The 103974-nt window shown below is 38.7% G+C and overlaps 5 protein-coding genes across 17 annotated transcripts; 3 read left to right on the top strand and 2 right to left on the bottom strand.

Moving 5' to 3' along the window:
* Positions 1-11378: 11378 nt before the first annotated feature.
* On the bottom strand, positions 11379-18481 carry birc2 (baculoviral IAP repeat containing 2). 4 transcript variants are annotated; one of them, XM_018751816.2, is made up of 10 exons: positions 18448-18463; positions 18016-18355; positions 14152-15725; positions 13942-14041; positions 13287-13365; positions 13147-13195; positions 12664-12906; positions 12131-12385; positions 11813-11854; positions 11487-11680 (listed from the first exon to the last, which is right to left on the bottom strand). In XM_018751816.2, exons 3-10 carry the CDS (start codon positions 15284-15286, stop codon positions 11487-11489), a joined length of 2097 nt encoding a protein of 698 aa, XP_018607332.1. In that variant the 5' UTR covers positions 15287-15725; positions 18016-18355; positions 18448-18463. The 4 variants fall into 4 exon arrangements, with proteins under 4 accessions (XP_018607336.1, XP_018607332.1, XP_018607334.1 ...); XM_018751820.2 differs by having other exon boundaries at positions 11379-11680; positions 18016-18459; XM_018751818.2 differs by lacking the exon at positions 18016-18355 and having other exon boundaries at positions 18448-18481.
* Positions 18482-24009: 5528 nt separating this feature from the next.
* zbtb20 (zinc finger and BTB domain containing 20) lies at positions 24010-56561 on the top strand. Of its 10 annotated transcripts, none has more exons than XM_018751810.2 (9): positions 24024-24492; positions 40773-40846; positions 43062-43273; positions 43369-43421; positions 43828-43937; positions 44095-44129; positions 45581-45777; positions 50382-51926; positions 54695-56561. In XM_018751810.2, the coding sequence occupies exons 7-9, from the start codon at positions 45684-45686 to the stop codon at positions 55228-55230; spliced, it is 2175 nt and encodes a 724-aa protein (XP_018607326.1). In that variant the 5' UTR covers positions 24024-24492; positions 40773-40846; positions 43062-43273; positions 43369-43421; positions 43828-43937; positions 44095-44129; positions 45581-45683; the 3' UTR covers positions 55231-56561. The 10 variants fall into 10 exon arrangements, 8 of the variants coding, with proteins under 8 accessions (XP_018607326.1, XP_018607325.1, XP_018607328.1 ...); XM_018751809.2 differs by having other exon boundaries at positions 43369-43589; XM_018751812.2 differs by lacking the exon at positions 43062-43273 and having other exon boundaries at positions 45581-45726.
* Positions 56562-74765: 18204 nt separating this feature from the next.
* alg8 (ALG8 alpha-1,3-glucosyltransferase) lies at positions 74766-79314 on the top strand. The gene is made up of 13 exons (XM_018751806.2): positions 74766-74869; positions 75115-75193; positions 75544-75737; positions 75942-76051; positions 76278-76345; positions 76483-76609; positions 76748-76851; positions 77672-77792; positions 77880-78019; positions 78169-78308; positions 78385-78482; positions 78612-78684; positions 78824-79314. Exons 1-13 carry the CDS (start codon positions 74781-74783, stop codon positions 79056-79058), a joined length of 1578 nt encoding a protein of 525 aa, XP_018607322.2. The 5' UTR covers positions 74766-74780; the 3' UTR covers positions 79059-79314.
* Positions 79315-80032: 718 nt separating this feature from the next.
* On the top strand, positions 80033-83530 carry ndufc2 (NADH:ubiquinone oxidoreductase subunit C2). The gene is made up of 3 exons (XM_018751768.2): positions 80033-80283; positions 80553-80696; positions 83374-83530. Exons 1-3 carry the CDS (start codon positions 80145-80147, stop codon positions 83421-83423), a joined length of 333 nt encoding a protein of 110 aa, XP_018607284.1. The 5' UTR covers positions 80033-80144; the 3' UTR covers positions 83424-83530.
* A 473-nt stretch (positions 83531-84003) lies between these two features.
* On the bottom strand, positions 84004-103007 carry rb1 (retinoblastoma 1). Its single transcript, XM_018752355.2, has 27 exons — positions 102664-103007; positions 101700-101820; positions 101391-101494; positions 101037-101171; positions 100278-100313; positions 99710-99777; positions 99115-99225; positions 98082-98224; positions 96933-97010; positions 95775-95884; positions 94936-95013; positions 94519-94606; positions 93833-93949; positions 93644-93700; positions 92785-92816; positions 92597-92673; positions 92111-92331; positions 89576-89694; positions 89037-89167; positions 88753-88898; positions 88071-88175; positions 87643-87756; positions 86310-86458; positions 86099-86129; positions 85665-85807; positions 85473-85519; positions 84004-85348 (listed from the first exon to the last, which is right to left on the bottom strand). The coding sequence occupies exons 1-27, from the start codon at positions 102771-102773 to the stop codon at positions 85275-85277; spliced, it is 2745 nt and encodes a 914-aa protein (XP_018607871.1). The 5' UTR covers positions 102774-103007; the 3' UTR covers positions 84004-85274.
* Positions 103008-103974: the final 967 nt, after the last annotated feature.

Raw genomic sequence — 103974 nt, 5'->3', positions numbered from 1 at the left:
GGTGTTGACCCTTATCTGAAGCAGTTGGTCTTCATTGCTGTGTTCATTTTCCTCTATATTTCTGCACGTTAATATTGAAAAGTGCCCTCCATTTTGGCAGCCACACAAATTTTTCCTTGGCACAGAGTACAGAATCAAGTGATTCTGGCTGGGAAGTGATTCAGAGCTTTGGAAGTAAAGTTGCTGCAGCCTGTCCCTAAGAGACACAGTTGCTGAGAACTTGCTGATGGAGGTTAATTAACTCCTTCAGTTGCCAACATTGTAAATATTACAAATATGCAGAATGCTGAGTGTGACTGTTTTAAAGCTGCCTGTTCTTTCTATTGCATATCTACAGTATTCGGACCAGAGCCTCATTCCCTACTTTTCCTTGGAGAAGCCATCTGTGAAGTGATTTGCACCGTTAGACTGTAGAAGCTTCAGCCTTTAATGGTACCTCGCAGAACTGAGCTTCAATATCTGACCAACTTCTGTTAATTACAAATGCAAACGATAGTTGAACATGGGCTTGGATTCGGTTCGGTTCATAAATCGCATCTAGTGTGTAAATTATATCTGAAAATATGACATTGCCATTACAAAATATGTCAGTATTTAATGCAGCATCAGTTAAAGCCAACTTTTAATGCCAAATATAAAACTAGAATACAAAAGTGCATCTCAATGTTATAACTCAAACTCCCAAACAACTCCCGCTTTCTAAATATGTGAATTATACTCCGAGAAATGATACCCGAAAACCGTAAACCTTGCCTCTTAGTGTCATATATCCTGCTAGTAAGCTCTGACCACACCTCCTCCAGCTAACCTTCTTGTCCTCAACACCATTGTGCAAAGACAAGGTGTTTAAAGCACTAGTTTAAAATATGACATGTCAGGGATGTGGATCGTGGAAGCCAGCCGAGCGTCTGAAAGGAGAGACGGCGAACAAGCAGTTGTTACCACAGCTAATGTGTTTTTAAGGCTGCGACGTGCCAGTTTTCATGGGAGCTGTTCATTACGAAAGACTGCTCCGAGGATCCTGCGGAGAACCTACGCGAGCTACAAACCAAATCTGTAACATCCTCATATGCGCAAACACGTCCACAATTCGCAGAATAATTGCATATTATTAGCAGGTGCTGAGCTGACACAAAGCGTCCTGTATAACAACACTATATTACGCTTTGCAGTTTACACACAAAGGGAAATGTAGAATAAAGAAAGCTAAAGAGATGGATGGAGCGCACCGTTTAAGTCCACAGGAGAGGCGAGAACAATCGCTGGGGGATGGGAGGTGCAGAATGTCTGGGTGTATAGTGCATCGGTACTGTCTTTGCAATTTGTCACAGTGCCCTTGTACTAAATCGACACCCAGTGTCCAGTTTCACAGCTGTCCTCTACTCATCCAACCCTGACATGACTTACCAAATTAGTATTTGCACTGGCTCGTGCAAATCTTCTGCCGCAGCCCCCACCCTTGGCCAAGACAGCCTGTACTCAAACATTCTCGCTGTTGCCTTGGCTGCACATTATGACACACAGCTAAAAGATTAACAAAAAAACCGTGCTACTAAAAATTTTGTTTCTAAATTGTTAAATCTTGTCTAAGCTAATGGTAAACATTTAAATTACCATAATATGTCCCCTGTGAGACATTTTAAAGGTAGCTCTATGCATTAAGCTGCTGTATTAGTCAATTGATTTAAATTTAAAATAAGGCATTTTAGCTTTCAGTTAAAAATATTAATAAAATCAGTGTAAAAATGAAGGTAATTTATAGAAAACTAAATACAATGCCTTTTGACCATTTTAAGTTATCTACATTAAACACAATATACAAAGCAGTGCAATATGAAGGACAGGTTTTAAAAGGTCACAGTTTTACAATTAGACACCGCTTTGTCAAGTGGATTGATGTTGTTTGGATCGTTATACCTTGACGCCTCCCAAGTAACAGAATAAAATGGCCCAATAAAAGTACCATGAAAAGGTATAGATTTCACATGGTTAATGTACAGCATTTGACCTCCACAATAGCATATGTTCTACTTTTCTGGCACTAAAGCATTATTGTTTCAAGGTTCCTGGAAAGTCCCAACAAAAAGTTCATTATAATAAATATAGATTTAAAAAGTTGACTTTAATAGTATGTGCACTGAACCACATAACATTTAACCTCAGACTTATATGTTACAGAACAAGAACACATTTTATTTAGAGAACATGTGCAATATGTGTGTGTAGGCATGACAGGTGTAAAATTTTTGGAGAGCACAAGCGTAGCTCCCCCTTCGAGATGCACAATTTTTCTTGCATGCACAGGATGTTGTATGATGAGAAATCCATAAGATATCTTACCCTATGCAAGAATTCGATTTTTTTTTCCGTCACATTACAGACAATTGCAAGGCAACCCATTGCACAAATTTTGAAAAGCTGGATAATTATATACGCAATGAAGGAACTGTTGAAAAAGAATTGAAATGAATACAATGTAACACAGTATTAAATAGTTGTGTTTCAATAAACACGTACCAGACCAGTGTCATGGCCTGTGCTTTTCTCTCTCAAAGACAGTCCTCAAGAGACTAGGAGTTCCCGTAATACACACACGCACTTTCAGAACCCCTTGTCCCATACGGGGTCACGGAGCCTACCCGGCAACACAGGGCGGAAGGCCAGAGGGGGAGGGGACACACCCAGGACGGGACGCCAGTCCGCCGCAAGGCACCCCAAGCGGGACTCGAACCCCAGACCCACCGGAGAGCAGGACTGTGGTCCAACCCACTGCGCCACCGCACCCCCATTCCCGTAATAAAGTAGTTATATTATTTTAGACAAACTGTATGAACATAAAAATCTGAGCTTTTAAAACTTATTTTATCTTATTTTATTGACTGTTTCATCCATCTCGCAGCACCTCACAGAGTCCCACTTCTTGCTAGTTATAGTACCCTTTGAACAAGGTGCAGTAAAACACACATTACGATTAATTGGTCAGATACCGAAAGTGACCCGTGATAAAATAATAATCCCTAATATTATTGGTAATAATTGTGAACTCGTCTAATTAGCACAACAGCGGCAGAAATGTAATGGAGCAACTGTAGTTACGTAAGACTTAACCCTTTAGTATATGTTAGCCACCTGTGCTCACTCATGTAAGAAGAGTATGTTTGTAATCTGGAAGGCTTAAAATACATTCTGCCATTTGAAACATGACTCTAGCAGCTAATGTGGAGTTCAGCATGAGCACGTATTTAAAGTTTTGAATGCAAAAAGGAGAAGTGTGAGGGTTTCCCCCGAAAAAGTAAATTAGCACGAAGCTTCAGTGCTAAAACAAAGTGCATCAGTAAAATAAGAAGACGCCACTAAAAGTAAATTCTGAATTTCATTCACATCAAATTCCAAAAAGAATAATTAACTAAGAATGATTCATTTATATATACTCTATACAGAACCTCCAGTCTCCACCTGATCCAAAATGACTTCCATGTTTGGCCACACTGGTTTACTAAGTAATAGGTAGTAAAGGTTTTAGAAAACCATGACGGGCCTAAGCAACACAACCTGGTGAAGTATGCGCAACGATGTGCAAAAGGAGATGTTTTCTGAAAGTTACACCACATTCTCTCCTTGTGGTGTGGCATGGTGTGCTCAGAGTAAGACCTAATTCTGCCACATCAGAGCCAAAACCAAGAACCTCTGTACCCTTGGTTCCGAACCTCTCGTGCATGGGACTACCAAGCAGCCTTTCTGGGGTGTAAGGAGTGATCATACACTGAAAACAATCAGCGAACAGATCCTTGGAACATCTTGTAGGCCGTAGCCATAGACATGAACTTATGGGCAGCCGCAAGAAGCCAATGAGAGCTATAAGGAGAAGCACATGGAAATGCCTTGGGAGGTGAAACAACTTGTGCAATGCCATTTGAATGAGCTGGAAAGGGTTGATAACAAAGGGCAGAAGGCCAGGAAGGCGGGAGTTGCACTAGTCCAATCAAGGTATCCCCAGGGCCTATTAGGAGCTGTATAGAGTGTGTACGAGATCTTGCGAATGTTGTACAGGAGGTATCTCCTGGATCAGGTTATGGTTTCAGTGCGCTGGGAGAGACAGACTGTTACACACAGGCTGTTTACCAAAGAAGCAAATGAAATGAACAGACTGTCCCGTTTGATAGCCTCCACAAGGGAAGGACCTGCTGGAAGACAGAGGATCTCATTTACTGGAGACACTTCACGAGGCAGCAGATATTGCAGAGGTCAGAGCTGTGCCTTGCGCTTGAAGGACAAGGTTTGAATTCGAACTCCTGTACCCTTGAGCGCACGCACACACACACACACACACACACACACACACTTTCTGAACTGCATAAATTTGTAAATCATAGTAGCTTAACACTGCAAGTCACACTTGGGAAAAAAGTGTCAGTTAAATGAATAAACTGGAATGCAGATAGTGGTTGGTTATTCAAGCAGAGGTGTCAGAGACAAGCTGCAAAAAGACAAGATATGTTTGTGGCGCTTGGGCGAAAAGAGAAGAGGACCTTGGTATTATTAGCACAGTAGTGACAGGAGAAACTGTAAGAGGCAATGACAGAGCCCCGGAAAGCAGCGCACATTAAAAACAGTAAGGGACCAAGCACCGAACCCTGCTGAACACCACTGGAGAGAGACTGAGGGGCAGAGATTTGTGCAAAGTCACTTGGTGTGATTTACCCAATGGCTACAACTTAGATCATTTCAGCGCTGATACTTTGATTTCAAGCTGTTCAAGAGGATCCAGTAGTTGACAGGGTCAAATGCTGCAGAGAGAATGATGACTTGAGGACAGGAAGGGAACTTTAGCTGAGCTTTCAGTGCTGCAAGAACAGTCTCATACAATGGTGAAACTTGATTACATACTGGAAACCTTGAAGAAAATCATCCTGGTGCAAAGAATGCAGACAACTGGTGTTAGGGGGCATTTTAAAGAGTGTTTGAGAGGGAGATAAGAGACTCACCTGTAATTCAGAACTGAGTTTAGGTCCAGAGATGTTTTTTTTTTTTTTTTTTTTTTAAACACATAAGATTTGGGTAAATTTAAAAGGTGATAGGAAGCAACCAGAGCAGGATGAGGGATTAATGGTTGAAGAAACAAAAGAATTGAGTTGTGGAGAAATGGACTGTGAGAGAGGAAGGCGGGAACAAGGGAAGAGGTGATGGCTTGGTGTTGTTGCAGAAGGTCAAAGATTTCATTTTCTTAGATGTCCAGCATCAGGAGCCTGCTGGTGGTGGAATTTACCGTGCGTAAAGAATAAAGCAAAATCCTCAGCATTGAGGGTGGATGACAGGTGGAGGAAGCAAAATGTGTGAAGAGATTGTAGTTTATTATAAAAGGATGTACTTTTTGCTGATGAAACAGCAGAGAAGTGGACCAGTATGAGAATGGAAAGGTCCTTACCGGGTTTCATAATGATGGATTATTCTAAAGCTCGTCTAATGGGTATTAATATATCGTGTAAATGAGTAAATAACTAATCTTAACATTGTAAACCACTTTGGAGAAAAGTGTCAGCCAAACAAATAAATGTAATGGATGCTGAAAGCTCATTCATAGAATATGTGTTTTCTAAGTGACCAATTTTCAAATATGACATATTTTCAAAGTTTAACCATTATTCCAGGTTGAGTTTCAGATTAAAATCGACAAACCGTTCCATAGTTACTGGCTTTTCACTGACAGTTTACAATTATAGCACGAAAAATAGGATGAGATGTTGGTATGACGCACCAGGCCACTTCGGTGATGGAGAGAACATCAGGCCGAAGTTCTGGGGAACTTGAAAAATGTGTTCCCAAATTATGGCTTACTGAGGGGGGGGGGGAATGTTAATGGAGAAGTCTGCTCCTATTTTTTAAATACCTGTTCAGTCTTATTACATTTTTCTGAGATTATATATATTTAAGCATGAGTTCCTTTCTTTTAAATTTTGGATCATGCATGAGTTTGTATCAGACTAGTCATTTGTGTTGTGTTCCAGTGAAACAAGAGCGCACTCCGCTCCTCGAACAGAGATGTGGTCCAGAGGCTATATTTACTACAGTATTAGACAGCCGCTCCTTCCATAGTTGTTATAGTGACCGATTTCCATTGCGTCAGTCGCACGTACTTCCTAAGAATCCAACAGTCCACTGGAGGTACACAGGAACAGAGTACAGTCACAGAAATCTGTGTGCACATGAGTTTGTTTGCAACTCCTCATGAAGGCTGCTCTGTCCTTCTGCTTCTGTGCACAGAAACTTGTTTGTTGGCTTTGTTGCATATTGTACGTAGTACCTGGCACATGGTTACGTACAACAGAAATGTTTCTAAAACTCAAGAAAAGCTTCTAACCTGATCAATTTACAAGCTCTCTGCAATAACCCTTTGGTATCAAAGTTACAAAAATGTTCACATCCCCCCCCCCCCCCATCATGAGCTCCAATGGCAACAAAACAAAGTCCTACAGATATTTTATATTTCCCAGTATTTGTTATGTTCTCTGATTCTATTAACAGTAAAAGGCAAGGGGTGACATTTCCTGCATGGGAAACTGCACTGTATTCAGGTGATCACACTCCCTGCATTTAGCAATGACACTGCATTAGCCCCTTCACCAACTGGGCAATAGGCAGTGGAAAATGCCCCCCCCCCTTAACTATTTAAAAGTCCCAGCCTGTTCTGAAAAGTTATTTCTCATACGTGTTTGCTTTTCAACCAATCAAAGACAGAATATGAATCAAGATCTTAAATGAGCCAGTGTTTAGACAAATTAGAAAATTATATCACACACACACACACACACACACACACACACACGTCTACAACTGCTTGTCCCAAGTGGGATCGCAGCGAGTCGGAGCCTAACCCGGCAACACAGGGCGTAAGGCTGGAGGGGGAGGGGACACACCCAGGATGGGATTCCAGTCCGTCGCAAGGCACCCCAAGCAGCATTCGAACCCCAGACCCACTAGAGAGTGGGACCCGGCCAAGCCCGCTGCGCCACCGTGCCCCCCAAAATTAGGTAATTTAAATATTAAATTTTATAGTGAACAAAGATGCTTTTGATTTGAAATGCCCCCTGTCGGTCTTGTGATGTATCAGTGTGGTAAATGTGTGTTATAATCAGATATTGTCAAAAATAAGGGTCACAAATCTGCTGGAAAAAACCTACAGCAGGGCATCATACAGCTGGGTCTCTGTGTAGTTCACACCTTATAGCATATTCATCTTACCTTAGCCAAACCTGCCATCGATCCGTTATCAATATCCGCTTGTCCGCTACAGGGTCACAGTGGTCCAGAGCCTATCCTGGAAGCAGAGGGAGTGAGACAGAATATAACCTGGATGACCACTGCTGCAAAGCAATCACGTGCCCTTATTAGTTCACACATATATACACTGAGGGCAACTTAGAGTAACCAACTCAAATGAAATCCATCTCAGAGTTTTGTGGGGAGAACATGCGCAATATGCAAACACTTGATTTGAACACAGGAGCTGTGAAGCACCTGCATTACCCATTTCCTCATTAATTGCTTATTGTTCTATAGGTCAATATTATATACGCAAATTCCCCCTCCCCCATGCTGCTGGTTTTGTCTTCGAATTTAAAAGTCGGTGAACTGTAGAACCACCCAAACATCTCGTTGTTCACCACCAACAAAGCTCAGTACAACTCCTCTCCATACTGTAATCATGCGAAGTGGTGATGGATGTCACTGGGAACGAGCGAGAGACTAGGATGATAACCAAGATTGTTGTACACAGGTTGGAACCTGAAGAAAAATGAGGGGAAAGTACCATGGATAAATTCATGTTAAAAGTTGCTGATATTAACAGGTTTTATCTTGTTAATGTATAAATACTGCAAATATCCCATTTCCTTATATTGCACCTCTTCATTATATACTGTTTAGTTAAATGTTAAAGCAATGCTGTTCTGAGATTTAATAAGGACTCTTGTTTTTTGGGTTCTTCCCCACTGCTCCGGTGCTGGTGGACAATGTGGTACTTTCTACACATGCAGCACACTAGATTTTGTCCACTTTGGCAGCACAGCTCTTCACCGACTAAAAAAAAAAAAAAGTATGCATTAATAAAAACAAATGTCTGCTACCCAAAGGCAGTGTATAGGTTGTCGTTATACTCCTTACTAAACCCGTGTTGTATTTAAAATAACTGTGTTCTCATTCCTTACCAGCATCAGCGCTCATCCATCCCGAATTTCACGGACCTAAGTCCTGTCAGCTCCTCTGAGACCGCATCATCTCACATCTAATTCACCACCTTTATCATCTCCCCCCCCCCAAAAAAAATCACTTGCTTGAGCGCACTGTACCTTGCTTTAGATTGATGCCCCGGCCAGATCATTTCTCCTACTGCTTTGGATCGCTGACCTGTGTTGTCTGTAACTGCAGTGGCCCTGGTGATACAGCCATGCTTCAGAGAAGCTGGACCAGCACTCAGTGGTGCCCCTAGTGGTACAAGCCACGTAAAGACACACAATGTGTCAATGGTGTATTACACACACACACACACACACACACACACACACACACACACACACACACACACAAGCTGTTGTCACAAGCAGAGTTGCGGGGAGCCAGAGCCCAACCCGGCAACACAGGCTGTAGGGGCAGGGGACACACCCAGGACGGGATGCTAGTCTGTCGCAGGGTACCCCAAGCGAGACTCGAACCCCAAACTTGCCAGAAAGCAGGACCCATCCAACCCCACTGCGCCACCGCACCCCCCTGGTGTATTACAAGGACAAAACACCTAAAGGTCACAACCAACCCTCTAATCCAGTTCTACCACATGCTTTTAGTAAAGGGCAAATACATATAGCAAACAAAAACACACCTCCTAATGTGTTTATTTATGGCATTTGAAATGCCTTGCATTGTACTTAAAAGTACACAAAGGAACACAATACTTGAATTCACCAAAGTATTGACAGCTGCATTAGTCTTAAAAAAAAAATTACTTACACATTTCTAGACAAAATACATCCACAATATTGCAGTAGTAATTGTACTGAAGTAAAGCCTATGTCAATTTAATTTTCAGTTTTATAACCAGACCAGCTGCTTATTTTCAGCAGCATGCCATTTAACCACCCATTTTACATGAACCAATTAAGTTTCAGTTTTATATAAAATGGATATTTTACAGAAACACTCACTTTACATATTTGTTTTGGTGAAAAAAGTAATAGCTTATGCATTTCAGTTTTAAGGGATCCAGTGCTTCTCACAAAGCAGAGGATAAGATGGTTTTTGTTCTTGCCAAGTTCTTTGACACTCAGTCCTGTCATTTCAGTTTTAACACAATGCAACCACCTTCTTGTCTGAAAAATTACCCAGAAAACCCTACTACATAAACAGCACTGACACTTTCCCTCCTTTTCTGTAAAAACACCCAGAATTTTGACCTGAAACTGCAGCTGAGATTTTCCACATCTATTCTAGTAAACCAAAATGCTAAATTTGCCAGATGTTTTCACTAGGTTTTTCAAGAAAATCCCTTAAAATTACAATAGACAGCACTAGGCCTGACACTTCCTTCCAGTCATACTACTTATATGGCAACAAACTTTGACAAGAGCTATTCAACAATTACACACACACACACAAAAAAAAAAAAAAAAAGGCAATATGTCACTGGAAAGACCATGGATGAGCCACATCCCACCACTCAAATCACATTTTTTTTGGGAACATTCAATCAACATTCAATCATTTCACATAAAATCAATAGCAAAGTGGCCATATATATGGTTGTGGTAAGAGCAATTTTACATATGGATACATTAAACATGGGGGACATGGTAGCACAGCAAGTGAAGCCAGTACATCTCAGCTCCTAAGCTGCTTAGTGGCCATGGGGTCTGAGTCTAGCTCACTGTGTGGAATTTGCCTGTTTCTCCCCATGTTTGCACTGCCCACACATGCACAGAACACAGCAAACCACTCAAACCACTTGTGTTCCTCCCTTGCCTTGAAATCCAAGTTGTTTTTTCAACGGCACATCCATTGCAAGGAACATATTTCGCAAGCTCCATCAGCTTCATCGCATTACTTATCCAGAGAATGACATACCTACATGTTTCAACTGTCACTTTAAACCAGAAGCCAGATATTTTGTGATGCTTCCCAAAAAAAAAAAAAAAAAAAAAAAAAAAAAAAAAAAAAAAAAAAAAAACACTTTGCTAGTTAAATACATATACAGTTGATACAAAACATACATTAAAAATTTTAGAGCAGACAGTGTAAGATAGGAGCATATGTGCTTTGGCAAAAAAAACTTCTGAAATACAAACATCTTCATAAATATGATCATTCTTCCATTAAAGAGGTGCTATTTTTTAGCTTACTTACAGATTCACACATTGAGCTTGAAACTACCACTTTAAAAATATTTACGTCGAAAACACTGCAAAAACTAAAAACATTAAGTTGACATTCTTTCTCCATTAACTGCTTATGATTTTTAAAAAAAAAAAAGACTTGGAAGGTTCTGTTTCAAAAGCAATACAAAAGGTCAATTCACAGTACTACAACTGGATATTAAATGAAAAGCTTCAGTTTCCACAGTATGCATTCTTCATATGTTTGCTCTTTATGGGTCTTGAAACCAGTTTTCAAATTTCAGGAGAGAAGAAGAGAAAAAAAAACCACACACAAACACAGATTGGTGTGGTTTTTAACTTGTAACATACAAGAGTCACCAGGACATATTTAACGCCAGATCATCAATAAAAACTGGATGTTTTGTCCACAAAAACCAACTTAACAGAAATTAAATTTAATTTTTCTTTCAAGCATACTGTAACAAATATTGTAGGACCATTCTGAAAGTTTTTCAGTGACTTTTTAGATTGTAAGTTACAATGTCAGGAATATCGTTATCTAATGACTGCAATCAGGAATAAATATTCAAAATCTGAAAGAGAAAAAAATTAAAATATTGCACACAGCAGTAAAGCAAGTTCATTCTCACAGCCTTCAGGAAATCGAATGTCACAGAAGTCCTCAAACTGATTAAAGCAGCACACTTATTTGTTAAGAAGAATCTGCCACTGATGCATTTATCACAAAGGTCAGCTGAGTAAGAGTTTAAAAGATTGTGTTCTCTGGGCCACATCCTGTTATGCTGCAGGTTCATCAGAGGTATTCAAGCAATTTTTAAATGCGTCACTTTCACTCACTGTGCCAGGAAATACCTGGAAAGACAAGGCACCATATACTCTTTTCAAGAGATAAAACTGTATTTGAATGCAATTCACAAGCCATGTGACATACATATAGTGAAAGAGGAAATGGCAGATTGTGAAGCCAAAGGAATTTGTGTTTTTTTTTTTTTTTTAAATAAATATTACCACTGTTAGAAAGAAACAGAACAGAAAAGCAGACTAGAAATGCATTGTTTGCTAGAGTATTAGTTCAACAACTACATGCAACTAATCAATGAAAGATTAGGAAAGGAAAGTTCGGACAGTGCCCTTGACAAGCCCTCTGCAGATAGGGCACTTGCGTAATGATGGTGCACACTCTTTGCACACCACCAGATGCCCACAGGGTATGAAGACAATGTTGACCTCCTTGTCCATGCACACTTTACAAGTACGCTCCTCCTGCAGTCTCCTTAATTGTTCCTCCATAGGCAAGTCTGTTAAGAAAAAAAAAAGCAATCATACTTTTCTTTTAGTGGTTACATTTGTCAGGTTTTTAAATCTGAATTCTTGTGTGATAGCAACACACAAATTAAAAAAAAAAAAAAAGAATTTATCCCTCTACATACCTGAAAGATCTTGACTCGGTGACACAGCTTCATTTGACTGGGCTGAAATTGCAGTGAGAAGAAAAATTAAACAATAGTTTTTAGTTCTAAGGAGTAAAGGAGATCAAGGATTTTTTCTTTGTTTGGAGCCGGGACGGGGTGGGGGAAGTCTGAAACCGCGTCTCTTGAACATCACCTGTTGTTGGCAGCTCTTCACTTGAAATCCCTTTTACAATGTGCCTACCTGACTGGCTGATTACCAGTGTCCATCACAAAGTTATCACAGTGAAGTGGTCAGGTTAAAACAATTGTTTTTGTGAAAGCTGAAAAATTAAATACCCATTAGTTCTCTTAAGAGGTATACGTCGTTCTTTTGGATCCAGTTTCGGAACACCTCAGCTGCCGCGTTCCCTTTTGATAGCACCAGGTCTATAAGCTGGCTGGTCTGTTGCTTGACTGAAGTGCAGCTCGCAATGGTGTCGTATTCCCGCTGGAGGATTACAGACTGCTCTAGCAGATGGTCCATCAAGCTTTGAACACTCTTCAAGCGCTGAGTAAGGGCAATGTGATGTTTCTTCAAAAATGTGAAGCCATCTGAAAACAATTATAAATCAATGTTATAGCATCTTTAAGAAGTTAACTTATCTGTGGACCTCTGGAACCAGCCTCAAAAATGTCTTTTTACTTTACTCACAGTTTAACATTACAGACAGAAACACTTGAGAAATTCCAGTGGAGACTCAAATAAGTCACATTTCCAATTATTTATTTAGTGTCAATAGTAGTTCCAACAGAAAACCCTCAAATAATTTAAGACAACATTACATTTGATAAACAGATTCTTCACTAAACTGATGAGCCCCTGTTTGTACCTGAGGCCATTTCCTCTGCAAACCTCTCCTTCTCCTCTTCCCTTTTTTCATCTTCAGCACTGAGTAGGTCTGACACTAATTCTTGAACAGCCTTGTAATTCTCGCCACTAGTGAGAATTTTGCTTTGCACAGTTTGTTTGACCAGAGCACGATCAAACCCCATCTCCAAGGCTGACATCACCACAGGAGTGTTCATCATAACTGCATCTTCTGAACGTTCTTCTCCAGGCGCAAGGTGCACCACTGTTGAAAACAAATACAATAAGCATTTTACCATACTGTAGACAAAGAGCTCTTTCCCAGCCAGTGGACATGATGCACACTGTAACCACTAAAGAATGACAGAAGCCGTAACCAGTTGTAGACTATTATTTCCATCTGTACATCACTTTGTACAGCTTTAACAAGGCAGAAATTTCAAAACATTTACATGCCAGTTTTATCATGAGATTAAAAAAAAACTGCATATAGCTGTTCGCCTACCTGGTGGATCAGTGAACTCCCGTGAAGTACCGTCACCATTTGTCAAGAGCTAGAGAGTAAGAATTTGTTTTAGTTTTTAATCTTACACTATTTTTACAAAAAGCTTTTTTTCCCCCCCTTTCAATCACCAAAATATTTACCTGCTCAAACAACCGTGGAAATCGAGCTTGAATCTGATGGACAAACTCTTGGCCCTTTTCTTGCAGAAGGTATTCACATCTGCAAATACATCACACAGAATGAGTAAATTTAAGGGTACTCCACAGACTAAAACTAGCATTTGTGTGGCTTGCAACCGCAGAGGTGAAAGCATCAAATGTAAAAACTAAATTGCACGTATGTGATTCTTGGGCATCACCATTTACCTCGATACTAGCAAGCATAAGCCATTTTTCCATCAGACAGCATTACACTGACATAAAATTACAAAATCTCTTAAGTTTATGGAAAATTTGTTAGTTGCTGATATTCTTATTAAATTCTTCATTTAAGCACTTGCACATATTGCTGAATTAAGTTCTGAAAGAAGTTTGACACCATTTCCAAACATTGCTAATTTTAAAATTGTATTACACTGAAAGATAAAATGGTTGTAAAACTGGAACCTTATTGGAATTAAGCAGAAACTGTAATATCAGTTCTTTGATAATACTCAGCTTTACGATACGGACACCTTTAAGTTATAAGCCTGAAATCTAAATTGCTTAACTACCTTAATCAGTAAACTGCAGTTTAGTGCAGTATTTGAGACATTTTTTAAAATGATGCTGATAATAATAATAATAATAATAATACCTTGGAAACCACTTGGCATGCTCCACCCAGGGATCGTCACCTGACTCCCAGCATCTGAGTCCTCCATCACAGCAAAAACACTTCACATCATCATTGCGACCTACACAAAACACAGAATTTTAATTGAATCTGACAGGCTATAATTCTGCAACATAATATTTTCATTAAAAATAAAGGAACTCAGCAAACAAAATGGAGGCAAACCCTTACCCACATAGTAAAAGCCAGCTTTTGCCAGCTGATCTGGTCGCACTGGTATTCTGGTTGGCCAGTTGACAAATGTCAGCAGTCTTTCCTCACACTGCTGCATGGCTGGATTAGACACATTTACCAGACTACCAGGAGTGATAGGAACATTTTCAGTTCTGTCTCCTCTCACAAAGCGACAGTTGGGGTAATGCCTCTGATGCTCTGATACTGCCCTGTCACCAGGCTCCCAATTGCTGAGCTGTCCTCCACAGCTAAAGCAGGCCACTCGATCACCCTGTCCCAAGTAATAAAAGCCAGCTTTGGCTAGATCAGCAGGAGTGACTGTTGTTAGCGTCCAGTTCTGAAAAGTATCTAGGCGTTCCTGCTCACGGCACATGCTTGGGTTGTGACAGGTGGGTGGACGCTGATGTAACATGTCCTCCACACCACGGGAGCTTAGGGGACTAGCCGGGGCCAGACTTGTGAACCCCATGTTGAAGTAGCCCCCTTGTTCATCTGGCTGCCCAGAAGAAGAGGAAGTAGTGTTGGTAGCAGAAGATGATACTTGCAAAACTGGCAAATTGCGCAGAGGTGAGAATGCAGAGTGGGAAGACGACAAAAGGCTAGAGGTGGAAGGTAAACTCTTGATGAATGTACAAGAAGGAGAGAGCTGTCTGTGCCTCTCAGTGGGGCACTCTCCTGACTGCCAATTGTCTGCAGTGACATTACAGCGAAAACACTGGACACGATCCCCAACGCCTGTATAAAAAAACCCTGCACGGGCAAGACTCCTCTCTGTAACAGCTGCAGTTGAGGGGAATTTGGCAAACGTGGAGATTCGGAACAGTTCGGAAGAGTTATCATAGAGCAAATCTGCTGGGGTACTGCTGCTGCACAGGCTCCTTAAGAATGAACTGTTTTGTAAAATTTCCATTTGAGAAGCTGTAAAAGGGATGCCCTTTTCAGGGAGAGAGGTTTGAATTTTTAGTCCCTGTGGAATAAATAAATAGAAATATGTATAAACTATTAGATTTAATTTAGGAAAATGAATAAATGTACATGTAATTAAAGAATATGGTGTATTCTTTTGAGTGTCATTCTGTCTAACATTTGTTCTCATTATTTCAGTGAGTATAGCCATAGATGCCTTCTCCATCAAGACATCTGGATTCTAATAGGAAACACACTAGTTACACAACACTATGAGAACTCTGTTCTTAACAGGAAATTAAACAAATTACTGATGCTACTAATAAAACTAAAAGAGGGACTAACATACAGCTACCATTTAACATCAGCCTGGATCACTCACACTGTGGTTTATTAAATGAATATTAGCAGGGACTATGGTAAAAACTGGGGTATGTCTTTTAAGTCTGCACATAATTTAACAAGCACAAATTATAACAGATTCAAATTTTATACTATGTAAAAAGGTAAAGTATTAAACTATTCAAACCTCTCTCCCAGAAATGAACATCCCTTGTTTTAATATTTAGATTTCCATTGTTGAAATATTAATCGACATCCAAAAAAAATGAAATAAATAAAAATATTAAAAATGGGAACTTCTTTGTTGACTTCAGCACACCAACCTAGAGGATGAAAAAAAAACAAGTAAATGTTAAATGTCTTCCCATAAGTTGCATTACAACACAAGAAATCATGTGATGTCTGATGAACTAGAGAACAGCAGCAGTGTGTTAAAAACCCAGTTTTAATATAAGGGAACAGGGTAGCTAGTACTGAAAGCATGTGCTACTATTTAATATTTAACAGAAACTGTAAAAGATATCAGTTTCTTCTGGTCTAAAAATTGAGTTACATACACATCCAAATGCATTGCAAATTTTACTTAAGTCTAACCACTCATTCCATGAACAAGTACCCTGTACCAATCAAAACAATTTTTCAGAAACAGAAATATGGTGGATTATTGTAAAACTATACTGAGATCAACAAATTATACTGAATAAGTTACTGAACGAACCAATAATGGGTTATTGCTACAATTTTACATTGCACAAATTCAATATCAATCACAAGGGAGCCCAAAACCCACTACTCCCCAAGACCATATGACTACAACATTGTGAACCTGAATGATGGGACAAAAACAGTTAAGTCACTGCCACGTCCTGATTTCATCTGCAATCTTGATACAAACCAACAGCACAAAAATTACTTAAATTCATTTATCCTCCACAAACTGCATATATTGTACTGTTCTGATATGCTGACTCAGACATCCAATATTAAGTAAACTGATTCTATTGTCCAGTTGACTGTCAGCATCATTTAGCCAATACTCACAGCAAAAAATAAAACAATGCAAAAAAAAAAAAAAAACTATCAATCAATGTTTCTAATCATAATTAAGTCCTATAAACAACGACGTTATTCGGAATATGTTTTAAAAAAAGCTGCATTAGCCTATGATTAGCCACTCAAAGGGAGAGGAATCTGCTTCATGACTAAGGTGACACTGACATATTTGAAGATCATGTGGATCATTGCTCATCTGCTTAGTGCCTCAGAAATAAAAACCCAAAAATGTCTATAAATGTTTAAAATTCAACGTTCCTTCAAAAATACATCAAATTTAGCCAATTCTTTTGGATGATTTATGATTATTAACTAGCGTCCCAAACCGTGTCTCGTCTGCAATTCTGTGTCAATATGGGCAATACCCGGGAAGCAACGACTGAACAATAGGTGCCCTTTTCTATTAAACAGCAAGTGTGGTTATATTTCTAAATCTGGCATCTAATTCTAAGACGGTACGTAACAATGGTGCAAACAAAGCAAAGGGTGCCGCGAGGACAGTGCAGCGTCCGGGTGCCACGCGCTTCAGCCCTTCAGAGCCGACAACCGCGAGGTGCGGCGCGCGCTCCCGCATCTTCTTTTCCTCATTTTCGCCACAGCTTTGCTGAAGTACTTCCGCAAGGTTATTTTAAACTGTTTAAACATTTCCACTATGTGTCATATATCCTATACACGTCACCATACATACACATTACACCAAAGATTCAGAAACGCTGAAAACAACTATTCATAGGTCGTTCCAAATCTCAAGCCTACTGACTGAAGCAAGGATACACAGACAGAGGAAGCCATTCTATTCACACTAACTAAGCGCGCAGCAGACTCAGTGAATTGAGCTTATTGATGAGGACGACGTCGCCATTACTCCAATTACAGTTACGACGGAATGACTAAAATAAATGCGTACCGGCGTCGCCGCACTGCTCTATAATCGCCACTTTAAAAATAATACTAATTAATTCCCTTAGCACTATCAAGTGACACACATGCTAAACGGGTGAACCACCTTACGATCGTGAGCTGAGCGAGCGGCTGTGCTGACGGGAACAGGTTCGCAGCACAAAATGGCTCCACGGCACTCTGCCGAGCCCGAGGGAGAGCGCGCGAGAGTGGGCGCGCGCGGCGCTCGGGCTAACGGCGCGCCGCAGTGCCAGTGGCCCTTCCGTATCACGGAGACTCAAACCGTTCTCTCAAACGGCTAGAATCAGAAATCACGAGCACTCAGGAAGCAAAGGGTAACCCCAACGTGGTAACAGTGCTTTAAAAAAAAAAAAAAAAAAAAAAAAATCTTATTTTAAATTGCGATTACTAAGGCCGCCTAGCTAGCCGCCTCTCTCGTCAATACAAATGAAATGAAAGAAAGAGTAAAAACTCTCGAAGTCAGACAGCCACATAAATATTTTCTGAAAACAGTACATTTTAAAATTTAAAAGACCGATGAGGAAAACATCCACTCAATGCTTACTGTTCTCTAGTAATTAAAAACCGAATCAGCTGCAGAGGCAGCACGAGAGACGTTACCCCTAATATGGCGTAACTTAAAGTGGCAGAAACACTTACTCCGTGTACTCAAGGTGCCGCAAAGCACCGGCTCCACTGTGAGAAATCCGACGCAGACGAGGAAGGGTGTAAACACCAGGTTATGACTGACTCCCTCTGAATGTGGATTCAAGCTCGTCTGACTGCTGTAAGTTTCAACTAGTGCGTAAAGAGACACGGAAGCAGCGGGGGACTTTCCCACCAAGTTCGGCGACTTGGGTACTTTCCTGTATTGTTTTTCGAGAACACGCAGCAGACGCTTGGGAACCTTACTCAACCGGGGCGATTCTCGAACTGACAGCTCATCGCGGATTTCCAGCTATAACCCCCGGCAGTGACCAGGGCTGCCCGCCCACCGTTCCTTTCAAATCAAATATGCCCAGTCAGTGCGTCTTCGAATAAACCGCTCATTTCTACCAAGAGAGCACCATACAGGCGGGTTCGTCAGCGTACCTTATCCTCGAGCTCAGTCAGTCCCCGCTGGAAACGAAACTGAGCGGAACTCGTCCGGAAATGACGTTCGAAACTTGACATGCCGTGGCGGCTTTACGTTCCATTTTCATACATGTACATTTATTTATTCATTTAGCAGATGCTTTTCTCCAAAGCGATGTACATCTGATAGAAAATACAGTGTGTGCATTACAGCAGGAAGAGAGACTTAAATGCAGAAGCGTGATTCTTAAGTACAATTAGTTTCTTTCCACCATGAATGTGAAACAATGTCACAACGAGTAGCTGCGGAAAACTACAAAAGTGAAGAGCGCGGAACGTGTCAATATGTTGAATTGTGTATTTATGTTAGTTGGTCTTATTGATTTTTCTTGTTTTATTTTACATTTTATTATTGGCATGACAGTTTTTAGGATTAATTTATTTATAAAATAAAGATTTTAATCACCGGAAATGATGAAGGGAGAAATTCGAGTTGGACAGTGTGTGGAACCAGACACCGCTTTGGTGGGCTGGTAATCCAGTCTGATCCGTGAGGGAAAAAAAAAAAAAAGAATATCTCTTTTATTTTTAATTGGAGTTGATGTAGATTAAAAAATAAAGAAATACTGCCTTTATAATTCCTTTTAAGATCTGTATGAATCCTTGGAGCAGTAGCAATTTCTAAAGGCTAAGGAACTGTAGTAGACTGGGTCCTCAACTTAAAAACACAACAGAAAGTCAGACCGTAACCCAGCTGTTGTTGGATCATAACTCAAAAGTCTTTTTAAATAATACGTATGCATGGCTGCAGTGGTGGGACTCGGTTTAAAATACAAACCAGGCCCTTAGTAGTAGTTTCTGGCTACTCAACACTGAAATATTATCACTAATGTAGCTGTCATGCCCCATATACCAACCAAATAGGCTAAATGTGGCAGATTAAGCAATGATGCATAAAAGGGAAACAAATTAACACTAATGAAAAATCAACTCCCTCTAAACCATTTTCATTTCTGAAAGGGATTACCTGTGGAGCCTTTGCATCTTCTCAGGAAAACCTTGACAAGGACTATCTTACCCAAAAACAATTATTAAGAAGTAGAATGATTCACAGTGCTCCTGGGTGAGGGGTCCTTCTGTTCTGTAGAGCCCTAAGTGCAGAAATCAGTAAATGCACTACTATATTAATCCAAATGTACTGGAACACATAGGGAAACAAGACTTATCTGAGGGTAAAACAAAAATTCTTAAGAAATAAGAGGCTTTCATCTATTGGTGCACATCTCATTTCATTTGCACTTTTAATAACACGGTGCACACCTAAAGTTGTTCTTTCATTTTCTGCACTCATTCTGAAACACCAAAAAATCCCATCATTCTATAATAAAATAAATAAAAACCCTTGCAACACTCCCCTCCATCCATTTGTCATCTACACAATCAATAAATGTTTAATAAATCAGATGTCCCTCAATTTATATTTGGTTAAGCTTCCATAAAAATCTCACAGAAATGAAAAACTATATTTTGTAAGACTTTTCATTTTTAACATTTTTATTGATTTTGAAGTACATTGGAATGAAAGCTAATTTGAAACGAGTGTAAATAAAAATATATTGTCTCCACAATCCCCTGTTCAGTTCAAGACTGTAGAACAATTTATCCCATAAACATGTGCAGCATTCTTCATCTTGTTACTGATCACTGAAATCAGGGACACCAGACAGGAGTTAGCACTGGAAGTGGGTTGAATAAAGGCAGAATGCATTTTCAGTTTATTGGTGCTCTTTTGTCTCCATGGTAACAGGGCACCTTCCAACTCAAGCGTTATTAGAATCACCAAAATTCATAAACACCAGGCCAACTTTAAGTGAGCTGAATTAAGGTGGTTCTACTCCATTCCCTGAGGAAGTGTTTACTGACACCTGTCGACTACATATTAAATACAGTTGGTCCCTTTTTGTCTTAATGGGGATTCATTACTCAATAAGTTCAAAAGTCAAATGTAACAGAGAGCAGATGAGGGGTTTTCGGCAATTCTGTCTGCAGGTACTTGTGCAATGGTTGCTGGCAAAAATAACTTTATTTAGTTTTCTCTTTTTACTTTCAGTCATTCATTTTACTTTAGCTCAAAGTTAATAAAAAATGTTCTTACATGATATTTTGATTTATTATAGCTACTGAGACACTTTTTTTTGCTGAGACACTTCCAAAACCTATCCAGTGGGAACTGAGATACATCTCTGTTCTTAAGCTTTTATTGATCATGTAGAGGGAGTGTGGCGGTGCAGCAGGTTTGGCCGGGGCCTGCTCTCCGGTGGGTCTGGGGTTTGAGTCCTGCTTGGGATGCCTTGTGATGGACTGGCGACCCGTCCTGGGTGTGTCCCCTCCCCCTCCAGCCTTGCGCCCCGTGTTGCCGGGTTAGGCTCTGGCTCACTGCGACCCTGCTTGGGAGAAGCAGCTTCAGACAATGTGTGTGTGATTGTGTAGACAATGGTGTGGAGTGCAAGCAAATGTAGCTTTGATCCCCGCTATGTCTACGGGGAGTTTTCATGGGTTCCCTCTAGGTCTCCAGTTTCATCCCACAGTCCAGAGACACAGAGTTCAAATAGACTGGACGCCAAAGTGTGTGTGTCTGTCCATCCTATGACCTGGCTAGTATGTACCCCCTTTTACCTGGCTTCTGGGATAGATCATGGCAACCCTGCTGAGGACAAAGTGTTTACTTAAATTACATGGATAATTGTCGAAATGACAAACATTGAAACATGCTTGATGCTGACTAATACTACACTCTTGTTTGAATTGGTCAAAAAGGAGCATTTAAAAGGTTATGGAATTGATATGGTTCTGTTTTCTGTCATTTTAAAGTGGACCTAATTTTAATGTTGTTCTGAGATGATGGAAGAGAACGCAACCGTCAACATGTACCCTGCCCTGCGCACTATGTCTGGGATCGGCTCCGGAGCGCTGCGACCCCGACAAGAACAAGGGGTTACCGGAAGTGAGCGACTTTTGGATTTATAAACAAATCAAGTTATGGAAAGAGTTCTGCTCTTGACTGTTAAGCAAATGTTACAATAACAATATCACTTAGTCAGTTTTGTTAATCGCATACCCTTGCAAGGGTCACACACATTATTTTACATTAACTAATTTTTAGCTGATACTTTTCTCCAAAGTGAGTTACAATTATTTACCCATTTATACAACTGGATAATTTTACCGGAGCAATTCAGGGTAAGTACCTTGCTCAAGGGGGGTGCGGTGGCGCAGTGGGTTGGACCGCAGTCCTGCTCTCCAGTGGGTCTGGGGTTCGAGTCCCGCTTGGGGTGCCTTGTGGCGGACTGGCATCCCGTCCTAGGTGTGTCCCCTCCCCCTCCGGCCTTACGCCCTGTGTTACCGGGTAGGCTCCGGTTCCCCGTGACCCCGTAAGGGACAAGCGGTTCTGAAAATGTGTGTGTGTGTGTGTGTGTGTGTGTGTGTGTGTGTGTGTGTACCTTGCTCAAGGGTACTACAGCCAGAGGTGGGGATCAAACCTGCAACCTTGGGGTCCAAAGGCAGTAGTTCTAACCATTACGATACCAGCTGTCCTTTGTAAGGGTCACTTTGGTCTGGAGCCTGTCCCCAAAGCACCGGGCACTAGGCCAGGAGGGATGCACACTGGATGGGATCCCAGGCCATGGAAAATCTAACTAGCGGTTGATCCAATGTCTATGCGTTGGATCTTATGTTATTAAGGCTGATAACATACGGTCTTCGTATCAGTAAGGCAAGCACAGCCCCATTATAATAAATGAGCATTTATCCATTCATCCAAGCCCAAAACGATACGGCCTTGTGTCAGGTCACGATTGTCCACGTGACGACAGTCCCGCCCCTGCGCTGGTAAGCAAAAGGGCATTTGGCCAAAAATCGTGACCCATGTGACGCTTGTTTGAATAACGTCACAACGAGACAGGAATGTTGGAGCATCTGTAATGGAGTTTCCGTCCAGTGTAGTTGCGCTCACTCCCGGTGTAAGCGGGACACGTCCGCCCCCGTCTGGTCAAATAAATTCCCCAACGTGAAGGTCCGGTACAATATGTACCAAGTAACCATTGTTACTTAAATGTCGCTTGCGTTTCAAAGTAGCACGAAGAATGAATATATATGAAGTTAACCGAATTTTCTTATACACCGTATCTCCTCCATGAACAAAAAGTGCACTGTTCCATTTCAGCCGGCACGATGAAAGCATGTGAACATGAAAATGAGTACAATTACATTTATTGTATTTCTCTTTTATGTGGAATTTAATTATGGTATTTATAATACTTCCGTATGCCTCCTTTTGAACGCGTGACTGGATGCCGTGGGGTAAATTCTGTCGTATTCACCACTGAATTTGTATAAGAAAAGAGATGGTTTTACCTACATCCATTAGGTGGCTCCGCTTGATCTATGCAGCGAAAGTAAAATGTATTCCTAAAATATGACGCCTATGTGGAGTGAATTGTGTAACAATGGAAAGAGCACACGACGTCCACATGCCCGAATTTCATTGAGCAGAAAACCCGCAGCAGCTCCATCATCAAATTCTTCTTGTACTTTCGGTTATCAGTTTCATTTCGCGCCGCTTTCCTCAGCATGTACATTTTTTTTTTCCCCCCCCGTCACCATTCACATAGGCATTTCGTCTCAAGGAAAATAAAAGTTCGTTAATTCAGAAACGCAAGCGTACACGAATACATATGAACATATATGTCATTAAACGTATGCGTGTGTCGTGTTCGTGGAACATGGTGGCGCGAAACGGCTGGGACCGTCGTCGCGTGCGACATGTTCCGAATACGTATAACGACGTTCATTGATGCCCGGAACAAAATGTCTATAAATAAGATTTGCTGCAGCTTTAAGGCTGACTGTTGTCGTCTAGACTTGAGAGAGACGCTCACACCTGCCACTGTCTAGACAGAGGTGGTGGTGGTGGTGCTGCTGCTGCTGGTGGGGCTCGTGACAGTGGATACAGGGTGGGGGGCCACAAAAACGCCTTTCACAATCACTGCCATTCCGCGTCACTCGGGCTTTTCCACGAACGTACCGGGGAATATAAACCGTTCTCTGTACGTTTATCCGACCCGATTGGCCTGGGGTCAACTCGGGTCGCTCTCTTAAAAAATAAATAAATGAGAAAATAGAAATGCGTAGAAAGTAAAAAACTCCGAAGGCGATCTAGCTTGATGGTATTAAAGATGATAGGCAGCGTCGTCGCCCAGTATAAAACTGAAAATAATTCTGCTAGATTAACTGACAACCATTCCATCCAATGTCTGGCGAGAGTAAATGATAGACATGTTTAATTATCAATGAATTGCCGCGCTCGGAGAAGATGCGGCATGAGGACTTTCGGGAGTTTTCCCTCAAACGTTGTTTAATTTTGTAGACGTGGAGCGACTGTGCGCGCAGCCGTCTATTAATATGTGTCAGTTACGAGTCTGTGTGAAGCGAATGCCGTGAGAAATTCGCTGCGATCGATGCAAGACAATGTCACACCGAACCACTAAATAATCCACTGGCTGAAGTTGGCGAAGCGTACACCTTGATTTGATTGAGAAACTAGATACCGTCGCGCTCCATGTTGGATCAAGTCGCGCCACTTACGGGCCACAAACACGTTCTTGCGCGGAGCCGCAATGGCGTTAGTTTCACCGGGGTTTAGCGCTCTGAAATGTGGGCTTGCGACGTAACGATTGGGTCATTGTAACGTTGAACGATTTATTCCCCGACCTACGCGCTTGAAGACATCGTTTTCTGTTCCAATCGCGGACGAAAAGGCGTGCCTGTCCAAAATCTTCCACAAATAGTGAAAAACGGGCGGGAACTGGATGTACTGGCCGAGGTCTCTTGCGTAGGTAGGCTGCAGCGTGTGTTTATTGATGAGATGAAAGAAGATGGAAGTGAGAAATGAAACAAAGTAGGGAAAAATATTAAAAACTCAAGCCCTTGCCGGGGGGAAAAAAAGCGGAGAAAGCAGCGAAGAGCGAGCAGCACAAGGGCAGGAGAACAAGTTTAAAATAAAAGGTAAGAAATAAGAAAAGGAAGGGGAAGGGGCGGGTGTTGATAGTGCCTGCGTTATTTATAAGACCAGAATGCCTGCTATTCCACAAAACAATTTTAAGAAACTTCTTAATTGGAAAGAAAGTAAATGTGAGGACGAGCATAAATCGACACCGCCGAATTCATTAATACCAGTTTTTTTTTTTTCCTACTTTAGCAAATATTTTACTTTATTGCTTCTTTCATCTCGTTCACTTTTGGCATAATGCGTGAATCTTTGGCATTGTAAAATGTCAAACCCATATCATATTTACTCCAGTCTTTCAGTAGTCAGTTGCTGTTGAATGTGGTTTTTTTTTTTTTTTTTTTTTTTTGGCTGTAAAATTCAACTCTTAATATATATGATCCCTAAGTGAGCGTACAATGAAGATCAATTGCTTTTAGCCAAGAATTAAAAAGAACACTGGGTGCAGTACTTACTTAATAATGTCAAATATAATTTACGTTCATTATAGGAGGTGGGAGACTGTCAAAAAAAATATGCCACCCCCTCCCCTCCCTGTTGTGTTTTACTGAGGTCAACCAAGGCAATTTAATAGGCTACGTATAGTAAAATTATTCATTCATACGTGACATTTGCTGCTGATAATGAGACTGAACTTTCTATTAATTTGTTATCACTTTACTGCCTAAATGTAACTGTTTTGTTACACACAGACAGATGATTTATAGAACTTTCCCACTGTAGCCACTCGCATCTAAAATCTCATTGCACAAACATGGGAACAAGCATTTTTTTTTCCTTAGATGTACATATTCTTGGTGTCTTTATTCTGTAGAAAAGTAAAGAACCTGACAGAGCTACAGTTTGAGTCCGAAAAGAGACTTAAACGCGGTTTAAAATCTAAAACAGAAAAGGCCGTGAAAGAAAATCCGTTTCCATCCGCTAAAGATTAAAGTGCCATGTTGTACAAAACCGGTCTCCTTTTTAAATAGAGCAAGTGTTGCAAAAGGCCAGTTTTTCCCCAACACAAAATGGTAAACTTGCGAGCCTGGGCTTTTTTTAATTGGTTTGTTAGTTTTTTTTTTTTTTTCCTCCTTTTTTTTTAATATATTCGTTTTGTGAGAGAGAAGGCCATGGATTCTAAATCAATGACAAAATGTTTTTCGTGTTGAAGGCTGAATATGGCAGTGGGTCAAATCCCATGTGGTTATTTATCATAGTTGTGCTGGGCAGTCAAGACGACCAAAGGTATCGGTTTACCTTCTTTCTATTAGTAGGAAAAGCACTGTTTGAAAAGAAAACTACTTCTCACAAGACAAGAACGTGTGCTGTGTATTTTATTTTTCTTGTCACTACATTATCAGCTAAGACAACCTTGCAAGCATCCACCTTGAGGGCTTTTTTTTTTTTTTTTTTTTTTTTTTAATAAATACTAGTGAACAAAGATGAAAACATGAGGTACATTAGATTTCCTGAATTATTATAAATGAAAATGATTGAGGCAGGTGGTTTCACCAATAAGACTATTGTAAATTGAGGGAATGAGGGAGTTGCCAGTATCACTTATAAGTCGTGCGTGTGTGCGCGTGTATGCATGCATGCACAAATATATTTCACAGTTGCAAATATTTGCATTAGACTGCTGAACGGCGATATTGCATTTTAAATGTAGAAAAATCAGTATTATTTTGACCATATTGTCTCATCAGTTCATATACTTTTATGTCTGAACTAGCATAGTCTTTATGTTTAGATTCTGTCTTTTTTTGTACACTCTAAGCCCTTTCTGTTAAAATTGGTCTGAGCTTTTTTTCCTTTTTATTAGATTAATGATCTGAGACGCATTTTAAAACTTAAAATGACATATGCATGTAAAAGTAGGACATGATGCAAACTAGGCTATAATATATGGTACCAGATGTTCCATGTTTTATGTGAACGCTATGACATCTATCTGAGTTAACATTTGCATTCGAATGTATGTACTTTTAAAACTTAAATGCAACATAACATTCTCAATATTTTTATTTATTCTTTGAAAAAATGTTTTAACTCTAAACTTGTTTTTAAATGTACAAAAGGAGACATTTTAAAGATGTGATGCTTGTAAGTGCAATGCTATGACTGATGTGGAAAAAATATGGCAACTTTATATGCATAATAGAGCATTTTACAACTTGCATCCCTTACTATTTATGTTATTGGCAACTTTAGAGATAATAAAACAAGAACCATGCATTTTGAGGTCAGAATATGACATAGTGTAAAATCCCATGTGATGATTGCAGCAATATTTAGTATTGGCACCGGTCTGCCGTGCAGCTAAGATGAACAAAGATATTAGTTCACTCCCTCTGAGTTGGTGTTGATTTACGTTGTGGATTATGCTGATATTTTTACACTCGCCGTTTCAACTCGGGATGACGAAATGTGACTTTTCACGTTGGCATTTCCTGTCCCCAGAGGTGAGATTCTGGCACCGTGGTAAAAAAAAGAAAATCAAGGGTGACATGATCGGGGTTAAAGCATTTTCATACTGTAATATTTGAAACTGTAAGGACCCCAGGGCGAATTACCTTGTCGTGTTTCACGTTGGCATTGCCCTCAGTGTGTTCTAATATTTTGGAATTGAATTCAGCCAAGGTTGGAAGGGATCTTTTCACACAATACTGTTTCATCCCAGCCCGAGAATGCTTCTGATTATAACTTTTATAATTGAATTTTCTACATAGATACCGTTGCTAAGATGTAGAATACCCATACAGAATAATGACAATAGGCTTTAATAATCATGTCGTAATCTGACATTTCACTTTGAGGCTGAAATACAAAAAATATTTTGGTGCTGCTTGTAATGAATATGCTTTTGATTATCTTGCAAGAAGAAGAGGAGGATCAGTAGTGCTCAGGAACCTGGAAATATTCAAATGTGTGGATTGCGGAATTCAACTCAAGTTCAAGTTGTGCCGTGTGAAAAGACCTTGTCCCACCCCAGGTTGAATTAATCTCCAGAATGAGTGGAGAGCAGTGGCAGTGTGAAAACACAGAAGGTTGAATGCAGGGGTGAGTCACCCTGGGCTCGAATGGTCTTGTCACAAACGCCTGTTATTTGAAAAGAAACCTCATCTCAGAACTCAACATGCCCACATATTTTATACCACCCTGTCATATGGTCATCGGGGAAATTGGAAATTCTTGCAATAGTGTATTTTATAGTGTAGCCCTCATATCATGCACGGAAAAGATTTCATTTCATTGAGGTCTAAATTAATATTCTTAAACTAATTATCTCTACAGGCAGTTATCGTAAATTTCTTTAGGTGCATTAATGTCGAATTTTTGATTATTTTTACCGTGCTAGAACAAGGGTTTGTCAGTGTTTTAATAGAAACTATAAACAGTAAATCATTTATTTTGACATCAATAATATTTGGTGTCTCGGGGGTGCGGTGGCGCAGCGGGTTTGGCCGGGTCCGGCTCTCTGGTGGGTCTGGGGTGCGAGTCCCGCTTGGGGTACCCTGCGATTGACTGGCATCCCGTCCTGGGTGTGTCCCCTCCCCCTCCAGCCTTACGCCCTGTGTTGCCGGGTTAGGCTCTGGTTTGCCGCGACCCCACTCGGGACAAGCGGTCTCAGAGAGAGTGTGTGTGTGTGTGTGTGTGTGTGTGTGTGTGTGTGTGTGTGTGTGTGTGTGTGTGTGTGTGTGTAATATTTGGTATCCCTTGAAGGGAAAAGGCCATAGATGGTATCGCTAAATACTGTACATTAACACGGCAAATCTGCCCCCCCCCCCCCCATAACAGGTTTTATTTTGATCTTTGTTATCAGTTTAATTTTTTTGTAATGTTGCAGTGGGCTTGGTCATTTCCCCCAGTAAGATGGCAGGGTACTGTGTTGTTGAACTTTATTAGTAGAAGATGGAATGTGTAATTCTGTTAGGAGACTAGATGAAATTTTGCGTAAATATCAAGGTTCAAAAAGGCTGTGATCTTTAAGCCCAAACAGACTCTCCCTTCTTCAGTACGGATGTGAAACGGAAGGAGTTCTTCTGAAATGAGGGTGTGCCTCATTATTTTCGGAGCTAGTGGATCCAGATTTGGACAAGCAAAGCCTTTCTATAAAAGCCTTTATTTGCACAGATTCTTCTGTGCTTGGTCATGTGGTGTGGAGTGGAATCAGAATAACTGGCAGTCAATTGAGCTTTACACGAAAAGTCTTTTTTATAAATAATAATAATAAGAATAATAATAAATAAAAATCTGCAAAGATTTTTGCAAACTGGTCTGTTATGGACATTACAGCAATACCTTGAATTGGGAGTTTTTTTTTTACAGAAAGTCAGCGGTTTGCAGTTGAGTTCTGAAACCGTCTTGTGAAATGTCCAGTTTTTGCTTTTTCTTCTTTTTTTTTTTTTTTTTTTTTTTTTTTTTTTTTTTTGGGGACCTTTTTTAAAAGTTGAAGTTGAGAGATCATGTTAGATCATCACCTTTAAGACAGTGCATATGTATTAAGACTGTTGGTCAGCTTTTTGTAATATAAACAAATGATTGATTGTTTTTCGTGGTGATGAGTTTTTGTGCATCGTTTTTGTGACATGGTCCCATTGGCAGAGCCGCACTACACACTCTGTTTAAAAAAAAATCCAGATATTTTTTTCAATTAAAAAAAGAAGAATACTGAAAAATCATGGGGGATGCCGTGGCGCAGTGGGTTTGGCCGGGTCCCGCTCTCTGGCGGGTCTGGGGTTCGAGTCCCGCTTGGGGTGCCTTGCGACGGACTGGCGTCCCGTCCTGGGTGTGTCCCCTCTCCCTCCGGCCTTACGCCCTGTGTTGCCGGGTTAGGCTCCGGCTCACCGCGACCCCGCTTGGGATGAGCGGTTTCAGACTGTGTGTGTGTGTGTGTGTGTGTGTGTGTGTGTGCGCGAAAAATCATGTTTGCTGAAGACCTTTAAAACTATACATTCCCGCAGTTGTCCTTCCACGGTGCTGGTGCATGTGTCTGGATCATGCAGGAATCTCGTAAGCACTGGGTCGACACAAAACCAACACTGAATCCTCCTGAGTAAAAACCACACACAACACAGCTGCCTTAGACAAAATGGCTGTAGTACCCAGTGAGCCAGTTAAAGTATTTCTGCAAAATTTCATTGCTCTCCATTGTTATGCTGTGTTTTGGCAATGCGGTAGATGCTCCGGAAACATAAAAGCGAGATTTACCTCTGTCGGCAACACGCGCGGATCCTCCTGATTATCGCTCCGCCTGTCGGTACGCACCTTTAGTTCTAACAAAGTTATGGAAAGTGGCTTTTTTGTTTGTTAATTTTTATTTTCGGTTTTAAAAATTTAAAGTCATATCTGTGGACCATGTTCACAATCCACACGTGGTTCCGAAGGAACTCGAAAGTTGCTCTCCTAACGTAGTATGGCACCAATTACAGAGTAAGAGTCATGTGTTTTGACGGTGCTCTTGAAATACTAAAACGGTCGACAGTAATCAATAGAACAACCCGTATCTCTCCGACCTGCTGCATACCTTTGAATTATGAAACCCCACATAAGCACGCCAGATTGGTCTTGAGTCCTGTAAATATTTATATTAAATTAAAATAAACAATACACTGCATTTCTCTAATCAACTGAAACTGTGTAGATTTGGCTATAGTTGCATACTTTGACAATTATCTCTCTACCAGGCCATTTCGGAGTTCTGCTGTAATAATAATAATAATAATAATCTTTAAAAATCACCACCACATGTAGCAATCATCAGATGTGGAGTAAACAGTGGAGTCACAATTTTTCATATGCGTATGCTTAATTTAATTTACATTCACATTTATTTAGCAGACGCTTTTCTCCAAAGCGAATTCCAATGAACTCACACACACACACACACACACACACCTTATTCAGCAAGGTGACTTACACTGCTAGATACACTACGTACAATGGGTCACTCATCCATACATCAGTGGAACACACTCTCTGTCAGTTTTAATTTCACCCCAGCCAAAGAAAAAAAAAAAATTTCAATTTAAATGAGCTGTATTTTGCCCATATATCTAACCTACATAAGCAATAATTGTAAAAAATGATTCTGTCATGATCAAGTATGGTACTTGTAATCCAGATCTGGGAAACTGCTGTGCTTATAAAACTTACAGGATACTTTACAGAACTATGGTCAATTTGAATATTTATTTTGCATAGCCTCTATTATCCCAGTTTGGAGCCAAAAGTATTTTTCCCCTGCTAGTTATTTATTATTTAATGGACATTTTTATCTAAAGCAATTTGAAAATAGTTACAGCAGGGCCTGCAGTAATTCAGCCTCAGTACTTTGCCTAAGGGTTCTGTAGAAGGAGCGGGATTGAAACAGACAACCTTTGAATTACGTAGCAGCAGCACTGTACAAAATAAAGTGTACTTTTTTGTGGAAAAGAAGTCTAAAACCCCAGACTGAACCAGGGACTGTTAGAGCTTCAGTGTAACACTCTATTAGCTGAGCACTTTAAAAATGCATAACTTGACTGAAACTGCTTTTCACGGCAAACCGGAGCCTAATCCTGCAACACAGGGCGCGAGGAGGGGACACACCCAGGATGGGACGCCACTCCATCACAAGGCACCCCAAGCAGGACTCAAACCCCAGACCCACCAGAGAGCAGGCACAGGCCAAACCCACTGTGCCACCGCTCCCCCACTGCAATAAAAACAGATAAATACATATCAATTAGAGGTTTTTGATATAAATTTGTACGCATATAGTAAGGGCAGTGTTAGGAGGGCCCACCAGTCTTTGTCTGATTGGCCGCTTGACAGGTTCTTGCCTTCCAAATGAAAAGTCAAAGTTCATTTGACATGTACGTCCAGCCCCAAGTTCGCCGTATTCCGTTTATGAGATCGGATCACTTTTACAGTCCAGTGAAAATTATACTTTAATCTTGATTTATGACCTACCTACTATATGCATTTGGAAGAAATGCCTTATAATCAAAAAGCTAAAAAAAAAAACCAAACTGCTTTGTGATATGGAGCCATCACATGAGCACCTTTCTCAAAGCTCAGTTCTTGAGCAACCGTGTCTCCATATGTTTGTGTTTATTGTTGTTTTTTTTTTTTTTTTTTTTCCGCAAATCAAACTTTACAAAATAGCTCAATCACAGCAGAGCAGCTCAGTGAAGCAATAGGTAGCGCTTGTGCCGCACAGCTCCTGCATATTGTCACTGTGATTGTCTGGTTTCCTCCCATAGTGGGGGGGGATCGTGAAAAACATTCCTCCAGATTGTAATATTTGTAATATCACATTAACTCATTTAGTAGATGCTTTTCTCCAAAGAGACATCCAGTGAACAGTTCGTAGTAAAAAAAAAAAAAAAGCCCACACCTTCTTCACCCAAGGTGATCTCCTATGCAAGATACACTACGTACAATGAGACACACCAGTGAAACACACTTTCTCTCTCTTTCTCTCTCACACACACACACACACACACACACACACACTGTGGGTGACTTTAGAGTCACGAAACCACCTGAACAGCATGTTTCTGGACTGTGGGAGGAAACCAGAGCCCCCTCACACAGACTGAGCAGGGATCGAACCCATCTCCTCTCACACCGCCGTGCTGCTGAACATTTGTAAATGTAAAATTTTAATTAATTTTTTTGTCTCACTATGGTGCCACAGCAAAAGAGCTGGTTCTTCACAGCTATGGGCTGTGGGTGTGGACAAACCCGCCTCAGTCTATGCAGGCTTTGAATGTTTTTCTTCTGTTTGCGTGGGTTTCCTCCAGGTGTTCTGGTTTCCTCCCACAGTCCAGCGACATGTGTTTCAGGTGATATGGTGACTGTAAATTGCCCGTAGTGTATGCCGGTGTGAGTGAATGAATGTGTGTAATTGCCCTGTTCCTTCGGGTTCTGGGATAGGCTCCAGTCCCCCGCAGCCCTCCAGCCCTGCACTGAGAATTACCTTGTTAGACTGTGGTGTGATAACCAGCAAGTATTTGAATGTTTCTACTTAGTTGTGTGATAATTTGTGATTTGTGACCCTATGATAATTTAGCCCGTCTGGGTCAATTGCACAAAATGTATTGGCTTTAGGGTTACATTCTAATTTTTTACATTTGAAATACTATTCATTTTGCATATGAAGATTATTTTCTAAAGCAGTTTTCTGGAAGGCATTGTGTTCACGAATGGAGGAAGGGTATGTATAGGTTTCCTCATAGATTATAGATTTGCCAGGAGAAAATGCACAATTCTTATTGCATTTTTGCTTTTTGATTGGGGAAAAAAAATAATATTTACTTCTTTTAGAATATGCTTTCCACCCTGGGGTCTAATTTCTGTTCCTCGCTGATCTTGAGAGTATGCTCTTTAAAAGTTATCAGACAAACTTTATACGTTCAAAAAATGTGACCATTACGGATACTGACACAGAACTTGAACTGAATTAATTATTTGAAACATGCTTTGGTAGAGATGTAAGAAGCAGGGACCTTTGTGGGTCAGTCTGGCCTTACGACATGTTGAATTTGCCTGAAAGCTTGTGCTTTTAGTTTATAATTTGAATAGCTAAAAACTCAAAATTAGGGAAATTAGGAAGGTGGAGAAAGGTATGACAACATATAACTGCAGCACTATGTGTCACACATGCACATTACACTTCTAGGGTTCACCTGATTCCTGCTGCTTGCATTTATTTATTAGGGAGCGACAAGCAGAAAGTACGAATGACCTTGTGTTCGGAACCTCTTCTCAAAACTAGTAATGTCCATTGTGTTTTTTTTTTTTTTTTTTTAAAAAGCAATTTTGACTTAATGTACTTTCTTGAATGAGAAGTGAGTTTGACATATGCTTCACACTGACAATTTTATTTAATGTGTTGGAAAAAACATGTGCACAAAGGAGTCCATGGTATCATCACAGGCAAGATTGAGTTTTGTGCTTCTAAAAACACAGCTGTCACAACCAAATGAATATGGCATATAATTACAGCCATCTTGGAGATATTCATTTGACACCTGCTCATAGATTCTGTGTTCTGTTGTTATGCGTCTTTAATGAAAATATTCTTTGCCGCAGTTTCAACAAAGGTTTTTAAAGGTGCAACAGCAGAGGAAATAATGCGGTGGACGCAACAACCATCTTACGAACGGTGAATTTCTCCTAGATTTGCAGCTATAAGCACGTAATTTAACTATTACAGAGAATTACCTGTAACAAAATCATTAAAATCACTCCTATTCATGAACCAGTATAGCAGTGTCAAGTCACTGAAATGAAGGCATGGGAATGTGATCTTTCGTGCTCCAGTTTTCGTGTGAAAGCTCAAAACATTTTCTCAGCTGCAAAAATTCTGACGCTCAGGGTTGGGTAGTGGGTCCTTCTAGGACAGGATACATAGTTTCACTGTGTAATTTCAGCCTTCACTATCCAGTTTCGTTCCTTCAGGTGTCTTTTCCCTAATGTGCCTTGCTATTTTTGGACATTTCTAATGACTATTTGAATTTCTGACCTTATGCAATTTGACACAGTTCACTAAAAGTCTATAAGACGTAGAGTGGATAATGTTAAAAATGTTGCATTAAGAACTTCTTACATTTTTATAATATCCGGGGAGGGGGGATGGCATGTCCTTGCCAATATTATAGTAAACCCATGTGTAACACCTCTAATTATTATTAACAGTATTTTTCTTTTGCCCCTCATCTAGTATGTGTTGTTTCTGTATTGATTATATTTGTAGTTTTGTCAAGTGTATCCTGCTATTCTTCTAAATGGGTGGAGGATAAGTATTTCTGTTGCTTTCATTGCATTGTGTTTTGTGCTGCTTTAACTTTTGTCTGTTTCAGTCATTTATGTTTACTGCAAACACCCTCTTTTAAATATTCTGAGTGTATTCAGAGTAAACTACATACTCATTTTAATTGAGCGTTGTGAATGAGAAGGCATTCATTTGTATTTAACTGCTTGGTTGTTTGTGTAACCGAATTTTCTTTAAATTTTTAGAAAAAAAACGTGATTCATCTTACTGGCAATTATTTTATGTTTTCTGTTTGCCACGGCATGAAAATTTTAATTAGGGTAACGAAGAGGTTGTCTTATTCTTGATCAGCTTTAACCTGTGCTAATTCACTTATTCTTGGTATTTTAAGTAATTGTTTCATGCTACACTTAGTATAAATGTTTTCTCCCCAAGTAGGAAGCTTGTAAAATAATTAGGAGTTGATTCATAGTTGTCTTTTTATGTCCCGTTGTGCCATCGTTCATGTGTGGGACATGAGGATTTAGAATCTGTATTGGCAGTACTATAAAAACAGTTTTAATCTAGTTAGTTTAATGGCACAGGTTTTAACAGATTGCACATATATTTGTAATTGCCAGTAAATCTAAATAGCAGAAGTCAGCACCATAAAAATGTCAATTTTCCTTTTATTTATCAATAACCCTTTTAAGCAGAAAAAAAAAAATTGTTACTGTTAAAAAAAATCATTGCAGCATGTCTTTTTCAAAAACATGGTTAGCATAAGTAGAGAACCTTAGGCAACCACACTAGCAAGGCAACAGTCAAAGTTTTGAAGGTAGCGTTAACGCTTTTGCCTGTGTGTTTTGGTCTCGGAATTAATATCGTTAGTGCGATTACGGCACCTTTTTTAGATTTAAATTTTCAGGATGCTGTACAGAATGCTCTATTAAGTTAGTATTAAGTCCACTGAATGTGAAATGAAATCAAACACAGGTGGGATGTTGTTTTTCTCCCTCCCATGGCACCCCGTGGATAGTTGTCCTGAACTGTGTTCGGTTTTCACGCAGACAGCTAATCATTGCGAGAGCGGCATCCATAGCTGCTGCTACTGCATCAGTCCATCACATCGCTTGTCTTCCTCTTCTACGTTGACCTTCAGCGTTGCCAAGCACGGTTTCTTTTTCTAATGATCTATCTCTTCGTATGATGTCTCCAAGTGTGAAAGTTGACGTCTTGTTATTTGAGCTTCCAGGGAAAACTCAGGTTTGATCTCCTCCAACACTGACTGATTTGTTTTTCGGGCAGTCGACGGTATGCACAGCATTCTTTGCCAACACCGTAATTCAAAGGCATTACATTTCTTCCTTTTTCTTTCTTTGCTGTCCAACGTTCAACGCCATATAGTGTTATTGTACAGCATATAGTGTTATACAATATATATTAGCTAAATATTATATATTAATAGCCTGTATTCTATATAGTGTTACTATAACTTGGAAAAAAAGTGAATTTCTATATGCAGGGATACATCTCTGCATTTAAGAATGTCATCCAGGTCCTTCATAGCCATTTTGCCAAGAGTCATTTGTCATCAGATTTCTTGACTGCTTCTCTCCTGATTACTGTTAATGGATTTGAGCAAACTGAAATAGTCTACTATTTCAACTCATGTCGTGTTTATGTGAGCGAAATCACATTTCTCTTTACGCTCTTTCTGCCGTGCGATGGACTGGCGCCACGTCAGGGATGTACTTTGCCTAGCTTAGACCTTTACACTTCTGGGATAGGCTCTGGACTACCGCAACCCGGGACAAGCGGTTATTGGTAGTGAGTGAGAGTCACGTCTGTTTCTTCCTACGCCAGGATTTTATGCTCCGGCATTCGCTGAATTTATGCTTCACCAGCTGGCACTCAATCGCCACTTACCAAAAGGACAACAAATATGCAGTTTGACATTCTTTGTATAATCTTTGAGAACCTACCTATTCATTAACTGTGTGCTCAATTAAGGATAGACTTTGACCGACCGAAGGTACGCTTTGTACACGTTTGTGTGATGTGTATGATCTACGTTAAGCAGCCTACACATTGTGTTCAAAAACATCATAGAGCTTCATCTGTTTATGTTTCAAACCAAAACTGAACGTGTTTATATACTTTGCCTTGCATGACAGTGTCAAAATGGACCTTGAAGGGACACTTGTAAAAATTCAGACGTCATTTACAATTACTCGTGATGTATACGTGTTGAGACAAATGTACACATATCTTGTGAAAAATGACACAAGTCAGAGCTAAATATATCAGCAAATATTGAGTATTATTGGCATATGCATTAATCAGTATATTTCACTCGGGACATGATGTGAAATCCTTTTGTTCTTGATAGCAGATGAAGTGGAAAAAAATTTGATAGTGCTGTCAATGACAGTCTCTCTGATGTTAAGCCACAACCTAACGATCACATACTTACGCATCAGAGACGCTTCAGGCACAAAAAGTTATGGTGGTTTGCGAGGTGCCGTAAGTTACGGCATCTTCAAAGATTTCATTTTACATACAACATATTCAGTTGGACAGTAAAGAAAGCCTTGCTAAAAAAGGGAGAAGGCTGATGTCATATAGCGCTGTTATGTTCATTTATTCCCAAGGTATCCTGTAGAAAGAAAGAGATACATAATGCATGTAACACTACTCACTCTCAGCTGGTGTCATAAGACCCAGCTTCGCCATCTTGGCCAGTGTCCGTATTACTGGGTCTTTCAGAATAGAAGCGATTCTACTGGCACACGCTGCGATACGTTGCGTCATTTAACCTCGAGTAACAGATGACTTGTGTCTTCCTTGCTGTTACGCAGCCAGTCTTAATTTTGGCTGTGTAAAATGCAACAAAAATACAGTATCTGTCAACAGATTTTTATTTTTTGTCTTAATGGTAACAATTCTGTGGGGGATAAAAAAAAAAGATTTTCCTCTGTAAATGACCATGAATAAAGAACACTGGATTTTAGTTTGCAAAAATAAGATGAGACAAAAAGGATCGAATCAGCGCAGGGGCAGTAGGCAGCCTAGTAGGTAGAGCTGCAGCCTTGCATTGAAAGCCTGGGTTCAAATCCCATCTCTTGCTATAATACCAGTGTGCCAAGTACTTATCCTGAATTGCTCCAGCTATATAAATAGGCAAATTGTTGTAGAATACCTTAACGTTGTATGTCACTTGGGGGGGTGCAGTGGCGCAACAGGTTTGGCCTGTGCTTGCTCTCTGGTGGGTCTGGGGTTCAAGTCCCGCTTGGGGTGCCCTACAATGGACTGGCGTCCCGTCCTGGGTGTGTCCCCTCCAGCCTTATGCCCTGTGCTGCCTCTTTCAGACTCTGTGTGTGTGTGTGTGTGTGTGTGTGTGTGCGTGCGCGCGCGCGCCTCACTTTGGAGAAAATAGTCAGCTAAAAGAATGGCTAACTAAAGATTTATTTTGGTTTTTTTTTTTCCCTTTTAGTTTTTCCTTCAGGTCGATCTTTCCCTTTTCACGTGGGTTCTTTTTTGGGAGTGTTCACATTGAGCTTTAAAACTGTGAAATGGGAGTATTAGTATAAGACAAGAATCAACACAATAAATGTATTAACTCTAAGAGTCTCAGAAATGACTTCGCTTGCTGAAGACGCAGATCACCATTTTAATGGACGGGAAATCCAAGTTATATTTACTAGCTGAAGGCTGAGAGGAAATTTTCGGCCACCTGCGAATTTGAATTTAATCAGAAAGAGAGAACTTTTATAACTTCTGTCACAATTTGGACTGTTTAAGGATGTATATTGAAATTAGAACCGATCGGTTCTATTTTCTCATGTTATTCGGCTCCCTGTTAAGTCCGTTTCTCTTTCCATAGAAACTGCGCACCTTTCATTACCGCCACGGTCGGTGCGTCTCGGACATACTGTGTTGGGCCAGTAAATCCACAATGGCACAGTTGAAAGACTCCAGTCTGATATGAAGCCAGCTTGCAACAAAAATGACAGCAGCTTGGCAGCGAATGTTGGGACAGCTGGGAATTCTGGTGAATGCTATCTATAGCGATGTCGTTGAACCTATATCCTATCTAAAGTGACTTGGCCGGCTATTGCTCAGTACAGGAAAGTGGACGTATGGCCAACATTATTTTCATTTCTGAAAACTGAGAAATTACAAATTGAACAAATCGATGCACTCTTTAAAGATTATACTGAATTAATTTAAATGTGATGAAATATAATTTCTTTGTCTTGTGTTCTGTGAGGCCCCTTAATTATTGAGAATTTGGTTGTATATCAACGCATATCTGCCTCCGCAAACATCCTTCGGTGACTAATAGTGCTGAACATTTGAGCTCAAAAGCACCAGTCTTAGGTATTATTTAAAAGGGTAGCAACTATTAAGGCAATCATAATAAAAATATACTATTTTTATTTTTGCTAGCTATACCGGTCCTGTACACATGTAATTATGAGGTGGGTCCTTCAGGAAACACTCACCAACCACAGGGTGACTAAAATTGTCAGTGAAATGAAATGGTCATCTCCCGAGGTATCCCCAGTTAAAAGATTTTGACTTTGAGGAGTTTTTTTTTTAATTTATGAGGCATTTCTTTCAGTTTACATGGACTGAGTTTGGATTTTGAAAGGATCCCAAGGCATTTACATTTACATTTATTTAGTTAGCAAATGCTTTACCACAATTCAAATTCCAGTAATGACTACTAGTGTTTAGCTGACAGTCATTCACACATCTATACAGTAGAGCAATGTAACACGCACGGTTGCAGCAATTTAGAGTGACCAGTTCAACTGAAACTCATTTCCTTATGAGGAAACCCATGCAACCACAGGGAGAACCTGCAGACTCCATACACACCGGTCGAACTCATGCCCAATCGCGCAGCCCGGGGGATTTGACATATTATGTTAGCTCATTGGGTGAGTGCAAAGTCATTTGCTTTCTTTTCATACATTTATTTTGTCTTTACTTTCTGCTTTGTTTTTTGTATTAAAGGTTCAATTAATTAATGCATAAAAATTAAATATATGTATGAATGTTGTGCTTGTGAGCATTCAAGTGTATGCCATATAGTAACTCAGAGTTGTCGACAATTGTACAGTACCAGCACCACTACTGCTGCTGCTACTACTACTAGTAATAATAACGATGATAATAATAACAATGATAATAAGCCATACGTCATTATAGAATAATAAGTGTTGGGATACTTCATGTTATGTTGTCTTATAGCTAATGTTAACTATTGAAGTAACTGAGTCCATTTTAATGGAACTTGGTGATATTTTAGCATAAATGGGTGTCATATTTTGTGGCTTAGGAATGCTTGGGAGTTCATGCTACAAAGACTTTTTCCGGAATGCATTATCTTTGAAAGACGACAAATTAAAAGAAATATTTGTGTATCATCGCAGGCTTACAGTGCTTGTCCTTTTCAGTCCCAGAGCTGAGTTTTTTTTTTTTTTTTTTTTTTTTTTATTTATTGTGTGAGGCTTGCGTGGGTTTCAGTCTTCAAATATGTTTCCTTGTAGTCATCACGTTAGGTGGACTGATCAGTGCTGAATTCCCCATGGATTTTGTGTGTTTGCTATGGATAGTCTGGCGTCTCATCTAGGAAAAGTGTCTGGCCTTGGACCAGTGTTGTCAGGTTCAGCTGATCCTCATGGCTATGGTCAGTATTTAGTTTGCTTATGTGGTTTTAAATATTTTATATTTTAAATAGTTGGTTTGACCTTTAAAAATGACACTCAGATAGTTTTAATTTACTTCAACATTTCAATGAGGTTCTGATTGAATTTTTACTCCATGGTTACATACAATGTCTTAAATTCTTTTGCTTCAGTAAAAACTTACAGCTTTGTAAAAGAGTTAATAAAGTTTCTTTGGATAAATTGCATTAAAAAGAGTAAAAGTTTTTGTTTACTTCATAAGCTCCTAGCTTTGTTATTCAACATAGTGTTGATGATATGTTATCAACTGTATTTATGCAAAAATAGTGTGTGAGTGACAGAAAGTGTGTGTTCCACTGATGTATGAATGAGTGACCCAGTGTGTCTAGCAGTGTAAGTCTTTGGGTGCTCTGGTTTCCTCCCACACTCCAAAGACATGCTGTTCAGGTCCCCCCCATAGTGTGTGAATGACACAGAGAGAGTGTGTTTCACTGATGTATGGATGAGTGATTCAGTGTAAGTAGTGTATCTAGTAGTGTAAGTCACCTTGGTGAATAAGGTGTGTGGGCTGATAACACTACATAGAGTTCATTGGAAGTCGCTTTGGAGAAAAGCATCTGCTAAATAAATAAATGTAGAAATACTCAAAAACCATACAATCATCAGTACAAACTGACCATGCGGTTTGAGAGGCACTACATCACTACCCTGCTACAATTCGTTGTTGCAGAGCAGAGACTAGTACATTCTGCAGCTTATCAGAATCTGTCCGTGCAGAATTTCAACTGTTTATATTGCTTTACTATCTTTTCTAAGCATGAACGGGTTATTGGAAACTATACCATTTGTTTTTCAGTGCACGTGAAGTGAGATTTCTGTCTTGTGACTACAGCTGAGACCTCAACATAAGGAATTAGAGCTCCATTCAATGTAAGTATTACATATAAAACAAATTATGGTGCATACACATTTAATTAAAAACACACAAACTGACTTGACATAACTACTGATTTAAATACCTCCATGCAATGTCATCTGGAGCTGCATATTTTTTTTTTTTTTTTTTTGTCTTTTGCTTTTTAACGATTCGCAGCCCTCATTTTATCTGCTTTCACAACGCGAAGCTGCATTGGGTCAACCAGTGCAAAAATTCTTTCACAATCTCCTAATAATGTTACATATTCAGAAAGCTCACTTAAAATATTTAGCTTTCACAAAATGTGACAAGGAAAACCACCCCTGTATTCAGGCCTCCACGCGTTCACGCCGATGCTGCTGTCTACATTTGAAATGTTCAACCTGTGGTCAGGCAGGGTGTTTTTACACTCTAATATTTTGTCCTGGACTGAGTGTCACTACTGCTTGGAACATTGCACATTTGGGTCAATGAAATAAACAGCAGTAAAGAATAGCTGTAAAGGGTTCACATGCCTGATTAACCACCATCTTGTTCAGCATAACATGGGAGTGCCATTTGAAATCTGTTAATGTAATTACACGTTCACAGTGAGGTTAAAACGGCAGCTTTTGTCTCCTTTCCACATTTCATTTTTTTTCTTGCGATTTTTAAAATGTTTTATTTTTTCCCACAGTTAGTTTTTTTTCATGTTCCAGTGTATGTTCCAAGTAATAATTTAGTTACGGGTCTATACTGATTTTGCAATAAGAACAAAAAAGCCTGTCATTTCATAGCATTTTTTTTTTTTTTTTTTTTTTTTTAAATTTTATAATTTTGATACAGGTCTTTCCAAGAAAAAAAAAAAAAAAGTGAAGCGAGAAGTCCAAAGGTCTGAGGAGATTTTGTTGAGAATTTGAACATTCACAGAGCTGCTGTAGTGCATCTGAATGACCATTTTGCATAAAAATCACAAAATTTTACCTCTGCTTTGAAGGCATACATTTTCGGTAGCAGCAGCTTCTTTACAATGTAGCGAGGCATTTACCGTGAATTGCTCTAGTGAAAATAGCTGGCTTCATACATTGATCAAATATTAGTAGTCTCTTTGGAGTACTGTGTCGGGGAGTAGCACTGCTGTCTCACGTGGCCGGGCTGATCGGGTAGAGGGTTTGGATCTGACTAGGTCAGTGTGGTGTGTGCATATTCTGCCCGTGTTCATGTGGGTTTCCCCCAGCAGTCGAAAGACAAGAGAGCTGGTGACTCTGAGTTGTCCATAGTAAATGAATGGTGAACGTGTGTGTAGCTACCCTTTGATAGACTGGTGTCCCATAGAAGGTGTACCCTGCCTAGCCTAGCGCGCCAAGCTTCCACTATGGACACTGGTCTGTCTCAACAGGTTATTCATAGTGAGTAAGTGATTATATTTATTAATATGGCAAATGCTGCTCTCTGAAACCACATACAAATTTGTTATTCCACGGGCCTGTTGTGAAAATAAAACAGACTCGTCGCGAACAGACTGAACGTAACTTAGTCGCTAACATTCTCCTGCTGAGAACATTTCCTGGCCTTTCATTCTGTAACGCGGGTTCACCGTTCCATCAGACTCCCATTGCTGCATATCCATTGGCCCTTTGTGATCGCATTATTTAGCTGCATGAATCAGATAACCCCGTCACTGTTCATTGCGTGTAATAAGTTTTGCGTTGGTAGCTGTGACAAAGATTAGCATGTCACAGAATTCAAAATGGCTGCTGTTCCAAATTGCATCTCTCACAAATTTATCTGTGAAAATCTGAGATCACTTAAAAGAGCAATTGCTGAGTGTGTTGTTTAGCATTCCCATGTTATTTAACGGATTTTTATAAACGTAGAAAGAGTAGACTGCAAAGAACAGCATATTTTCGTGCGGCCAGAGCAGTTTTGGAGACGTTTTTGAATGACTCCTGAGTAATCAATGATTTGGTATGACCTGAAGAAATGTAATAAAAAAAAAAAAAAAGTTTGGTTTATGTTTTTACACTGAAAAACGTTGCCTAAAATGGTGGACATGCCCATAATTATTCAGCTCTGCTGTACAAGATGTACAAGTGAATGTTTATTATTTTTTTTGAAGAGGCCAGGTATCTGTTCTACACAAATTTTACAGTGTATCTGTTGCCTACTTAATAATTTTGATAACTGAGCAAATCAAATATGTTGTTTATATTAAAAAAAAAAAATAAAAATCCCGTTTGGCCATCAAAGGTTTCTGCTGGACATCAACATTTAGAAAATGTCTTGACGTTTGGGGTCCAAAAAATTAAAAATATTGCAGACAGACGTGGGAAAAACAGAGGTAATAGAATTTTGAAAAGATTGTTGGATTTTGGAAAGACGACATGAATCCAGCAAATTCAACATGGAAATCCAACATGGGATATTTGTTCCCTGCACAAGCAAAAATTTAGCAACCAAAGGTATGTTCCTGCTTTAAACTCCCTGATAAACAGTACAACATAGGCTACTCTTAGTCAAGTACATGAAATATTAATAGTTGTTATCTCTTTTACAGATGCAAGAATCAAATTAATGGAAATATGAGATCACTACATAAAAGAGAACTAGGTAAAGGCTTGGGGGAGAAGAAGCCCAAATATTTTGAAATGTTGAGAGGCATGGGGAAGGACAACTTTGTATTTAGTATAACGCTGTAGAAGAAAAGAAATGCATAGTATTTTGCTTTTAATCAATAAGGATAATTTGGTGGAAAATACGAAGAGGAGCCAAACTGAGGTGAAAAAAATTGTGATTGCTGTTCTGTTATTTTCTACATGAGACATGCAAATCAGTGTTCTGTGATTTACCATAGGATATATTAAAAACTGTAAAAATCCAGTTTCTATAGCTGAACTTGTGAGAGAGAGAGAAACATTGTTTCATATTTGTTTTTTTTATGTATTGATGTTTTGAAGTAGTTTAGTAGTTCACTAGTGTATGCCAGTTACAGGATTTTTGATTTCTTTTGTTACAGGAGAGCACACAAAAAGGGCTTGTGCAAAAAAACAGTATCTTAAGAGAAAAAATAATGGCTTTTGGAGAAGGAAGGTGCCACTCTTAGACAAATGTTGAGCCTATGCAAAGGTAATGTGCTTATTATTATTTAGATGATTTGTTTGTATTTAATTTGATTGTAGTTACTCTATGTAAGCTTTTACTGTATGAATGCACAGTGGTAGTAATTTTTAACAAGTGATGAATCCAACTTCTTTAAAATCTAAAATATTCTTTGTCTTCCCAGATATAGTGGAGGCTCTTGAGAAACTGCTGCTTGAGGTAAGGCCTGTAATAATGTGTAGAAGCTCACACCATTTACTGTCACTTTCCATTTACCAGAAAGGTTGAATATCCCCTCCAGCCAGTGTGAAGGTCAGGAAGTTTAATCCAGTCATGACCAACTCAGATTCAAGATTCAAGAGTTTGTCATGTGTACCGTAAACAGTTTGTTACACCATACAATGAAATTCTTCCTCTGTGAATTCTCTCTGCAGCCTATGACATAAATTGTAAGGACATAAGGAAAGAAAAACACAAGGCGTAAATCACAAATTACAGAAATTACTATTAGTGCAAAAATCATAAATTTACAAAAATTACTGTTAGTGCAAAATTCCAAGAAACAAAGTTATATACGTATATAAAGTGCGCAATGTAAACATGGAAGTCGTACATGTGCAAAGTCCTGCAGAGGTAGATTGGGTCAATTCGCAGTTGAAAGGGAAGCTCACTAAGGAAGAAGGAGCTACTCTGTCTAATAATTTTTGAAAGGAGTTTTGATTAACTTTGACCATAGACAAAAGAGTGCATTTGCATTTAAAAGCTTCTTTTTGATTAGTTACTTTATATATGCTTACTTTTTAAAATAACTTTTATAAGGTGTCCTTAATTTAGACCATTGGGTAAGATGCAGATTTCGTGGTAAAGCGCAGTACAGGAACCAGATTAATTCAGTTTCTTTTCATGGTGTTTACAGCTTGTGTCTGGTGTTTGTGAGTGTTGATGATCAATAACATAACAAATGCTGTACATGTTTACTGGATAAATTTAACACAGCATTAAACTGGAATTTGTTGAAACAACATTTTTTCAGTCATTTTAGTTTAGTTTTAATTTTAATGTAGCTCAAAGCTAATAAAAACTGTATTTATTATAGTTATATCTGAGACTTTCAGAGCCTATCCAGCAAATAAATCAAAGCTGTCTCTATTATTACACTTTTATTGAATGTATAGTAGGCAAATCAAAATAAATCTGCCAAATGCTGACAGATTTTTTCACATGTTGCTTCATGTTGTTAAAAGATAATAAAATAAAAGTCCTGTGATGGAATGGCATACCGACCGTGAATTTCTCTGCCTCACATCCTGTGTTTCCATGATATGCTTTGGAAAACAGCAACTCTGCACAGGATGAGTAGTTGATGAAAATGAAATAAGTAAAAGTCTTAAGAGCATGTTGAATTCATTATGGCTTTATCTGAGTTTCTTCAGAACTTAGCCTCTGAACAAATTGAGGCATGTTAGTATTTTTAAGCTTATATTGTTTGTGATGTAGTGGTTTTATTTATAAACAAATCATGTTGCAAATGGCTGGTTTCAGTTATGTCCATAAGTTGAGATCCCAGTGTACCTAGTGTTCACATAAACGGAATAATGGAATTTTTAAAATTACATTCAAACGTTATACTGTGTTTCTGCTCTAATTTTTTCCTGATTTTTGCTCCATAGCTTAAGAACACGCAGCCTATGAGGGAACAGTGCTCAGGAGTATCAGCAGTAAAAAGCAGCAATGAGCAGTGACCTTATGCATGAACTCTGAACAACAACATCTATGGCATCCAGAAATGCAGTTGGAGGCACTGCCTCAAGAGGTGGTGAGTCAATGCCGCAAGATCTGCCACAAGAGGATGTAACTTCCATTATTAGTAAGTTGTAACTTGGAATAATTAACTATTTAACATATTCACATACAAGAAATTTTCAGTTGATCATTATCTGTCTAGTACAGTTTGATTTGTTATTAGTAAAAAGTATAACCTTCTATTTTCATCTTTTTAAAGTATTCTCACTGCTTTAAAGCTTTGGGAATAAAGAAGCAGAAATATAAATACAGCTGTGGAGAGATTTAAAGCCAACTGTTGTTTTGTATCTTAACAGCTGAAGTCTGGGCCATTTCCCCTGACAAAAAGGACGCAAATGTAAAGTTACATGCAGCAGAATCTGAAAAACAGTTGCACTTTTTAAAGCCAGGTGGCATAAAATATTTTTTTTCAATATTAAATACATTATTTTGTTTCTGTTTTCTTCCTGACTCATTCGTTTAAAAATAAAATTGTTTAAAATTATTAGTTTTTTTCATTGAAGTTCTTTCTTTCCAATTTACATATTTGAAATCTGCATGTCAGGATGTTTTAAATGTAGTTATAGAATAACTACTTTTAAAACATTTACATAATTTTTGTCAGGTCAAGATAGTGTCTTGAAGTCGTTAGAGTAGCACATTACCAGTAAGTACTCAGTGTTATTGTACACAAATTCTGGGGACACATTAGGTTTCCTTAACTGTTCACTCCCTTCTTTATTCCTACGGTATGGTGTACCAGTGTACTTCGGTACTCTTAAGTTCTAGTAAATGAACTGCAGTTAAAATGCAAAATACAGTGTGTTCTTGCACAATGGTCTGAAGTTTGTGAAGGGTTAAAACACATTTACATGTTACTTTTTCTGTATTTTTGGTTTGGATGGATATGCAAAAGATTTATGCATTAGGTCAGAACCATTTTCTCCCACTCAAAATCTTATATAAAACAAAAGTTCCTTGAACAGTATGTTCAACATAATTTTTTCCAATGAGGGTATTTTACAAAACACTACTTTTTTTTTTTTTTTTAAACATTCTTGATCTATCCAAAAGGCATATGGTGGTGTGGGGAAAATTCTTTTCATGTTAAAGGATTCTTGTTGATTGTGTAGCAATAGTACATTTAAACAGTCATGGAACACAATGTCAACAAGAGCTTTGTTCAGGGTGGTTTGAGGTGAAACACTTCCATGTGTTCAGCAGGGCTGAATTCTTCATGGTTTGTTCCAACTCAGCTTGCATTTTATGATGGTTACAAAAAAATAGCACAAACTTTCTTAATGAAAAGCCTGCTAGGTTTTGGATGAGCACACTAGTATTGGTGGGCTAATTAGACTTCCAAATCCTTCGTGCAGGAAGCCTACAGTCATAAAAAATGCCGGGTTAAAAGTAACTCGGTGCTGGATTAAACAGAAACAGAACAAATGCTTGGTTGTTTTCCTCAGCCTCCTTAGTTTCAACCCAATATCATTATTGGTTGCACCATCTGCTGTCTGTCCGATCATTTCCTTGTGCTGTTCTCACAAAATCATTCACAGCTGAGTTAAGTAAATCACTGCTGTTTTTTATCCTGCGTGTTAGTTAAGAACGTAACCCATGTTTTTCGGTCATTTCTTTTACCCAAGAGTCTTGGCTAGTTTGTTACTGAATGTTTTTGTCTCTTATTAACTCAGCATGGGTTACTTATAATCCAACATTTCTCAAGGCTTTACAGCAGTATTGCTGGAAGTGGACAGTTTTAGTTAGCGACATGTTTAACAAGTGTTTAACAGTGACTGAAAGGGTACAGCTGTCTATAATTGTTTCAGTTTTTAATAGGGGCCCTGCAACACTGGCAGTCCGCATGGGTGTGACTTGTGTGATAAATGTTATGTTTAGTGTCTGTCTTTAGCCATTGTCTGTACTATGCTCGGAATTTCACCAAATCCACGTAAGGACTTTTCTCCAAAAATGTCCCAATTGGCAGTTTTCACTTAAGTCCCACATAACCTGTTTGAGGTACCTTGTTTGTACAGGTACACATTGTCAGTAGTTCATGGGAAGCAGCCTGAGGTTGGTGCTATTCAGTATTATTAAATCCCATGTGATTCAGCTTAACCTTCCTCATGAGTTGGTATAGCACTAATGAAACAGTGGGGGATACCATTCCAATCGGTTGTCATCCTAAAATGTTTTAAATTAGCACACTCTGCATTTGTCAAAAAGTTAATATCTAATACAACTTTTTCCGCAACACTTGACCAGCAATTGCATGACAATAAACCAGTCATCCTCTACTGAAATGAACAACTTAACAAAGATCAATATGAAGTCACATATTTGCCAAATGTATTGCATGCCTTTGCACTGAAGATAGATATAAAAAAATTATAGAAGTATAATATAGAATTATATTATAGAATAGGAGGCATAAGGGAAGAGAACACTTGGTACAAACCTTGGGATTCTTCTCCATATATTTTTGTAGAGGTAAAACTTTAATGAACATTAAAGAAAACATTCATTGTGAATCAACCATTGTGTATGAGCCAAACCAATGCAGACAATATTTCTAAAACCTAAATCAACTTATAATGGAGTATGACATTAGCTGTAATACTATCAAATCGCTGTACCTTTCAGCTTGTTCACCTGTTTCCTATGATACTGTTCTGGATTTTAAAAAGTCTTAAGATAAATGCATGTGCCATTTTTCTGTTAATTGCTGCCTAATGGATACAGAATGCTCCATGCATTTCAAAATCCTTTAAAATCCAATCATCTGAAATATACTGCAAAAGTTTTGAAAATGTTTTGTCTTTGTTTTGGATTCTTGTCAAAGAATTATATTCAGGAAAGAAATAAATAGATTATTGTGACATACAGCCTGTTTTCTGTGTACCCTGTAGCACTGGTGTTTAGTAAAAATGATACTGGTCAAATTAAATAGGTTCAATAGCAATATGTTAAAATCTGTGGCAAACGGAGAAACCTGGTCCAGATGTTCAGGTGTTTGCCGAGCTTGGCATTCACACCTCAAACGTTTCATCACCAGTCGAGGTGACATCATCAGTGCTCAGTGTGTGATTGCTTTGGTTGCTTTGCTCTAAAATTCTGACCTTGTCTCAGCGACTAAAAACTTCACACTATGAACCTGAAGTTGATGCGCCAAGATGTTTAAACGCCAGACAGTGGAAAAAATGCACCCATTGTGTTTTAATGTGTCGTGTCTTAGGCAGCAAGTAAACACCAGTGACACCGCACTGTTGACATCGCAGCAAACTGTTGGATTAATTTTTCTTTTATTAAAAAAAAAAAAAAAAAACCAGGAATTAACTAATGTGTCAGAGAGAGAGGAAAAAAAAATCATGGGCACTTCCACTGCGCTCTTTGGCAACTTTTTTCATGGTTAACATATTAAACCAGTCGTGGCAGATGTATCTGCACTAACTGACAGTTATTTCCATATCAGTATTCATGGTTCCTTAAAAAAAACTTCTACAAAACTGCTTCCTGATATTTTTGTACTTCAAAAAATGCTCATTGTAAAGTGCAAAGGACATGTTTCTGTAATGAACAATAAAGCTGTCCTGGGGCGATGAATTTACAGTATTTTAATTCAATAATAAATTTGTGTCATTTGAAAATTTTAAGTACTTCAACTGTATTCTGTATTTTTGCTCAAAAACTAACTAATACATATTTACCTTGCTAATTTTTAACTGTAATTTCTGTCCTGTTGCTGAAAGAAATTAGAAAATTGGAAAATCACCATTTAAAAGCATTAAATATTATGTTATAATAATTTTAAATCAATCCAAATACAGTGGAGTTATGTCAGCAACTGACAAAGTTACAAGAAATTTGAAATGTATCAGTGAAACATATCCTCCTAATACACCAGCTACTCAACATCTGTTCTGATTTGGCTGCCGAGTCATCAATTTGTGCCAGTAGACATACAGTACATAATTAATGAAAAATAAAAAGTTTCTCAAGTTTGATTTTATATTTTTCATTTGCTTTAGTGTCTACGGTATAATCATAACCACTGTTTGTACATTTTGCACAAAATAATTTTCTTAAATAATCATGTGTATGTAGTTGTTATTGCTGTGTATTATATTTGAGCAACTGCATAGTGTGTCATTGTTAACATTGGTGCCTCATCAGATGTTAACAGAGACCGACATGGAGTTTATAGCAGCGTCTCCACCTCCTGTGTGACAACTACTGACATGTTTCTAAGCTCAGACCAACAAAACCTTTCCCCTGCAATCTTTGTTAACATTTGGTCACATTTTATTAGGATATTTTATTAGGATATTTTCACATTTTTACACAACCTTCGGATTTTCCTTGCCCGGGACTTTGGTGTTACCATAAAACTTGTATGTACTGTATTTCCTCACTGTAACCATTCCCTTTGTCTTGTGCTGTCATCATGAAAATGGTCAAAAACTGTAGTCAGTGCATTGGAAATGTTACTAGAACTAATTTCTCTACAAATACATGTTCATTGGCAAAAATAATTGATAAAAGTATTTCCACAGTTCAAGCGTTTTGTAATGGTAATGTGTGTTTTGGGAGAATACGCGTTAAGGAAAGCAGGATTTGATGATATTACAAAGTATATTTTCCAATTTCAGTGTTGGGCTTTATGTCTTTGTGGTTTGTTTTATGTGACAGGTGATATTAGTTGCAAGGGGATGACCGAGCGCATTCACAACATCAACCTCTACAACTTCAGTAATTCTATACTCGAAACCCTCAATGAACAGCGAAACCGCGGGCACTTCTGTGACGTGACTGTTCGGATCCATGGAAGCATGCTGCGAGCCCACCGTTGTGTACTTGCTGCCGGGAGCCCCTTCTTCCAGGACAAGCTGCTCCTGGGCTACAGCGACATAGAGATTCCCTCTGTGGTCTCAGTGAAGTCCATCCAGAAGCTGATAGACTTCATGTACAGTGGGGTGTTGCGAGTCTCCCAGTCGGAAGCCTTACAGATTCTCACAGCAGCCAGCATCCTCCAGATAAAAAATGTCATTGACGAGTGCACTCGCATAGTCTCGCAGAATGTGGGCTTGAGCGGGACCGGCGGCTTCCCTTTCATTACGGGAGACTCGGGACAAGAGACGCCGAGAGACACCCCAGAGTCAGGAAGTTCGGGCCCAAGCAGTGACACGGAGATGGGTTACATGCAGCCTTCGTCACAGCAGAGTTTGGAGCGCGTTTACACGTCGCTGTACTCCTGCTCCAGCGTCTCGCTGCAGAACGGGACTCGGGAGCGCTCGTACTTCGGAGGGTCCATCGTGGGCAGCTACGACTCCGCCCTGTTCATACAGAAAGACCAGAATGGACAAGACCCCGCCTGGGTCACTCGTATTCATGACAGGACACAGCAAATGGAACATTTCCTCTCCAACCCAGAGACCACCCACTGCCGCAAACAGTCCCGACCCGGGCGCCTTAAGACCGACAACATGCACATAAAACAGGAAGCCGAGGATGATTATGGCTGCTTTGGACAGGAGCGAGAGATGGAGGAGAACGCGGAAGACATCGATCAAACCGAAGATGCTGAAAGTGAGCCCAAGGGTGAGAGTTTTGACTCCGGCGTGAGTTCGTCCATCGGCACAGAGCCCGACACCATGGAGCAGCAGTTCCTGACGGGCTTCGGAAGGGAGGGGAGCGGAGACATGGTGCAAGGGGAAGGGCCTCCGCTGCAAATAGAAGTGACTGATTCTTCCCCCGAGCAAACAAACGATTCTGATGACAGAGGCGTGTGTCAAAATCCGAGCGAACTGGGAATACCCGCAGCAAACCCCGTCATATCGCAAACGCTGCCCAATTCTCAAGTTTATCTCCACCAACCTGATAACCTTACCAGCAACCTGCGAATGCCTCTCACCTTGACCAGCAACACCCAGGTTATGGGCACTGCCGGGAATACCTTCCTGCCTACTCTCTTCGCCACACAGTCAGCTGGAAGCAACAAGCCCTTTCTTTTCAGCCTGCCCCAGTCTGTGGGAGGCCAGCAACCCCAGTTTGTAGCAGTGCCTCCTTCTAATATGCCCCCCTTTGCCAACCAACTGCCGACCCAGCAGCCATCAACACAGCAACAAGTGGGCGGAGGAATGGGACAGGGTGAGAAGAAGCCCTACGAGTGCACTCTCTGCAGCAAAACTTTCACTGCCAAGCAGAACTACGTAAAACACATGTTTGTGCACACTGGTAAGTAATGCTCCTTTAAACCTTGCATGTGCAGATATTCAGGTTACCGTCAGATTTATCATGCCTCAACACATGACGCTTTAGTGAGACAGGCCACATCCTTACCGATGACGAGAAATGTTCCGAACCAAGTTTGTAATTGCACTTCTTCGATTTTATGAATCCACTGCTAGGTATTAGTTTTGCGTGGCCCAAAGAAATTCTTTTATTTTTCCGTATCATTTTTTGCCCACAGTGACCCAGAGAAGTGCTTGATTGTAACAATTTATGGTGCACTTCAGAATAGTAGGGGATAGGAAAAGCAGTACCTATAATCTGTACAGGTGGCATTTTAAATACAAGTGAACGTTTCCACCGTTAAGCCCCGCTGAACACCACTGAGTCATGCAATATGCAACTAACAAGTAGAGGCAACAAAAATGCAGTGAATTGGCTTAAAATATGTGGAATATATTGCTCTAAGCTAATGGCAGCATGCTTAAAATATAATTATTTTAATTGTGTCTCAGTTCCTTAATTATTTGCTAATTTAAGATTTAGCTGAGAACAGGGAATTGGCATTTTGTGCGAAAGGATATACGCTGCATGTTCTGCATGTCTAAATCAAAAAGCATTTTAATAGCAGCTGGTGGAAAGAGATAAAAAAACGGAAAAATTAAGCGCAAGCATGAGTGAGCAAGAAATATGTTATTTGTAATTGTAAATGGAATAGTTTCAGCACAACAGCTTTGCCGTCATACTGGGTGTCCTAATTTATGTTCAACTTTAATGAGGAAAAAAATGGCTTAAAAAAAGTGATTGTTTGCATACAGTAAAGAAGTTTAGGGAATAAGAGTGTATAATATTTTGTTTTATGTTCGTCCAATACATCTGTTTTCTATGGAAAAATTATAGCCTTCCCAGAGACATTAAATTGCCTTGTACCCTACAGTCTGGATTTGGGTGCGAACCCCCCTTGAAGTACAACACCCTTGGCTGGGTGAGATGGGAGAAATTGTACCCCCCTTTTTTACCCATAGTACCACACAGCAAAGCCTTTTTTCAGCCAGGTGCCTTCAGGGCTGCACATGGAACTGGGCAAATGCTGTCACAGAGTGAAAAGAAATGGGCAGTCACATCACCGCATACTGTCGGAGTTGTGTATGTCTTCTCTTCTACCGAGCGTGCAAGGGTATCATCAAGAGCAGAATGTAATATCAGGATCGGTACAAACCGACTGACCCCAGGTTCCACCCCTCCATGTATATCAGAGTCATACACTGAAGCAGCCAGTTTTGATCCTGGTCCTGTGCTGGTTTTTTATTTCAGCTTTTTATCATCTTTTTTCTTGATGTCTGTCTCTTAAGTGGCTCTGCAAATTTGAATAACTTAGATCAAGTTGAAATACAGCTCTCCGGTTCTTTACATGGACTTGGAAGCGAAGCTGAAATTTTGCACGGAATGTAGTCCGCAATTCTGCTGTGTCTTATACACATTTCTTCATAGGTTTTTTTTTTTTTTTTTTTGTTTATTGAAATATTTGATTCATTTATGTTGGTTACAATAGTCAGAACAGTGCTTTCAAAAAGATTTCATTTTCTTTGCTTCAGGCAAGCAATTTGGAAATTTTTTGGCCAAGCGTCGCACATTTCATGTTTGATTTGCCACACTTGTAACTGGGCTCAAAATCCTGTTACCTGAGCAGTATAGGTTTCAGTTTTTTTTTTTTTTTTTTTTAAATTTAAATATTTTGTTACATTTACATCTAAAGCTATGATTACAGTCAGAGCTTATCATCTGGTTTGAAGTCATAGATGCTTTTTGTACAATTCCATGATTGATGTCATTCTCTACTGTCCAGATTTTAATCTGTTTACTCGCATAATCCAGCACAGAGGCCATGGAGCTAAAATGACCGTGGCAACTTGGCCTGTTTTGCTGACCATTGCGGTAATATTCAGTAGCGATGACTTCAGTTTTATAAACAGTATATAGTAAAGCTACTGTGCATTTCCTGATTGTCATATTTATTGGTAAGATCGCCCACATTCACGCACAACACGAGTGTATCCGGCATCCCCATTAAAAACTGCAGAGCCAGTCGAAAGATTGAGCATTTTTAGACAAAAGTGAGTTAGTTGTTGATGAAAAAGGGCTGCATTCATATGTCATAATAAAACACTCAAATATTTACCCTCAGACAGCTGGGAGTTTTACATTTCTGGCTGTATTTTTTGCAGATGTGGAGAGTTGGCAAGCTTTACTGTGAGACGGTTTGATCTAGTATGTGACTTGCATACTGTGACAGGGGTGCATCAAGAGTTTTTGGTTTTACATATGGCCTGCAAATTCCCAGTCAAAATCCCGTTAAACCTATGAAAACATTTACATTTGATTTAATATGAGTCCTCAAAGGTGCCAGTGGGTGTTGTTCTTTAAGGGGGATGAAAATCCATTATGGACAAGTAGTCTATCTATCTATCTATCTATCTATCTATCTAAGTCCACACATCCATTTTACACTCCAGCTTCTGCAAGAGCAAGCAAGTTCTGCTTAACAGCAGGTTCCGCATGTGTGTTGGAGCACTGACTGCTTTGTTAGTTAAGGCCCTGAGGTGGCTGAAGTTCAGATTCCTGCCACTTGAAGTCTGGTTTACTTCTTAGAGAGCACTTAATATCTGTTGCCTCTGTGAAAACTTTGCATGAATCAATTACCCTTCCCAAATGTGGGAGAAATGATGTTTTTCCGGCTGCTGATAAATCAATTCTAAATTTGATTTAATTTTTAGGTGAGAAACCGCACCAGTGTAGCATCTGTTGGCGCTCTTTTTCCCTGAAGGACTACCTAATAAAACACATGGTGACACATACAGGCGTGCGTGCCTATCAGTGCAGCATCTGCAACAAGCGCTTTACCCAGAAGAGCTCTCTCAATGTGCACATGCGCCTGCACCGTGGTGAGAAGTCCTATGAGTGTTATGTCTGCAAGAAGAAGTTCTCCCATAAAACGCTACTGGAGAGACACATGGCACTGCACAGCACAGGCGGGAGTGGAATCGCAGGTGTCGCTGGGACAGGGGCTCCTGTCTCCATCCCAGTGCCCATGGCTGTGTCTGAACCTGGTGCCGTAGCAGTGACCCTGACCATGCCTGTGAGTGGAGGAGCTGGAGTTGGTGGTGGGGCAGGGGTCAGTGCAGGCATGGGTATGGCAGTTGAAGCTGGCTGTCAGGAGGGGACCACTAACATGTGTTCCATATGCCCTGCCAAGTTTGACCAAATTGAACACTTCAATGACCACATGCGTCTGCATGTATCAGATGGATAAGTACAAAGCAAAGACAACTTTAAAAAAAAAAGGCACTAGATTTTTCTTATTTTGGGGTATGAAAAATAACAAGTATAGACACTGGCACATTGTGTTTTCCAGATGAGACAAAATGCTTTTTTTGGTACTCTTTAGAAAAAAAAAAAAAAAAAGATGGTGGCCTTAAGGCTATGTAGTTTGATTTTGGTCCACTGGTTGGATCCTTACTACAGGCCTCTAAATGTATTCTTTTCACTAAAACTGATTTCTGTGTTGAACACTACCAAAAGGCCTACTATCTCTAAAAAACACAATCATACACTTATTAACATATAAAAGCACACATAAACATACAGAAACACCAGTGAAATGTTGCAAATATAGACATGTTCCCATATAGACCATTATGGGCACTCTGAGTCCAAGCGTACTGTGGTATATAGGCTCCTTTAAAAAAAAAAAACTGAAAGTACCTGGCTTGTACTTTAATTTAAGTTTAAAAGTAATGATGGTCACAAGTTTGCCTTTTGTATAGAATGAGGGAAGTAGAGTTATCCGTATGACACTGGGTTATTATTTATTATAATAGTATTGAGGGATTTAAATGCAGCTGTCATTATATACAAGTAAATTTTCATAATTGTACTAAAGTGTAACTTCCTTTACAGTAAGTGAGTAATGGAGTGATAGTTTGTTTTCATTTTGATGGTTCAGGGAAAGTCTTCAAAATAGCAGTTTATTAATATCAGAGCAAAAATGAAATATTAATTTTTTGCATACACTGCCACTGATAGCTTAAAAGACTGTTAAGGCTATATGACCTCTTCCACTTAGAAAATGTGAGTTCGGAAAGAGAAGTGTTTTTAATATTTTTTTTTTTTTTTTTTTTTTTGGTTTCTTATGTTTTTTTTCCTCGAAGGATTGCAGCATTAGACTAATGTGTGCTGCCTATTGTTGTCTTCATTTTTATAGCTGCACCTTTACTGCATTAATAACATGCTTCAGACTGTTATCACCTGCTGTTTCCAAAAACAGTCGCAATTGGCAGATTATCAAAAGGTCCATCAAGAATGAAGGTAACAGCAGTGGTTTGGATCACATTAAAAATAATTTTGTCCATTGTCATAAATAACCACCTTCAGCTGTGTCCCTTAAACCCTTTCTGTATGTCCTGTTAGCAACTCCGTGACTCGGCTGTTTGGCCAGGAGGTTAAGACTAAAATGCACTACTTACGACATATTGGCCCCTCCTGGTGAATTAAAGAGTCAGCTTTTACTTACAGGAAATAATAGAATTGGAAAAAAGAAATAAAAAAGGTCACCTGTCATCTGCTTCTTTTTGTAATTATTAATATTATTAATGATTATTATCACTGTTTCTGTGTTGTTTCAATGTTATTAATAATGATAATTGTAATAGTTATTATAATATTAGCAGTTGTATTGTTATATTATTATTGCTATAATAATATAAATGTAAGGTAGCTCAGAGGTGGATAAATGATTAAAGTACATTCTCAAATTTAGAGGCTGATGTAGGTACACAGTACGCAAGATTTTGGAGTAAATGAGTGTCACTCAAAAGTGCTCAGATATTTGTTTCTTGTGGTATTTTATCAAGGTTAGGAAGCAATTGTCCTTAAAAAAGGTAACTGCCTACAATTGCAATTTAAAGATTGCTCATTTCTTTGAGTAGCGGATAAACAGTATCTTCAGAAAACTAGCGAAACGCAACAGACCGCAATTAGTGTGAACTTCTGTTTTTGGAATTAGTCTAAAATGCTGAATTCTAGACTAAAACAGTGCTACTTTGCACAACTGCTACAAATGCCTCCGCTTAAAAATGACTTATTTTACTAAAGAAATTCTACATTTTTAGTTCTTGTTTTAAATGAAATATTTTCCTTTAATGCTTGAGAGGAGGACTGCATTGTTTTCTTGCATATATGTTGCACTGCTTAAACCAATAAGTGCACTACTGTTACCAGAGTTGTTATAGTTTTAGAGAAAAATAATATTTTATTATTATTATTATTATTATTATTTTTTATCTAATGTAAGATAGAATTCACTTTGTGTTAGAGTAGCCTTGTACTTTTTATATAAAGTAATTGTTTCTTGGCTTTTGTTATTTCTTGCTATGTATGAATTTCTTGTGCAGTATATTTACAGTTCTTTGTGTTACTTTAATCCATGGTAAATTGTGAGTTTTTAGGTTTTCCATCATTTTTTTTCTGTTCTTGTCAAGAGCTAATCCCCTTAACAGCAATTATTGCCATGTAAAAAGTAGAGCAATTGTGTTTTCCCTTTATAGAATTCATGGCAACTCATTTGGAATGAAAAATGTTTTGTAGAACGTATGGATATACCGGATGTTTTTTAGGTGACCAGTTTGTTTTTGGTACAGCTTTTTTGCTTTTGCTTACACAGCTATATGGAAAGTAGGTCTCTCTCTCTCTCTCTCTCTCGCTCTCTCTTTCTCTCTCTCTCTCTGTATGTGTGTGTGTGTCTGTGTGTGTGTGAAAGATGTTCTCCTTTCTGTCACAAGTAACTAATTGTTGGGCTTCCTTTGCAATACACAATGCAGGTACTGAATTAAAACTCCAGTTTTATACATCAGACTACATTAGTTCTCACAAGAATTCTGATTTTACAGCAACAGTGATTTGTGTGTGTAGTCTTGCACTGCTTTTAAATACCCCCGTGAAAATTTTTCTATGAATATTTTGTTTTGAATATTACAAATAACTATACCCTCTCAATTTCATTATCTGTTTGAAACCGATATTTTAATCCCTCTAAATTGTAACTGGATACCCAAACCGCACTTATGTTACTACCCATTTGCTCCCTTGAATGAGTGCAGTATTCACTTTTATATTGTATATATAATAGTACACACAGGGGCTGAACAATATAATAGAAACACCAAACAATACATGAATATCAAGTCACTACTAGCAGTAGTGGCGACTTCAGTGCTCCTTGCAAAGCTGTCCTTAACTGTGTGTGGTGGGATATTGGAACATTCTTCAAAAGGGAAAGCTTTCCGTTTTCTAAGGGATAAAGAAATTGGAAAATCAGATCTACAGTCTGCGCTTCATAACTTCCTATAAACGTTGATTAATTGTAGATCTGGTGATTGAGGAAGCCATGGAAAGCATTTGACTTCAACCTAGTATTCATGAGAATTCAATTTGCTTGTTTTGGGGCCCCTGTTTTCTTGGAATATGGAGACATTGGGTGGAAACAGCACACCTGGTCCCCTCAAATGGCTTTGTTTTCCTTGGTTGTATTAAGAGCATTCATAGCAAAAATCCTCCCCCGTGACTCTCCCCATACCTTACGCAGCCACCGTCAAGTGAAACGGTTAACAGCAACGTAAGTTAAAGGCATCCTTCGGCTTCCTCAAACTTAAAACTGTCCAGATGTAGGAAAAAAGAGAAAAAGAGAAGCAATCGATTAATACTCCTTTTCTTCCACTGCTCAGCGGTGAAGGCATTGTGATTTTAAACCAGATATTCGTTTTTGCACTGTGGTCTTACTTGTAACTGGTTTTCAAGCAGCAGCCCTACAATAAATATTAGCTGTGCGAGGTTGGTGGTGTACAGTTTGTGTTGCAACAGGAGGAGTTCGCTCAGTTTTGCAGAGGACGTTACTGTGTGATTTTTAGTAATTATTTTTTTAAAGTGAGGATTTCCTCTTTCGGAGGAATCTGAATAATCTTCCTTTTTATAATGCTGACTTTCCTTGTTTGGCAACTGATGTCGATTTTAACACTGTTCCCTTTGCCACATTAACTAATGTAGCAGATATTCTTTCCGATGCACTTGGAATTCAGACGTTGACTATTTGGCCTCTCTGGAATTCTGACGGCAATCTCATGTCGCTTTAGAGAGACATATTTGTGCGCCGATTGTCAGACATCCTTTATGGCCGACGCATACTGGAAAATTGGCTTTGAACCTAACATGACTCACCCGTTGCCAAACAGTGATTTAGTACCTACGAAAAGTCCCCTTTCATGTGGTGTTTCCATTATTCTGTCGGCCCCTATATATAGCCAGCTAATTAAAATTAAAATTAAAAAGGAATATGACTATTAACTTAAGCGTGTTTTACAATAGATACTGTAGCCCTTGTGGCCTTAACCTGGCAGTGCCACAGGATTGAGAGGTTCATATGTCTGCCTGGTTGTTGAGTAATTATAAAAAGACACTAAATTTGTGTAGAAGAGTCGTCTCTCTTACGATAAAGTCTAGTCTGTATGTCCATATGCATTCTGTTGCGATAAGACCGTCCCGTACGAAAAACATTCAGTATCTGAGCTCATAAACTGTGACTCCTTTTAGTACACAGTCAAACTGCCAGCTGAATTGGAACTTTGATTTTCCTGTGGCAGTTTAACTGTGTAGCTTGGCTCTCATTTCATTATATAACTGGTTGTGCCTAGGGACAAGATTATATTTTGACAACATTGGGGTCTCGGCAGCTACACTGCATTTTAGGACAAAGAAGTCTCCGTTGTTTTTCTTGGAGATTAAACTTAACGTAATTTTTATGCAATGCTAACTGTAATTTATTTACCATATATTTTTAAGCATTTATTAAATGGTGCCTATGTAGACCCAGCCTTATTTGATGAGAAGAATAATTTACAAAAAAAAATTTAAGGATAAAAAAAAAACTTCATAGAACAGCAATTTTTAGAATATGGGCTGGGTTTCCTGACATGGATGGACCTTTCAAAGTAACAGTGGAATCTGGAAAGAACTACAGTATATTTTGCACTAGTTTTTCCCAAAAACTTTGACGAACAAAAGTGAAAACCAATTCCTAACCTGAATCTGGAGTGTTTGCAAATTTAGATACCACTGATGTGTCAGTAAACCACATGCGGAGTGTTTGCAAACTGCCACATAAACTTCACCAAAGAAAACGAAGCGACGCGTATGAGTCTAACGTTATGTAACCAGTTCCGGGAAATATGTAAAGGTTCACAAATAGTAGAATACTTTTTAAATATACACATTTCTCAAAAGGCGCCAAGTCCAAAATGTTTGCGAAATATTACCACGCATCATGTTCGGTCAATCAGTTAATAATGTGGCTTTAATTTAGATACCCAAAAATGTACAACCAAAATCATTGCAAAGAAAATGATACATTTAAAGCATGTATTTTGTAAAAGTGCACTTTGCTTTATCGTAAAAGTAATCTGCTAAAAACCATAATAAATCTTTCAAGTAACGCTGAAGATCTGAAAAAAGAACACATTACCAAGGAGTGTTTCGTGAAGTTATTTCTGATTGAATGATGTCAGCGCTGTGACGCTTTTGGGAAACCCAGCCCCGAAAAAAATCTGCAGAAATGGGGGTAGGAACAGGACGGCAGGGGTAACATGCAGATGCCTTCTAAACTATCATAACACAGAAAGGCAAAATGTAGGTGAAAAAACGATCTATTTCAAAAGTGAGCCTTAATGAACAAGCAACTTTGAAGCATAGAACATATGCAATCAGTGTTCCTTTAAAAAAGAAACCTGGAGGTCTGGAGTTTCTCACCCCAAAGATTCATGAAAGTGTCATTGCCACTTGGTATGGCCCAAACGTAAACCGCAAAACAGCAGTAAACAGCGAAACACTATCAAACAACCAATTACACATATTCCTAAAAGGATATGTCCAAATAAGTAGTACAATATCTAACTGCTTCTGCTGATACATTTCATGAAAATGTATTAAATGTATTAATAAACAACATTGAGATTGTGTGACTTCACGGATCTGTGGCATTTAGAAAAAGAAAAAAACCTACACTGGAACGTTTTCGTGACATAATTTATTGATGCACACATATATAACACATATTGAACTTGTGTATTTTTTCATAAAACAGTGTTGAGGCTACTTGGTTTGTACTTCTTAACTCTCCTGTTTAATAAGGTTATTAACATGACTATGTAAAATACATTGTGTGGCATTTTTTCTACACAACCAAAATATTTTTGTTGCGTAGTTTAGGATGTGCTCAAAGGTAAAATCCTGCGTAAATATGTAAAATGTAGGTTTGTACATCTGTAACATTAATGATGCAGTTCGAAGGTTGCCTTTTTATGAACTTTACTCAGAATCTATAATTTCATGTTCAGTGTTTGTCCAAAAGAATATCAACATGCAGCTTGGTCACTAAAAGCATTATACAAGCCTTTGTAACGCTCTCTAAAGTACATTAAATTAATTTTAAATACTGCCAAGATCATGTACATATCTTTGTGTCGCCTAATTTTCCCATAAGCAAAGGACAGTTAATATTTATACATATATATATATATATATATATATATATATATATGAACTTCCGTAAAGGAAGGAAACACCAATTTTAAAATAAGAACAAATGTCCTACATTAGAAAGGTTCTAAATCTTGGATTTAAATTTGTTTCATGTTGTTACTCAGTATAATATCATCTTAAGTTTGACCTGAGTACATCTGTTAAAAACTTAGACACTGGTTTTTTGTTTGCTGTTTCTTCATACCTTAACACAAGTATTTTTTCTTATAATCCTGGTTTTAAATAGGTTCAATAGTTCAGCTTTTAAGGAAGATTCAGACAAGAATTCTCAGCTGTATTTTCATGGTCCAGTATTCATTATATCTGTTAAATGTTGGGGAAAAGGGGGTAGTCTTCAAAACAGTTGTGCTACACTTAGCTGTTCCCAGGTATTGTACCACGGGCCAGAAAATGTAACATCTACAGTATACTGGATTTTTTTGTTACTCTTGGGATCTGGAAGATGGTGCAGAAAACTGGGCAAGTTACTAACATGCAGTGAATATTTGGTTGTTATCAGATTCCATGAAATATCATTGACTAAATACGGTAGTTAAAATAGTTCTATTAATTACCATGGATTTCTCATATTTATTTTTCATACAATACATTTTCATATAATTTTGCAGAAAGTATGTGTGTATTTGACATTCTGACCAAAACTAACTGCTGGCTACGTTGGTCTAAACGTGTACACTTCGTTTTTGTTTCATGACCAGACATTTTGGTTAGAATGTAAATACAATGCCATGTATGCTTATTGTTTGCTTATTAATTATTGTTTGTCTCATTTTTCCTTTTTTCTTCATACACTTGCAAATTGTGGTAATGTTCAGTAGAACTTTCAAATAAAGTACTTAGTGGGCAAAGGAAAAACACAAATGAATTTCTGCTCTAGTTTTCTCTACATGTGCGGCATTTCTGTGATGAAAACTGAGAAGTTACTTCATGAACTTGAATTTTTGAGAAAAACTGGAAGTGAACATTTTGTGAAAAAACGTAAAGGAAAGATGTTAACGTGGTAAGCAAAAAACAAAGATGGTACAGTGTGTTAAATATATAAATTATAACTTGCTTCTGGATACCCATATCTGAATGTCATATTAAAATATTGCTAAATAGTAACAACTGTTTCTCTGTTAACAATTTACCTGGTGATTTTTTTTTTTTTTTTTTTTTTATTTTGTCCTGAGAAGAACATACCTAATCTATAAACTTAGTATAAACGAATACAGCGTATCGATTTAGTCCACTGTCGCTTAGGAACTACATTTATCCATTCTTTTCCATAGTTCTATGCATGCTTCTTTCTTTTTTTGTCTTGCATTTAATAACATCGCTGAAACTCATATTCAGTGCTCAGTAATGATGCATGTTGTACATATGCTCAACGGAAGTCTTTATTTCAGTAACAGATTTTAACAGTGAACAGCAGAGCACTGAAGCCTCGGTGAAGGCCACAGAAAGTGTCCCATTTTCATTGAAATATCCAGCTTCCTTTACTCTGTTAAGACTGGGTGAAGACGCTCTGTCTTGCATCTCTATGGTGGTTTTACATCTGCGATTGCAAACTTTAACGAGAATAGTATTGTAGCCAGGAGAGCAAAATTGAAGAGTAGAATGAAATGTGATATCCGTGACTTTTGGGCAGACTGGTGTATTGATTTGAGAAAAGGATTTCTGAAATTGTCCATCTGCGCTCCTCAACTTCACTTCCAATAACACTCTTGTCTATTATTGTGTTGAAGAACGTGGCCTGCTGGCGGTGGTCACTTTGAATTCTGAAGGTTCTCGGTTCGAATCCCCCTCAGGCTGCAGTACCCTTGGTCAAGGTTCTTAGCCCCTGCTGACAGGGTAAGAATACCCTGCTGTAACAGTGGCTAAATCACTGAAGTAGATTATAGACAAAGGCGTCAAATAACTAAACGATAACAATAATGTGGAAGTTGTAATCAAGATATGTAAATGATGTAAAATCCGTGTTAGACATGTAATTAGTTATTTTCTGTTCTTTAACTTAAGTTTTGAACGTCCAAAGTAACGAAAGCGTCAAAAATACTTGACTTTTGTGAAAACACCCTGACTGAGACACGACACGCAAAGCAGAGTAAAAACGAAGTACAGCTGGAGCCGTGTATGTTCTGGTACAAAACAAGAACACCATACAGATACATTTAATTTATATCCATAATCTTAACAGTGAGTCAACAATATCCGAATGTACTATTCACATTGATATTAATAATATTAGTGCCGCTGTTTGACAGTTGTTGTGCGGCACAGGGTGTCGGAGAATCCACAATAAACCGATATTTTTGCTCTTATTTGAGAGTTTAGGCAGAAATTTCTGTTCCATACATTCCTAGTCGGTTGTGGGGGGGAAAAAAAAAAAAAAAAAACAGCAGTGCTCTTCACTACTATAATATACCAGATATGATCTATTTACTTCTCATTATCTTAATACGGTAAAATAAAGAAATAAAAGGAAACCCTCAGATTTGGAACAATTTCTGTTTTACATGGCAGCACACTGGGCGGGATTACCTTAAATTAATTACTTCGGCGTAGCTTTATTAACCTGTTACTGACCAAAGCTGTAGTTTTCCCACAGTTGCCAATCGTCTTAGCAATTACGAAGCATACTTACTACTAGTATATTATAATATAATTATTACTAGTAGTTGTGTGACTTTACTCTAACTAAACTGTTCCCAAGTCTTCGCTTAAGTGGCACCAAAAGATGACATCGAGTGACTGAAGTGAGAGCGGTGACACAGCTCCGTACACACTTGGCACACAGTGATCCTCAAACCACGTCTTTTCTTTCTTCTGCTTCTCTCGTGTCGCTCGTCGGACGCGGTGGAGACGAGATCGTCCGCGTCGCGACCGCTACAATGTGTCGCGTCTACCAGTGGAGCACGTGACTCCGGTGGGCCAATCGGAGCCCAATGAGCAATTTGCGGTCGAGCGCTCCCTGTAATCTTGCGCTCGCTGTGCATCGCTGAAACATCCCTGGGTATCCGATGAGACATTTTGGATCGTAAGTGCAACAGTACGGTCTTTATGTGTTTGGCAGCTGCCGCGTAAGTGAACACCTACGTGCGACACCATGAACGACGTCAGCAAGGCGAAACAAGTGAGCTGCAAAGTCAGATGACACATCATCTGCTGCAAGGACCTACCTTTGCTATTCGCTTATCGTGAAGAAGGAATAACCATCTTCATATTAAAGTTAGTGACTAACTGAAGTGTATTATTGTTATTTTTAGTATCTGAGATCATAAACGTCTGAAAGTATGTCCAAAAATCTGGAAACACAGCATATGGGTTCCCATGATGATGGACAAACTAGTGGAAATTTCTTATGCCTTATAATTATTATTGTAGATCTCATTCCGAGACCATGGCATGCAACAAAATTCTCTAAAACGGCGCTTTCTCATTTCATTTTGAAACTTCGTTTATTGTCAGTGTTAGTTGAAGTTTTCCCGTGAGGACACAGGACTCAATACACACTTGCACACGCCTCCGTTACGGGCACTCTTACCAGAGCCGAGGGGGACTGTCATCCAGATCATTTTATTTGCAGTGACCAGACAAATCATCCAGGTTTTCCAAAATGTCACGGATTTTACATTTCATTTCCAGCCTCACTTTCGCTCTTACGTGTATAAAATATTAATTACAGGCTTAAATCCCCCAGATTCGCAGAGCTCCTAATGTATTTTCACTGGTTAAATTCCTAAAAAAAAAAAAATTTACTTTGTCCTCAAAGGAGGATTAAGTGTTTTTAATTTTACCAGTTTAACTAGCGACTGCTCAAGATTAAGGTAGATAAGTTTCAAAAGAATACATATAATAAACATTATGTATTAAGCATAATTATGTATAATAAACATTCAGTTTACAGCGCAACGACATTTTACCCAGATCTAGAACCAGTGCTTAATTTACCCTTTGTTTCCCTTCTTCAGATAAATGTAACTTACGTTGCACTAGTTAAAAGTAACATGAAAGTAGCTATAAAAAGTAATAATTAAAAGTAAAATTTACAACTATAAATAGAATTATAGGAGCGGCTAAAGCGGCTGTATTTAAGACGTTTTCCCTTAATTATAGCTTCGAGGAAAAAAGGTGTATTTTAGTGGTTAAGAATCTTCGTAAATCGATAATGATCATGTTCAGTTCTCCCATAAAAGTGCAATTATGGTACTCAATACACTGTAAGTGGAATCGGCCCCGATGAACATGATGTTAAGTAATACTTGTTTCAAATAAAACACCCGCTATTTGAGGTTCGAGGGGTTCGGATTAATTCATTACATGCAGTAATCGCTGTTCTAACGGAAAAGCAATGGTGCTACCAAGCCTGGCCTTAACCTGAGGATAGACTTCAAGCAACTAATGTGTGTTTAATTTAGGGGAGAAAGTGGGACATCAGGAGGAGCAGTAGGTGGCGCAGTAGTTACAGCTCCCATGTGCAGCCTGACGGTTCCGCGTTCCAGTCCCACTGCTGCTGCGGTACCCTGGGCCAAGGCCCCTTCCACTCACTTCATACAGTAGGAATACCCTGCTGCATAAAAGCGTAAATAATTCGCAAATGTCCTTGGCCAGAGGTGTTGATTTAATGGAGGTTAATAATAATAATAATAATAATAATAATAATAATAATAATAATAATAATAATTCCTCATTGTGGGATTCGCGGAACTGGACAGATCATCCTAGACCAGCCAGTGTAGAAGGTCAAGGCCACATGCTTGTCTTTAGGGGAAGCTGGATATTTGCAGGGGGGAAAAATCCACAAATCCGCTTACATTACCGTTACGTGGGTCTGCGTTATATCCGCGCCGAACATCTAAATCTCTCACATCCAATCATAATTCGGAATATGGGTAATATATATGAGCTGAGCTGTGGAATCTAGCGGAGAAGCAAGTTCACAATGCACGATGCGCGCCGCAGTCGCGCTGCTTTTCCAGTTCATTCTCTGCTCCACGCGCGCCCCGCGCTGCGCCGGTGACGTCACGGAGCGCTTTGCGACGGGTAGCGAGGAAATTTGCTCGAGATGTGATGAAACGCTGTTCGGTGGTTCTAACTTGTCGGAGACACTGGATTCGCGAGTGTGTTCACAGTATTTCGTGGGAAAAGTGTAGGATGAAACAGTCGCACGTCAGCAGCACAGAGTTTTGCACTCAGTTACACAACAGGGTTGAAAAATGAGCGGACTTACTTAGCCTTAGAATTAAACGGTCGGCACTCGGACTCAAGTTCTATAGTACTATATTTGGAGAGCATCGGCATGATCATGATTGGAAACTTATAATACTGTATTCTTTTATCCCAAATTAGTTTCGGATTCCCACTGGAAGTATGTTTTATTAAAAATACAGCAAATGTGTTCATTCAACTCCCAGTTATTTGTGGATCTCACTAACAAGCGTTAAGGTCATTAGAGTGGGGGGGGGGGACTAAACAAAAAGCTAAATCTAATAAATTTCCACGTGAAAGAGTTTTCCTTTTTCTTTCTTTTCTCCATACATGTATACTTAAGTGCTAAAGGGAAAACACGCCATAGCAATTCTTTTTATTCAGTGGAAACGTTTCATTGAAGTTTGTCGTTGAGTCGATCATAACCACTTTTCAAAACAATAAAGAGATTTGCACTAAAAGTCGTCCTGGTTTTCTAGAATCAATAGCAATATACTTCAGATAATAAACCTGGAAGTAAAAGAATCAGAAAAAAAAAAGAAAAATATGTGCATTATGCTAATGCTGTGTAAAAGGTTTCTATCGTGTTCTGTACACACACGTGAAGTCGGCAAAACTGTACATGTGAGGCATGTTACCTGATGTTTGTTTGAAGACATATGACAGCTTGGACATTTTAGATTTTTTATTTTTTTTTTCTGGTGGTATTTTCATTCGGACCACGAGTCTAAAACCTAGAACCATTTCCCCCTTTTTCCTTCCTAATTTCCTCTGTTTTTGTAAAGTGAATTTAAACAGCTTAACGTATCATTGCTACTAATTATGAACAAAACATCTGAGAACCAAAAACCAGTGAAGCTAGAAAAAAAATCAGTCATTATATATTCCAAAAAAATAAAAATAAAAAAAAAACAGTCGGATGCATCGGCATCTCAATAAATATGTTATGAAAGAAGATATAAGACCTGCGCTCCAATCACTGCAATGGTCACGGTGATGGAGAAACGTGTCAAAAGTTGTAACAGCAATATAAAACCGTAAAACTTCACATGATTATTGTGGCAACGTATAAGAGCGATCGTAGAACCCGATTAAATTTGTTGTGTACAACATTTAAATAAAAACTGCCTTCGACAGCAATTTCCTTCATTCCAGGGAGAAAGCAAAAAGATGAAAGCAGAAAAAAGATTTTTTTTTTCCTTTGTAATAACCCTAATAATACTGATGATAATAATAATAATAATAATGATACTACTAATAATAATATCTTTTAATAGCAATATTAGCTATTCTATTATAAGAGTTTGTGGTGTTGCTGAAAGACAGTGTCGCAGTTTCTCTAAATCTGTTGTGTGTTTGAGGAAGCAAAAGTATGTGCCTTCTTGTAGTTTCCTTGGTGAGCTTATTGCTGTTCAGAAGCCAAAGCCAGCCAATTGTGTTTGCACTAAAACCAAATGCTTTCGTGATGTAGAGTATGTAAGCACGTTGCTTCACTTTAACAGTATGCATGAGTATGAAATCGCTCAGTCCCAGGGCTACAACACTCATCTGTCCAACGGCGCACCTTAGGAAAAAGCCCTGGAAATACTTGCTTTGTTCCATGTTGCATTGGGATTTGACCCCCCCACCTGTCTCCTTCAAGATCAAAATGTTCATACTGAGCAATTCCACAAAGTGATGGTCATTATGATTCCACTAATATTTCTGTTGAGTGGTTGTGGTACAAAAAATAAGAACTTGTTTTTTTTTTTTTTTTTTTTCCTTTAATTTTTTTTTTTTTTTTTTTAATGAAAATGCATTAAAAGTCGTAACAAAAGGTATGAGGTCGCCTCAGGACCTTTGGCCAGTTTGTTTTTGTTTATTTATGTTTGCTAAGTTTCGTCGTGCATTTGTTTTCCTCGAACCTAAAGTGGAAAAAAAAAAAAAAGTAGAAAACACAAGAAGGCACCTTATTGAAGTTGATCGTAAAGAACAGTTTCGCCATCTAGTGTCTCTGATTTAGCACCTTAGAACACGGAATGTTCTATTTAAATGCTTTTCAAGTTGCATCTACCGTTTTACCTGCTTTACTATACTGTCATGCATTTGATTTACATAAACCTTTATTTATTTTCTTTAAAATATGTAAAGGAATGTGCCAAAGTTTTCGAGGCGATCTCACAACTTTGTCTTTATTTTTGTTCATGTGTTTTCTTCCCTCTTTATTCAGTTACAGCATTGGTATATATTTCATAAAATCATACATGTACACTATCATTATAAATGTGTTGGAGAGTTTGTTTTAGCGACAATATACTTACTTGCCATTTACAGTTAGCCCTGTATTTCAACTATATTTACTGGTGATGTGTATATGATATAATAAAGAAAATAGCCGTATGCTTCATTATGTTACATATTATTGTGACTTTTTTCGAAATACTGTGAAGATTTATCTTGCATATACTTTATAAATAAGTATTAAGCCTTAAAAAAAGACTAAAAAATTGTGTGGAAGAAAAAACTGATTGTTGCTAAGTAAGGATGATTTTTTTTGTAAATGTTACCAGCACTTTTTTGTAATTTTCACTTTCTGAGGTATTGTACAAGTTCACGCTGTTTGTGAAGTTTGAATATGAAGGAATAAAAATTAAATAATAGTACTTTACTGTACATTATTGAGTTGCAGACGTGTTTTAATTTTTCCCCAACAATGTCTAATGACATTCAAGACACAGTTTTAAAATTATTGTCTGTGTATATGCATGCATATATACAGTATACCCTATGTTGTGCATATGAACCAACCACCACTGCGTGGGGTCGCGGTGAACCAGGGCCCAACGCAGCAACACAGGGTGCAAGGCCAAGAGGGGAGGGGACACACCCAGGACGGGACACCAGTCTGTCGCAAGGCACCCCAAGCGGGACTCGAACCCCAGACCCACCAGAGAGCAGGACCCGGCCAAACCCGCTGCGTCACTGTGCCACCCTTTTTATTACAGTCTACTATTATTTATAAACGTCACCAATTATTGTAAGTTTCAGTTTCGTGGCAAAGTTTTTTGAGAAAAAAACAAGTATTTGGTAAAAAGTTCATTAACAAAGACATTACAGGATTTCTAAATATATTTTTCATCAGTTTTTAATCAATTTGGCTTTACAAAGAGGTGCGTATCACAAATTTGCCACGCTGCAATTTCTGCACCTTGTGACCTTCACATTGGCCCACTAGGCGCATGACTGTGATCTTTCATAATTAATTCCACAGAGTCATTTAATGAAAGTTCTTTACTCGATGATGATCGTTAACAGACCACAGGAGATATTACCGGAAAACGTTACGCACGAATACACCGAATTCCTGCCAGGTTTAACTATTCCTAGCCTGTTTGATCCACCGTCATGAAGCCCTCATTAAACTGATCACTGGACTGTACAAATTTATCGAAGGAAATCTGCTCCATGGCATGACACTATTAGGGGGATTCAATAGGAGTGTGGTGGAATGCTACCAAATTGAAGCCTCTGTCTATCTGCTACACTTAACTCTTGACGAATCATACAACTGACACGAAAGCTTTTTAAAACTGATCTTTATACTGAATGCAGAATGATCAGTGAAATGGTGAATGTGGCAGCTGAATATGACGTGGCACGGTGTATGTGTGGATTTGTCAACACCTCATGACATAGAACTTTTCCCAGACTATTCAGGCACTCACCAGCTGACCTTTGCTGAGAGGTCACATGAGGCCATAAAATTATGCAACTGTCTCCTGCGCTCCACTGTTCCGACAATTAATTACAATTTGCTGCTTAAAAAAATGCTTTACAGCCAAAGGCAATTTGTCATAGTAGTTAATATAATAAATTATAATATAATGTATATAATAATATATAATATATAAAAAGTAATATTTGAACTTAGGATGTTCTGGTTTTGAAGGATCGAAACCATTACACTTCAGATTAAAAAATACTCGGAAGGCAAAACAATTACAAGAAAACGGGATAATAAAACCTTCTGTGCACTTTGCTAAAGGTATTTATAAGGCAAAATTACAGAATGGTCTAATTTTCCAAATCGATATGTTAAATCAGTTAAGTTTTTGGCATGCTGATATTTGTTTGAAGACATATGATAGCTTGGACATTTTTGATTGTTTTATGTTACTTTCAATTAATCATTAAAATTGTCAGCAAGGCAAGGAATAATAACTGAAAACACTAAAACGTACACTGTTACACTTCTCACAAAACAGGAGGAATTACTGTTAGCACATTAAAGCTCCTGGAACTTTCTCAAAGTATCATAACTCCAGGCAAACTGGAATAAATTACGGCTTGATCCATAAACCTTCCTCAGTCTGTTTTAGCAAAACAAAAAACATTTAACTTCTTAAAGTTAAACATAAACTATTTAAATATTACAAGACAGTCTTTCTCCAATTGCAGAATAAATTTTCATACATAAACATTACAAAACAGGGTTTGCGTTTTAGCTTCCCCCGCAGCTGTTTTAACAATACAACATTCTGTTCATAATTAAATTCATTTAGCTCACACTCCCCCCCCCCTACCCTCCCCAAGTAACTTACAATAGCAGGTGTGTATACTAAACTCCCTACAGTTCTTTGCCAATTTTCATATCATGGTGTTTTTACTGGTGCATTTCAGGGTAAATATCTTGCTCAATTGTGCAGAAGCAGGAGCAGGGATCTGAACCCAGGCAATAGTTGATTGCAAGGCAACGGTTGTAACCACTATGTTATAATACCTGTCCAGTTCTGGTGGCACCTTTTTTACACAGGTAAGTGTACTGAAATTATGTAAATATTTGTTCATCTATGTAAATATGATGTAAATGTTTGTTCATTGGGACAGCTGGTAGCGGTCACAGGTTCCATCCCCACCTCGGGCAATAGTATCCTTGCAATGTACTTACCCTAAATTGCTCCGATAGAATTATCCAGCTGTATAAATAGGTAAATAATTGCAACCTTACCATTGCAAGTTGCTTTTGAGAAAAGCATCAGCTAAGTGAATAAATGTAAATCTACCAATTTGACACTTTTAATGAATTATGCACATTTGTACATGTAACCTATATTTGTTTAGCAGATGCTTTTCTCCAAAGCAACTTCCAATGAACTCTATGTAGTGTTATCAGCCCACACACCTTATTCACCAAGGTGACTTACACTGCTAAATACACTACTTACACTGGGTCACTCATCCATACATCAGTGGAACACACTCTCTCTGTCACTCACACACTATGGGCAAACCTGAACAGCATGTCTTTGGTCTGTGGGAAAAAACCAGAGCACCCAAAGACTTACATGCAAACTCCACACAGACTGAGCAGGGATCAAACCCACGTCCTCTCGCACCACCTAGGTGTTGTGAGACAGCAGCGCTACTCACTGTGCCACCCATTTAGCAGTAGCTAGTATTTACTAGTCTTTAGTAGCCACTCTGTCACATCTCTCCTGCCACTTCTTGTTAGTTGCCGTCACAGATATTAAAGAGGAAGTCCACTGACTACTTCAGTAGCTCATGCTAGCACTGGACCATGAAACTTTAGGGTTGGATCAACAGGTATCACCTAGCAATCCTGGTGTTCATGTACCTCATCTTTTCCAGCAACTTCAAGACGTGATGGTCTGTCCCCAACATGTGCTCTCGACCTAGGATGTAGTATATAATCAATTCTATTGACCATTGCACTGGAAGACACTCAGACGCTGCAGAACAGCATACATTAAGAGAAAACGGTCTGCTGCTTTTACATTTGTCCAGTTCTGACCCTCGAGAAGCATCCCCACCTTAGGGTTAGTCCCACCTCACCTTCGACACCTCAGCCCGTACTGCTGTATGTATGCAGCCTATACTATGAAAGGCAGGGGACTCTACAACAATGGTCTATTACAAAATGTTTAATTCAATTAGCACACAATACTTCTCATGGAGGAGAGTACACTGACAGGCTCGCTCTGATTTCTGGGTCAGCTCTGTGAGCGGCATTGCATGACAAGTCCAGTACAAATTGTCAGTTCAAGCCTGCAAGGCCAAAGAAGACCCTTATTTTTAGCCTGCAACAGGTCTCAATCCCTCAGCCTTCTGCACCCACAAACATATCTGGCTTTTCTTCAGCAAATAACCAAAATACTCCACTTCTTATTTAGCCAAGGTACACTTAGGATTTGCAATCGGCCCAGCCTGCTTCAGTCGACCAGATTCAACGTGTATTCCTTCCATGACCCACTAAAGGTAGGTGGCTGTTAATTGTCGTTAGCACTTGGTCCATCAGTCCATCCAAACCGAAAGCAAAACCTGCAAACTACTACAGACCCCACATTTTAGAAATCTGAAGCAGTTTGATAGTGTTTTTGTAAATTTAACTTTACCCAATTAGCTTGTAAAATCTGAAGAATCATAATGGGATCATACATGGCAAAGCATTTAACTATCTGAAATCTAACCTATGCTGTCCACTCATCACTTCATAGCTTTGTAAGCTCCAACATCAACATCTCCCCCCCTTGGTTTAAACAGCTACTCTAGGATTTGTTATGACTTTTTTGCTAGATGATCCTTGCACCTTCAGTCTTGTACACATCAAACCTTACAGAGCTATATGACCACATTTATGAATACTAACTGTAGGGCCTCCAGTGAGTCATGTGAAGGTTTACTTGACCCAGGCCGCCACTTACAGGTTCCAAGTACACACACATTGACTGGAACCGCTTGTCCTGAGCAGGTTCACGGTGAGCCGGAGACTAACCCGGCAACACAGGGCATAAGGCTGGAAGGGGAGGGGACACACCCAGGACGGGACTCCAGTCTGTCGCAAGGCACCCGAAGCAGGACTCGAACCCCAAACCAACCCGAGAGCAGGTACAGGCCAAACCCACTGCACCACCACACCCCCCAGGTCCCAAGTAACTTCCTCCAAAGTCACAGGCCATAGGAAAATCACAGGAGGGCTGCTCAAGTTTATCTCTGGCCCACAACACGGCTTTGCCACCCGCTCAAAGCAATAATGTGGTCCGGCTTTATGTCACATTGATGATTTTAGTCAATATGTGAACTTTATTAAGGCCTTATAGGTTCACTTATTTGCATGGGGTATAGTGAGCCAAGGGTCATACCAAAAAAAAGTGACATTTACCAAGTATTTAAATTCCTGTAGCACCCCCAAGTGGCTGTTTATTGCCATACATGGGCATTACTTGGATCTCATGTAACAAACACAGTAATGTCTGCATTGGTTCGGTGCTCTGATACTGAATCTGAACAAATTCAGTAATTTTACAATGCTCCCTACAAGTAAATGCCACCACATGTCATGTGATGATCACGTTATGCATATGTCTCAAGATCCCTACATTGAATTTGAACTATAACAACCTAGCACTGATTTTAAATGTGGTTATTTTAATAGTGCCTGTTTCCACAGTCAAAACTGCATCACACGTGAACTAGAAAGTGAGTGAAACAGAGGTACACCACTATTTATTACTGCAAATTTTTAGAAAGATAATGTAATCATGGAAAGTATTGTAAGCAGGATTCCGGGGCCTTCAGTGCATGGATCCCTAACAATAGAAAGAAAAAAAACACAATATCTCCAGCACCTTTGCTGCATAATGAAACCTGCAGGGGAGTGATGTGTCACACAGTCAGTGCAGTGTGTGTGTGTGCTGCCTCCCTCAATGATTCTGTTTCTACAGTTTGCTGAGTTGCACCTTTGTCCAAGACGACTGAAAATGTACAATAAGTAACAATGGTTTCCATTACCACGTTACCACACCCCGAGTGCACAGCGCTGAGGTGAACCCCGATTCACGCGCTCATGCCCTATCGACATGGCGCCGGCCAATCGCTTCACCCAGTGCGCAGCCGCGGAGGCACGGCGCGTCACCGAGCGCGCGCCAACGGAGCGCGCGATAGCTGAGCGGACTGGCGGGCGGAGCAAAGCTCCTGGCGCAGTTACGTGCGGAAGTGTGACGCAAGCCGTACTCCGCGCGCGGTGTCATGGCGGCGCCCAGAGACGGCACTCTCAGTTGGTTCCTTGCGTTGACATTAGGGGTTTCCCTTATAAAATTCCTCTTAATAAAAGCTTAGTAAGTTCACAAGTTACGTATGTACAAAATAGCAAAAGAATTATGCATGAATCATATTATTTTAGAATAAAGTGAAAATACCAGGGAACTATTTTTGTTATACTGTGTGTGTTGATGATTGATGGTGATACTCGGATGATACTGTTCTGACACTCACTTCTGTTAGTTGTATAACTTTCTCTCAAATAGTCCAAGACAGAGTAGGTCATCGATTTTCTCCTTTTTACCTTTTTTTCTATTTTCAGCCATTCTACTGATTTTGAGGTTCACAGGAACTGGCTTGCAATTACCCACAGTTTGCCAGTTTCAAAGTGGTATTTTGAGGTATGTGACTCGAGCATTTTATACGTTAACTTTCACACGGCCACGTCTCCATATATATATATATATATATATATATGAAATGTACATAACATTGTTTCAACAAGAATGGCAACAATGACCATTTTTCAACAAGGTGTTGAACATCCCGACACAGACTCAGATGTACTTAAAGTAAACCCTAGCTATTGTGACAAAACACGAGTTTCTGTTTTATTTCTGTTAACCTGTTTAAATAAAAGCATAACCTGAGCAAGAGATTACTAAAAATAGTGATATTTATTGGGAAGTGCTTGACCTATGACCACTTTTAAAGTGGTTTCTGTAAAAAGATATTTCTTTCTTCTTCTAAGGAAACTTCAGAGTGGACCCTGGATTATCCTCCATTTTTTGCCTGGTTTGAATATGGACTGTCTCACATCGCAAAGTATTTTGATGAGGAGATGCTTGTGGTGCAGAACCTGACGTATGCTAGTCCAGCTACCATTCTCTTCCAGCGGCTGTCTGTTATTTTTACAGATCTTGTCTTTGTTTATGCTGTCAAGGAGTAAGTATCTTCAACAGCTGGTGCCAGAAGCCCTTGTAAGGTGTGCTTCTCAAGCTGCGTTAAATATCGGGTTTGTTTTGTGCTTACCAGTTAAAACCATTCTAAAAGAATTGATAAATCGAGCACAATGTTGTCACTGAAAGCTTATTTTGTGTTGGGAAGGTAATTCAGATTTTAAACCTTTGTTGATTATTATCTTTTCAGGTGCTGCAAATGTGTACAAGGTGGTAAAAGGCCCAGGGACATCTTAGGGAGTCCGTCCTTTGTTCTAGCAGTGCTACTCTTATGGAACTTTGGACTTCTCATTGTTGACCGTATCCTTCAGCCAGATTTTTAAGTAATTGTTGCATACACTGAATAACAATTTCATAGAATCATAGGGGGTTGTCTACATACAGAAGGATAATCAGTAACTCATACTAAATTGTTACTGTCTCCCATGAGTTCAGTATGTGCAGTGTAGTCTGTATTGTTGCATGGTTTGCTTGACTGTTTTCTTATCAAAATGATCTGATCCAAGTTCTTAATTTTTTTGAATAGATATTCATTTTCAGTACAATGGATTTTTGTTTGGTGTATTTCTTCTTTCTGTGGCAAGACATTTTCAGGTACAGAAAGATTCTTATATTAAAATGTGTATCAGAATTAAATGTCTAGTAGTCAGTTTTTAAGGCATGTTGGATAGACATATTTCAGCATATAACTGGTTTACACCTGCTTTTAATATCAGTTCTGTTCTTTCAAGGGAAGACATCTGGAAGGAGCTTTCCTTTTCGCTGTCCTCTTAAACCTAAAACATATCTATCTGTATATAGCACCTGCTTATGGAATATACTTGCTGAGATCATTTTGTTTAATCCAGGACAATTCAGGTAATTTTTTTCCCCATTAAGAAGTAAAAAAAAAAATATATATATATTTGCAAATCTAGGTGTGTGTTTAATGGTCTCATACTTTGACAGATTTATTTATATGATGCTATGTTATATTTTTAATTTCCTTTTTTTTAGATGGATCTCTAAAGTGGAGAAATTTCAGTTTTATTCGGTTAGCAGCACTGGGAATAATTGTATGCTCAGTATTTGCACTGTCATTTGGGCCATTTCTCGCTTTGGTATGTATGCCTAATATCCTTTAATTGTAGAAGATACTGAGGTAACTTTGATAAACAAATATCTATCAATTTAATTTTGTATATACAATGCATTGTGTATTCTTAATATATTTAATAGTTAATCAGAAGAAGATGTAATAGTATTAAACATGTGTAGGCAACCCACAATATAGATAATACTTAAACATGAAATACTTAAAAATAAATTACACATGTATAAAAAATTCACATCTTTTGCAAATATCAGTATGAACGGATGTACCTTTTGATTAAAACTGACTTTTTATGCTCTAAGGTACAGTACTTTTATTGTCAGTTAAACTGAAAGGTGTTTATTATGTTGAACAGGATGTCATGCAAGGAGTGGAGTGGTATGACTTGAAGGAATAATTAAAATGTTTTTTGAATGTTTTCTGTTAAAATATTTCATTAAATGCTTTTGGGTTACATTTGTTGTTTTTTTATCTTAAAATTACCTGTCTGCGTGTGCTCTGACTCAGGACATGATTAGTTGCTTTATCAGCTGATTGACTGAACTTTTTATTGACTGGATGTCCTATTGATTGGATATTAATAGGTAAATACCACCATCTTACAGATATCAGCCAGTAGCTTTGTGGTTAAGAAGGTTGTTGGTTCAAGCCCCGTTCCCCACTACTGCTGCAGTATCATTGAACATGGTACCTGCACTGAAATGCTCCAACTGTTTAAGTGTTTCAGTTAGTTGCTTTGAATAAAAGGTTTAAATAAGCAGATGCCTAGATATGTGCACTAAATATGCTTTTAGTATATCTTTACAATAGCTGTTTGTGTTTTAAAGGATCAGCTTCCTCAAGTTTTGTCAAGACTCTTTCCCTTCAAAAGAGGACTGTGCCATGCATATTGGGCTCCCAACTTTTGGGCACTTTATAATGCTGCAGATAAGGCTCTCTCTGTCTTAGGTATGTATTATGAGTTATATGCTGTGATGTTTAATGTGACTTGATTATGAACATATTTCATGAATAAATGGTTATTTATTTATTTAGGTATTAAGCTAAAATTACTTGATGTGGCCAAACTTCCAAAGGCTTCAATGACAGGAGGCCTTGTTCAGGAATTTCAACATTCTGTACTTCCGTCAGTATCCCCATTGATAACATTGATTTGCACCTTGATATCAGTCTCAGTGAGTATTATTTACAGTAGGGCAAATTGTATTTGTTGTATCTGAGCTCTGTATGAGCTTATATAATGTACATATTTCATTGTTTAAAATACTGTTTTATTCGATAAACATGCTAGCTAATTTTAAATGTCTGTTGTAACTCCCATAAGCCTGCGTTGTTCAGCATTTGGCACAGACCTTGTGGAGCCAGAGGTTTCCTTCGATGCTGTGTCATTTGTGCCTTGGGATCCTTCTTGTTTGGCTGGCATGTGCATGAAAAAGCTATCCTAATGGCAATACTTCCACTAAGGTATTTGGATCAGAGTTTTTAATTTTTTAAAATCAAGTAAGTCTGGCTTTTTTTAATACACAGCTTGTTTTTGCAGTATATTAGCAGTGGAAAGCAAAGATGATGCTGGGGTGTTTTTAATCTTGGCAACAACGGGTCATCTCTCTCTGTTTCCGCTACTCTTCACCACACCTGGTAGGTATTTCTGCTTTCTAATTCTTATTCAATTATCCCATAAATAAGAATTAAAACTGGAGTTGCGAAAATGTGTTTCATTAACTCTTATTACACAGAGTTTAAATGTGTTGCAATATTGTTTTGCAGAATTCCCCATCAAAATTCTTCTCATGCTACTTTTTACACTGTACAGTTTCACTTCCCTGAAGAGGCTTTTCAGGTTAGTGTTTTTACAACTAACAAGTGTTAACGTATGAAGCATCTTGAATGACATTAGTTTAGCAAAATTTATAAGGGATGCAAATGAAGAACTTTATAGTTTTTTACGTTTTATCGGTTTGTGTTTTGTTCTGTTTCAGGCCGGAATGTTGCTTGATTAATACTGTGGAGTCGGTCTACCTTTCAGGCCTAATTCCGCTTGAAATTTTCTGTGAGCTCATCTACCCCTTGACCTCATGGCAACAGACTTTTCCCTTCATTCCTCTGCTCCTCACTTCGGTATACTGTGCCTTTGGCATCATATACTCTTTCTTCAGGCTCTATGGGATATTGCTGAGAGGACCACGTTATACAACCAAAAGGAAGTCTCACTGAGACTATAATGTGAGCGCAGCCACATTGTTTTAAAAAGCAAGACTACTTTGGTGCTACCATTGCTCGTCTCGATAAGCAGTGATATTTGACAAATTCATAATAGTAAATAGTAGTCCTGTACTTTTGAATATATGGACCAAAATATGGGAAACAATATACCCATTTAATTTAGATTTTTGTGGTTCAGTAGTAAATTGTTCTTAATACTTGGTTTTGTTGAAAACGCAAGGTGAGTGGATATTTCTTGTGATGAATAAAGGTTTTTTTTTTTTTTTTTTTTTTTGCAAACAGCCCAAAGTCATTCCTCAAGATTTGCTCATAAACTGAATTGTCTTAATAAAAATTCATTATTACCAATAATCGCAGTCCAAAAAAAATGTGTTCCTGAGTCACCAAAGGTTAACCTGTTTTTGTTTTTTCACCAAAAATGTAACCTCGGTGCTCTTTCCGTTTGCAGAGAGGGTTTTCATTGCATTGCAAAAGTCATTTACATTTATTAAGTGATGTACATCTCCGAGAACAATACATAAAGTACATTACAACAACAGGAGAGATTTGGATGGAGACACTCTGAGTACAGTGAGTGAACTTACACATCGAAACCTTTGTAAACAAAGTGGTGCGTGGCGGTATCACGTGCCTTAAAGAAATCCAGAAAGAGTCTAAAACTATTATGCAACGTAAGTTCAGAAGAATCCATTTAATTTTTAAAACCAGTCCTGAGTTACTGAAAATGCTTCTGTTCCCCAATTATCGCTGGAGTACTGAGCTGAACATATAATTATCGTTATGATTGAGAAAGTTTGCTGATTTCCTGCTTAAGTTTAATACATAAACGCTACTTATTTTTAACATTAGTATAATTTACTTTCACGTTTTAAACTGTGGCTAAAATCTCTTGTCTTGTATCCACACGTAGCAATCTTAGCAGTGGAACTATTGTGCAGGACGGTATTATTTTTCAGACGGACCTTACATTTCTACTTCCGGCGCAGTTTAGCGATGCCCTTCATTTCAATCCCAGCAGGTGACATGAGAGCAGTGCTGGGGCAATCGTGAGTTCAGCGTTCATCCCTATCTGCAGACATGGGGTTGCTGCCGGACGAGGCCAAGGTTCTTCCCCCGCCGGGGATAGTGAACAGGAATTCGGTGTGGTTCGGCTTCATGGGCTGGTGCACAGCCATGATCCACAACGCTATGAACCGTAGACCGCCTTTGAAATCTGGTGAGTTTTAGCACAACAACAAGTTTCACTGATTTTGCACAGAAGTTTTCTGTAAGTCTGCTTTACGCACAGAGCGGGAGTGTGGCTTATGCAAGTCAGCAGTTAGCGACGCAAGAGTGATGTTGAAGTTGGAAGCCGCGAGGTCCCTGACTGTGTTAGTGTCATGGAGGCTGCGGGGCAGGTTCTCTGCACACCACCGGTGCTCAGAAGCAGGGTGAATAACTAAGAGCCTTTAAATGAAGGCTTCGCTTGGATGCTGTGTTTTGCAGGAGTGCACCGGCAGGCTCTGTTCGTCAGCATCGGATGGCTGCTCGGTTACCACCTCACCAAGCACGAGAACTACACCTACGCCAAGCTGGACAGAGACATGAGGGAGTACATCCGCCAGCACCCCGAGGAGTTCGCCGAGAAAGGTACTATTGTACCTTAGAGACGGTTAACAGGCATAGAATGAAGGTCCACTACTAACGAGCTAGTTTTTTGTCGTGCCTGTGTGCTCGTTTTTCGCGCACTTCCACAATGGTGTGTTCTGACGTCACTGGATGCGGTGACGCGAGTATGACGTCATATTTTTTTGCATATTGTAGTGTGTGTTTCCCTGCAACTGCTCATTATGCAGTTAGTGCAAAAACACTCATCTGTGAAGAATGGAAATGCACATACAAGAACTGGTGTGCAAGTGTCCACAAAATATAGACATGTGTACATACATTTATTTATCTAGATGATGTTTTTCTCCAAAGCGACCTTGTGTTAAGATACTTATTTACCCATTAATGCAGCTAGGTGTTTTTTTTTTTTTTTACGGGAGGAATTTACAGGAAGTACCTTGCTCAAGGGTACTACAGCTGGAGGTGGGAATCGAACCTGCAACCTTTAAAGGCAGCAGCTCCAACCATTGTTACCAGCTGTCTCAATAGTATAGTATAAAAGGTATACAGTAGATTATGCATATTTTAGAATACATGTATTTTGGGGGGGGGGGGAAATGGAACATCAATAGACATGTACTTTTGAATATAGTGGCTAAATTTTTGGAACTGCACCACACTATTGTGGCAGAAATTGCAAGGTACAAACAAAAAAAAATCTGTTTTAATTATAATTGCCCAGGGAGGGACAAGAACATGAAGAAATGCTATTGTTATCAACCCCACAAAGTACCAGATTCTTTAGTTTGGATGTTTGTGTTTTGAGCTAATTAAGACTATATGGTCTGAGCTTGACATGTAGAGCAGTGCTTTGATATAATAGTTATATTACAGAAACGAAATCCCTCGCAACAAACGCAGGTGTGCAAAAAGTGTTCATGGGCATTTTTTTTCTATAGTATGTAGCTGCTGAGGAAATGTTAACTTTTGTCTTTGCTGTCTTGGAAGTTCCCAAGCTGTTATGTTATAAAATCTGGGTCTTGCCTTAATTAACCTTATTAGTTATATTATCCTAAATTCACATTTATGTTTTGACCCCAGGATAATACTTTTAACACAAAGAAAAAGTGGATGTGTGAAAATACCTGTACGGCACACCTCAGTAGTTTCAAGCCCATTAAACCAGGGTTGTTTAAGCCTAGATGTCTCACATTTAAGATAGGAAAAGTCAAACTTTGTCAGCAGTAATTCTAAAAATAGTAGAAGTCTTTGGAGAACAGTTGTTCTGAAACGCCTTAGTTTTTTTTTTTCCAAATGTTAAATGAGACTGAAAAAGCACGGATATACCAGTTCAGTTGCTGTAGCCTCTCCGCTTACTGTATAAAATCCAAAACAAAAGAATGTTCAGTGTGCCTATTCCATTCCTCAAGGCAGGATATATAATAACATACAGTATCAGCTTGCTAGCTTTGAATACATATTGTTCAAATGCTAATAGAACAAAAATGGCAATAACACTGCTTTTAACAAACTACAATTATCAAATGCCAGTGCTTAATAGGAAACTGTGAAACACACCATATTCATCATGTTATGTCAATAGGTCAAAATGTCAATGGAATGTTGTATAGGATCTGTTATATGCAACATGTCTAACTCCAGTATGAGTGATCAAATTGTCAATGTAGTGAGTCATTTGTATAGTAACTTATATGCAGTGTATAGACCAAATAACTGGGTAGAGTAATACATAGCATAATCAGAAACTCAGTAAAGCAAGTGAAACAATACAAAGTACAAATAAAACAAGATGTTAAAAGAGCCAAATACTGAGTTTTTATAGTAATATTTAGACTGTTTCTGCAAGTATAAAAAAATCAGATAAAGCTACATGTATTAAATGTTTTGCTGCAGGCTGATTGCGGCAAGGAGAAGTACATGACATTTTTGCTCTGAAACGGAGATGTTTTTAGAAAATAAAACGAAGATTGTTTTTTACCAGAACATGCTCAAAATTACCATATGTCCTTTCTTCCAAGTGGTTATAGAATTTAAGAAATATAGTCAACCAGTATGAAATATCCCTTCATTTCAGTTTTCTGGTTATGGCATTTCCTGTGTATGGTTCTAGTCTTACTGCTTTGTTAGAAATGGGGTTGCAACTGAATGGAGGTATGGTTAAGTGTAGTCAGTGACCACAGTATTTACTCTCCAAAACCAGCAGTATTAAACTTGCATACACTCTCTCTCATAGTAGGTTTAAAAAAAAAAAAAAATTAGCTACACCAGAGTATATTAATAGCTGCCAACCAGTAAGGAATTACCAGTTTTTCCTTAAAGCCACTTAAGTACCTGCACTGCTCTCCAGGAACTTAATACATGCATGTAGTGATACAGGGACTCATTCTTCAAGAACGACGGCATCCCTCCTGTGCCCCAGTGTCCTGCTGTTGGCTATTGCAAAATAATTAAGCAGCTGTGAGGAGTAACTAGATTTTTATACAGAAGAAAAATGAAGCACTGAGCTAAGAACAGCATTTCTGCCAAGAATCTGCTGGCATCTAGATTTAAGGATTTTGATATTAGTTTCATTTATTACCATAATTGAAGTGCATGTATAAAGTATGAATACTTCTGACACAATGTTCCACATAGTACATTTTTCACCTACTGAATGGTGAATGTTGTTTGATTCCTGTTTTCATGTCTGCTGTTCTAGACAAACCTTCTTTTTCTGAGATTTTGGAGGATTTTCATCCCATTCGCTGACCTCTGGAAGACTTGGAAATCATGACATGTTCAGACATCAACCTAAAGTGGTCCAGGCTGTTGTGAGCTTTAAAAGTATGTGTGAAATAAATTTTTCCCCCACTCCACTGTTTTTAATATTTAATCTTTAAGTGGGGACCTGAATGAAAAACTTGAAAGTTAATTTCTGAGGGTATGTTTGAGATGGTAGTAAATGTCTTCACCCTTTCCAAACGAATTAAGCTTTACATTTAAACCAGTTGCTGTGGTCTCTGTGCCTAGTCCCACAATACAGCAGTGGCTGTCTGTGGATATGTGGTCATACAGTGTCCCTGTACTTTTCCATCTATTACCGATAACTCCTTGTTCCTCTAGTACTGAGGCACAGTGCACCCTGAATGGAGTACCAGCCCACAGCAAAAGTCATTCAACCATGAACCCCCTAAGGGCAGTTAAGGGTCACCAGTTCACCTGAAACATGTCTGTGGGAAGAAACCTGAGCAATCAGTAAAACCACCATGTGAACACAGAACATGCAAAACCAAATGGGGACAAACCCTACATTTGAGAGAGCAGCCCAGGCATTGCAAGCACCAACACCACAGCTCCTAAACATTTTAAATTAAACTTTGACACCTTTAACTATTTGAGTTCAATAGTACCTCTAGGGAAAGGAGGGAACTCGGCTGACAAATTACATTGCTTATGATGAGAGATATACGCAATTTCGATAAGATGTAGAGTATATAGTGTGTTGCCTTTTGTGAAAGCTCTGAGTTCACAAATAAGAGGTAGTTTAAGATTATTCACATATTATGGGTTGTACACCATCATGGGCCAAGACAGCAACCTTTCAAATTAGACAACTATTGAGGATCAAAATGATAAATGGGTAGACCACAAAGAATGAATACAGAATACAGTTGCAGCATAAAGGTTATATGGACCCCTAATTACAATGACTGTTACATGACCCACTTACTAAGTCATAATTAATGCCTACAGTATAAAAAAATTCCCAAACATTGATCCAATATAGGTGAACTGATACGCAGACACACTTTAAAACAATTTATATATTTTACAAAGTAGTCATTAGTATACAAAAATTAACCAAATGGACAAAATCTAAAAGCAGTTTTTTCACATAAGCATTAAAGTGTATTCTTTGTTCTTTCACACATCACTCACTTCTAGGCAACTAAAAAATTCAATTGTATTTCTTTAACCTGAGACCAGTTTTTTAATAAAGAACTACAGTTTCAATGGTCCAAGGCTAGTCTTCGATCTCACCATTAAATGGTAACACTAAATTGAAAATTCCCACATTTTTAATGTGACTACACATTAATTTTAGGCTGATCTTCTCCATACTTGTGAGGTAAGGCACCTGACCAGAAATGCACCTGCACGTGATAAAAGTGGTTTGTTGAAACAACCCCACTAAAATTGTCATAGAACCTGATAAACAATAAAGCGGTAATTCATGTGTGATGCAACATATTTAAGTGGAGCCGTTTTGTCAAAACTAAATTCTTTCCTTTCCACATCCAACACTTAAAAATACTCTGAACATAAGAATATCTATTTAAGGATGCTCAACTTAAAAAAAAAAAAAACAAACATACCACTTAATATTGTTTGGACTTTTGAAGTTGTACTGTTTCAGCGTTCAAAATATATCTTATTCAGTAGCAATACAAATAAGATACACCTGATGTACTTAAATTTCACAAAAAAATCTAACTACTGGAGAAATTTTAAAGGTAATATCTTTGTCACACTGGAACAGCCAGCACACAAGACAGCTGAGAAAAAAAAGAAACTGCCTCATTAAAAAAAAAAAAAAATTCAGTGATCTATGAATATTATTTAGGGCTGTTCCCCCTTCGCTGAGTGTGCACTGTCCTTCAGCTTCTGCTCCTGCATCAGAGTTCGAGTGGAACCTGAACAGAGAACAGTGGACTTTCATAAGGATTTTCATAGCATACAACAGAGAACTGGAAAGAAATGTGCTCAGGCTAAGCACTAAAGGATTTTGCACCAGAGGACAATGTGTTCTGAACTTACTCATTTCTGCCAACTTCTGGATCAGCTTGGATTTTCCAGTAGATTTGCTGTATGAAATTCAAGGGAAGGGAACACAAAATTAGTTTCTCCTTGCAGCTATCAGTATGTAAAACATCTCAAACCACATTCAGCATGTTATTGTGGTTCTCATTTACAAAGATATGCATGGAAATTTTTGTAAGAGTAACTCACCTCCCATCAGCTTCATCTTGGCCATCCATGTCAAAGCGAAGTCTCTTTAAAGGCTTTGGTGTAGAACCTTGATCAAAACTCCTCTTCAGAGACCAGTCGCTGCTGCTTACCATCTCGTTGATCTTCTGAAACTTATCTGATGTCTTGTGGAGATGGAGGAGAATCACTGTCTTTACAATTATGAAATTTCCTATTGAAGTGGATTTTCATAAGATTCCACTTAAAATTAAGTGCTGTTCCAAGGTTACACTACTACAAAAATGCATTTCATTTTGGTATGCAATTAAATTTATATTTTGTTTAAAACAAAATTGCATGTAATGCAATAATCTTTGGCGCACTGTGGATCAGACTGTTAAAAAAATGAACATTGTTCAGAGAACTCCACTTTTTTTTTTTTTTTTAATAAAAAAACAAATATAATGGCTACTCACCCCAAAGGATTCCCCAATAGATACCAAGATTCTACGGAACAAAGGAAACAATGATTTTAACATTAAGAACAACAAAAGCCTTTCATATCTCCCTCGAGCAAAATTGAATTTAAGTTTAGTACATTTCACTGTACATCTAATGTTTTACAGCATCAGACATTCCTCCAGCAAACCTCACAGACATGCAAATCCTGGTATACACTTTACTAACCTGGACCGTGGGGTCATAACACCTGGAGAGAGTCTGCTGTTCTTTAAAGGAGATATATACACATTGTTACTGCCAGGAACCTGCAGCGGGGAGCTGGGGTACTTGTAGGGACTGCAGGGGATTTGGGGGATTGGGGATAAGGTGGGGGGCTGCAAGAAAAATGCAAAGAAAAAAATTGATTGCAAAACGGTATACAGCTTTCTTTTATATTAAATAGAAATTCCCACGACTAGGGGCTATTTAATGCTAGGAAACGTCGTACCACATCTCTAATACACCCTTCGATGAAATCGCCCTCGGATTCACAGGTATCTAGATAATGGCTAAATACTGCCACAATACTATTTACACTGATCTTCACTCAAAATTCTGGTTGGTTCTTCATTACATATTTAAGAAACTAATTTTGTGCATATCTTACTAGATGTAAATTAACATGAGTCATATGGACAGAATAAAATGTTCAGAAACCCAATACAGACATAAAACCCCACCCATGTCTCTGGATTAAGTTTGATGCTTCCCATGGGACAGCTACTGAGTGGGTCCACAATAATCAGGCTCCTGAATTATTTCATGTCATTTCAATTTTCATGTGGCACTGAACTGTGTATGATGCACTTAAATATGGAGAGCTGATAGCGTACTGGATAGAGCTGTTGCCTTCTGCCAAAAGTTCAAATCCTGCCCACTGCTATAGTACCCTTGAACAAGGTACTTACTCTAAAATGGCTCCAGTAAAAATTACCCAGCTGCATAAATGGGTAAATAATTGTAGGCAGCTTAAACATTGTAAGTTACTCTGGAGAAAAGCATCAGCTAAATGTAAAAATGTAAATAAAGCTCATGCCCTTCAAAGCTTCTTGCCTTAGTCAAAGATATTCCAGATCACTATCACACACATACCGCCATTCTTATTTATAAAAATTAATAAATCTGTTTGATATTACATAATGTAACTAAAGACAAGCTGTAAAACTATATTTCAATGTCCATTTGAATTCTCTTTATGTTTAATATGAAGAATGGCTGAGCTTGTGAAAGGGCTATTCAAAAGCAGGCTTAAGTGTATAAAGACACATCTGACTTGGCAGGATTAGTAGAAGAACTGGTCTTGCCAATAAACAGAATCAAATCTGGACATTTAAAATCAAATGGAAAAAGTAGGTTTTCAACCAAGCTTCATTGCCTCAGGATTTCTGCAGAGGTCTATAATGAAGTCATATTTCACACTATATAAACAACCATGTACAGAGCATAAACAGCAACATGGATATATTTTCCTATGAAATTAAAAAAAAAGTTGCATGGCCTGTAGGTTATAGTATCTTACCAATGGAGAGGTATATTGCAAAATTTTTGTCTTGAGCTTCTGCATGAAGACCAGATTGTAGAAAACAATTATGGAGTCATACTGGCCTTCTCGGATCAGCACTCTCTTGAACGTCTGTACAAGCAGGGTAATGAACAGGGATTTGATTTCTGCCCATCGGTCAATGCCAAAAAATTGTTCATAAAATACACACATAAAGTCTTGTAAATGCTTACATTTATATATTGCTTAACTCATTTAAAAATGCACACACAAAGGCTGTTCCCATGCCAAACAGATAATGGAAAAAAATACTCTGCCATACAGCACATTAACATTTCGTTCAGTGAATTACTTCAGTGTTATTGATACCAATATTCCCAAAACACCATCTCTTGTTAAACCTCCTTTCTATGTATGACCCTAAGAGCTTCCTTTCTTACTCCTACCTCCTGGTTGGTGTTGGGTAAACTCTTGTATGCAGTGACGATAGTCTTGAACCGCAGATCAATGTTCTTGACTTTGCAGATGGCATACATGGCTGACATCATCAACTGTTCAATAGGTCAAATGGACAGTTCATAGTTATAGAGTTTGTGTAGTTATTCAATGTCACAGAGATTTACAAATATTCAGAAATAAGGATGATACAATACACAAAACATATACATGAAGTGCAAATTTAGCTGTAAGGAGTAATTCAGAACAAAAAATAGACCAAAGTGCACTATGCGTCCGGAGCCTTTGTCTCCAAAAAAAGCTTGGACAAAATCATACACGTTGATAATTAGGAAATAAATTAGAAAGAAATAGATGTCTTAATGCCAATATAAAAAGCTAAAGATTGTTTGAGAACAATGTAGTCCTCTGAGCTACAAAAATAAAAATGAAGGAGAAAAACACATTATTCTGTAACAACAAAAGCTACAAACAAATGAAAGACAAAACCACTGTGGTTCTTATAATTGACTCTTTTAGGCATGATGTTTAAAATGCAATTTTTGACATGCGAACAACATAGCCCACAGGAGGCAAATGACCAGGCATCTCATTTTCCAATATTCAGCAACAAACGAAGGCCAGAAGGTGCCCAAAATCTTGTTACATCTATAAACAGAAGAATGAGAGTACCTGGTCTAGGTGGCGGTCTTTCATCAGCTCATACTCATGCCGAAGTGTGTGCTGGAGCAGCGTCCATATTATGGGCTCCAGGTCGGGGTGATCCTTCAGCAGTAGCGTGCACAGCATATTCAGTCGCAGGTATGCCAGCCGATACACTTTAGGAACGTATTTTGGGACAGGCAAACATTCATACAAAAAATAAAATATCCATCAAAAATGACATATATTCTCAATCCCATGCTATTTAAAGTTTAATTACCAGTTACTGTGCAAAGACAAACTTTTTTACGCACCTTTTCTGTAGAAGAGAGAGAGAGAAATTGACTTGGTGCACCTAAAAGACTGGACAGATGTTTGTGAAAGAGGAGAGGAATGGAAATCAAGTGGGCCAATACGACTGCTGGGCCGCAGTGGGGACAGGTACCTGCAAGCAGGTGGGGAAAGGACTGTCAACACAGCTCAGTCTTGTTTTTTTTCCCCCCAAGAAACTCAACATTTTTTTCATAGCTACAACAGAAGGTAAAAGCTAAATTTTATAGATTTTAGGAAACAACTTTAACAGCAGAATTCTATGTTCTATAACTACATAGAGACAACAATGGGTTCTGCTGGACAGACATAAAACCAATAATCAAACCAATCCAATCCATTCCACCTATGAAGGGGCCATGTTAATATTTTTCCTTTGCCTTTTCGGAGACTTCCGTGCATTCATTTAGAATCACTATTTCGAAGTGATTTAAACCAAAAGTTCTAAATTCAAAAGGTATCAAAAACACACTTCGGTATTTCCTACTGTTAGGTGCAATACTTCTCATGAGGTCATACTTACAGATCTGCAGCTGTGTGGTTGTGCTGCAACGGCTGGTTCAGAGTGGAGGGGGGCTCAGCTTGACCCACTGGATCCTCCTCATCCTGCGACTGACTGAGCAGCTCAAACAGAGGAGAATCCTATACAGGAAGTACACACCACTGCATTCACTAGCAGTCAAACTCTGCATCTTACTTTTACAGAAGCTCATTTTCAGACCAGTATGAAAAAGGACATGCTTAATTGCTAAGCTTAAAAAAAAAAAAGAAAAACTTAAACAATAAAACCTTGTAATGTGCTACTAAAACATGCTTATCAATTTTTTTTTTTTTTTGATTTTCCAGAAAAGCCATATGGGTGAATGAAGGGGTCTTCACTCTGGATTTGACAAACCCCCATCTTTACTGGTTTTATTCAAGCTAAAATAATGATGCTTTATTAAGCTGTTCAACAATGTCTCTCATGATTCAAATGTTAAAAATAAGCATGTTAAGAAGGAGGGCCTAGTATTATTTTAAACAGTAACAAAATTTATGATTTTCAGAAAATAAGTGGAATAATGACATGATCAGTGTAGACTGTTTCTCACATAGTAATGACCATTACTTCAATTAAACAGCTGGTGTACGGTAATGCAGACTACTTTATCCTTAGCATTTCAAGAATAATTTATGGACCTGTTTAGCAACGTGTCATCACTTCATATGAGACCAAAGCAAATTAAACACTATATTTGCACACCTCCAGCAATTATGTTACATGAGAGCTTCTAAACATTTTCTAAGCCGTGGACCCCTTTAAGAATCTAATAAAAGCTAGACATCTCCTACAGAAATATCCGCAAGGAAATTTGGAGAAAATAAACTGAAGTATTTATTTAATGGGTAAAGTATTTGCCCCCATCCAGTTTTCTACATTTTGCAGCTTTTTTTCATTTTATTTGATCAGACCTTTTATCAGGAGTGAGAGAGACAAAAAAAACCCCACCAGTTTTGTATTTATGCCAGTTCTTTGGTTTGTAAGGTAATGAAACTGCAATCATAGGTGTGGAAAAAGTAATTGTACCTAACTTTAATAAACCTAATTAAGGGGTTTATTGGAGCCAGCTGTCTGAATGGAGTAAGGCCTGATTTGCGCCGGCCCCATGCAATATATTTTTGAACCTCAGCTGAATCACGGTCAAAGCTATACTCATGAAATGGAAAAAGTTAACAATGCTCAATTTTCCTACGTGTAGCTATCTAGCAGTCTCTCCACAAATGAGGCATAAAATTACTAACGAACTCAAGCAAAATCTCAGAATAGCATCCAGGGAACTGCAAGCTCAAGTCACTTTTCATGACTCCACAATATGAAAGAATGTGCAAAAATTCAACACACAGGACAGTGGCAAGGCAGAAACCACTGCTTACAAAAAGAAAGAAAGAATAAAAAAAAAAAAAAAAGGACATGAAAGCTTGTCTGTTTTGGCAAAAGGCACCTGAATGTTTCCCAGAACTTCTGGAACAATGTTCAGTTGACTGATAAACCAAAAGCAAACTTTTTGTACAATATAAGCCCTGTTATGTCTGGAAAAAACCAAATATGACATTTTAGGGTAAGAACCTTTTACCAGGAGTCAAGCATGGTGGTGCCAGTGTGATGGTCGGGATGTTTTGCTGCAACAGGACCTGGGCACCTTACCATCACAGAAGGAACTATGAATCCCTCTTTATATCAGAAAGTTTTAAAGGTGAATGTCAGGTTATCAGCTGATGACATGAAGCTGAAGTGCAGTTATTTTGCACAGCAAAGACACTGACCCAATCAATCAAGTCAACATCAGAGCGGCAAGGGGACGGGGGACGACAACAGCTGTATGAAATGGTGCAGCCAAAGTCCTGACCTGAATCTAATTGAAGTTTTGTCACAAGACCGGAAAAGAGCCGTTTATGTTTGAAAACTAGCAAATGCTGCTGAGTTAAAGCAACTCTGCATGGAGGACTGGCTCAAAATTCCTCCAGGGATGTGAGACCCCGGTTAACAGCTACAGAAACCATTTAGTTGCAGTCATTACAGCAAAAGGTGGAACAGTCTTACTGACTGTGAAATAGCAATTATTTTATTTTATCTGTAACCCCAAGGAAATTACAAGAAACAATACTGATGGCACTTTTTCTCTGACTCCATTTATAAACTGCTAGAACTGACAAAAATACCTAATTTCATGTAAAAAAAAAAAAAAAAAAAAAAAAGCAAAAATATTAATAAATTATAAATTGCTTACAGTACTGTATTCAATTTATTGCACTAAAACTTTATGAGCTTTACACAGAATTGTCAAAAATCTGTAAAACTGCATGATCAAGCAAACAATCTGTCAGACATAGCGGCTAATCTGCTTTCTGTAAAACATTCATTTTAGACCTTTACAGAAATTTACAAGTTTCACTAAAATATTACATGGAATTAACTGTGGTAGTTATCAAAATCATGTGGTCACAAGAACCAATAAAACTGCAAAAGACAAAACTATAACAGTCGAGTTAAGCATGCAATGAACAACGGCTCACTCACCCCTCTCCATGCAATGCTCTCCATGATTAAGTGTTCGCATCGTTCCAAGTGTTTTATAATGTCTCGGCTCAGACTTGGCTCTGCTTTGATGAAGCTTTCTACTACCTTGTAGAAGTCAAAAGCAGACAACTGGAAGACATCCAAGATCCAGGGGAAGGAAAGGTCTGTTTCTTGCATGCTTCCACCACCCCCACCATTTAATGCTCCATTTTTCAACATACCTAGAAGAGATGTGCTGAAATTACCAAGGGTATAAAGATTTCTTCATTCAGCTAAATGTCTTATGATAATTTTATAGCCACAAGGAAGATTGTCTTATTTCTGTTTGGACTATGTTATAAATGGCAGAATGAAAAAGCAAATCAGAGTAAAAATCTAGAGTATATCTAAAAGTACTGTTGCCTGCAGTATGTGCTTAGAGTGGTTTACTAACTTTTTTGACAAAGCTGGTAATAACAATAAGAACTTCACAGCTTAATTACTTACCACCATATGTTGCCATGACAACTTCCAGAGCACAAGCAAGGAGTGAAATGTGAAATGTAGAATTGTTGAGAAGTATACTGAAATGACAGCCACATTTATGAGTCAGTATTGCTTGTGAAATTTCAACAGTTAAGCATCCAACAAAAGCAGACTCGCATCAATGTGAATATTTTAAGTTCGCTGCTCACCTAAAATTCTGCACGGACAACCTTTTTTCTTCCTACAAAGAATTAAACAGAAAAGGAGTAAAAAAAAAAAAAAAAGAGGAAAACTGCAAGGTAATGACACAGAAAGTAATGATAAAACTTTTCTCTGCCACCCCGGCATGGTTGGTATGCTTTAGTCATTTACAGATTCCAGGTCTTTTCCTAACTTATCCTATGCCAACCCACAAAAAATCCAGGACCAAAAGTTAAGCATTCTAGTACAGAATATCCCCAGCAACATTTCACACACCTTCTATGAGCCAACAACAAATGTAAAACATTGGTGATTTTTATTACTGAGTGCTTGCAGATAGGGAAAGAAAAAGTATGTGCTGTTTACACAAAACCACAGACACATGTTAGAGGACAATAATTTCTTAAACATTTCAACATGCAAACCGTTGTTGGGGTATTCAATGTTCCATCATAGAAGCAACAGGATTAGATTTGGTGAGTACCAAGATATACCACAAGTCCTTAATAAGTAGACACACTGACCTTCACTACATGTAAATGATTCTGCCATCTCACAATCACAAAACATTTCCCACAAAGATTGCCCACATCCTCACGTGACTTTTATAAATAATACTTGTCCATGACATTTAATGCCTAGAGGATTTCACATTCGAGACAATCACTTTTGCACATGTACAAAGACACTGATGGCAATGCTGGAGCAGTACCACTCGGACCACAAGAGCTCTTAACACTTGCCACTAGTGTTACGGATGGTTCATTTAATGGGTCCTCAACAGCTCGCAACTGTGGCTGTAAGCTATGATGATCCCACAAATTATCAGAAAAAAATCTCAACAGAATTACTGGCTTCCTTACTTACCGATTTCAGTATGGACTCCATCACTCTGTAATACAGCCGGACACCAAGGGAAAACCTCTGAGGAATGAGAATTAAGAAAACTTGGAAAAATGATTGCAGGAAAATCCTCAGCAAAATCTTAAAGGATCAAGGATTTTCCACTGAAAACAAAGAACTCAGACAGTTGTCACCAGCTTGCTTCCTCTGTACCTGACACCCGATCTCTACACACTGCTGACCAACACACTCAGCAAAACGCTGGCTGAAGGCCTTGCCCAGATGCTCCACTCGGTTAGTGATCTCTTCCGAAGGGTCCACTGTACAGTTCTTAAAAGACAGACATACATGATTACCATGGTTCAGGCTTCATTAACCAATAGCAGGAGTGGGAGTCTTCAGTGTATCAGCAATTTCATTAATATTATGATTCAGCAAATGATAATCTCATTATTTTACTACAAAGCATTTGAAGAATGTGTTTCAGCTTCAAGATAAACACTTAAAATATTAGCACAATCATATGAAACATACTGGTCAGGAAATAATATCACATGACAATTACAAATGAATGTAAGAACTACAACATAAGAACTACAACTGCTGCACACAGTAAATATCTGGATATTTATTCAACACAATGGAACAAGAATGTTTTATTTCATCTATGACATATGACTTTGCTAATTCTTTCCATGAGCTTAACATTATGAATTAATTTATAAGTAATATAACAATATCGGCACAGATAGTTTTCAAACTGAGGTTAACTGCTAGTATTTTGCAAGCAAATTGATGCATTTTACCAATCTTTGTACTTTTAATCACGTGTTCTACAAGGAAAAACAAGCCATTCCCAAAACTAATCGAGCATACTGGGTGTGATGGGGGTTACGTACTTTGAAAAATGTATTCAAAGTGTCTGATGGCTGGCCACTGGCAGAGCTAAGAATAACCTTCAGCTGATGAATGGACAACATGGCAACCCTGAAGAGACCAAAAGAGTACAGCATAAAGCCCCCACTACTTCGAGGCCTTAGATTTACATTTACATTTATTCATTTAGCACATGCTTTTCTCTAAAGCGAAGTACATCTCAGAGAAAAAAATAGAGTGCATTACAATTTATTAAGAGTTGATGACAAAAAGTAAAGATTAAAGCACAAATAAAACGGATCTACAACAAATGTGTGTACATATATCAAAGACCTCCAGCCAGAGTCTTTAAGGTTAATAAATGAGAAAAGAAATCTACAAACACCGTACTCAATGTGTGCATTCTTAAATTAATGTGAAGGGAAACTGGAGAAACTCACCGAACAGGAGTCTGGTGTTGAATGAGAACATGCTCCTCCTCTGGAGAGCTCTTTTTTGGTATACTTTCTGGTTTTTCCCTGAAAAACATAACATAGTAGGATAATACTTAAGATGAGGATACAGAGAGACGCCAAACCACAATTTCTACAAAAGTAACAGCAATGATTGTAGAATAATTTTGATTCTCAAATTATGTTTAAAATAAAATTTTACTGAGAATGCACTGCCAGTTAGGACAAAAACATCTCTTTGCAGGCAACACAGCTCATTCCAGAACAGCTTCCACCCTTTATGGAGGTGAGACGTCTCCATGCTACACACAGAAAAATTTTTGCATGAAGATGTATTTGTATATCTGGCTAAAAAAAAAAAAAAAAAATACCATGCAGGGAGGTTTACATGGTTACCCACAGGGCGTAGACATAATAGAACAAAACAGGAGCTAAATTCTGAAGTATCCAAACCGTAATTATAAACACAGCTGCAAAGGTGAATCGTATAGTTGATCGCCAATTAACGGTACGTACCAGCTACAAAACACTTCTGGAAATTGGCACTTTTAATATGCGAGTTTTCAGAGAAACATGTGGCAACTAAGAGTTCCGAGAGGCCAAATAGTCAGAATCCAAATTGCACGTGCATCAGGCACAAAAACAGCAAAATTATTTAATATATCAAGGGGATCAACAGTTTTTGACGTGTCCTCACTAGGAGGATCAACAAAAGACACTTCAGTGACATACAGAAGTAGGACTCAAGAGTAGAAATGTTAGTGGCCAAAGCAGGAGGTTTTCCACATGACCTAAGTTTGCTCTGTAGAACATAATTTTGCACTCACAAGTCTGTTTTATTCATCTGAAGAGTTTCATCATTGTCCAAGAACAGCCTGGCATCAAAGTCTTTACTTTTGAGGTAGAGTTCTTCATACTGCTTATCCAGTATATCTTCCTGAAAAGCAGAAAGTAAATGAGTCAAAGGTTTAACCTTTCATGGTTTGTTATTCCTGGCTCTGGGGACCATCTTCATATCAGATTTCTGTGCCCAGTGAGCTCAAAACTATGCTTGAAGAGCTTGTTTCAGGTTTGACCATATCACAAATATAGAAGTTTACTTTGTATGCAAACACAATGAAATATGGGAAAAATGTATTTTAAAAAAACCATTTGGCAAGTTTTCAAGTTTGACACATCTGTTATTGACTAAAGAGGCAGTAGCTTGCTTACACACACACACACACACACACACACACACACACACACACACACACACACACACACACACACACACACACATTTTCAGAACCGCTTGTCCCTTACGGGGTCACGGGGAACCGGAGCCTACCCGGCAACACAGGGCGTAAGGCCGGAGGGGGAAGGGGACATACCCAGGACGGGACGCCAGTCCGCCGCAAGGCACCCCAAGCAGGACTTGAACCCCAGACCCACCGGAGAGCAGGACTGCGGTCCAACCCACTGCGCCACCGCACCCCCTCTAGCTTGCTTACATTTTAGCTAAACTGAGTGTTTACTGTTTGAACAAATAATCATTACTATTCATCTCCTTGATGTCTGTATATTAGTCTAACTCTTGACAAATTGTTTAGTCCTGCAGAGCTGGGGTACTCAAACATTCCCCATCTACTGCATATTACTACAGCTATTTCCCAAATAGCAAGAGAGAGTGCCCAAAAAAGGATGCATTAATCATTATTTTCCATCATGCCACCTTATTTCTGGACTTCAAGCATAAAAAATTTTCAGCGCAGTCTGATAGTACTGGCTATTGCCAGTGTTACTTAAAGCATTCACAATAGATATTCAATTCAATTTATTTTTTATAGAGCGCTCTTCTCACACAGCGACACAGAGCGCTCAACAAAAAAAAAATCATTGCTATTCAGTTAATATGAAGTACAATTCTTTATTCAAAGTGATACAGGTAACAAGAGGTAATCAGTACTATAGATAAATCTTTGTCAGCCTCCAGATCTCCCCACCTCTGGCAGATCTCTGGAACCAGACAATTTCATAGAGTCAAGAAAGGCTGAGAAGCTGGTCAAGTACACATGTTTCACCTGGGGAAAAAAATTACAGTAGAGTCAGAATATAACAGCAGAGACATGTGCACAGCCAGAAATTGTTTAGAACTGGATAAATAGAACTAAAACATAGAAAGCTAATTCCATATGTTTGACAGCAACTGAACACTCTTCAAGAAAGGCAGAGTCTATAATGTGCAGCATTACAGGTCAGAGTTTTTAATATTTTCTTACCTTCACAAAACTGCAAGTGTTTATGAGCTCCAACAAATTAGAAAGACTTAAAAACAACCTAAATAAAAACATTAATGGACATCTACAAGTAGCTCAGACTCTTGGATGATTATGTACCTGCACAAGATGGAAACTGCTATTCAACACTGCTTTTCAAAACAAATGACAGACCTCTGGTGTGGTCTGTGCAGGTTTTTTTTTTTTTTTTTTTTTTTTTTAAATATCTAATATTAAATGCTTTAATTCAGAAGTTATATTAGCCTAAATTTCACTGTAACACATTTTTCAATAGTTGCAAAGAGTGATTCTGTTATTTGATTTGACAAACAAAAATTAAAAATACTTTCAGATTATCTTACTGGCAAACTAAAAAAAGACTAATGACATTTAAAGGGTTTTCTGAACATCCCAGTGAACACACACAGAAAAGAATTTAGTTCATCTTAAACAAAAACCTCTGCATATTGTCAGTTGAAAGGACTTGGGCTGAAAGCTGCTTTTTTTTTTTAAATTAACTTTTGTTTAAAGTGTTCAGCTTCCACATCATATGGTGTTTCAACTCTCACTTCTGTTTCTCATAATCTGCAATACATACAGTATGCAGCTGTGTTGGTGTGTGTACATGGGAACAGGTAAGTGCACGTGCATATTTAAGTGCACGTTAAGATGTCGATTTCGAGTGCTGCAACAAACAAAAGTGATGTTTTGCGCTTTGGCAACTACTTATGCACAGGATGAGGAAAAAACACCACTAAAGGGTGAATATAATATTGGCTATGCCTTTTTGTTGCCCTTTCACTTAATAGATTCTTCTTCCAAATATTTCAGACATCAATATTTTTGATGAAAGACCCATTACACAGTCTGCCATACCTCTTCCATGCTGCAATCGTTCTCTTTACAAAGGATTTCCAGTAGTTTATGATCCTCTTTCAAGGGGCGAGGCTTGGCCCTACCCTGATTGCGTCGAGATGTCCGAGTTGGGGGGCTCCCAGACAACGCACTAACGACAGTTTCTGTGAAGGAGGAGTTAAATCCATTATTGCAAGATATGAAAAATTATCAAATTACATTACTTAATTTAGCTGATGATTTTCTCCAAGGCGACTTACAGTGTTAAGCTACTTACAATTATTTACTCATTTATAAAGCTGGGTAATCTTTTTTTCTGGAGCAATTCTTAAGGTAAGTACCTTGCTCAAGGATATTACAGCTGGAGGTGAAACTTGAACCTGCTACTCTGGGTCCAATAGCAGCAGCTCTAACCACTACACCACCAACTGCCCCAGTCATTTCATGCAACTTCAGAACAGAGCTGCTAATTTCTAGCTTCTCTTTATTTATTTATTTTTTTTTATTCTTTTATTTTTTTATAGAGCGCTCTTCTCACGTAGTGACACAGAACGCTTTAACACAGGCATACAGCAAGAAAAATTGATACAAAGAAAAAAAAAATTTACTTGATATACAACACTGTAAAAGAACCCAATTGGGCCAAAAAGCAACAGAAGCACTTAAAAGAACATTTAAGAGGACTAAGGCAATCATTTTTAGTGTTTAAGAGTAGAGCTCAAACATAGCAGCAGTAAGCATTCTGTTGTTGTTCCCAATTTCCATATGTCAAATATTACTTTGCATTATTCTGGGAAGTTCCATTTATTTCAAATGCATTTACATTTATTCATTTAGCTGACGCTTTTCTCCAAAGCGACTTACAGTGTTGAGGTTACTGTATTTACCCATTTATACTGGGCTGCTGGGTAATTTTACTGGAGCAATTTAGGGTAAGTACCTTGCTCAAGAGTACTACAGCCAGAGGTGAGACTCGAACCTGCGACCTTTGGGTCCAAAGGCAGTAGTTCTAACCACTACGCTACCAGCTGTCCCATTTAATAGTAAGACTTACTATAAGGTTGCTGGAGCATAGTTGCAGGACAGCGTTTTATATAGAAGTCTAGCACACACATCAGCAGTTGGAAAGAGATCACCAGGTCTTCTTCTACCTGTAGCACTTTTCCTGTACAAAACAGAAACAAGGAGAAAAATAAAGTGACAAACAACAAACTTAAACCTATAAACCTTACATAATGTAAATAATCTCTACAGATTCAATGCAATGATTAAGAATAATAATACAGGAAGAATAAAATTAGGAAACAAAGCATGGGTTGAAGTGTATTAATTAACACTTTGTGCTACAAATAAAACACACAAAGCAAGACACAAGGAATAGAGAGTGAACTAATGCTTCAGGGTGGCAGACAATGTGGGATGTACAGAGTATTTAGTTTTTATGAGGGAAACTTTCTAATCTTTAAAAAAAAACAAAATCTTACTCCTATATCAACTATGCTATCACCGTAGATGCCCAAGGAGCTTAGACATGAAAATTAACGTGTGAAGGCATTTTTTTGGTACAGAAACGTGAAACAGCTGTGATATTACGGTCTGAATTTAAAAACGCTGTATGTAGCTGTGGCACTGGTTGTTGGCTGACTCACCTATGACCAGGAGAAACAGTGTCCAGCAGTTTCGCATGATCTGCTTGCTGTCTTGTCCTTCTTTTCTCCTGCAGACAAAAAAAAAAAAAAGTATTCATACTTCGCTTAAGAACAAAACTGAGCTATTTAAATGTATTTAACGCAGCAACATTCCTTGGAGTCTAAAGAGCAAAAACAGTCAACAATATGGGTTTGCACCACAGAACTTTAATAATGTGTGTACATGTAATGTTTATAAAGCCACATGTAATGTAAATAACACCAGAGAATTAAGAAATACCTTAAAATTAACAACAACTACAACTGTGAATGACTCTGCTAATGGGAATCAGCATCTACTGGAACTGTGTTGAGTGCTGTGTCCTTATGTTTCTTTGGTTGCACATCAAACTCGTATTTTAAGCTTTATTAGCTCAGTACTGCATTGTACGTGGGGCATATCATTCCTGTCAAAATATTTCTGGATGCCAGAAACATCTCGAGGCAATTTCTGAGATCTACTCCAGACCAAGCTAATTTCCAATGCAGACAACACAAACACATTTAAGTGGCTTTCTTTTGCACATACTGGGAGCTGGTGTCAGCGTAGACTTTACAACATGTCCTGCGGGAAAAAAGAAAAAAAAAAAAAAAGATTTAATTGTATTCTTTAATTACCAAGAGATACCACAGCATTATTGTACGATTCAATTTATTTTTACAGAATGCTCTTCTTACACAGTGACAAAGAGCACTGAACAAAGGATTAAGAGACAGTAGTAACACAGATAAAAGGTTAGCTATACATTACATGACTATAATAACTATACTACCTAGTAAAGCTACAAAGTAAGCCAACTGGCCACAGAGGAAAGGAAAACAAAAACTCCCAACCAAAAGGCAAGGGAGAAAAATAAACCTCTGGGGGTCCAAGTGCCAGTGGCTGCCCACCCTTCCTGGGCATTCTAGATAGAAAAAGAGATTGTACTATTGATTGCTTATTGCAGATTTTCATTTCTACAAATCTATTAAATATTTGTCTGCTGGGGAATAAATTATAAAACAGTCTTGCTAGCATCAACAGTGAAAACTGAGAACTCACTGTTTAACCTACTTAAATACTATATAAGCTAACTATGCTTCTATTTAAGACGAGTATTGGAAATTTTGCTGACTTACAGATCTATACAAGTTTCACAGTGAGGACGCACACATGCAAAATGTCAGAGTTTGTACGAAAATTTGGACCTAATGTTAAAAATCATACAAAAATAAGTTTCCAGAGCACTAAGAACGTAACTCAAGATGATCTTATCAGCAACTGCAAAATATTCTGCATTTCACTCACTTCTCAAACCTCTGGAAGAGTGCCTGTAAAACATCGTATTTCTTCTCCAGCCTGGTCATAACCGCATTTACTTTAGTGCTGATTGTGTCCACATTCACATCCATGTTCTTTAGAAGGTCAAAGAACTGCTTCTGGCTGCCAGCAACAGGAACAAGTGACACAGATCTAATTACACGACTGCTGAAAAACAATGCATCTCATATAACCACAGAACATAAGCCAGTTTACTATTAATGTATCCAAAGCAATTTTCAAACCAAATTCGTGTTTTTGTTTAGGGAGATCCTTCACTGATGCACAAAATAATTAAAGGCTACATTTTCTTTCAGGACACAAAGCCACTGCATCACTCACTTGAGATCCACAGCCTTCTGGACCTCTGTAAGCGTGAAGGTTCTTACGCCCAGGTCAGTTGCAGCTATGAATAAACAAACTCCCCAGTGCTTCTTTTTGGTGTCCTGGAAAGAATAACCAACACCGTCAACAAATTTCTCACCCCACTTATTTCCCAGATCTTCCACATAAAAATATTTAAAGTAGCATTTTAAATGTTAAGTAACATGACAGATGGATCTGCAGCGTGAAATCAATTAAAATTTTTAAAAAGAATTATTCATAAGAATTTAAATTCTTCTGAAGACTAAAATAAGCCAGACAACTGACCAGTAGTACATCTGCTGATGTGACTAGCATCTCCCATAGCCTCCAGGCATGATCACACACAACATCTGTCACATCTAGTTTCTTGCATATGGCTAAAAAGTCAGCATCTTTGTTTTTGTGCCTGCAAAGACCACAAGAGAGAAATATTAAAAAGGCACCAGGAGACAAATCTGTCAAAATCAAAAAGTAGCAATCTTGGAGCATCACTAAGGGCCTTGGCCTTTTATCCATGTGATAAAACTCGTCCCTCGCGGCTTCGGTATTACTCTTGGTGTCAGAAGTGGGATTCAAGGCAACGCTTGTCAATCCAACAAACTGGATGCGAGGCCAGAGTACCTGTTGTTTATATGTTGTTTATTTACAAAACAGGGCCCGACCTAAGAGCAGTTCAAGTTCACATTATGGCCCCATGAGATGAACAGCGCGTTTAAAGCTCGTATTCCCAACACAGCTAGGTAGGAGCGCCGCCTTCAGCAATTCCTACCACACACTTCCCGCAATCAGTACCATGGTTGCAGTTATTTCTCAATTGAGAGAAAGAAACCCAACTTTCAAACACACCAACAAGTGATAACCTAGTGGCACAAACAAAGCGGGAAACGGTAGTTTTGTGTGCAAAGCCGCGTGACAAGTGCTGCAGAAAGAGAAGGGAAGTCTAGTCTAGGCCAGAAATGACAATGATACATTGATAGCATCTTCTGTCAAAAAGTTGTGGACTACAAAAAATGGAATGGTCCTTGCTTGTTTTATACATATATAAGTTAGTTATGGGAATTCGACGGGCTGGGTGTGTCACTGTTGTGTCCAATATGGAAAATAGGATGGATCGCAAAAAGGCGACGTTACACGACCAGGACAGGACAGGACAGGAGGAGCCCTGCTTCCCAATCGCACACGGGTCACACATACACTAGCCCACCTCCAGACTCCGGTTCTGACTTGCAAGAAGAAGGAGCTCACTTACTCTTCTGTGCTTAACACCAAAGTGTCCTTCTCGTCCGGCGAGAACCTCCCATTGTCGCTCTGCTTAATCTCCTTGTTGTGCTGCTGTCTTCCACGCTTTTTAGGGGGCATTTCAACACTACAATGCTGAATGTTATGACTTCCCCTCACACTCTGCCTGTATTTTTATTAAAACTGTAGAAAGGGCGCTCTAAATTCGACGAAAACACAAAAACTGCTATTGTCGTTGTTGTTGTTGTTGTAGATCTCGGTTATGTCGAAAAGCCAATGGCTGTTTCGCGTTGCCCGTTAGTTTGCCAGTTAGCTTGTCACAAACAGTATGATTCGCTGTCGCCCCAAACCGCGGGAAACAGTTTGCGAAACATCCGCCAAGGCAACGTCACGGTGCGCATGCGCATCGCCATTCGGAGGAAGTGTACTGTGATTGGACCGCGAAAGATAGCGTTCCTATTGGTGTAGCCAATTGTCGTTTTTTTGAAAACATGGCGTTAAATTGTCCCCAGGGGAAAGTTAAGACGGTGTCTGTATTTACTTTTACGGTTCCAAATTTTTTATTTTTTTATAACCATTCCACTGCACGTCTTTTTTAAATAATTTAAAAATCGCACTGATGTCAAAACATTGACAGAATATTTTTGGTCCTGTGTCTTGACGCAATAAATCGCCCTCCCCAGTCAGCAAGCCGACATCGCCAATACACCAGTGGATTATGATGAAACGTACAATGCAAATGTGTAATTATTTAAATTTAGATCTTTTTCAGCTTATAGAGCTAAACAGCAGATGTCCACAAAGTGTTTTGAGTCTTGTATCATAATATGCAGCTTGAAATAGTTATAAGCATAGCCTTTTGTCATGGCTACATTAGGTTGTGTGACACATGGCAGTCTAGTCATTTCATGCCACTTCCTACTTGGTCAAAGGTATAAAAATAGAGGACATGTCCACCCCTTGTTCAAGGAAGATTTAATTTTCCTCCACGACCAATATTTCCGTGTAACTGCAGAGCTCTGAACCCTATATTGCCAGTAGGCTGATATACTGGAATTGGTTGTAGTTTGGCATGAAATGGTATAATAATATATGCAGATGATGTAGGACAAGACAATAATAATATAGATTACAGTAACCATGTACTAATTACCAACCACAGGACTGCAGACACAAGCAGTAGTGCAAATAATATACAATAACGCAATTGACAGCAACGTGCAAAGAGGAGTGCGGTTAAGAGATGTAGTACAAATAAAGACAAGATTTAGGACATGACCAAAAGTGGTTGGCGGGTTGCACCTAGTTGATTGTAATAAGG

This window comes from Scleropages formosus, chromosome 4 (genome assembly GCF_900964775.1).
Source record: "Scleropages formosus chromosome 4, fSclFor1.1, whole genome shotgun sequence".
Taxonomy (NCBI): Eukaryota; Metazoa; Chordata; class Actinopteri; order Osteoglossiformes; family Osteoglossidae; genus Scleropages; species Scleropages formosus.
This window is presented reverse-complemented; position numbering and strand designations above follow the sequence as displayed.

Coding starts and splice junctions, on each gene's coding strand:
- birc2 (XM_018751818.2), bottom strand. CDS start 15,286: ATGGAGAAGGCATCTATGGCTATACTCACTGAAATAATGAGAACAAAT. Junction 12,907..13,146: donor GGAGTTCACTGATCCACCAG/GTAGGCGAACAG, acceptor TGTTTTCAACAG/TGGTGCACCTTGCGCCTGGA. Junction 12,386..12,663: donor TGCAGAGGAAATGGCCTCAG/GTACAAACAGGG, acceptor AATTGTTTTCAG/ATGGCTTCACATTTTTGAAG.
- zbtb20 (XM_018751811.2), top strand. CDS start 45,684: ATGGCATCCAGAAATGCAGTTGGAGGCACTGCCTCAAGAGGTGGTGAG. Junction 45,778..50,381: donor GGATGTAACTTCCATTATTA/GTAAGTTGTAAC, acceptor TTTATGTGACAG/GTGATATTAGTTGCAAGGGG. Junction 51,927..54,694: donor ACACATGTTTGTGCACACTG/GTAAGTAATGCT, acceptor TTTAATTTTTAG/GTGAGAAACCGCACCAGTGT.
- alg8 (XM_018751806.2), top strand. CDS start 74,781: ATGGCGGCGCCCAGAGACGGCACTCTCAGTTGGTTCCTTGCGTTGACA. Junction 74,870..75,114: donor TTCCTCTTAATAAAAGCTTA/GTAAGTTCACAA, acceptor TTCTATTTTCAG/CCATTCTACTGATTTTGAGG. Junction 76,346..76,482: donor CTGTGGCAAGACATTTTCAG/GTACAGAAAGAT, acceptor TGTTCTTTCAAG/GGAAGACATCTGGAAGGAGC.
- ndufc2 (XM_018751768.2), top strand. CDS start 80,145: ATGGGGTTGCTGCCGGACGAGGCCAAGGTTCTTCCCCCGCCGGGGATA. Junction 80,284..80,552: donor TAGACCGCCTTTGAAATCTG/GTGAGTTTTAGC, acceptor TGTGTTTTGCAG/GAGTGCACCGGCAGGCTCTG. Junction 80,697..83,373: donor CGAGGAGTTCGCCGAGAAAG/GTACTATTGTAC, acceptor CTGCTGTTCTAG/ACAAACCTTCTTTTTCTGAG.
- rb1 (XM_018752355.2), bottom strand. CDS start 102,773: ATGCCCCCTAAAAAGCGTGGAAGACAGCAGCACAACAAGGAGATTAAG. Junction 95,885..96,932: donor GTTCCAGAGATCTGCCAGAG/GTGGGGAGATCT, acceptor TCTGCTTTTCAG/GAAGATATACTGGATAAGCA. Junction 92,817..93,643: donor TGGAGTCCATACTGAAATCG/GTAAGTAAGGAA, acceptor AATTCTTTGTAG/GAAGAAAAAAGGTTGTCCGT.